Genomic DNA, 116,606 nt, shown 5'->3' on the forward strand with positions numbered 1-116,606 from the left:
GGGAATATCTGATGCTCCAGATCAGGGGTTACAAACTCATTTTCATCGAGGACCACATCAGCCTTATTGTTGCTTTCAAAGGGCTATTTAAAAAAAAAAGTGGTCAGTGCTCTTTAGTGTAGGCATGGGCAAACTGTTTTGCCTCGGGGCCACATTGTGGGCCCAGCCAGGAGGGCCAGACCAGGAAAGAAGGAGGCCAGGCACATGCTGGGTGGGATGAACCTGGGAGGGGGAGAGCCTGGGAGGGGGCAGGACCAGGAAGAGTGGGTCATCCTCAGGTTGTCCTCCTGGCGTAATGATAGCTGCTCACTTCTTCCTTATGCTGGGAGGAAAACAAGACATTCCGCGACTGCCCCGATCTTCCTCCCCAATACTCCTCCCTCGATCTTCAGGCTGTCCTCTAGGCATTATTCCAGAAGGAGGGCAAGACTGGCAATGTCCAAGAGCATTCCGGAGAGCAGGCTCTCAACTGCTGCGTGCCTTCCTCAAGCTGTCCTCCTGGCATAAGGACAGGGCTGCTCACACCATCATTATGCCAGGAGGAGGGTGAGACGTGGTGGCCGAGAGCCCTGCAATGGGCTTTTAGCTGCTGTGTGCCTTCCTTCCCCATCTTTTCTGTATTAGAATGTGGCGGGCCTCAGTGGTCTTACGCCAAGAAGACAAGGAAAATGAGGAGGGCCTGAGGGCCTTAGTTTGCCCATGCCTGCTTTAGCGTTTAACCAATTTGGATCCCCAGAAGTTGTTGCATGACAGCTCCCATCACGTTTGGTTATCTTCCATACGGAATAACGTGAATTATAACCCAACAGCCCTTATGACTCAGGTTGAGGAAAGATTAAAGCAGTGATTCTCAACCTGTGGGTTCCCAGATGATTTAACCTTCAACTCCCAGAAATCCTAACAGCTGGTAAACTGGCTGGGATTTCTGGGGGTTGTAGGCCAAAACATCTGGGGACCCACAGGTTGAAAACCACTGGGTTAAAGGAAATTTTAAAGTCAAATATCATATCCACAAGCCATTTATCTAAATTCCAACCCTACTATCCTGACTGAACAGAACAAATTGCAGCCTTCCAGATATTAACTGCATCACAGCTCCCATCAGCTCTAGTCATGAGATCTAATGATGGGGGAATACAGGGGTTGTAGTCCAGCATCTGGAGGGCCACATTAAATGATATTGTGGGCCAGATTTGGCCCGCAGGTCTTGTGTTTGACACGTGCTCCAGATGTTGCCAAATGAAAGCTGCCATTCTGTCTGAACATTAGCTGTACTAGGTAGAACTCTTGGGGATTAAAAACTAACATAAGGGCTTCATGTCTTTCATCCCTGATGTAGTCATGGGTTAACATCAGAACATTACCTGACCAAGTATCTTTCTCTGTTCAGTATGAGTAAAGACAAAGCCAGTTAAGCATGACAACAGTTTCTCTTGGGTCTGTCCATTAGGGATGCAAGCAAGTTGGAGAACTTATGATTATGAGATATTATATAGCCAATCAGCTTGGCTATATGCTGAGGCCCCTTTCTACATTGCCATATAAAATCCAGATTATGATTTGAACTGGATTGTGGCAGTGTAGACTCATATAATACAGTTCAAAGTAGATAATGTGGATTATTTGCTTTGATAACCTAGATTTTATGGCAATCTAGAAGGGGCCTGGGAATGAACGAATCCATGACATGGGCATGTTCCTATTGTACTAAATAGAAAAAGTTTACTCATCATTAGTGCTTTTTTTTTTTTGACATAGCATTGAAAGAGATTGTCTTGTTGGAGTTTCCTTTGTATGATGCTGAAAATGTTAGTAAGGAGGAGTGCAGACATCACCCCATCCACAATAAGTACTTATGTCCTGTTTGAAAGCTGAGGAAAAGTTCAGAATAGTAATATGGCATGATTTTTCTTAAGGTAAAGAGTAGCACCATCTAGTGGTACATAGCACAAATTACCTTGCTCATCTTGATCCATTGTTTTATCAAAAATGTCATATGGTGTGAGAGTATTCCTTGAATAGGCATTTTCACATATATTTAACTTCACAGAAATGAGATAAATTAGTGTTTACAATAATAAGGTTACAATAATAAGGTTCCCATAGATAGGGCTCTTTTCATGAACTACTAAGGGGAAGAAGTGGGGAAAGGTGCATATGATTTCCCCCACTTCCTCTTGTCCTTCCCAATACTGCCCGTCTCCTTTCCAAATATCACCCTTTCAAAGTAACTTTTTTTTTTTTGCAATGGGAGGATATGTAACAATGCCTCTCTCTGCCCTGCTTCCTACAGTAGGAATTTCAGCTGGAGTTGAATCTTCTCTGAAAGGGAAGGCATATTGGACATGCAACAGTTGGTCATGCAACACTTTAAAACAGAAGTTGTAGTTCTTTTGGCCCCAAGAACCAGCTCTGATATTGGCCCAGAAGTTGTTGCATGCCCATTCACAGATGGTTTGTGGATGGATTTAACCTCATGTCCTAACTTTGCATTGTTGATTACTTCATATGCTGTTTCAGGGTCTCTGGAGGTGGAAATGCTGAAGTTTCTACCACAATCTCATTGCTAAAACAGAAAGGAATACGGCAAAGTTTCAATAAAGTCTTGGGGACTGCACACGAGCAGTCGATTATAGACTCCCATCTTAAAAGCTAACTTTTATTGACTGAAACTTACTGGATTAGTTGCCTTTTGTTTACTGGTGTTTAAAGCAACCCATGTATGGATGACGATGATGATGATCTTTATTTATATCTCACCTTTCTCCCCATGGGGACTCAAGATGGCTAATATCCACACTAGACAAGTTTATGCATAAGGTAAAGTAAAGGTTTCCCCTGACATTAAGCCTAGTCTTGTCTGACTCTGGGGGTTGGTGCTCATCTCCATTTCTAAGCTGAAGAGCTGGCGTTGTCCGTAGACACCTCCAAGGTCATGTGGCCGGCATGACTGCATGGAGCGCTGTTACCTTCCTGCCGAAGCGGTACCTATTGATCTACTCTCATTTGCATGTTTTCGATAGCTGCAGTTAATTCATAAAGTGATCACAGTTTGACTTTGCTGGAAGGGTTTAAGGTCACAGACACCTTAAAACAAATGTCATCATATGTACATGGCAGCAGTGTATAAAGTAGCCTCCAAATCTTAAATGTGAGAAAAATTCTTGATACATTGGTAGGGGATTTCAGAGGCAATTCCCAATCCAAGCACTAGCTAAACATTAATTTCCATATAGTTTTACTGACATGGCTTTATTTTCACCCGCTTCGCTCACTATTTCACATAGATCAGTCCCACATCAGTGTGAAGCGCCCTAGACCTCCCTATCAAAATGTCAAAAAAAATCAGGGTGATTTTCATGTCATTCTTGCCCTAAATTAGCAAGCCTCCCAAAAATGTGAAATTTTGACTTAACTCAGCAGTTGAGCCAACATATAGTATCATCGAATTGGGAGTAACAATGGAATTTAAATTATACTTTTTCCTAGTTCAGTGAATAGTTTTCATCTGATAGAGTACCTAAGATGCCAAAAGAGTAACTCAGACTTTGATCTGCTCACATTTATAGTGATAAATGACCAGGAATGCAGCTGGCACAAATCATCTGTATCAAATTGGCTGAGAATCTGGTCTAAAACAGGTATAATTATACACCTCCAAGATACAATTATGCACCTCCAAGATTAATTAGGGACACCACCTAAAGAAGTTAGGTGTCTTGCTGTATAATGAGGTATATTATATATTTATGGGGAGCGGTAACTTGTATCTTTTAAATGAGTAAGAAGTGTTAGGAATAGGGTTTTTTCCTGATGGACATCTTCTTGCCATATGTCAAAAATCAGAGCATTCTGGTCTCTGATAGAGCGGTTTACTAGCTACACAGTCCATGAATATGAATAGGCTGGCCAAAACAAGCCCAGACAAGCCAATTTTAACAAATAAATTGATTTTTAGGCTGGATTAAGCCTTCCTCTTTTTTGCCTATTGACCTGATGTCTGGCAATAAATTATATCATCCCATATGCTTAGAATTCTTCCTGTATACAATTCAAAAAGCACAGTGCCTTCCTAATTTGCAAACAGCCTATAGCAGGACACATGGAACTGAAATACATTTTGAGAAGGAATTAGGTGTATTATAAAAAGTAGTGGTTGTTGTATACACATGTGCACAAGTATATTAGATAAAGTAAGGTCTTCTGCAAGGAGGAGAGAAGTCCCAGAATGTTAGAGACAATTAGTAAATTGCTGATAATTTGTACTAAAATCTTTGAAAACCAGTTAACAGCACAAAGTGGACTGGAAGTTGGAGAGAGAAAACTCAGGATTATGTCTTTGATTGGATGGTAATGCTGGGTATAGAATAGATAGACTTATGTGGGTAGTTTAAGAATGTAGTTTACACGAGCAGCAGTAACATATAAGGAAACCGTTGTGCTGCAGTAACTATGTCTGGATGGACTAGAACAAGTTGTGTTTGCTCCCCTGAATAAATCTTGACAAGAAAACCTCGGAAACAATTGCCATAAGTCTGAGTCAACAAGAGACCATGGAAAAGTTAGTATAGGTTGAGCATCCCTTATTTGAAATTCTCAAATCTGAAATATTCCAGAATCATCCACTGGGATAATGATAGCTTTGCTTTCTGACTGTTGAATATACACAAATTTGTTTCATGCAGGAAAATGTTTAAAATTTAAAAGTTAAAAAAACTTCTAGGCTATGTATGTAAGGTATATGTCATGTATATGAAACATGTTTGAATTTTGAGTGTAGACTTGGGTCCCATTTCCAACAATATGAATAAGCAAGTGTTTTAAAATTTGAAATAATGAACCTTTCTGGTCCCATGCATTTCGAGTAAGGGATACTCAACCTGTAGTCACAGGTATTTGTTTCCGCCATCCACAGCTTCCGTTTTTTTGGTCACAAGTCACTTATCTTACCTCTTTCACAATAGAGATACTCTTGATCCGTGACATGACAATCAGTCCAGATAAAATACTGGGTAGAACAATTTAAATCAACAGAGCTATAAAGATGCTTTATTTATCGACTTTTAAAAATGGGTAATTTAAAAACATAATATGGATGGGGAAAGCAGCCAGGAATGAGTTGACTGAAGCAAGGATTTAAATTCTTTTCGATTTCGATATGATCATTGAAAATAGAGATATTCCCCATTTGTTTCCATCCCACCCCCCAGCTCCATTTTGGGTGGCATTTGAAAATTTCAGATGTTTCTTTTTTTCTATACTCCACATATTTTTTTAAAATATAAAGTGCGGGCATCCTTTTATTAAATTTGAGTAAACTGTCCAGTGCTGGATTTAAGGGGGCAAGTTGAGTATGGTACGGTTTTAGTTCTCAGAATAAGGGGTCTTTAAATGTTTTTTAAGAATAAATAGAAAAATACCAAAATATACTAAATTCCAAGTGATAGTTTCAAGTTTATCAGCTGGGATTTCTGGGAGTTAAAGACCAAAAACATCTGGGGACCCCAGGTTGAGAACCACTGCTCTAGAGCCAGATGAAAACATGTTTTGGTATATCACTTTTAAGAGTCTCTAAAAAACCATATCACTTGAAATTTAGTATATTTTGGTATTTTTCTATTTATTCTTTAAAAATATTTAAAGACCTCTTATTCTGAGAACTAAAACCGTACCATACTCAACTTGCCCTTAAATCCAGCACTGGATATTTTACTCAAATTTAATAAAACTATGCCCGCACTTTATATTTAAAAAAATATCTGGAGTGTAGAAAAAAAGAAACAGCTGCACTAGAGATACCCCAGGAATAGAAGAACACCTAAAGGCTCCTGTGTACGTGTATGAAGATTTCTCCTTTGGAAATCACATCTGGGGTACACACAAGTTACCATCCTGGACCCTTCTCTTACATATTATTCTGTGGAAACGTATCAAAGAGAAGGAAAATCCAGTTAGAAATTCTGCACCCATGTTAACTCCTGTTGTGGCATCTTTTGTAGGGCTAAAATGAAGGAAAAAATCTTACACCAATTCCTTCTTCCATTTAAATATTTTCTCGGTGGATGATGTAACCAAGTCAAACCATTTAGCTAACTCAGTGGGTTTCCATAGTACTTTAGGATATGATTCAGTGTAGAATCAGTGCTCTAAGTTATTATCCAGTTTGACTTAATGACCACTAACTCTCATATCAAATATTTATTTCCAAATGTACAGCCTGCCTTTTTTTCAAAGAAGGAATTACGGTAAGCAATATGCAGCTGTGCTTTTGTTAGTCAACACTTGAAAATGGGAAAGACTGCTGAATTTGAATTGTGTCCATAACTATAGATCTCTTCCATCCATTACCTGCATTCTTTATTTTCACTCTTGGCATCCTTTCGTTTCATTCCCTGGACCATCATTAGGCTATGACTCTCATTCTCTATCAAGATTCATGCTGGCTGCCAGCATGCTGAGGAAAGGAAGAACATAAATTTAAACCACTAACAAAAAAAAACCCGTGGTACTGGCCACATTCCCCTTATTTGATTGATAGAAGTCATTTAGGTAAAGAAACATATTTCACAACTTCTACCAAAGAGTTTATAGCACCCTTCTGTTACCAGAAGGACAATGCTGATGGACTGTCAGATCTCCTGATAAGGAAAGTCCATCACATATATCTCAGATGTCCCATTTAGGGCGAATTTCAATAGTCCCTTCTGGACACTCTTTCACCAGAGGATTTATCATAACAAATTCTTTCAGCACACTGTGCTCCTGAATTAATTTTATTTCCTATTTAGACCAACAAGTTGTGAGAAAACCTATATTGATAGAGCAATTAATCTCTGAAGCAGTTTAGTTCAGACTTCATTCTTCTGTTAGCCAACTACTCTTCACAGCTATCCAACTACCCACAATCTTTCCTGCAACTACTTTAATAGGAGTATCAACCCATTTCTGCATGTCATGTACAAGCTATTGGGCAGTAGGCTTGGGAAGCACAGACAGGACAACTACATACATGTAACTTCAGAACTGAGTGTGAAACTGCCATTCTGAGTCGTTGTTCAAGAGTGGATTAAGATTCCTTAATCATAATTCATAATTCCTTTTAACTTGCTTCTGAATGACAAAAATCTTGAGATTGGACTGCCAATTACTGAGATTCATTAAAAGCTGGGAGCTTCCATATCAGTGGTGTTTTAAATCTAGAACTGTAAAGGTGCTGTCCCAGGTGCTGAAACCCATATCTGATATAGGCTCAGCACTTGAGAGAGCTCCTCTGTAGTTCAGATTATAACTCGGAATTCACTTGCTACCTGTCCTGTTTTGTCTTTCAAGAGCCTTAAAACACTATGGTAAGTAAATGAAAACTGCTTTACTTCAGCAAACCATAAAGTACAGCACACTCAGTGGAATAATGCAAAAAGAAGCAAGGAAGTCTTAGGGTAAACGTAGTTCTTAGTCTCTGTTAAATTCCCAAATCAAATAGCAGTCTTATTTCAGACAAAGAAACAGCAATAAAACCTTAGGAGCATTTTCCGAGATGCATACTTGAAGCAGGCACAAAGTGAGCGAAGAGTCTGTTTGTTACCAGCAAGAGCTGGCTGCACCTGCTTCTGCTTTATAGCCCTGAGTCCTCTCCCAGCTGTTAGGGCAGTTCCTAATTACTCAGCTGCATTTCTGGCAGCTATTCTAGCTGAATGACGTCTCTGCTCTGTTTCCTTTCGCCCCTCCTGAAATGTGGGTACTTGCAAAATCTCCTCCTCAGATTCCAACTCACCTTCAGATTCATGAACACTTTCCTGCTCCCCTTCCTCTTCTGAAGAAGAGGAATCCCTAACACTACCCAACTGACATAAAAGCTACTAGCAACCATTTGCTAGGGTTCAAAATTTCATCACTCTGCTGGCAGGTGGGGATCTATTCATGTTATAGTGGCTTAGACATTTTGCACTTAACCATCTCAACCTGTTGGAACAAATCCAGCAGTTTTTTATGGCACTGACTTCAGCACAATTTGTGCTGTTCCCGAAGAAAAATATACCTTAATCACTTAAGGTGCAAGCTTTTTTGTATTCGCTCAGAACAATTCTTGACTTCAATGATAATTACTTTCAGCTACATGCATTTAGGATTACAGTCATAGTGTAATCCGTAAAGCAAGTGGAATTGTATGAACACAACCTCACAATCTCATAAGTCTCTTTGGGTCTTGCCAGGGGATCCCAAAAGGTCATAATTTGTAACAAATCCCAAACTCTGAACATTATTATACCCAAATCACACTCAGTTCACCCCCCCCCCCACAAAATATGATCTCTGAAATTCCCCTGAATTAAAAAAAAAGTTTCAGCCATATCCAGTGTTTGGAGATCTAGGATTTACAGGAATAGTTAAGCAATATGACCAGTGGTGTTTCATGCCTTTGGGGCTTCCAAGTAGACAGCTGGGTCACCAGGGACAAAGGCATCAACAGAGGTGGCATCAATGTCATCATACCCTCTCAAATTTCACAGATAAGAACAAGGTTGCATGCATCCAAGCAACATCAAAGTGTTTCCAAGACAATAAAAGTAGTTTAATTAGATGCAGCCTTTTGCTTTTGTCCGAGTCTACTGGAAAGTATAAGACTCTACTGACTTCTCTCCTCTCCACCTTGCTGAATTGAGTTCAAACTTTTCCTGAACTTTCAACTCGGTTTGTAACAACTCAAGTAATCTGAGGACACAGACAAAGGAGCTAAAAAATGAGATGACATTCTTTGGGGCAGTCACTGCCAAATTAGGACAAATGGAAGGTATGCATTTACTATCTAGGAAATGTACTTCCTTGCATATACTTTGTACCACTTTGGGAGGGGAGTTCCCTATCTGCCCAGACAGAAGGATGACTCCTGTGGATGATTCCACCCAGAGAGCCATGTTTGAAAGTCAAAATTAATTTTAATTACAGTTGACTTTAAGTTGAGAAATCAGTTTAAACATTTTGTAATAAAATGAGGCAATCTCATAATTTTCATTATTTTCAGATTAAAACTTCACAGGGATTCTCAGCACTTTTATCTGTATTGACTGTATGTGTTGTAAACATTATGTATTTTCATAAACATTTAATGAGAACTAACTGTGAGAGAGGAAAAACATTTTCTCTTTATATTTTATGTGAAGTAATTCTAATACACCATATGGTAACACAAATGCTTACATAACGTGCTAACTTAATTGGAAAGGATTTAGAAAACAATTTAGAATGCAGGCCAGCTGCCTGATGGAAGGGATTGCAAAACCCAGCAGCTGACACTAACTCTGGCACAAATATAAAAGCTGGTCCTGAGGATGCCTGCCATAGATGTGGGAGAAATGCCAGGAGAGAATGCTTCTGGAACATGGCCATACAGCCCAGAAAACTCACAACAACCCAGTGATTCTGGACATGAAAGCCTTTGACTACACACAGAGCATAGTCTTATCTATACAGGCAGTTCCCAAGTTATGAACAAGATAGGTTCCCTAGTTTTGTTCTTAAGTTGAATTAGTATGTGAATTAGAACAGGTACATTTTAAAAGTGTAAATGTGGCTGCTTTTGGAAACAAGGATTGTTGATAAAGCTTCAGCAGAGACACCTTTTTTCCATGATAACTTTTCCAGTGGTTAATTTCCCTTCCAAGGGGTAGATTTCTTTCACTTCCTGTTGTCTTACCTCTGTTCTTTGTAAGTCAGATGTTTGCAATTTAGAGACTGCAGGTATGGATAATGATATGTCTTCAAGTCACCTGTTTAACCCAGCTAAATACATATTTAGTCAGAAGGGGGCGCTCAATGCTATGCCTATATTGAAATTGCTTTTAAAACCAAGCGTGTTTGTATCATTGTTACAAAGCTATGCTATTCTCAGATAGAGACAATTCCAGTCTCAAGAGACATAATAATAATAATAATAATAATCATCATCATCATCATCATCATCATCATCATCATCATCTTTATTTATATCCCACCACCATCTCCCTGAAGGGACTTGGGGGAAAAAACAGTACAAAAGTATAAAACAAATCACATAAAATTGTAACAACCCCCATCAACACATATAGCATAAATTCAAAATAATACAATTTTAAAACAACAGTAGATAAAACTAACTGCTGTCAATTCACAAAGTGCCAAGTGTCAGCTTCATATGGGCCTATTCAGTCTACTCAAGGTCAAAGGCCTGTCTGAACATAAAGCTCTGCTGAACTTTTTCTAATCTTCTATTTTTTAGGGCTTTAAAAAAACAGCTCACTCCTCGTTTGGGGCAGGGGGCTTCATAAATCAACATGAAGCAGAGTTTAAAAAATAGTTTTGGACTACATTTACCAGAATCCTCCAGCCAGAGTAGCAGGTGTTTTCTCATGTTGGAAACAAAAGAGCTTTGAATCCTTCAAAAACTGCATTTTCAAAGAAGAGAGAGAGAAATCCAGGTTGTACTCTAAACCACTGACCCAGTTCCACGGGCTACAGACTGAACTGTAAATGTAATTTGTGCTTTTTAAGCAGGATAGATATTCTTTAATTACTCAGAATAAAATGTAAAGGTTATAGAATGTTTGCCAAAGTATTAATATTTAGCCTAGGTTTCTAGGATAATTTACACCGCTAGGGGAGTGAAGCAAGGTTGTGCTGCCACTGGTATATCAAACATTTGATCACAGAATTGCACAACATGTAAGCCTTCTTGTGTCAAACCTGAAATTATTGCATTATGCTAATACTACAGTTCTGCTGTTGTCCTTGGTTTGCAGAGGACTCTGATAGCTTTTGTGAAATGCTTGGGCAATACATCAGAATCACAGCCAGTGTATTCACCAAGTCAGTTTGAGCAGGACTGGCACAAATCATTTTAAAACAAACATTTTTGTAAAAAATAGTTTTCTATCAGCTAAGTCTACTGGTGTCCTTTTATTAAATGTAGCATATTAAGTAAATATGAGTAAAAGGTAAAGGTTTCCCCTGACGTTAAATCCAGTCGTGTCCGACTCTGGGGGTTGATGCTCATCTCCATTTCTAAGCCGAAGAGCTGGCGTTGTCCGTAGACACCTCCAAGGTCATGTGGCCGACATGACTGCATGGAGCGCCATTACCTTCCCGCTGGAGCAGTACCTATTGATCTACTCACATTTGCATGTTTTCGAACTGCTAGTTTGGCATAAGCTGGAGCTAACAGTGGGCGCTCACTTCGCTCCCCGGGTTTGAACCTGGGACCTTTCGGTCTGCAAGTTCAGCAGCTCAGCACTTTAACACACTGAGCCACCGGAGGCTCCAGTAAATATGAGAGGTCAGCCTAAATACATGAAATATACCAGGTCCCACCTGGTCTTGGAATTTAAGGGTTAGTCCTGATTAGTACTTGGATAGGAGCCTGCCAACAAATACCAAATGCTGTAGGTTATATTTCAAAGGAGGGGACTGGCAGACACCTGCGTATTCCTTGCTTTAAAAAAAAAAGAAACCTGTGAAATCCATGGAGACATCATAAATTGAAAAGCAACTTTTTTTTTCCATGTCAGGACCAACCGGAGTTGCTTCTGGAATGAGAGAATTGGCCGTCTGCAAGGACGTTGCCCAGGGGACGCCCAGATGTTTTGTTGTTTTACCATCCTTGTAGGAGGCTTCTCTCATGTCCCCGCATGGAGTTGGAGCTGATAGAGGGAGCTCATCCGCACTCTCCCCGGGTGGGATTCGAACCTGGAAGTTTTCAGGTCAGCAACCCAACCCAACCTTCAAGTCACGAGGCAACTTGAAGACACACACATTTTCCAAGTAAGAAACTTCAAGTGATGTTCTATGCATGTCTACTCAGACATAAACCAAGTGTACTTCAGTGGAACTCACTCTCATTATACGAACCACCCTTTTTGAACCACCACAAAGAATAAGATCTTCTGGGGAGGCCGTGCTCTCGGTCCCACCACCATCACAAGCGCATTTGGTGGGGACAAGAGAGAGGGCCTTCTCAGTGATTGCCCCTCGGCTATGGAACTACCTTCCTGGGGAGATTAAATCATCTCCCTCCCTCCTGTCCTTCAGAAAGATGGTAAAGACCTGGCTGTGGGACAAAGCCTTTGGGGCAGTGCAATGGGGCAATAATAGGAAACCTACTCCACTGGAGCCAGCATAGTGCCCTGAGTTAGTTTAAACAGCTGTTTTTGAAGTAGATATAACTGATTTTAATGTTTGTGTATATTTATAATTATTTTATGGTTCGGCATGGAATGCTTGCCGTATATATGTTGTGCTCCGCCCTGAGTCCCCTTCGGGGTAAGGACAGAATATAAATGTTTTAAATAAATAAATAATTATAAATAATTATATATACCATACTGTCTACCAATGACATTGATTTATACTTTCTAGAAAACTCCAGCCAGCATAGTCAGTAGCATGACGATGGGTGGATTCTGGGAGTTTGGGATCAAAATGTAACTTTTAGAACTACTAGAAAATATATTGATTCAAGGTGGGTGTGGATATTTGCCACTCCACCTCAAGAAGCTGAATATAGTAGTAAAAATGTGCATTGGAAATATAATCTAACAATACCTGGAGGGCCAGAACCTGCCCAGAATTAGAGCTCAAGCAGGACAATAAATTAATAAAGCTGGCCAGTATACTGGTAACATTGCTTCAGAACAGTATGCAATTTTAATAAATACTTTCAATGGTGCATGTCTTTGCTGGTATTGTCTATGGCAAGGCCTTTCCATCTTGTGGCAAATCTCCTATCCCAAATTCCGAAATTGTGTTCTTAGTTATGCAGCAAGCAGAACAATGTGTTTACACAGTGGTTCCAACTGTACAAGCTTGTGGATCAAGAGCTTTGCACAACAGTTTATGTTCTGAACTAGGGTCTAACCAAACACAAAATTAGCCACTCTTTGCTCAAGAAAACAGGTTGTAGCTGAAAGGTTTGTCTGCTTGAAACAAGGAACCTATCATTCCGAGTCATTCTGACTGAACATCGTACTGGGGCAGGATCAATCATGCCTCAATTTAAAAATGTCAATGGTTATCATGAGTAGAATAGTATTCTCAACAATAGGAACATATTTTCAGATAGGTAACTTTCATATACACATATTATGTTTTAAATACTTATTCGCTTATTTTTAATGAGGGGCCCCTGGTGGCACAGTGCATTAAAGTGCTGAGTTGCTGAACTTGTGGACCAAAAGGTGCCAGGTTCAAATCCCGGGAGCGGAATGAGCACCCACTGTTAGCCCCAGCTCCTGCCAACCTAGCAGTTCGAAAACATGCAAATGTGAGTAGATCAATAGGTATCTCTCCGGCAGGAAGGTAACGGCGCTCCATGCAGTCATGCCGGCCACATGACCTTGGAGGTGTCTACGGACAATGCCGGCTTTTCGGCTTAGAAATGGAGATGAGCATCAACCCCCAGTCGGTCACGACTGGACTTAACGTCAGGGGAAAACATTTACCTTTACCTTATTTTTAATGAGCTGAACCAGACTTTTCACACATCTGAGATGGTATTACTGAAATTGTCATGTTGATGATGTATCTAACTAAAAGTTTCCACGTGCTCAGTGTTTCATAAGCTTACCTTTTTTAGACCACCACATCTCAAATGTCTATAAGGCATGCTACTTTAGGGAACATTTTGTATTATATTATATTATATTATTATAACTGCCTTTGATAACATAAAGATGTGTCTGTTTAATCCTGAGTTCATTGTAATAATCTTCTCTAACTTTTGTTCTTAGTTGTCTCCTTTGTATTACGTTGTAAGCAGCTTTGAACCCAAGTCCCAAGAAAAAAGGTGGGATAAAAGTGAAATGAAATAATCTGCATTTTAAGTGACTATATTTTCATATTACAGTCTCTATATAGAATATTTGGAGGATATTCAATTGAAAAGTAAATTTAATTTACAACAGCAATAGATTTTCTTGTTAAAAAGAAAAAGGAATATTTTTAAGATAAATATTTCAATTCCTATTACATCATACTTAATTTAAAATGGCTGCCAAAGCATAGCTGGATTGAAATTTGAAAATCACAATCCATTTCAATTTACAGCTGTATGCAGGATTCTAACCATAAGTGATATAAATACCGTCAATATAATTGGTATTTAAATTACATTTCTAAAGATTCCCAAGAGGAGTAGATTTGTGTCTTGCAGTGGAATGAGCATTTAGATCAGCATCATGGTTATTAGTCTAAATTAGAGTAGAGCCACTGAAAAAAGAAAAGTGAATCAACAGGGCCGGGCTGTGGCGCAGCTGGCTAGTAACCAGCTGCAATAAATCACTACTGACCGAGAGGTCATGAGTTCGAAGCCCGGGTCAGGTTAAGCCCCCGACCATTAAATAGCCCGGCTTGCTGTTGACCTATGCAGCTCCGAAAGACAGTTGCATCTGTCAATTAGGGAAATTTAGGTACGCTTTATGCGGGAGGCTAATTTAACTAATTTACAACATCATAAAACTGCCAGCAAAACACGAGGAATGGAATGAGGAAGTACAGCCACTACTGGACAGTGAAGCAACAGCTCCCCCTGTGGCCGGAATTGTGAAGCTGGAAAAAAATGTTAAACGCCTCTGTGTCTGTCTATATATGTTGTTTGTCTGTTGCCATTGAATGTTTGCCGTATATGTGTTCATTGTAATTCGCCCTGAGTCCCCTTCGGGGTGAGAAGGGCGGAATATAAATGCTGTAAATAAATAAATAAATAAATAAACAGATAGATAAACCTCATTAATTTAGGTGTCTAGTCTGGTCAATACTAACAAGACTTAGGCTTTGGTATAATAAAATTATCACAGATCATTCTAATTTTGGGATTTTCTTTCTCCTTTCTATTTATTTCCTTTCCAAATAATTTTGAAATTCATAAATGTTATGTTCTTCTAACCCCCATTTTTAAAATGCACTTGCATTTTTATCAGCCAAGTTTGATACTGGATGGACTCTACAACACTCATACAGAAAAGGCAGAGATACAGTAAATATTTTGAGTTTATTCCAGAATAAGTTCTGTGTGACTAATGGAAGTATTATAAGCAAATGACATCATAGATAAAACATACAGTTGATTAAAACTGGGGAAATAAAAACATGACACCAAGTAACTATGTTCTTGTATTTCCTTCTCTTGCTTCATTAAGAAAGCATAATCAGCAAACAGGCACTGGAAGTTCACATGTTGAATTCTGCAAAGCAGAAGAATCAGAGGAATCCAAGATAAAGGAGAATGGTGATTATGAATTGCACCAAAATACATGGATTACAATTGGAGATGTGTCACTGTGTTTTCCTTAAACATTTATAAAAGTAATGGGAATCAAAGATCTGGATTTCCTTTGTTTCCCAGCAGAACTTAGAAAAAGGACACACAGACATCAACCCAAGAAATAACAGAAATGGAAAGGAAAACATTGTATAAGAAAATTCTATGTGAAGGCAAGGATGGAAAGAATTTGCATAGACACAATCTCTTCCTCCTGGTTATTTATTATCTTGGCAAGAAAAATCCATAAAGAATCCATTAAAAAAGACAAGCATTAAGTACTGAAGAAATGTTGCTTATCTTATACTAATTCATAAACAATGTTTTCATTTTCACAAACAGCTTGATAGGATCACACATATAATTAATGAACATGATAATATAAAAGGAAAAACATATTCTGTTGCGTTTAAAAACGGCTGCATTAAAGGCATCATTAAAAGTGCACTGCTGAAGCAGCTTTGACTTTGAGAAAAAGAGGGGGTATTTCTTTTTTTAAAAAGGTGATTTCAGATACTGTCCTGACGTGAAGGTGGTTAGCGGTGCATACTTGGCTCTCTTTTCCCAAACAGTTATGTCCCAGTACAGCTTCTCTGTAAGATGTTAGTCAGACATATAGAGACGATACATAAGGACGGCAATAATCGCTGCTATTGCAGGAATTACCCAGTTGGTCCATAAACTAGAAGAAATAAAAAAAATTTTTAATACACCTACTTGCTTTGAAATGACAAACTACTGAAAACTAAACTTTTATCATATCTTCATCTGATAAACAGCAGCAGATCACAAACAGGCGTATAACCACACTTCTAGCCAAACACAATGAAACTATCATGCTGAGTAATAAAATAAATCCTTGACATGGTTATTGCAAAATAATAATGAATAAGACACTGAGCCTACAATTCGCATAGAAAAGAAGCATATTTTACTGAGCTGCTTAACTGGTTCGTTTGCTAACAGATAGGAAGCTTTATTTTTTCAGGTAATAGCTATCAGAAAAATGATTGGTCAAATGTCTCATAAGCAAGGCCTAAATGTGTGAAGTCTGAATAACCCACAATTTAACACAAAAGATTCACAAGCACAAGCAAGTTTGCAGTTGCTACCAGTATCATACTCTCAACTTCACTGAAAAAATGCTACTGGATTCTAAGACAAAGTGGTCTTAGCCAGTCTCCCAGATCACATAACCTTTAAAACTGCTCTGGATTATATGCATGAGATCTTTGTGGCCAATGTGCTATATTTTAAAGCATCAATTTATTTATTTGTTTATTATTACAATATTTATATCCCGCCCTTCTCACCAAATAGGGGACTCAGGGCGGCTTACAATAAAACACATATATAAAATTGTACAATACATTTTGAATCAATTAAAAAGTTATTAAATTATATCAGACATTCATAAAAACACTTATAAAATACAGATGGGCATGTTTGAGTCTAAAAGACTGGGTCTGTCAATTGAGTTCCAGCATACATAATAATAATTAGTGCTGTTAATTGTTATTCGAAAACCACTTATACAGCATACATAAACATATATCATAATACCAAACTCCAATATCAATTCTACAGATCAATTCTTTGAAAAGAAAATAAGCACAAGTACTATAGGTGAGTCCAATGAAAGCCATACTGTACCTGGAACTCGATTCCACAGTGGTAATGTAAGTGTCCTGAAAAACAAGGGCCCAAATTAGTGAAATGTTTTAAACTTGCCATAAACCATCTCATGCAATGCTTGACTTGGCATTTTCACCTGCAGTTCCCTGACATTACTTTTGATAACTTGCAGTGTCTCACCTCTCATTCAGTTTAGCTTATCATTAACTATGCAACCCAACAAAAAAAATTGCTTGGTTTTTAGGCCCGTTTGAGGTTATTTGGGGCACTGATTCAGAAAATTAAATTGGATAGACCGTATCAGTTCTAGTTTCTCAGTTATGGTTATCATGGTTTTCTACAGGAAAGTAAATGGCGACTGGTGTATGGCATATGTCCTATACGAGCTGAGAGGAGAAACCCAGTGCCATTTTTAGGAAATAGAAGGCCAAATATACCTAGAAACAGGTCTAACAATTAAGGCACCAAAATGTGTGTTGACCAGTGCTATAAGTACTCTCTTGCTAGTACAGAGGTTAACTTTGTACTGACTGAATACTGCTAAGGGTTTCTTAACAGGAACACTGCATTATTAGTGAAACGTGCAGAAGATTTAGTGGAAAGGAAACTGGCAAGGACAGAAAATCAACCATTCTCCCTGCCAAGTTTAAAGCAAATGAAATCCAGTCACTTCCCAAAATCCTCTCTAGACTCATGCATTTGTTACACCAAACTGTGATTATTAAGAAAAACCTTCGAAGCATTTCCAATTAGAAGACAAACCTGAATGCACTCAATTTACTTGCTAACTAGAATCATCCTGACACTTGGAGTAAGAAGTAAACCCTAGAACAAGAAAGAATCAAATGCTAAATAATGCAGTGATAGCAAAACTAGTACCTGTGGACTATCTCTCTTCAAAATGTAAATGTAAGAATTATTATTAATATTATATCCTGTTTTTCTCTCAAAAGAGACTCAGGCACCTTCTCAATACTAAAACAGAAATGCCATCTTTCATTAAATGTAATTCAGCATTACAAACTAGCTAGGCTTCACTGAACTAATATGGACAGCATGTATGCAACTCCTTTGATGTCTCCCTCTATTGTGATTCTAGCATTTGGCTACTGCTTAGAGAATTGCTCCTCTTGAGTGTCTCTTCTCTACCAACTTCAAGAGAAGACTACATATTTTGTCAACTCAAGGTTTCGGATTTAATTCATGGCATCCCTAATTAAAATGATTTGCAATATTACAGTAGAGTCTCGCTTATCCAACATTTGCTTATCCAACATTCTGGATTATCCAACGCAGTCTGCCTTTTAATAGTCAATGTTTTTGTAGTCAACCTTTTCAATACATTGTGATGTTTTGGTGCTAAATTTGTAAATACAGTAATTGCTACATAACATTGCTGTGCATTGTACTGCCTTTTCTGTCAAATTGTAAAACATGTTTTGGTGCTTAATTTGTAAAATCATAATGTAATTTAATGTTTAATAGGCCTTTTCTTCATTCCTCCTCATTATCCAACATATTCGCTTATCCAACATTCTGCCAGCCCGTTTATGTTGGATAAGTGAGACTCTGTTTGAGGCTTTTGAGGTCTAATGCCAGGCAAAGTAGATACGCTGGACCATAGTGCAACTTACTATAAGATACTATTATACAACTACATGACAGGTATTGTGGTGTGCACATCCCACAGTAAGTAATCTGAATATTACCTTTAAGACAGTGCACAGAATTTTCTAGTGTTTAGTTTAAAATTAACACACAAAGTGAAGAAAGTTTCCAAGGATTACTATTACACATGCAAATCTATAAAGCTTATTAAAGTAAGATGGAGCAATATTTGCACTTTGTTCTTCTACAACCAAACACAAAAGTAATGGTACTCAGATATCAGAACTGATACACTTTAAATTGTTTTTAACCCTTTTTATCTCCTTTCCACAACATCCATTATTTCAAAATGTAGTGATAATCTTTCTAAGTAGGTTCACAACTGCCCTTGGCTTTAGGGAGGATGGTTCTACACTTCACTCCAATACCCTGCTTTAGAAGTGAAAAATTAATTTTTCAGGTGTGAACAACTCGTTTTTTTTATCATGAGAAATAAGAACACTATATAACTTATTAAAGCCTGTCTCTTGTGGATTCTTGCACAATGTTCAAAAAGAATACTGACAGCAACCCTCCCGCCTCCAATATAACAAAGCAACTTCTAAGATTGCTAATCTAGAAACCAGACTAGATTGAAAAGTAATCTGAAGGTTTCCAATTATGCAACTGTTGCAAACACACCAGTTGCAAAATATTTACAACCCAAACTCACAGAAAATCAAGGAGTAGTCAACACTTACACTTCCAAGAGCTTCTAATTAAAGCAGGGAGTGAAAGAGAAAGATTAATCTGAACTATAAATCCAAATCACAGTCTTCTCATCTACCAAATCTGGAGTCCTTATGAAACAGTACGCCTGTAGTAATTTTCTCACTCTCCTTCATTTAATATTCTAGGGTATTTGGACTTTGCTAAACTCTTCCCACATGGTTGCCCTTCTGAAATACATCCCGAGTATGTTTGGATAATACAAGCAAAAAGAGATGTTATTAATTATGGCAAATTGATTTGAGGTTTTGCTTACCGTTGGTTTCTTAATTTTATCCCAATCATCCTAAAAGACACAAAACACAGTGATACATAACATGATGCCGAATGCTTAAAATTACCAATTGCAAAGCCCTGTGCAAATATTAATTACCAAATTTCCTGAACAGAAAAATCCTTATCCTTGATCTTTGCCCATCATCACTCTCTTTCACACAGAAATAAAACTGTCACTAACAGGGAGCCTCACCAAATAAAAGATTCTTGACTGATTTTTGGTACAAACAGCATGATTTATTTGGTTTAATACAGAATCTGTACTTTCTGATTTTATTCTCTCCCCCCCCCACCCCCCACCCCCCAAAAATCAGGCCACTTTTCAAATAGAAAAGAGTAAGAAACACCTGCCTAGGCAGAATGTACTGGCCTTCTGCTAAGTTAGAAATAAAGAATTTTATTGCTAAAGCAGTAAAATAAATGTCTAGTTCTTCCTGAAAAAAAGGACAAAGAAACCCCTCATTTGATCTAGCTTCAACATTTTTGGAAAGTCCCCCCCCCCGCCCCCCCAAACTGAGAGAATATCTATTCAAACACCAAAAGTATTGTATGCAGCTTAAGAACATTTCCATTAATACCAGGGGTTTGTTGAATGGGCACCTTGAGAATGAATAGTAATGCAAGTACCGATAACTGTTTTTGAGGAATCCTAGGACCACATTCATAGTTCAGATACATTTTAAGTAAATTGGACACATTTGCTGTCCTGTCCTTGGAGTACAACACATGATTTATTTATAGAATTATATACTCATTTAGTATACAACAGCTGTCCTCAAAAACCTTTACAAACCTACTCATTTGGTGATTGACTTTATGTTCCACCATTTCCCCAGAACTGGGACTCAAATGTACGTGTAAAGTAAACCAAGACAGAAACACTCGGAGAGAGGAACAGCGCACAAAAAGAAATGTGTTGTCTTCTAAGACAAAATATTTATTTAAAAAATTTGGTATCTGCCCTAATTTCCTGTTCTAATTATTTGCACTGTTATTTTACAGTTCTATTCTCACTGCGGGAATAAACACAACCAATTAAAAAAATTGAAAGCATCACTTTGTTTGAGATAAGCACTAATAAACTTGATGATGAATGGATGATAAGTTTGTAATGTGCCATATAAATAAAACAATAATTGTAGGATTGCTGTCTTAGATTTGTTCATGGAGATATAAAAACTATACAAATTGTGCAGGTAACAGATTAAAATGTTAGGCTTCAAGACAATATGCTCACCGGATGAAGTTCTCCTATAATGAAAGAATCCGACAGCGTTCTGGCATCTGTGGAATGGCCAACATCCTCAAAACTTTCTGTAGCATCTCCTCCTGCTTGTTCTCTTAGTACTTCTTCACCACCTGGGTGCTATAAGAAAACAATACATAAATATAGCAGTCTCTTTCCTTATGTATTTTCTCATTCCTTTAGTTTCCTACATACTGACAAGATCAGTACTCTTAAGAGCCAAAATTCACAAAAGAACAGAATCACAAAAAGGAAACTCGCTGAAGGTCTTTCAACAAATAATTCAGAATAAATATTCTGCAGATTTTAAATCCCTTCTTCTCCATTCAATTCAGATCAAAGCGAACTGGTAGGTTTTAGTACAAGGGAGACTAAATGGAACCCAAGGAAATAACAACGGAGAGCAGTGAAACACACATTTCCAGTGTCATGTTACAGCAGCATGCCAACAGTAAAGAATGCATTAAAGTCTGAGCTGAGAAAGGATATATTCTACTGCAGCCAATCGTGCTGCAGCTATGTGTGCCTCTCTACAACAGGCAAGGTATACAACAGCTGTCCCCAAAATCCTTTACAGAGCTACCATGTTGAAAAAAAGCATCTATCTATAAGCTAGACCACCAAAATTCAAATCATAAGGAAAGTTAAGGCAGGTGAAAGGAAATGTGTGTGTGTGTGGGGGGGGGGGGTGTTAACCCTTGGAGCATTCAGGAAGTTTCTCGTTTCTCCTGTACAAGTAAATATAGTAATAGAAATAATAATATGCCTTTCTCAAGGGAGCTGCCTCCTTTCCCATCTCTCCTAAGTGGAGTATCTCCCCATTTACACCTGTTACCCCACTTCTATTGAATTGTTCTTGTTTTTTGCAATTTAGGAACCTTTAGCTATTTTTTCCATGTTATTTCTGCGCCTGGTACCATCACTTCTGTAAAAAAAATGTCTAGGAATACATCTGCTTCATTAGCTGTGGTATGCCTACAGTAGTAGTAGTAGTAGTAGTAATAATAATAATAATAATAATAATAATAATAATAATAATAATGGGACTCAGGGCGGTTTCAAACAAAAGAAACAAAATGCCAAACATTCAATGCCAAAAACAGACAATGATAAATCAAATCAAAAGAGTGGATAAAACAATCTCAAAATAAATGTATAAAACTAAATAAAAATAATACATAATTGAAGTTAAACATAATATAACCCATCACATACAATTTCCACAGGCTGAAGTAGGTGTCCAATATCTAGGTGAGGAGATATATAAAGGTGTACTAGTCTTCCTCTTCTCCATATGCTAAGGTGCATAAATGAGTTTTTTAAAAGCTTTTTAAAAGAGGAGTGTGGGGGCCATTTTTATTTCCTTAGGGAGGGAGTTCCGGGGGGGGGGGGCACCACAGAGAAGGCCCCCTCTCTCGTCCCTCTCAACCATGCTTGAGACGGGGATGGGACCGAGATCAGGGCCTCCTCCTTCGACCGCAGTGCTCAAGCTGGCTTGTGTATGGAGTTGCAGTTTTTCAAATAGTCTGGGACCGAACCGTTTGTCATGCTTTTCACCGGCATAAAGCTTTCTGCGAATATGCAAATATGCCAACCACTCCAACTGTGAAATTATTCCACCTTCCTATGTTGCAACCACACTGAATGCAAAAAATGGGAAGGGTTAAATACTTAACTATGTTATATGATTTTGTAAATGCCTTTCTGCTTTATATACATAAAAAGTTGATATACTACTGTTATACAAACTTTTTAAAAACTCCTCCTGAATCTTACACAATCCATGCTTGTGTAGAACTTTATCCCTGTTCCAGAGTGCTATCTGCTATCTTGTTTCAGAATAAATACAGCCAACCCTCCAAATTCACTAGTTCTGTGTCAACAGATTCAAGTAACCATGCTTTGGATTTTTTTTTTTAAAAAAAAAAACAGAAAGCAATCCCTTGATTTTCCAGTGTGCTGAGAACTGCGCTGATGCATTGACATAGCCTACTGAAGGCCCACACCATCTCACAGATTCTTAGGCTCCCTCCAGCACTTCTTTGAGTTATTTGCCATTTGCCATTTTATGTAAGGGGCATCCTTTTACTATGCCATAGTATATAACAGAGCATCCAAGGATTTTTGTGTCCACTGGGGATGAGGTCTTGGAGGCAAATATCCAATGGATATGGGATACTGTATCACACAAGACCTCTGCTGTGATTCTGAGATTAAAGAGCTGCCAAACCCCTGTAGCAACTCAGGCCCCTTCCACACAGCTGTATAAAATTCACATTGAACTGAATTATATGATATTGTGGATTATCTGCCTTGATATGCTGGGTTATATAGCTGTGTGGAAGGGCCCTCAGTCTTCAGCACCTCCCAACACAGAGCATGAGTATGGCAATCATCCAAACCATACTTTTAAAAGAAACAAAATATAAACTAGACGTTCTTTAAAAACCCTAAATACGATTGTTTCATTATAGTGAGATTGGTGAACTTTCAATATTTCTTCCATACATAAAGTACTTGGGTTAAAAAAGTACAAGTGCTTATGCACAGTGACTAAGCTAAAATATGGAGAGCAAAGATTACACATGGTCACCAAGCCAAAATAAGGCTAAGAGAGTGCATGTAAAAGAGAGATTATGCAAGACAGAGAGCAAGTACAACCCACAAATCCTGCCCTTGAATCCGTTTTGATAAGTAATCAAGCAAAGAAATGGAGCAAAGGTCATAGGCAGCAACCAATGTCAACTTTGAGATTTGAACTGTCTTTAGTCAAAGGAATCCACAAACAGGTTCAACAGCAAAGTTCTCTTACATAAAACTAGAGGAAGGGATTAATCCAACCATTAAAAACCCATTTGAATTCAAGACAGAAGTGAACAGCTACAGCTTTAAGACATTTCATGCAATTGACTCTTTATGAACACTGTATGAACGTCATATCCCAGAATAAATTAGGAAAGTGTTTTGTATTGTGACAATTTGTTTTGCTCTCATAGATCTCAAAGGGCTATGGAATCATCACCATATTTTGGGCCTTTGTCTGCTATTTAAGATCTAGAAGACGATTTTTACAAACAGGACATGAGGAAATGTCATTTTCTACTCACTTACAATTTCAAATTAAGCCTCTACTGAGCCTAAATTGGCTCAGGGAAATGAAATGCAAAAGCAATAAGGATATACCGGTAATAAATGAAAAAATTATAATCATTGGTAGAAACATAATAAAAGACAGGAAAAGGGGACTGCTTTATTGTTGTTGTTGTTGTTGTTGTTGTTGACCCCTGGTGGGTGGGTAAGGAAGCCTCCAACCCTTGAGGAAATACCCTCCACACTCCTTGGAAGAAATTGGGAACATCCTGTAGCCAGGAAAAAATTAAACCTTTATGTTATCCTGGGTGACATAAAAGCTATCCTGGGGAGGGCACAATTTGCCTACCTGTGACATTCAAAGTAAAAGTATATTTTCTACTGAGAAAAGAAATCCCAAAAAGACAGTCATAATCACATAGGCAAGATTTGTAGACACAATGATGGGAATGAAATGTCATACATGGATTCATACAGATTTAATCATAAAGATTAGAATCTTGTAATTTTCAAAATATTCACCTACATACCAACCCTTAGAATTTAAAACAATCACTAGGTGTACTTAGACAGATAACAGAAATAGGCTTTTTGTGGCAACTAACCAGAACATTAGCTTTCTGCAATTCCTTCCATGAAAGATAATTTCAGAATTTCTACAAACTCATGCAACATTAACTAACATGTTTGGAGTCCCTGTTTCGGGATGATTGCAGGTGAGGCAGGATTATTGTTGGTCAGCATACAACAGTGACCAAACAATGATCCCTGGAGATCGCCAAGTAGTACGGGTGAGTTTACCCTGAATTTAGCTGTTCACTTTATTTTGCACTAGATATCTGCACCACTAGTAATAAGTCCCAGAAAGCAGATGGAGAAACAGCGTCACTGAATTGGAACAAAAAGAACAGATCAACCAAACAACAACAACAACTTATTATTATATCTCGCCTTCATCTCTCCGAAGAGACTTGGGGTAGCTTACATGGGGGCCAAGCCGAATATAAACAAGGTTACAAATAACATAATTAAAAACATATACAGTAGAGCCTCACTTATCCAACATAAACGGGCCGGCAGAACGTTGGATAAGCGAATATGTTCGATAATAAGGAGAGATTAAGGAGAAGCCTATTAAACATCAAATTAGGTTATGATTTTACAAATTAAGCACCAAAACATCATGTTATACAACAAATTTGACAGAAAAAGTCGTTCAATATGCAGTAATGCTACGTAGTAATTACTATATTTACAAATTTAGCACCAAAATATCACGATGTATTGAAAACATTGACTACAAAAATGTGTTGGATAATCCAGAATGTTGGATTAGCGAATGTTGGATAAGTGAGACTCTACTGTAACAGTAAAATATATTAAAACAACAAAACTTATCGGCAGCCAATGGAGCTGCTTCAATACAGGCGTCATCCGCTCCCTGTAACACGCTCCAGTTAAGAACCTGGCTGCTGACCTTAGCACAAGTTGTAGTTTCCGAGCCGTTTTCAAAGGCAGCTCCATGTAGAGTACATTGCAGTAATCCAATCTAGATGTAACCAAAATGTGGACTACTGTGGCCACATCAGGTTTCTCAAGGTATGGTTGCAGTTGGTGCACAAGTTTTAACTGTGCAAGGACCCTCCTGGCCATCACCAATACCTGAGATCAAGCATCACCACTGAGTCCAAGAACAGCCACAAACTGCAGATCTGTGTCCTTAGGGAGAGTGTAACCCGTCAAGCACAGGCTGCCATCCCTGTGGCAAATTACTGCAACTCAAACAACTGCAACCCAAAGCAGAAACAGGAATCTAGCTTCAAGATTGCCACACGAGGCCTGAACAACCTATGGCCCTTCAAGTGTTTTAAACTTCAGCTCCCAGAATTCTTGACCATTAGACAAGCTTCTGGGAGTTAGAGCCCCAAACACCTGGAGGGCCACAGATTGCGTAGGCCTCCCATACACCAATGATTCCAGGTGTGTATGTGTATGTGTGTGTGTGTGCTTTTAAGCAAATCCACAAATAAATGTCATTAAGAAGTTTGAAGTACACACATCACAAGCATAAAAATATACATTGAAAGAAATACATGTTTGCAAAGCCATGCATCATACATGCAAAACAATTTTATTGTATGCCCATGACATCAGAATAATGGTACAAAGGTATAATAAATGCACTGGACTCAACTGACATTGGTAGTCAATAGAATCACTTCTTGGTCATTCTAAGGGTGATGTGATTAATTACCAGCATATGGATCTGCATTAAGATCACCAAATAGTTTTAGTGAAGATACATTTCTGCATAAATTATAGGTGATCCCTGCTTTCTGATGTCCACATTTATTCTTTTGACCATTTGCAATTACAATGGGCCCTTGCTATCCACTTGAGGACTCTCACAAATACCAAACTCAGTGGCTTCTCAAGTCCCATTATATACAATAGTGTAGTAAAGTGGTGCTCCTTATATCAAAATGGCAAACTCAAAGTTTGATTTTTGGATTTTAAAAAAAGTATTTTCAAGCAATGAATGGTGGAATCTATGGGTGTATAATTCGTGGAGACTCAAACTTATACATTTGATGTCTAGCTTGCTTTTTCGATCTATGTCATCATGTTTTCACTACCTTTCACTACCTTTCAAATGCCTTTGCAACACTGCATGGACCTGTTTTTCTGCAGACAACATGCATTTGCAAGCTAATAAAAGACTGGATTTCACATTTTGTCAACGTCCAGTTTTCCATAGTACTCTCACTCCTCAACCTGTCCAATAAATGGGAAGTGCCTGTATTTCATTTAGTTGTTGCATCTGTAATCTGCTTTTAAAACAACTAATCCTAATGGTGATTTGAAGATATCCTTTAAAAAAAGGAAAATCATATTATTGCAAATGGCCTTTTTATACAGGAGGAAGAGTGAGAGCTAATGTGCAAGAACACAACAAATCGAGGTGTACTGAGTGTACATATAAGTTGTGAATACAAGGAGCTACCAAAAACAACCATCTTTAACTTTTCTATAGAGGTGTAGCAGGAATTTTCATTGTTAACTTTTGAACTACAGTCCACAGATCAGAATAGTGGCCTCTAGTAAGTGAGAAATTGCACGTAACCACCTCCTGCTGAATTAAAACTATTGACACATACCATGCATTTACATAGTCACACTTTCCTCCCATCAATATTTCTCATAAAATGCAAAAGGGCACTGCCTCTTTCAGTCCAGGTTTCAAAAGCTAAGCTTTCCTTCTGTATCAAAAGCACTATTATTTTTGCACTGGAATTTAAACATTATCTGGGTTTTTTAAATGCCTTTCTTTCTGTGTAAACATTCCTTTGTTTATCCAGCATACTATAGACTTGCACAGAATGACATCTCATATTGCATCCTAAGACTTGAAATTACATCCTGGACATATACCAAGATTATAAAATAAGTAAACAAGCTTCTAAAAAGACAGATGAAGCGAAACCATACAGGAGTTGCAAAATACAGCAGAGTCTCACTTATCCAACATAAACGGGCCGGCAGAATGTTGGATAAGCGAATATGTTGGATAATAAGGAGAGATTAAGGAGAAGCCTATTAAACATCAAATTAGGTTATGATTTTACAAATTAAGCACCAAAACATTATGCTATACAACAAATTTGACAGAAAAATTAGTTCAATATGCAGTAATGTTATGTAGTAATTACTGTATTTACGAATTTAGCACCAAAATATCATGATATATTGAAAACATTGACTACAAAAATGCGTTGGATAATCCAGAACGTTGGATAAGCGAGTGTTGGATAAGTGAGACTCTACTGTAGGTCTAATCTCCATCTTGTACAGATTATGAGAAAATGCTAAATATGATTTATGAGTTATTCTTCAAAATGTGGGGAACTGATCTCACCTCAGTTCTATATAACTATGTTTCTAACACGCATTTTCAATGTAATGTTAAACCTCATCACAATTTTCAGAACAGAATGTTACCAGTAAACCTACAAACCATCTATTATCCCATGCAAATGAGACATACCATTTTTACATTCCCTTTAAACCAAGATAACATTCACCTGTGATTGACTAAGAAGTACGAAACAAGTAGCTTGAAACTATAATTTTGTAAAAGGTTTCCTGTTATAACCATTTTTTTTTCAGTGAAAAACTTCTCATAAGCTTCTGGAAAATCCCAGGTTTCTTCACAATGTTATTCGAATGTGACAACAGATAAAGACACCAGTGTATAAAACCAATACCATGACAAAATGCTATTTCTCTATTCTGCTTTAAGTATCAATGCAATGCAAAGGTAAGACTCATTCCTTACTACATTACATGCAAAATTATAGACTCATAGATCATAAAGAATCTTCTATAGCAGGGGTTCTCTACAGTAATAGTGAGGGGCTCCATGGCGCCATGCTGCTTCCCACTTTCTCCTTCCTCCTTTTAAGAAATTCAGTGAAATTAAAGTTTTGAGCAGCAGCAGCTGCATCCTGGGGCACAGACCATTTCTCTCCCACCTCCCTCCCTCCCGAGACAATTTTCCTTGCTGACCAGACCCCCCCCCCCTTTCCTTGTTTTCAAAACCATATTTCCCTCCCACCACTCAGAGGGTGCTTTGATTGTATTTTTCTTGCATGGCAGAAGGTGGATGGACTAGATGGTTTTTATTATTATTATTATTTTATTATGACACAGCAAACAAGATAGATATGCTGGATTTCATATCACAAAATCACAAGTCGAACACTTCCCAAGTGTCTAGGACTGTGTGATGTATTTTCGGATGATGCGCGCAGATCCCAGCAGGGTGGCCTTTTGCAGATGGCAGATCGTAATTTTGTCAATGTCTATTGTTTCCAAATGCCGGCTGAGATCTTTTGGCACGGCACCCAATGTGCCCATCACCACCGGGACCACCTGTACTGGTTTCTGCCAGAGTCTTTGAAGTTCAATCTTGAGGTCCTGATAGCGGCTGAGTTTTTCCTGTTGTTTTTCGTCAATGCGACTGTCACCTGGGATGGCTACATCAATGATCCAAACCTTGTTCTTTTCCACACCTGTGATGTCTGTTGTGTTGTGTTCCAGAACTTTGTCAGTCTGGATTTGGAAGTCCCACAGTATCTTTGCGTCCTCATTTTCCAATACTTTTGCAGGTTTGTGATCCCACCAGTTCTTTGCTGCTGGGAGGTGGTACTTGAGGCATAAGTTCCAATAAATCATTTGCGCCACATAGTTGTGCCTCCGTTTGTAGTCTGTCTGTGCAATTTTCTTACAGCAGCTGAGGATATGATCAATGGTTTCGTCAGCTTCCTTGCACAGTCTGCATTTTGGGTCATCAGCTGATTTTTCGATCTTGGCCTTAATTGCATTTGTTCTGATGAATATATTGCACAAGATTTCTCTAACTTAAAATGATACATTTTAATATATTGGGTTTATGGTTCCCGTCCCCTTGATCAGGTCATGTAAGTGTTATTTATTTCTATAATTGTATTTTTAATTTGCTTAATAATGTGTTATTATGTTTGCTATGTAATGTTTGTGTTGTTTTTATGATTGGAAACCACCCTGAGTCCCATCCGGGAGATAGGGTGGTATATAAATAAAGTATTATTATTATTATTATTATTATTATTATTATTATTATTATTATTATTATTATTATTATTATTATGGCTTGCTCCTGGGCTGCAAGGATCAGGCCTTCTGTCTCCTCCTTCAGGGTCCCATTCGTGAGCCATAGCCAGGACTTCTCCTTATCAGCTTTTCCTTCAATTTTGTCAAGGAACTTTCCATGCAATGTTTTGTTGTGCCAGCTGTCAGCTCTAGTTTGTAGTGCAGTTTTCTTATACTGGTTTTCTGTCTGCTGTGCTTTGAGGAGTTTCTGATTTTTGACTTCAATCAAAACAGGTTCTTCACTTTGCTTTACATATTCTGCCAGGGCATGTTCTTCTTCTTTGACTGCTTGTTTTACTTGTAAGAGTCCTCTGCCCCCTGATCTTCTAGGCAGATATAGCCGGTCAACATCACTGCGAGGGTGCAGTGAATGATGAATGGTCATGAGTTTTCTTGTTTTTCTGTACGAATTGTCCAGTCCCGCCTGTGTCCAATTTATAATGCCAGCAGTATATCTTATGACAGGTATGGCCCAGGTGTTTATGGCCTTGATGGTGTTGCCTCCATTGAGCTTGCTTTTGAGAATTTTTCTGACCCGTTGTGTGTATTCTTTGCTGACCACAGTTTTCACATGTTCATGCTTGATGTTGTCCAGCTGTAATATGCCCAGATATTTATAGGCCTCTGGCTGGTAACACTTTATTGTTCGGCCATTAGGCATATTTGTGCCCTCACTTTCAATGATTTTTCCCTTCTTCAATGCCACTGTTGAACATTTGTCCAAACCAAACTCCATGCTGATCTCAGTGCTGAAAACTCGGACAGTGTTAGTCAGGGACTGGATTTCAGTTTGTGTTTTCCCATATAGCTTCAGGTCATCCATGTTCATGAGATGCGAAATTTTGTGAGATTTTTAGATGTTTGATAGCCGATGATGATGATGATGATTATTATTATTATTATTATTATTATTACAAAGACTGGATGGCCATCTGTTGGGAGTGCAGTTCTGCATGGCAGAAAGGGGGTGGACTGGATGACCTTAGGGATCTTACACTGAAATACTGTTAAGTTTATGTTGGTAACAATTGTTCTTCATTTAAAATATTGTTTTGTTCTTTATTTCCTTTTTTTGTCCACTATGTGATTTAGTTCACACACTCTCCATCAATCTGCCACTGGCCCAGCCCATGCCTGTTATATATACAGTAGAGTCTCACTTATCCAACGTTCTGGATTATCCAACACATTTTTGTAGTCAATGTTTTCAATATATCATGATATTTTGGTGCTAAATTCGTAAATACAGTAATTACTACATAGCGTTAATGTGTAATGAACTACTTTTTCTGTCAAATTTGTTGTATAACATGATGTTTTGGTGCTTAATTTGTAAAATCATAACCTATTTTGATGTTTAATAGGCTTTTTCTTAATCTCTCCTTATTATCCAACATATTCACTTATCCAACATTCTGCCAGCCCGTTTATGTTGGATAAGTGAGACCCTACTGTACATTATATTTGATACTAGCTGTGCCCGGCCACGCGTTGCTGTGGCGTTGTCTGGTGGTGTTGGTGAGAAATTGTTGAGGTAGTGGTGGTATTGAATGTCTGTTGTCTTTATGTTTAGTATGCACACTGAAGTGGATTATATGGAAGTGTGGAGAAAATAATCCAGTTCAAAGCAGATAATATAACATTCTAAATGGGTTATATAGATGTGGAAGGGCCTTGAGTCTACACTGTCATATAATCCAGTGCAAATTAGATAATCTGTGGAAGAGGCCTAAGTGAGGCCTAACTGTGCCTGTCCCCTGGGCTGAGTAGGTTGCTAGGAGACCAAGTGGGCGGAGCTTAGCCTTCTAACTGGCAGCAATTGGATAAAAACTATTATTCCTCTCCCTCTAATTAGAACTTTATTTTTCTTTTCTTTTTGTTGTATCAACCTAGAGCCGTGAATGATGGGTTGTGTTGTTAAATTTTGAGGTTGGGGGGCCTGTAGTTTTGTTGTTTTGTTGGTCGCCATGATGCCATCACTCTTTTATATATATATAGATATAAACATTTCTTGGGGCTCTACGATAAACTTTTGCTTCAAAAAGGGCTCCATGGCTGAAAAAGTTTGAGAACCTCTGTTCTATAGAAATCTTGCTCATAAGGGAACTTCGATCTAACTCTACCACCACATATTTCAATTTTACAAAATGCACTTATGTTTGGAATTTGCACAGCAGATAGCGTCCAGTAACATAAAGGTACAGAACGCTACATGTTACAGATTGCCCAGATTAGGTAGATGGCACTGGGTGCTCCCAAAACACGTGGTACACAGATTTTTGGGCTCTCTCTGGGACCACCTCTCTCATTATGAATATAACAGGATATTCAACAGGTGAAGCCTGTTGACAGAACCATCACTGAAGGAGCCAGGGCTTTCTATTATGGTGTCAAAAGAACTCATCTAAATGAAATTAAATCCCATTGCAAAGAATATGAAGGCACATATCTTTAAACTGTCTTTTAAAACTCCTGTTTGCTACAAAGATTTTAATTGTAATCATTGTGATGGTTTTATTGCCTAATTTGCTTTTAATTTTTAACATTCTATTTTAAAATGTATAGGCAGGAAAAAAATGAAAGAAAGTAAATGAAAATTAAAGGAATGAGTAGGGAGAGAAAAAAAATTGAAGCTTATCACTACCAAATCAAAGATAGCCCAAGGTACTTTAAGATAAAGGCCACAAGTATCTTCCTGTTTCATAAGATCAGCTGAGTAAGAACTCTTTTAGAGACCACAAAATTAACAATAATAAATCTATAGATTTCAAGAACTGAATTCTAAGATACGGTACTACAGTTTTGCAGCACAGTAATCCAATCTGGTTTGAAACAAATTACTGTGGTCTCTCAAAGGATAGCAGAGGAGAGAAGGAATATTATCCCTCATCTATCAAGCTATTCACTCATCAGCACCTATTCCTTGTGACCTATAGATGAACATTTAATGAAAGTCGGAGCTAGCCTGGAAACATCTTTATATTGTTCTTGGCACTAACAAAAGGTTGTTTCATTTCACAATTGCTTAGATATGAGTTTGTTGAAACATTGCCCATGTGAGTATGTTGCATTTTAATAACAACAGTTCTTATTTAACAATGCCAACCAATGGGGAAATAACTTAGAAAGAAAAACTTGTTCTTATTTAACCTGCATTTAGAATTCTATGATTGCCAGAGTATTCAATTTTATGAACAGGTGAATCGACACTGAAAATTTTGTGAAGTAAGCACACTGAGTGTCAACCCTGGCATTAGGCAACACAAAGTGGCTATCTGAATCTGTGAGTGACCAGAAGTTGCAAATTTGCTATTTCACACCACAACAGGACCTTGCGATTCCACAACTGCTGTGATTCCACAACTGCTGCTGTTTTGTACGTTCTCTGGAACTGTTACCCCATAGAATTGATGGCTTCTGAGGACCCAAATAACACAAGCAATTCCTCTGGACCATCTGCCAAAATACCGAACCTGAGGGCAAAACATCTGGCTCTATGAAGAACAATATACTCAATCTTTTAGGGGGGGAAATCTGTTTCTAGGGCAAACAATGATGCGCCTACACCTCTTAGAAGAGATAGATTGTGCTGATGTACAGTAGAGTCTCACTTATCCAACATTCGCTTATCCAACGTTCTGGATTATCCAACGCATTTTTGTAGTCAATGTTTTCAATACATCGTGATATTTTGGTGCTAAATTTGTAAATACAGTAATTACTACGTAACATTACTGCATATTGAACTACTTTTTCCGTCAGATTTGTTGTATAAAATGATGTTTTGGTGCTTAATTTGTAAAATCATAACCTAATTTGATGTTTAATAGGCTTCTCCTTAATCTCTCCTTGTTATCCAACGTATTCGCTTATCCAACATTCTGCCGGCCTGTTTATGTTGGATAAGTGAGACTCTACTGTATATGGTGGGACATAGGAACAACATTATACATCTTTCAAATAGTAGAATAGCTTGGATGAGGCCCTAGCATAACCATGACTTAACTACAGAAAACTTCAACATCTAGCGAGAAGAATCAGATATTCCTCCTTAAAAATTAGCATTGCTTCCTCACTTCATAGGAATACATAAACAAAAGAGAGCAATTTCAAGATTATATTTTCATAACAGGGAAACTGCAGTCCCAGCTGCAAATTGTGCATTATGGAAGTTTCATCACAAATGGGAGTGCAACCAGTCAAATGTCACTTTGTGGGTTCCCATGATCAAGCAGGGATTTAAACTCTTATTCAAAGTCATAGTTCAAGACTCATGCCATGACGCCATGCTCACTCAGGAATAGGTTACCATTAGAATGTTAAGCAAAGAGTGAACTATTACCAAAATACTGTCAACTCTCATAATGTATAATACTAGTGGATTACTAGTATGAAATGTCAAAAGCGTTTCAGCAATTGCAGTCTGGAAGTGAAATACTTTGGTGTGGGCAAACAAGTTTGTCTTGTCTAGTCACAGCAGAAGGATGGGTCTTTCCTAGGCCTGCACAACCTGTGGCATTCCAGGTGTTTTGGATTTGGACTCCCAGATTTCCTGACCACTGGACAAGCTGGATACTGGCTAGGGCTTTTGGGAACCCCAAATACTTGGAGGACCCCAGGTTGTAAAAGCCTGGTCTATGCCAATGGCAGAACTATAATGAGGGCATCCATGCTGCATCCATGCAGTTTAAAGTCTACCCAGATTAATTTATTTCCAAGATTAACAATAGAAGTTTTGCAGAAGCACTCATCAACTTAATGCTTCCCCTCCCTAGCACTCGATACACAAATTCTTTGCTTAACATAAAAACATTCTAAAAGAATATAGGAGAAATGACATTACAAGGAGTTTCCTGTTTTAACACCCCAGTTGGTGCAATAAGATCTCATGCTGCCTCAAGGAATCCCCCATCCAATCCAATGAACAAAATACTTAGCTAAAATAGTTAAGCTTGGAGAAAAGTTCCCTATTAACTTAAAGTTTGTTAAATATAAAAATAAGATTTTAAATCAGCTCTGTTTCATCATTACACCACTGACAAAACTTCACCAGGAATACACAAATACAGCACACTGATTTTATTACAATGAAACCATCCAGTATTAATCATCCACCAAAACTGAATTAAAAACTAGTGTCAGGCTGAATAATCTATTCAAAATAAACCTATATTTCACATTATCCCTTGGCTTAACGATAAACTATTCCTGTAAAACTATTACTATGCCACCAGGTGGTCTGAGTGCATGTATGTATGTATGTGCATATCTATCTATTTAATTTTTCTTTCTATGGATACACAGAGTAGCACTGCTCAGATCTACAGATCCCATATCTGTAGCCTTGGGCTAGGGATGGAGCATGAAATCACCATTGCCTTGAAAATCCTGAAGCCCAAGGCTATTGTGTATACATTCACACCACAGCCTAAAGCTTGGGGAGGGGGGCAGAAAGAATAACTACTGCAGGGGTTGTACTGTGTACGTTTGTGGAAAACTTTATGGTAGAGTCATCTTAGGTTCACCATAAGTTGGAATTTTTTTAATTAATAATAACTTTAAGGCACACAAGAAGTTGTATCTTAATAGACTTAACATTTCTATATGCTTAGATATAGGTTTTACATTTTAATTAGCATTTTAAGGTTCTTTGATGCTATCCTTGGTTAGCATTAACTCATTTGGGAACCTACCCAAAGACCTAAGGAACCAGCAATTTAATCACCACCCTTCTCTAACCTGCTACCCTCCAGGTATTATGAATGACAATTACCATTATCTTTGAGCAACAGATAGTTTGTTGAGGATGCAATAAATCAGAGAGGTAATGTTCATCATCATTATAATTATCATTTACTTGTATAGCACTATCACTGCACATGGTATTTCAGAAAAACAATACAATTCCCTGCCCGCTAACTTATAATAATTAATTATTTTCTCACATTGAGAACACTAAATATACTTAGTAAAATGACAATGGTAATCAATCCTTTATCCTTGAACAACTGATAAGGGGATCATGTGGCTTGGGTAGGCAGGGACAGTAATGATCTGATTGCCAAAGGTCTGCTTGCTCTGCAACTAAATTTTGCAATGTTACTCTTCCAGGTCAAACAAGTTCACATTGGTTCATTCTAAGAGTTTCTCTTATGACACACTTGTGCATTAAAATGCTGCTTTTCAAAACATATATATTCGTAACTGAAACCAATGCCCAGTTTTACGAAAAGTCTAACAAGGTACAAGAAACTCACTGCACCAAACCTTTCAATAAAGGAAGCAAAAGTCTGAGAAACAGTACTGTAAAGAAGTTGTCAGGTGGATATTAAGGGAAATTGCTTCTTGATCTCTGAACCAGCACAGTCTCCAATCTCAGGGTGCATCTACATTACAGAATTAATGCACTTTGACACCACTTTATCTGTCATGGATTAAGACTATATAATTGTGGGAGTTGTAGTTTGGCGAGGCACCAGCACTCTTTGGCAGAGAAGGCTTGTGAAACTACAAATCCCATACCCCCATAGCATTGAGCCATAGCAGTTAAAAGTTTTGTCAAATAACATTAATTTGTACCATGGCAAGCAGACTACACAGAGAAGCCACTGAAATCCACAAGCATGTGGACAATTTCAAGAGAAAGGAGGAAACCATGAAAATGAACAAAATCTTGCTACCAGTATTAAAAACCTCTAAAATCAGGACAGTAAATAAAGAGTAACACTCAAAAAACAGGGGAATTCCAGACATGAAACAATCAGGGCCAACTAACACCTCCCAACAAAGGATTCCCCCAGGCAGGAAGCAGCCAGGCTTTGAATCTGCAAGGCCATTAAAGGCTAATCAAGGTGATCAATTGCAACATTTACATCTGCCTCAGACAGACAAGACTTCTTTCTCACAGCCTGGACTTTCCACATAAATCCCACTTTTCCTAATTTCCAACAGACCTCACAACCTCTGAGGATGCCTGCCACAGATGTAGACGAAACGTCAGGAGAAAATGCTTCTGGAACACAGCCATACAGCAACCCAAATTACATTAATTCTGCAGTGCAGGTGCACCTCTAGCCTTTGTGTAATGTGAGGTTAGTTTGTTGAGACTAAAGACCTTACAAAACTACATCTCCCAGGGTTCCATAGCATTGAGCCATGGCAGTTAAAGTAGTCCAGTGTATGGTCAGGTTCAACCCTTTCTTTCTGCACCTTCAGCCAATGCCTTCCCTCCCTTGCCTTATTTCCATATACTCGCCTCCTCCAGAAACTTGGTGAGATCATAGATGCGGTTGTGCAGGATGATCCAGGTGCTCTGGCTGTGGTTGTGCTTCTGGATCTCTTCCAGCGTGTGGTAGCGACCCCGCCACGGCTCCTTCTCGGGCTTGGTCTCGCTCTTGGTCTCCACCATCGCCGCTGCCTTTGCCTTCCACCCGGCTGAGCCTCTCTTCTTACGCACTCTCCCGCTGCAGCTCTAGGCGTAGAACTCTGACCTGGGAGGCCTCGGCGCATGCGCAACGCCAGGGCAGCCCGCCTCTACGCAACGGAAAGGCGGAAACCTTTGAACCTTACTTGCTTCTCATTGGCTGCATGGAACGCTTTCATAACGGATTGGCAGGGCGCCTGTGGGCGGGTCCTTTGTTCCTGCAGAATTCCAAGAAACTCAGGGGTTTGCTTTCCTGGGATGAAATGGGAGGATTGCTGCAGGATTATTTATTTTGTTTATTTATTTACTACATTGGATTACAAATTATACGTACACACAGTAGGTTATATTATTAGCATAGCACAATACAGTAGAGTCTCACTAATCCAAGTCTCACTTATCCAAGCCTCTGGATAATCCAAGCCATTTTTGTAGTCAATGTTTTCAATATATCGTGATATTTTGGTGCTAAATTTGTAAATACAGTAATTACAACATAACATTACTGCGTATTGAACTACTGTTTCTGTCAAATTTGTTGTATAACATGAAGTTTTGGTGCTTAATTTGTAAAATCATAACCTAATTTGATGTTTAATAGACTTTTCCTTAATCCCTCCTTATTATCCAAGATAATCGCTTATCCAAGCTTCTGCCAGCCCGTTTAGATTGGATAAGTGAGACTCTACTGTATTAGCATTATATATTACTATATTGCATTATACCACCATACTGTAATATTTATTTATTTATTTATTTACTACATTTATATGCCGCTCTTCTCACCCCGAAGGGGACTCAGAGCAGCTTACAAATCAAATGTACATACAATATATTATTAGCATAGTACAATATAAGCAATTAAATTACTATATTGTACTATATAATTTTATGGCAATATTATTAGTAATATTACATTTAATATATAATATATAATTAATATTATATTATATTATTAATTAGTATAATATTGTATTACATTATTATAATATTATTATCAATATTATAAGTACATATAATATTATGTATTTAATATGGTGTTAAAGCGCTGATCTGCTGAACTTGCAGACCGAAAGGTCCCAGGTTCAAATCCAGGGAGTGGAGTGAGCGCCCGCTGTTAGCTCCAACTTCTGACAACCTAGCAGTTCGAAAACATGCAAATGTGAGTAGATCAATAAGGTACGGCTCCGGTGGGAAGGTAACAGCTTTCCATGCAGTCATGCTGGCCACATGACCTTGGAGGTGTTTACGGACAACGCCGGCTCTTCGGCTTAGAAATGGAGATGAGCACCAACCCCAGAGTCGGACACGACTGGACTTAACGTCAGGGGAAACCTTTACCTTATTGTATTATTATAAGTTTTATATTGTATTACATTATATTATTATCAATATTATATGTATATACAATATATTATATTATTATATATTATTGTATATTATATTGTATATTATAAGCAGCATACCTCCCACCTGGACATCACAGATAGGAGAAATTGTAAAGGAAACAACTGGTTGAAAGAGACTTCCCCCCGCTGATGAGGCATCAGACAAACCGGAATCCAGGCATGGACTTTTCCAGAAATGCACCTTTTTCTTAATGAGATTGTTCTCCCATTGGATATCCCACAGAATATCGACGTTGTTTTAGGAAATTGAAGTTGTTCATCAGGTGACACAAAAAGTAAAATAGATCTGACTTTATTTCGACTTCAAACTTATTATCTATAATATATATGTATTTTCTTTTGCAGTCTGTTCGGAAGAGGAGCATAATTCTAGACAGCCTTATAGATTGCAGTATCACCTATTAATCAATTGAATAATAATAGGTTGCTGTGAGTTTTCATGGCTGTATGGCCATGTTCAAGAAGCATTATCTCCTGACGTTTCACCCACATCTATGGCAGGCATCCTCAGAGGTTGTGAGGTATATTGGAAACTACACAAGGGGACTTTATATATCTGTGGAAGGCCAAGGTTTGGGAGAAAGAACTCTTATTTGTTTGAGGCAAGTGTGAATGTTGTAATTATCTTGATTAGCATTGAAAAGCCTTGCAGCTTTAAGGCTTGGCTGATTCCTGCCTGGAGGAATCCTTTGTTGGGAGGTGTTAGCTGGCCCTGATTGTGTCATGTCTGGAATTCCCTGGTTTTCAGAGTGTTCTTTATTTACTGTCCTGATTTTAGAGTGGTTTTTTAACACTGCTAGACAGATTTTGTTCATTTTTTATGGTTTCTCTCTTTCTGTTGAAATTGTACACATGCTTTTGGATTTCAGTGGCTTCTCTGTGTAGTCTGACATAGTGGTTGTTAGAGTGTTCCAGCATTTCTGTGTTCTCAAATAAAATGCTGTGTCCAGGTTGGTTCAACAACACGTATACTATAAGTATACTTTCAATAAGTACACTTTCTGTTTTATGGAAAAGGAAATATGAATATTTTAGAGAGATTAAACTTGCTCGCTCGCTTACCAGAAAAATAAGACATCACCTGAAAATAAGACCTAGTGCATTTTTGGGAGCAAAATTTAATATAAGACACTGTCTTATCTTCGGGGAAACATGGTATGTATATGCTCAAATCAGGTATTTCAAAATTCAAGTAAAAATGCTTCAGGTCCCAACCAGTTGGGATAAGGGAAATATCAGTTAAAAAAAAGAAAACCCAATAAAGATATTTACATTTTATTTCTCTGTCTCTAGGGCCTAATTTAGAAGAAATACAACTAAATAGGCATATCTAATTTATGCTTCATAGCAATAATAAATATTTGTCAGTTGAGCAGAAATAAAATTGGATGTGAATCCAATTGATCATTGTAAATTCAGTTTAGTTAATTTTTTCATTAAATTACCAAGTCATTTTTCTGTACTTGCTTATTCTACAGTAAGAATGTTTCCTGGGTATTATTCCCAAGCAAGAGAAAAGATCTCTACTTGATACTGGCGTCATAAATCCATTTATCTGGGAATAAACCTGAATGAACTCTGTCATATTTACTTCTGGAGCTACTTGTATGGTGCCAATTGCAGTGAATGATTAATGTGGTTGAAGGTAAAAGTGGAATTATTGTTTAAAAATTACTGCATAAAATTTATGTGACTAATACTTAACTAGACCTTTGTGCCAATAATCTAAAATAATCTATATTATACAATTAGTGCACAACACATGGAGAAAAGAGCTCATTATTGCATTAACTGGAGAGAAGCATTTTATCCATTTTTAAAAATAACCCGCATTCCTATAATGATGCATGCAAGTATAATGTACATATACAGTGCAAGTCAATTAATCTTAATTATGTACAACTTAGTTTACATTTGAGTTTTCACTTACTCTCTAACAAAAAGCAATAAGGAAGTTAGTTGTACATGCACTAGAATTACCATCAGAGGGTAATGAGAAAACCACACAATTCAAGTGTATACATACTTTTGAGATATTACTTAGAGATAAGTAAAACGGACCTAAGTGCATCCTGTTCCTGAAAGTGGACATAAGTCTGCAGACAATCTTCTATTTCCCCCCATGCTGTCTATCTCTGTCCAACTCTTTCCTTCTGTTTTTACACTGTTTATTCTGCCCTTTCACTGTGAAAGTCCCATAAAGAGCAGGAGAAATAACTAGAACAGCCTGAAAGCATGAACAATAATTTCTTGTGTTCTCTTGTGAAACAACAAAGCAGAAATGCAATCGTGAAGTAGTGCTATAAGGCTTGGCAAGATATTCCCACGACTAATGGCTGCTTGCTCAACTATAATTGGAGGATACAATTGGTCCATACCATATCATCAGACACAGTGAAACAAATTGCTCTTCAGGCTTGATTAATCTTCTTAATCATAAAGATCATAAAGATGGCTTTGGAACGATGATGTGGCTCAGCCTATCTGGAAGCTGAATGGAAATGTCAGGAAGAATTTGCTTCATAAAGAAAAGCCATAGAACTTCACCTGAGCCAATCCAATATTTTGTTGAATTGTTCATTGTTTTGATAGCAGGATGGTATCAAGAAGTTGTTTCTGTTTTTACTCTTTTAATGTTTTGTTGTATATTGCTGTCTAGCTTTTATTCTTGAAAAAGCAAAAACTCTTCAAACATCCTTCTTATGGTAGTTTTAGGGACCACAGAATTGTCTGAACAGTGCCTTATTATGTCAGTCTTTCCATAGATAACATAGGAGTCAGCTTTGGACATTTATTTTCCTTATCTGTTTATTGAGTGGTGAGTAACATTAGGATGTCTACTTTATGATGGCTCCTTCACTGATAGCAGTCACAGAGCAAATGCCCTCGAGGAAGTTTGACCATATAACACTTCAAACACCAGATCTCAAAGAATTTTGGATCATCAGGTGTGATAAAGGACAGTGGTGCAAAGGCTAGATAGGGTCAAATCGTCCAGTTTATCAGCAGCAGCTAATTTACAATGCAACATTTTGGGATTTTTGATGAGAGATCCACTCATCATAATCTTCTGAGGATATTTATATACACAAAGTATATAAGTATGTATCTATTTATACACACATGCAGAGACATAATTGGTCTTTCACATTTACAGAGTTGATTATTTGCAGATTTCATTAAAATGCTCTATAGGAATTTCTAGGTCTTCCATTAAACAGCCTATTAAACATCAAATTAGGTTATGATTTTACAAATTAAGCACCAAAACATCATGTTATACAACAAATTTGACAGAAAAAGTAGTTCAATACTCAGTAATGCTATGTAGTAATTACTGTATTTACGAATTTAGCACCAAAATATCATGATGTATTGAAAAAATTGACTACAAAACTACATTGGATAATCCAGAACGTTGGATAAGTGAGACTCTATATATATAGAGAGAGAGGGAGATGGAGGGAGAGAGAGAGAGAGAGAATTTGTCAAGGCGGAAAAGCTTCCCTCCCCAAGATTCAAAGCTATTAAATATGGCATAATATTACACCATTACATATTTTGTGCTCCTCTGCAGAAGCTCTTAAGGTTTCCTGGGATCAGGTATGATTGGTATGAGAAAGCAGAAAATTTATTATGCAGCCAAGACAAAAAAAAGGAGGACTTGGGGCCCTTCCACACTGCCACTATATCCCAGAATCTGATCCCAGATTATCTGTTTATCCTGGATTATCTGGCAGTGGGGACTCATATATTCCAGTTTGATGCAGATAAGCTGGGATCAGATCCTGGAATAAAGGGCTGTGTGGAAGGGCTCTTTGGGCCTTCCATCCAGCTATATAACCCAGAATATGAAGTCAGAAAATCCCATTGTATCTGCTTTGAAGTGGGTTATCAGAGTCCACACTGCCATATATCCCAGTTCAAAGCAGATATTGTGGGGTTTTCTGCCTTGATATTCTGGGATATAGGACTGTGTGGAAGGGCCCTCAGCTTCGCTTCTTCTCCTCTGTTTCCCTCAGGAGCTGTCTCTTCTCACAGGGTTTTCCAAAAGGCGGGAAAATGAGGGACAAGCAGCCATTCAACATAACACAGGGATAAAGGTTCAAAAGGAATATAGCAGAGGAGTGGGTGAGAATTGAAGAAAGTAATGCTGAAAGCCATTTTCCTTTTAACTCCATTATTGCTGATATCTTTCCTCTCTGCTTGTTCTCATTCTCTCAGTGTCCTGTTAACACTTTCACACAGCACTCTTGGGTTTACTGTTCTGTGAGGTACTTATAGGCCATCCACACTGCAGAATTACAGCCATTTGATAGCGCTGCTATGGCTCCCTTATGTGATTTGTAATTTGTAAAAATTCCTATGAGCCATGGCAGATAATGTTGTGTAAAACTGCACCCGCTCTATAGTGGAGATGAACTGTAGTGTTCAGGCATTTAATTCTATTGCTCAAAACATGTCTAAAGTACTATTTACAATGCCCAATATAATACAGTTTAACTGCATTATATGATTCTTTACTGCCATATAATGCAGTCCAATTCAGTTAAACTGCATTCTATGACAGTGTAGATAGATGTATAAATTCTCCTTCCTGTCTTTCTCTCATTGCTTCTCTTTTGTGAGAAACATTATTCTCTTTAAAGACACAAAAAACCCCTTTTAATCTAAAAAATTTACTTGTGAAGCAATAATACAGGGGTGCGAGAGTGTTCATACTCTGCTAACATGGTATTTTGGCTGGAAAACAGCATATTTTTCGGACTTTTCTTCATACTAGGGAGCTTATTTTACAAATAAAAATAAAGTAAATAAAATATAAGAAGAAATAGTATAAACATCTTCAAAATATAACCTTTATGCTTCAAAATAAAATAAATGTTTATTTAATTTGATTTTTTTTGTTTACTTCTTTCACCAGGTAACTCATAAAACTCCTTTCTTTCCTGTATTATCTTCATCTAGAGATTGCTATTGTTGCTGTGTGAGCAGAGTTAAATTAAGATGGTGTAATCGGCCAGCCAATAATTAACCCAAATCAAAGAAAACATACTGTGCTACCTGTAGAAGTTTCTTTTTAAATTTTATACTTGTCGAAATAAGACCTTAGAATCTCACACTTGGTATGAATCATCCAAAGCTATCTTTTCTACATTTGTATAGTCTGGGTAATTGTTTTCCGAACAATAGAAGTCATACAAGGGCCCCTTCCACACAACTGAATAAAATCCCATATTATCTGCTTTGAAATGGAATATATGGCAGTGTGGATTCAGATAACCCACCTCAAAGCAGATATTGTGGGATTTTCTGCTTTGATATTCTGGGTTGTATGGTTGTGTGGAAGGGCCCAAGCTCTCTCTCCCCTCTCCTAATTTCTGGTAAAACTATTGCAGAATGCAAAGCATTTTACTCAGCCATAATGTAGGGCCACAACTCTGACCCTATAATATAATGTGTGTGCATATACATCTAGCATAAAGCTGAATCTTTTGCATAATATCCAAAGAGCAATCAAATGAAATAGAACCTCTGAATCATCGTAAATAAAACTGGGCTCCTGCTCAAACAGTTCAGAACGAGGTGTACTTTTAATAATACATCTCCTTAAAACAAGAAAAAAGCAAGACAAATAGAATGTCCTAAACCCCCTTTATACTGTCATATAGTCCATATTAACTACTTTGAACTGGATTATATAGCAGTGTAGACTCATGAAATCCAGTTCAAAGCAGATAATTGGATTATCTGATTTGATAATCTGGATTATATGGTAGTGTAGAAAGAGCCCTAATGTAGGTTTTCTTGTTCTGGACATACAACACATACATTTCTTTGATATTTGGCCATTTTAAATAAACATGTTTAAAATGTGCTGTTCATAATTTTACTCTTTCAAATGAATATTATAAAAATGAGAACTGCAAAAAATGTTGTAGTACATATATTCCCACACCTTTAAAATCCTTCATATATTTTATATACATCCTCACCTTCTCATCAGATACTCACCTAGCCTGCTGATGTGATATATTTTAATATGCTTTTAATGTTATTGTGTTTTAATTGGTTTGATTCCTGGCACTTACTATGTTTATTTAGTTTCACCCTCGGTTTTGGTCGTTTATAAGTTATATTGAGTTTATTTTATTTCATGTTTTGCCTTGCTTTGACTGATGTTTACTTGTTATCTGTTTTTGGGCATTGAATGTTTGCTATTTTCGTTATTTTTGCAAACCGCTGAGTCTCTTTGGGAAGAGAGCGTGAGTTATAAATAATTCTTAATTCTCTCACAACCTTGCCTTCACACTTACCTCAAACAGACAAAACTTGCCTCTTTCTCCCACCCTGGGCATTCCACAGATATATAAACCCCACTTGCCTTGTTTCCAACAGACCTCACAACCTCTGAAGATGTCTACCATAGATGTGGGTGAAACGTCAGGATGATAATGTTTCTGGAACATGGCCATACAACCCAGAAAATTCACAGCAACCCAGCAAACAACGTGTTGATTATCACTGAATTTGGAATTTATAGCACTTTATTATTTGAATTTGAATCAACTATATGGAGGCATCCTAGAAGTACTTTTGCTTTTGTGGCTTTTCCCACTTTGCAAAAGGAGTTGCATGGTCTTGTTCAGGTCTTTAGGATAGAAGGGAATTTGAAGAGAACAAAAGGACACCTTCCCCACTGCTACTGCCTGACCCTTGCTGAATTAGAAAATACCCATTTGAACCCAACTACATCATATAGCTCATTATATAGCAGGATCATAGAATCATTGAATTGGTAGATAACACATGAACCATGCAGGCAAGGCACAATCCAAGCACCCTCGACAGATGACCTGGCCATCCATTCTCTGTTTAAAAGCCTCCAAAGAAAGAGCCTCCACCTCATTTCGAGGCAGAGAGTTCCACTGTTGAACACCTCATGATCAGAAGATTCTTCCCAATGTTCCTTTCCTGTAATTCCAACCCACTGCTCCGATTCCTAGTCTCCAGAGAAGCAGATAACAAGCCTTCTCCTTCTTCCTTATGACATCTTTTTGAATATTAAAACATGGCGACCATGTCTCCTCTCGCCGTTGTCTTCTGCAGGCTTTACATAACCAGCTCTTTAAGCTGCTCCTCATAGGGCATGGTCTCCAGACCTTTGATCATTTCAGTCACCTTTCGCTGGATCAGTCTTAGGAGAAAATTGGACCAAGTTTTAACCCCTCCCCCCTCCCGCCGCCAGTTTATAGAGCTCCATGCATAATCAAAGCTTCCATGTCAGTGGTGCAATAAATTTAGAGTACCTATTCAAGCCTATCTCACAATAAGTTCAGGATCTCTAATAGCTAATGTCTGAAGTAAATCGATTCATAATACCACCGACATGTAAGCATCTGTTCACCTTTGCCTCAATTCCAGTCTATCTTTTAGAATATTTAGTCTGTTAGGTACCTGAATGGTAACTTCCCTACATCTATCTAGTTCCTGTTCGTTTGATTTTTCATTTTCTGACACCTCAACATTTTATATATTTGAAACCTTTGTAGATAGCTAACTCACAAAGTATTTTATATTCAATGTTAATTTAAAGATATCTATGTCTGCCTACCTAGAGAGTTCCTCGCTTGCTGTCGCAATTTTTGCAAGGCTCTTTTTCCATCCAAACTATCACCTGAATTCACTACTACAGAAAATGGTTAGAAGGAACATAGATATTTCTGATATGCATTTGTCTTATACCTCTATATCTTTGCTAATCACTTTCCTCCTTTTATACCAGGTTGCTCTGTTACACTTAATAAAATAACATGGGTGATGCCAGGTGCCAATCCCTGTTTTTCATCAGTTTACCTGAGCTACAAAACCTCTGTGCTGTAAAAGTTACAGTGAGTTCTCAACTGGATGCAACTGGGGTTAGAGCATCACAAAGGAAGTTGTGCAGGTAATGAGAATAAGCTTATTATATTTTTGCCATTAAGCCACCCCCAATTTAGACCTTAGAAGATCCTTTTTTAAAGAAAAAAATATTTGGCAGCAAAATTTTATATTAAAGGCTGCTTGCTGTAGTTAGATCACATACTTCAAAATAATCAGCACTGGTTAGGATTTATTCTGCACTGGTGGTGCTTGCTGAGCCCCAGAACTAACTGGTCCTATTCTGAAGACTTTTAAACATGTGTCATGATTGTTAGGGAGTTGTTATAGCTCAATTTCTAAAACCTGTTGCTCCCAATACAAAGCCTTTGAGAGTGCTAATAATAACTCACATTTCAACAAGAGTTATTATAGGTTCGATTCAAGACATTTGTCACTGCCTGCCTTAGAAATCCAATTAATAGTGAATGGGCCTGATTAAATTGTAGCATCCTAAATTTTAAAACTTACTGTCTTTTTCAACATTGCAAAATATTTATACCACAATAACACAAACACGGTAAGCATCAGTTCAAATGGATGTTTTCAAAGAGTCAACTTTGTCGAAAACTTGTAAACTATCCTGAAAAAATTTAAAGTGAAGGCAAAAACTTTAACTACATTATTTATTAATGTTTTGGCTTTCTGGTGGAATCTTTGCATTAGCTATCAGATTCAATTCAAATAACTAATTGAAACAGAAAAAAAGTTGCATCTTGCTTCTAAATGTTTTTCCTATTGTGTTTGGGACAGTAGAATTTGAATACAGAATAAGGTATTATTATTTATGAATAAAAATAACTGATGCTGGATTTGTGTGTGTGTGTGTGTTGGCTGATTGACTGTTTTTCACTTCTGGGATGCAATAAAACACATGGGATTAAAATTCAGTGTTCTGGCCTGCTAAGAACCAGCTACACTTTTATATTTTAAATATTTTTCTTACTGTGTATTTGATGTTTTGATTAACATGTCCACCTTGAATTATTTAATGACAATTAATGTATAAATCTTATAAATAAATATTGCTGTGGGAAGTTTGTGATTCATTAAATCTAATAAAAATATTCACCTATATAGCAAGATGTCAGTTCATTGAGACTTACTCTTGAGAAAGTATATTTAGGATGGTAGTCTTAGAATGAAATCACAAAGATCAATGACAAGGTTTTAATGTTTTTTGTAGGCAACTTGTATTGCTGCATCAAGAAGTCATTGTTTCACCTATTCTTGGAACACTGAATGAAATTTCAGTCATTATGCCGGTCAGTATGGCAGTGGAAAAATATTAGTCTCCGTTTAATATGTGGCCTCACTGAATATCTTGGCTCAATTTTTTTCCAATAAACGAAAGTTAAGTACAGATTGGTTATGTATTCACATTTTGTTACAAATTTTTAGTCCCAGACAGAAAGGGAGGTCAACATCACTCACGATGGGGAGAGAGCCCCGAAAGTCAAAATTGTCTTTATTGACATGGACAGGAGAGCAATTTCAACTTACTATTATTATGGGACAACATAGTGCAGGAAGCCCCCAAGTTACGAACAAGATTGGTTCTGTAGATTTGTTCTTAAGTTGGAATGTGTATGTAAGTCAGAAGAGGTACATTTTTAAGTGTAACACTCTCTCTCACTCTCTCTCTCTTTCTCTCTTTCTGCTTTGATTAGTATAGGGAAGGATTAACAGCCCCATGGTGTTTATTTTACTGTCTGTGTCCCTGTTCAGAAGATTTTAACTCACTTTCTGTCTCTGTGATCATTAGGTTTTGACAAATATGGCTTATGAAAACAATGATTGGTGATAAAGCTTCAGTGGAGACACTTTTCCCCAATGATAACTCTTTCAGGGGTAGATTTCTCTCACTTCCTGTTGTCTCACCTCTGTTCTTAACTGTGAGTCTCCTTGCTTCCAGAAGATCTGAATGAGAGAAACCAAGTAGCACAGTGCTGGTGAGGCATTTAAAGAGGGAGAGCATGATAACTTGGTAGTCTGATGATGTGGATGACATCTATCCTTCGCTGTGAAAGAAGAAAAATCTGTTCCTCATGATTACTTTCAGGGTCTGTGTGAATGGTGATGAGGGAGACAAAATCTCAGAATTGGTTAAGCTATAGTTCAAGGAAGAGGAGAAGAACATATTTGAATGCCTTTGACTCCCTTTTCTTCATATCTGACGCTTTGTGGAGAGCAGCTTGGCAATTTGGCAAAATTATGTTAGAAGAATTTGTGTAATGGTACCTTTATCCTACTTACTTGCTATTTGTTGGTATTAGCATACTTCTGGGTCAATATCCACGGTTCTGTTATTTGTCATTCCAATAGTCTGGTTTGTTCCCTTCTATTTCTCTATGTCCTGAAGCAATACAGTTTAGAACTGGCTTTCTGTAGTCCATTGAGAACCTTGAAGTAATGCCATGTAATGAAGAAGAGTGCCATTCCTTTTGTAGTGTAATTATTGGAGTGTGACTTTATTAAATTGTGGAAGATGTATATCATATAGTTCAAGTGTTGACTTGTACTATGCCATGTGCTATTGCATTTAGATCTTTTCAAAGCCAAGTAAAAATGTCAATTTCAGTTACTCTTCAAAAATAGAGCAATAATGCTTGATCTTAAACATAATTATAAATACAATTACCTTGAATTATAATGGTAATCTAATCCTTAATCCATGCATCCAGTAAGGAATTTTGTTTTATCCAGTAGTATACTGGCTCTGGCTTTTATCAGCACGAAATGTATCAGCTGCCTACGGGGAAGGTCCCAAACTCACAAGGGACTTCACTACTATGCTGTAATAAACATAGTGTCTCCCATCTTTTCATGTGTTTTGGAGCACTGTGAAGACAAGACAGTTTGTTCCATTTCCAGGAATAGATATTGGTCATGAAACAAAACAAACAATGGATCCATTCCAGAGAGATAGTATATCCACTCTTGACCCCTCTTGCATCAACTCTGAGTTGAATGTTGAAGTGACAGAGATTCATTACCGTCAGTACTTGTTGTGACTGCGCCTTCGGGGATTATGGTTGATGGTGATGGAATTCGAAGAGGAAGAAAAAACCCTCGTGATGAGGGTTCACTGGAGGAGTTGCGCAGGAAGCGACTTAGAGAGCTATATGGGGGATCTTCTGAGGAAGATTCAGATGGGGAGATGGATGCTGAGGAACAGGTGGTGGCTGGGGAAGCGGGCACTGAATGGGCACAGCCACCGGAGATGTCTGGGGATTTGGGGTCTATGGATACTTCTGAACCTGGGGTTTCTGCAGGAGCTGATCCCAATTGGGATGCTTGGAGAAGGGAGGATGGTTCTTTAAGTGTTCATGGGGCTAAGTGTGGGCAGGATGATTGGGACTCCGACGAATTGCTAGGTACTCCAGATCCACGAGCTCTAGCTGTGTGGAGTTCAGACTCTGAGTAGATTTGGGACACCTGGTGTTTGGGTGTGAGTGTTTGGTCACCCAGGAGGAAGGGGAATAAAATGGGAATGTTTGGCCACTGCACTTTGCATGTGGCAAGGTGTTGATGAGGCGCCATTGGGATCTCTGCGCTTTCGTGAAGACTGGACTTGGACTGTGATTCGGATCTGCTGATACCATCTTTGTGCCTTTTCGTGGACCTGGTTTGGATAACTGCACCCTCTTCGGACTCTGGATTGGTATTTGACCTGGCTTCTGTCTTCGCCCTCTGACTGACTACTTCTCCCGGTTTCTGACTACTGGTTTGTCTTTTGGAATTTCTGCTGCCTCCTGACCTGACCTTGGATTCTTCTGACGACGGCTATTCATCATCCCTTTGAGGCTCTCGGCTTAATTGCACCGTGGAAGCAGTTTTACTGCTTTTCTAGTTTGTTTATTTTCCAGCAATTAACTCTATTTGTTTTCCAAAGCTGAATTGAAGCATTATTTAGTTTTTTATTGAATGCCAGCATGGGAAATTAGCGTGGCTCGTTTTTGAGTTACTATTGTCCAATCTACTCTCGAAACACTGATAAGTGAAGTGTTTCAAGGATATTTCCTGTGTTTATGTTATTTTTTGGCTTATCTTCGGAATAAACTCTGTTTTGTAACTGGCGTCTGACTCTTGACAGTACTCCCATGCAAATAATGGCCCTTCTACAGTGCCAGAAATCTTGGGAGGAACTGAGTTATTTTAACCCAGTTTTGAGATTTTGCCCCCAAACTCCAGGCTTTTTCTTGGGGGGTGGCTACATGCCATCCCAGGCCATCCAAAAGTTGACCCAGGAGGGCATCCAGCCACCCCAAGCCTCTCATTTCCCCTCCTCCACTCTACCTCCTGATGCATCATATTGGGGGTCTGTGGGGAGGGAGTTTGCACCATCCCACTCCTTTGGGCTCCAGGAGCCTGAAGAACCAGGATGGCTGTGGGGACTGACCAACTGGGACTGCAGAAACAGTCCCAGGAGTCATTCCCCACAGACCTGGTACCTGCAAAGGTCCAGACTTTAGCTTAAGGTCTGGATCTTTGCAGGTGTCCAATTAATCCAGAGAAAACTGGATCATTCCAGTTTTCTTCAGATCAATCTGGATTTACCTGAGGCGTCGTTAGAGTAACTATTTAAGAATGGATAGTAAAATCAGACTGGACTTATCTCCTCTGTAGCAATGGATCTTCTAGCTGGCCCCAATCAAATAGCAGCAGATTAGCCGAACAGATGCTGTTACAATTTAGTCTCCGTAAAACATAACATTATTTTCATTTGAATGTATGTTATTGGAAGATTCCATGTCATTTTTTTTTTTGCTTTGCTTGTTTTAGATATCCTTTTACAAGTCAGGAAAATGTCAAGCTTACATAGAGAAACATGGAGCTACAGTAAGTGAGTGAAAACTATTGTTTATTTATACCAAATACGCCATTATCAACGTAGTGACTGTTTTTGATCGCCATTCCAGTCTGGTAGGTTTGTGAGGTTGCATGACTTTCCTAACCAAGTTGGCAGAGTGCATTCTTACGGTGTATCCTCAGTGTAAACTATAGCCTCGTCTACACAAATGTACTGTTAAAAGATGGTCAAATCTGTTGAATCTGGTTTCTTCATACAGCAGCAATGTTCTGTATATTTTCCCCCTTTTTGAAGTCTTGTATATGATGGAGGACATTCAGGACTCATGTTTTGAGTCATGGAATCATTTTCTTGATATAGACTTGCTTATGTAGGTGAAGAATCTTAGGGCCATTCCAGGTAGGCCCTATATCCCAGGATCCAATCCCAGGTTTTCTTCTTTAAACTGGATTATATGAATCCGCACTGCCAGATAATCTGGGATAAACAGAAAACCTGGGATCAGATATATCTGTCTGAAAGGGCCCTCTGAGCGTTTCTACAGAGACCTGCAAAGCAGACTCAATCTGGCATCCTTGATGTGGGATCAAGCCCACACTCCATAAACCACTTCAGAGGCAGCAGGGAGTTCCCCACTACCCAGCTGTTTCATGTAGATCAGAAGTGTCAGACTTGTAGCCTTCCAGATGTTTGGGCCTTCCATTCCCAGAAGTCCTAGCCAGCTTGTCCAATGATTAGGAATTTTGGGAGTTGAAGTCCAAAACACTTGGAGGCCCACAAGTTTGGCACCACTGATGCAGATGCTAAATAGCATAGGAAACAAGACTGAACCAGAGAGACTCCGTAAACCAATGGCCAAGGAGCTGAGCGGAAACCTGTCAGCGCCTGTCTCTGAGAACACCTCTCCAGAAAAGATTGGAGCCACTTTAAAATGATGAACAAATTTTTCACAACAGGACATTGAGTGGTTTACATTCTCCTTCGAGCCAAATTGTAACAGATCTCTGACCCTTCGAAACAGCTATGCAGATCAGTTCTGTGCAGATGCAGTAGTGTTAGCCTGTTCTCTGTCATGACCTTTTCATTGCTGCCATCTTCTTGGAAAATCAGCGAGCTTATTTAGCTCCATTCCATGAGAAGGAATGCTTAAGCACAATTGTCTCCATCACCTTGGTCATTTCCCAGTTTCAGAGATCAACCAGAACTTTGACACGGTCGCTTTACCAAGATAGCAGAAAACTCTGCAAGAACAGTCAGGACTCCATCTGGATCCATAGGTCTGCTGGGGTGGGCCATCTTCACAGATCCTGCATCCTTCCTGGGGCAAGTCTAAACCTGAACAAGTAATCTGTCGATAATGGAACAAAAGAAAGCTCCTCTATTCCCAGTTTACTATCACTCCCTCCACCCCCGCATAGAAAACATTTCTGTAAAGCCTGCAAAGGACAAAGGCAATGGCAAAAACAGTTATGTAACTCCTTGTCATGCATCTTGCTAAAAAGAATTTATAACTGATTCCTGTTTTAACATGAACTATTGTATGGTGTTGGCTTTCTGCCTGCAAAAAGATAGTGATGATGCTTCTGAACTAACTATGGGACCATAGGCATACTTTTAACGTAGATTACAATATACTTTTCTATTTCTTACTGCCAATCCATTGCAATGGTATCCTCCAATACATTTTCTCTGCTGCTTTGTTGAAATTCTTACTGCCAGGCAAAATAAATACTGTAGGTGTGGTTGAACAAACAAGTTCTATCAAACAGTATATAAAATGAAAATGTTGACTGAAACACATTAACCCAGATATTCAAGTTATCTCTTTATTCTACTCTCCCCTTCCCACAAGAAGTACTTTCAGATTCTAATTGCCATTCAGCAATAATCTCCCTTTTTAATCATCACATTCTCTCTAGCCAATTTAATGTGCTCCAGGGTTTTGTTGTTGTTGTTATTATTTTTGCCTTACTCACTCTCTCATTGACTCACCCCTTCCTCCTCCCACCTTTTACCTTATTTACTCTAAAATACCAACTTGTAACATAGCTCACTATGAGTTTACTATAATAAATTTGTGTGAACATATAAAATATTCCAGCATCATATGGGTAAACTTGGCAAAGCTGGATTATCTCTTCAGATATGAAACGTTTGGTTATGAACAATAAATTCTACAACTGTGGCATTTATAATTGTGGTGCTATTTCTATTATTTTATTTTAATTTTCTTAGTAATGGTGTCTAAAATCAATTCTTGTCTTTTATAAAATGTATACACATTTACAAACAAATGTTAAATAATGCAAGGTGGACTGTCAAACGTTACACTGTGAAGCTTTCTTGTTGATTTTCTGGTTTTACTTGTCTTCTTGATGTAAGTGGCTGGACTGGTTTAGGTGCATTTAGTGAATAACCTTCAACTTAGTTATCATAAAAGGCAGAATAACTTTCAGTTGCTTAATGATTAGATGATATCTTTTTATCTTTTCAATGAGAGTATTACTGTTCTACAGTGTTGCCTAATAAAATCCAGTCAGTGATTCATATATGCAGTAATACTCTAGTAATATATAACTTTTAAAATCAAAAATTGGATAGTATTGATTGTTGTGAATGGGTGCATTACTACATCTGTTGATCAGAATTAGTTAGGAGGAAGTACCTTAATATTCTTTGATGGATGTAGTCTTCAAGTATGGCTTGTGCCAGATCTAGCTGGAGACAGGAGAAAAACAATTGGATTGGAATTAGTTTGCTGTTTGGAGTTCAGCAGAAAAAGTGGAACCTACTGTACAATAAAATGTTGCACTATGAACTGCTGCTCTTAAGATTCTGGAAAAGGAGACATTTGGCATCCTCAAAGATATACCATTACATTCCCTTTTCACTGTTTTTCTGGTTCATTTCTTCTGGTGTGCAGTGGTTGTGGAGGATGCTCAATTCTTACTGGGTAGTTTTGGATTCTACTCCATTTTTCTGTTTGTTTGTTGTTTTAAAATTTTGCTACTTTAGTAAAATTTGGATCATTCTTTATCTGCTGGTATTTGACTCTGTCACGGAAAGGAGTTTATTACACAAAGCAGGCAAATTTACAGCAGAACAATGTCTTTGCCTTGTATCACATGACATCACTACTTTCCTACCACTCTCCTAGTGGGAGACAGTTTGAAAGCATTTGTTTTGCAAAAGGTCATTGAAAGATTATTTGTTTTTATAAAAGAAAGACTTTCTAGGTTGTTATCCCTGGAAGAGTAGTGGGAAAGGAGCAGCACGATCTGATGCTGTTGTCCTGCTGTAGTTACAATTTTCCAGCTTGTGTGATAAACTCCTTTCTTTAATTTCCATGATATTCCCTAGAGTTAAATACCAGTAAGCATAGGAGGATCCAAACTTGGCCAAAGTACAAAATAAAATATTTTGCATGGTTTTCAAAAATACCCAGTGAAGCTCAACCATCCAACATGGCCATAGAACCCTGGATGACCTTTGCAATAAATGCAGTTGCAATTTGTGTGCTTCATACAATAAACTCCAAAACATGAAGTGAATTGCATCTTTGGAATTTAGTTCATATTTTCATTTTCTTTCATAACTAGAAATCTCATTTTAATTGTATTAGTATGGAATTTTTATGACATTCTTGCTCACTATGAGCACTAATCTTTATCTTATAACTGTAACCCAAAAATGTGACATTTCCAGCATGGATACACTGATATGGAGTTCAGTTTATTGCCATCATTTAGCACTGCCACTAAACAATAGTATTGGCCACCAAATTTACTAGATCATGCTGGGTACTGCAAGATATTTATTCCATTTTTTATTCCAAATAGGAAGCTATGTGTATGGATTTTCATTTGACAAACCATATGTCTTCACATGAATTGAGTCTCTTGCAGAACTAGCAGTGATGAAAGGATCAAAATCAGGTTTAAGGATAGAATATTGTAAGAGAGAATTTAACCCTTTGCTCCCACATGGTCCCAGTTCAGATTGTAGCTGATATTTGATCTGGAAAGAAAGCTTCCATTGTTTTTAATAGTTCCATTAGCCTCCTTCTTAATTTTTAAAGCCCTAGCTATTCTAGACTCTTGCAGATTAAAAAAAAGGACAGGGGAGAAATGTAAGTTACGGCCAAGGATCAGTACACTTGGTTAACTCCCTTCTCTCCCTTTCTGTTCCCCATGCTAGGGTCACAGTCCATGTCACTATGGTTGGTATTTCCCAAATGACAACTTGTCAGGCAATTGCCTGTTTTATTACTCCTGCTCCATATTTTTTGCACCTAGATCACGTAAGTTAGAGTAGGCTAGAGGTACTAGTGTTCTTATACAGTGTAATACAATTTCATATAGTGTTGTTCACTTATTGCATTAAATAAATAAAAGTGAATAAAAAATTGTTTTCTCTCTCTTGTTAGATGGCAGTGCCAGAGAGAGTTATCCCAGCTATCTTTCAGACCTGTCTTTCTTATACACTTATAGCCAAACTTGCTCCTAAATGGAACCAAGCTGGTCATCTCTTGATACAAGGTATTTTCTGGAATTGTAGACAGTTGCAGTCATTTATAGTGATTTTCATATATCTACACCTATAGTGTAAAATATTTGCTATAGATTCCATACATTTTCCTGCTATCGTTTTTTGTTCTGTCATTCTGAAGGTGTTCAAAATGTACATTAATTTTTGAGAAATGTCTAGAATCTTTGTATATTTGTGCATTCTTCCTAATCTTGGTTTGCCATCAAACTGTCTCTATAGTTATAAGTAGTTTGAAAAAGAACAGTGAAAAGGAATCTGTGTGCTGACATTTAACTGGACATGATTAAGCTAGGCTATGCAGCTACATTTCTTCTTTCTCCATGAAGAACAATTCAGCATTGTTTAGAACAGTAACCGTTTTCTACAGTTCATCAGTCTCACCAACCTCCCATTTAATTCTCGCCACTGAGTATTGTAATCTCTGTTACATGGTGTTGGTTATCAGGATAGCACATTTATAAGTAATAAAAACCAGACATATGGGACAATAAGGATAAATTGATATAAAAATAATAAATGTTCATTCCATTCTATTTATTTTAAGAAATGTACATATTCATAGCCATACCTTATAAACAGTAGGTGGAATGTATAAAATTAGTCTGGGCTGTAGCAATCGAGGTTGTAGAAAGAGCTCATATCACTGTAAAGCATTTACATTAACATTTCCTGCACTGGAAAAATGAGCATGTTAGGTAGAAATAATAACAATAACAATAATAATAATAATAATATAATAATAATAAAAACTTTATTTATATACCGCCCTATCTCCCCTAGGGGACTCAGGGCGGTTTCCAATCAAAGGTCTTATGTCCAAATTCCTCTCTGATATATTCATTTTGAGTGCACTGTATACATTGTAGGGACTTGAGCATTACAGAAGGTAGGTTTTGCCATTAATGCAATAAGATTCCACGTGCAGTGTTTTGCTTTTCATCGTTAGAATCTATAGCCATTTTTAATTAGGAAAAAGACCAACTTCTAAATCAGAGATCACTCTTTCTATACTCATATGGAAGCAGTTCCAAATTCTGAGACATTCAGAAAAACAAATTTGGTTAGATTATATTTTGTGCTTTTATTGAATTTTTATGTACATAATGCTTGCTGAGAGATCTTTATAAAATTATGAAAACAATAGCATTTTGTTTGCATACATGTTAAGTTTAGTGGACTTCTAACTGCCACATCTTTCCTTTCCCCTGTGCTGCACAAGAAATATTTTGGTGCACATCTTGCACAAGATCATCCTTTCCAAAATACTGTTTTGTAAAGGCTTTGCAAAGGTCACAGTAAAAGGGAATTTTGTAATATGTACCAATTTCATTTTTTAAGGGAAAGATTTTCTATCACAACACGGAAAGCAAAATGCAATTGGTGAGTACAATATTAAGGAAAATATATATGGTTCTTTTCAATCTCATATTATCTTGTTGATGTGTAAGCATACATCAGTGGCTGAACATAGAGCAGATGTCATAACGTTACCTTGTTTTATATTATGTGCCATTTAACTACATTCATGGAACATGGAACCATTTGTGTTACTGTTCATAAAATACTAGCAAATTCAGTAGATGTGCCAATGTCATTTCCATACTACCTGTATGTGGTGACTTTTCTGTGTGTCTGAAGTAAACAAACAATTTGCAAACCCCCCGGTGGCGCAATGGGTTAAACCCTTGTGCCGGCAGGACTGCTCACCTGAAGGTTGGGTTGCTAACCTAAAGTTGTTTCTGACATGATTAATAGTAAAATTATGTAGGCATCAGATATATCACAGAAATTATCATAAGATGAACCTCTAGAAGTTTTTCCATACTAATATCTGGTGAAGAACACTGTATTTTTGGAACCCTGACTCCTCAGCCATGATGGAAGCAGATAATACAAGCACTTACACCGCTGCCAATTTGAAAGATCCTTACCCCCAGGCTTGCAATCTTTAGACACAAAAGGAAAAGGGGGTGGCGGTTGTGAAAGGGGTTACGTTCAGCAGATACTGACTGTTCTGTCCCCCAGAGGCCACAGTAATGGCATTTGGGATGGAGGAAGATACTTTGTCCTATGCTTTCCAAGCAGCATCAAAAACATACAATTTTGTATGCATAAAGGGCCTCATAAACGTGTAGTGTTGTTAAAAGCACAAGTTTAATATAACAACAATAATCATTATTACCCACCTCTCCCTGTGGCTTGAGATATGATACAGCATTATTAAAATAAAAGATAAAACACTATTAAAAGACATACAACAAGAGACACCGATTTAAAATACAAGTTAAAATCTACAGATTAAAAATCACGACCTAAAATTGACTGGGTAGGCCTGCTGGAAAAGATGAGCCTTCAGTTGTGTCTTAAATTCCAACAGCTGATTTAGCTGTCAAATCTCTTCAGGCACGTCATTCCACAGGCTTGGGGCAGCTGATGAAAAGGTCCTCTGGGTGATGGTTGCCAGTCAGTTTCTGGCAGGCTGGTGTAGGAACTAAGTGTTTCTGGCATATTGTACAGGAGAATGCGCTCCTGTAGGTAACCTGGACCCAAAACAAGTAGTCAATTTTTTGGGTAGTCAATGTTTTTGTAGTCAATGCTTTCAATATTTGATGCTTTTCCTTAATCCTTCTGTCCTGTTTTGTCTTTCAAGAACAGCCTTAAAACAATATTAAATTATATTATATTAGGAATATGTAGTCAATTTTTGAGTAGTCAAAGTTTTTGTAGTCAATGCTTTCAATATTTGACATTCAATAGGCTTTTTCTTAATCCTTCTGTCCTGTTTTGTCTTTCAAGAACAGCCTTAAAACAATATTATATATTAGGTTGGGTAAAATGGCCAAGATATAAGGATGTGTTGATTGATAAAGAGAAACAGCAAATATGAGCTTAAAACACAGGAAGGAATAAGATTAAATTTTAATATGATTTCTTAATTTCAGTATGCGCAAATAAAAGAACAATTTGCCAAGGATAAGTTAATCAGATTTAGTGAACCAGATAATATATGGGACAAAATAATTGCGACAAATAAGAAGATAATATCCAAGATATATAACAAACTATTAGATTGGTCAATGGAAACCGAAGAAATTAAGAACTGTATGGTAAATTGGGCGAGGAATATTGGTCGTCCGATTAAATTAATGGAATGGGAATTAATTTGGAATAAAAAAACTTAAAAATTCTTACTCTTCAGATTTAAAAGAAAATTGGCTTAAGATTTTCCACCGTTGGTATATGACCCCTAAAAAATTAGGCATGATGTATAAAAACTATGACAACAAATGTTGAAAATGTAAGGTCCAAGAAGGTTCTTTCTTTCATATTTGGTGGACCTGTGAGAAATCAAAAAAATATTGGAAAATAATCCATGAAGAAACTCAAACTATGCTAAACAAGAAATTCCCACTAAAACCAGAATATTACCTATTAGGAATTATGAACACGGATACGAAATTTGACACAAACAACAATATTTTATTTACATATAGTACCACAGCCGCAAGGTTGACATTTGCTAAACAATGGAAATTAGAGAAAATTCCGACGAAAGAACTCTAGTTGTATAAATTAAAAGAAATTCAGGATATGGATAGACTTACCTTCCTCCCAGGGCCGGTCCAACGTGGAGGCCGTTGAAGCGGCCGCTTGGGGCGCACGTCAAGGGGGGCGCTGTCGAGGCCTTGACATCGCCCCCGTGTGAATTTACTAAAGAGGGAGGCGGCGGCGGGGAATCATCACCTCCCTCCTCAGTGAAGAGCTAGGCCTCAGATGAGGCCTTTGCTGAGGAGGGAGGCGATGGTCCCCGCTGCTGCTGCCTCCTCCCTCCTCGGTGAACGCGGAAGGCCTATCTGGGGCCTAGCTATTCTCGCGAGGTCTCGCGAGACTTTGTGAGAAAAGCCAGGCCGCAGTAGGCCTTCCACGTTCGCCAAGGAGGGGCGCGGCGGTGGGGACCATTGCCTCCCTCCTTGGCAAAGGCGGAGGACTCGCGAGACTTCGCGAGAATAGCTAGGCCGCAGTAGGCCTTCCGCGTTCGCCAAGGAGAGAGGCGGCGGCGGGGACCATTGCCTCCCTCCTTGGCAAAGGCCTTCCGCCACTAGGTTCGCTTACAAAGCGAAATTACCTAGGGCCGGCCCTGCTTCCTCCTAAAAGAGACTAGAGGAAAAAGTATCAGAGAAACAAACTGGGAAAAAATAGAAGAATACTTTTAGAGAATGGAGACTTAAGAAATGTATCCAAGTGAAATGATAATTTTATGTAAAATGGTATACCGTAAAGGAAAAGAATGAAAGATTACTTCCCCTTTTGTATGTTTCCCCTAAACCTCATCCCTATTATTGTTAACCTTTCTTTTCCAGCCCCCCTTTTTTCCTGTCCCCCCTTTCCTACCACCTCCACTCACCCCCCTTTCCCACCTCCCCTCCTCTCCCGAATTTACCCATTATTCCTCACACTCCTTACCTACCATGTTTCCCCCGGTTTTAAATACTTGCACTGTATCAATAAATTACTTAATAATTAAAAAAACAATGTGGTAAGTAAATGAAAACTGCTCTACTTCAGCAAAACATAAAGAACAGCACACTCAGTGATATAATGCAAAAGAAAGCAAGGAAGACTTAGGGCAAACACAGTTCTTAAGTCTCTGATAAATTCCCAAATCAAGTAGCAGCCTTACTTCAGACAAAGAAACAGCAATAAATCCTTAGGAGTAGTTTCCTAGATGCAGACTCGAAGCAGCCACAAGGGGAGCGAAGGCTTAGGCATTAGAGTCAGTTTGTTACCATCAAAAGCTTGACTGCACCTGCTTCTGATTTATAGCCCTGAATTTCCCCACAGCTGCTAGGGCGGTTCCCAATTACTCAGCTGCATTTCTGGCAGCTATTCTAGCTGAACCACGTCTGCTCTGTTTCCTTTCGCCTTTCCTGAAATATGGGTACTTGCAAAATCTCCTCCTCAGATTCCAACCGCCCCTCTGATTCATGAACACTTTCCTGCACCCTAACCCTAACCCTCCTTCCCTTCCTCTTCTGAAGAAGAGGAATCCCTAACACCCTCCTTATTATCCAACATTTTCGCTTATCCAACATTCTGCCAGCCTGTCTATGTTGGATAAGCGAGACTCTACTGTATATGAGTAATATGCTCACTCCTGGATGTTCCTGTGACCAATTTGGCTGCTGTGTTTTGAACTACTTGCAGTTTCCGAAATTGGTACAGAGGTAGCACAAGGTAAAGCACATTGCAGAAGTTTAACCCTAACTGCACACTGACCCTGTCTCATTTGAAAGGCACAGGAAGGTTAAGAAAGTTATATTGTATCACCTGTGCTGTAATGATTAGGAGTTCAGCAACTAAGGCTGCAGCGACAAGTAATGGGGATTTCCTCAAGCATATCATGAGTTTACACATAATAAACAATGTGTCTTTACTTGGTCCTTGTCCCATTGGAAAACATAATGTTCCTCTTCTTCTGTTTGAGAGCTTTAAGGAGAATCTTTTTTTAAAAGTACCAGTTTACACTACTGTTTTGGATAAGAACCAGTTGAGTGGGGAAGGTTGGGGCCAGTTTTCTGAGTCACCTAGGTCCCCTGATAGTTCTCACAACAGAAGGAGTAACTCCCTTGTTTGTTTTGGCACCTGTAAAAGGCAGTATTTTTTGCATTTAGAATTCGTATGCACATATTTGTAGGTTAGCTTTTCACACACACCCTTCTCTACTAGCTTCATTTTATAGACGCACAGGTGTCAATCAGAGCAAAGGGAAAACAAAGGCTATTTGATTAATCAAATGTGTGCATGTTTTGCAGGATTTTTTTCTGAAAAAATCCTACAGCCATTGTGGCCATGTGATCAGACACAAACCGATACACCGATCGTGTGCACACAGTGGAATCTTCTCCTTGTGCCAGTGTGACTATGAAATGGTCATATTCATTTTGGTTTGGATTAAAACATTATTTGGCAGTAAAGGGGTGAAACCTGGCCAGGGATACTACTCAGTGGAGCTGAAATATAGTCCTTGTTTAAATTCATCCATGGTTTCAATTTTCCTAACAGCTTCAGGAGCAATAACTTCAAGCCACCTTTTAGTTATTGAAAATCCTAGAGTTACATAGAGAAAGGATTATTACTTGGCAAAGAGATTATTTAAAACTCTTGGATTTTTCATATTGCCATAGTAAATATTGTTTGCTTCTGTATATTTGTGGTGAAAAGAGACAGACATATTGGACATTATGGATTTTATTTCAGTTATGGACATCAATGTATTAGAAACTCAGCTCTGCATTAGTGTGGAAGTTTCTACAATCCGGCTACCTCCAGCTAAGGTACAGAGCAATTCAATGTTTCCTGATAAGCTTTGTTGTTACTAAGAGATGGTTCACACAGCTGGTTGTGACTGATTCAAGAAGTATGCTTTTCTCCCACCCCCAATAAACCAAGCTTATGATTCTTTCCACAGAATGAAGGAGATCAATGGCTATCAGAAAACCAGACATTATATTTTTTTCCAAAGAAAATACATATTTGTTCTATACAATTATGTGCTTCTAAATTTTGTTTGTGCAATCTAAACCTAGTAGGCAGAATATTTCCAAGAAAATTTATCTTTTTTTCTTTTCTCAATACTAAAGAGTTTAGATACACATTCTGAGCTAATACAAGGTTGCATGACATGACTGAAGTTTTTGAACAGTGGTCATGACTCATAGCTAAAAATTACAACAGTATGACCAATATGTTCTTTGTTTATATTTTTAATGGAGAAGCAAAAGTGAACGAGAACACTTTAGGTTTAGTTTTACAGTATATGTTTAAAATGCGTCTTTTATTGCAGTAAGACATTGGTTTCTTATATTTCAAGTTGGGATAAGGATAACCTTCAAATCTCAAAAGCTTGAGTCCTTTTTAGAATTAATAAATTGTCTTAAATGTTAAAATGATACGCTCATATGATGAAATTTTTTGAAATCATCATGTGAATGCTGTAGCATGCTTTTGTAAAACTTTATGGAGATTCTCTTACTTGCAGAGAAAGGGTAAGGGACTTAAATAATCCATAATTTATCTGAATGTTTTTCTTTAAAAACCATCTCATGGGAATAAAATTGTTAAATCAGCTCTGAGGGTGGACTAAAAGTTTCCCTCTGTTAGGAGCATGTAGAGGCTGGCACACAGTCACTCCCTCTCTTCCCACACTATGTTCCTGATCCTTTTCTCTCTCTCCAAAACCAGATTTACAGCATGGTAGAGGTGAGCAGTGCAGATCTTTATGTGGAGACAGAGGCCCCATCTTCTACGGACCATTTTGATTGGTGTGAGGTTTGATCAGCCTGCGGGTGTCCATGAGACGCATGCAGGCTGATCTGATGTAACCCAGGGAAAGTTGCTTGATGTGGCTGTACCCCAGGTTTAAAAAACACAGTTGAAAACATGAATCCTGCACTAGGATTTGGTCTTTCCCCTGGATTTATTATTATTATTATTATTATTATCATCATCATCATCATCATCATCATCATCATCATCATCATCATCATCTTCTTATATTTATTTATACCCTGCTTTATCTCTCCCAAAGGAGACTCAAAGTGGCTTAACATGAAAGCATCAACATACAATTTAAAATATACAAATATGAAAACATTAAAACAGGATTAAATATAAACATTTTAAAAGTCCCATTAAAAACCAATTAAAACATATTCAAAGTTAAAAACCACAACACCCCCGATATGATCTTAAAAACCTTCTTCTTTAAAAGCCTGTCTGAATAAAAAGGGTTTAGCCTGCCACCAGAAGGACAGCAAGGAGGGACTCATTCTGACATCCCTGGGCAGGGAGTTCCAGAGTTGAGGGGCAGCCACCGAGAACGCTCACTCTCTCGTTCTCACCAACCGAGCTTGAGATGGAGGTGGGACTGAGAGAAAAATCTCTCCTGAAGATTTCAGGGCCTGGGCAGATTTGTACAAGGGGATGCGGTCAGACAAATAGCCTGGACCCAAACTGTCTAGGGCTTTAAACGTCATAACCAGCACTTTGAATTGCGCCCAGAAACCGACTGGCAGCCAGTGGTGCTGCTGTAACAGGGGGGTTGGATCCCTATTCCATAGTCTGCCTTCTGACTGACCAGGAGTACCTCTGTCTTGTCTGGATTAAGTTTCAATTTGTTTGCCCTCATTCAGCCCATTACTGATGACAAGCACTGGTTTAGGGCCAGGACAGCTTCCTTGGCATTAGGTGGAAAGAAGTAGTAGAGTTGGGTGTCATCTGCATAATAGGTGGCACCATACTTCAAAACTCTGGATGACCCCTCCCCGCGGTTTCATGTATATGTTAAACAGCATGGGGAACAAAATGGAACCCTGAGGAACCCCACAAGTAAATCGCCAGGGATTCGAACAGGAGTCCACCAGAGTTTGGGAAGTGCAGACACCCTTCCAGTTCCTGTGTAGAATTGGCCATGGGTGTCTCAACAGCCATCCCACACTCCCTGGGCTCAGGCTCGCTCCTCTTAGGCTTCTTTGCCAGTCACAAGGCATGGAACCACGAAGAGAAGCTGCAGATCACACAGTAGGTGTGTTTCCCCCCCTTTTACCTTGCAACAATGGGGTAGGATAGAGACTGGTTTTGGCATAGCTTGACAGTGCAAACACCTTTCCACAGCCAAGGTGGCTTAAGTGCGTTTTGCCAGGGCACAATGTGGTGTGGAACTCGCATTTTGCATGCCAGTTCTGCCCTGAATTTTGTGGCTGTGTAGACCCAGCCGACCAAGGGCAAGATGGATGGACGGTATCCTTGAAGTGACTGGGTTGACCTTGAAGTAACTGGGGGCAGTGAAGGCCGACAGGGAGCTCTGGCGTGGACTGGTCCATGAGGTCACGAAGAGTCGGAGACGACTAAACGACTGAGCAGCAGCAGCAGAACCGGCCAATAAGGAGAAGAGAGTTGATCCAAGACTGGGTCTTCATCTCCATGGTTGAAACTCTGTCCTGCATTCTAGTGGTAATTCCAACAGTAGAAAAGCTTATTGATCTAATTGATCTCTTCTAGTTGGATCTACCAAAAGGATTCAGGCCTCTGTCTTTAGCCTTTGTAATGGAGGAGAGGAGGAATATGATATCTTCAATATCTCCTAGGATTCTGTCACATGGATGATTGTTCCCTAAAACACGTTGTGAATGTCAAAATTATTAATTTTCATTAAATATAGTAAATTCTGCATAAATCTGAAGGATCTTATGTTGACTGAATACTTCCCTGTTTTGAGTTTTTTATACATTTGAAATATTACTACATTGATTTTTTTTCTTTTTCTAGCTAGAAGATTTTGATATTTCAACAAACATCATAAAGAAATTTGACAGTGATGGTAGTGCAGTCATTCAAAGCTGTTCTATTTTAAGTAACTGGTGTTATGTATTGCCAAGGTATTCCTTTAATGTTTTGACAAGAAATATTCCTGATATAACTTTATTATTTTTACATTCTTCATGACCAAAGCAAAATCAATGCTTACTACTTTTATCTTTGCTAATACAATTTAAAAAAACAGAGAATTTTCAATAGCCATGTGTTAATGCAAGTCACATTCAATTTTAATTTTGAAAACCTGTCTTTCAAGGCTTCCCCTCACTTATTATTTTAATCTTTGCACCTTTCTAGAAGAAAATCTTCCTGTAACTTACTTAAAGCTCTATCAAACTAAATATGGTTTTTGTATATATAATTTATCAGATGTTTCTTTTTCTATATGGGAATCTGAATAAAATATTTTAAGATGTTGTAAGATAACCTTCCAGTATGAAGATATAAATATTGCAGTAGTTCCGTTTCTTTCCAAAATAACTCAGTTGTTTCAAACTAAGTGATGTTATAGTGGTACAACTAGCTCACTAGCATGGTACCATCTATCTCAAAAATCTTTACTAGAGGATTATACTTTTTAACCAAATTATCTCTTTCTTACCTGTATACAGTATGAAAATGGGTCAGATCATAAACATCAGTCATTTTATTCCATCTGATTCTCCTTTTCAATCATACAATGAGTTGCAGTTGCATTGGAAAAATCTGGTACGACAATGTAGTTGCCCTTTGTTTCCATTATCCATTACATTCTATAAAAGGAATTATTTACTTGTATAATTTTATATATATATCTGTATATTGTCTTTAGTACGGCTATAGCCTACCAAAGGATTCCCAGAAGTATTGCAACATTTACTTCAAATTCATAGGAGAGCAACTCTTCACGTATCTTTTGTATGTTTTAAATTCATATACCAAACTATCATTTGTGGTCCCTACCTAAGACCTTGTATCAAGCCATTTGCACCCTGGCTCACTTTCAACACAGGTCTTCAGAGATGCAGAAATGGCCTCAAATGTAAGTTGCCAATGTGAGAAAATAGTGATTGCTTTATGGCAGCCCCATAATGTCATTTCTTACCATTCTTGTTAAATGAGATCCCTCAATTCAGAATGTTGTGGATCAAATATACCGTTGCCTTTCACATTTGCAGTTTCTACTTTCACGGTTTGATTATTCATAGATGTGATTAAAATGTTACATCTAGGAATCTCTGTATCCAGTATGACTATAATCAACTTCCTTCATGCTGGAGAACCTAGAGATTCCTAGAGAGAACACCTCTGTAGACATTTGCAGGTCCTCCTGTGCGATTCTATGAGCAGCTTCCAGAAGAGGTTGTAGAGTAATGCTGGAGGACCCGGAGACAACTAGAGCAGTTTTATTTTCATGTTTATTAACAGGTTTGTTCATTGTAGTTTTGTATCACTAACTGAAGTAACTGTGGAAGGTTGACTAGTTTGTTCAAATTAGTTTGGAAATTCCTTATGTACATTCTCTAGTGGTTCCCCTACAAATGGAAGCTAGAGAAGAGCATAATTTTGTCACTCCCATCAATTTCATTGGGTCTAGTATGGAAGTGACCCTTGATAGCTTGTTTCCCCTCTCCTTCACTTTTACGTTACTCAAGAAAGTATTACTTCGTCATAGATATTTCTCAAAGAATTATTTCAGTACTTAACAGTAATCCAGATATCCTATGAGTTGCATCCGAAGTCAACCAGTCCAGTACTTTCCCAGAATAAATTTGGATGGTGTTTTAGATGCTTTTATTACTGATGTGAAGACTATTATTCATACATGTGGGTTTCCCCTTAAGATGACAAATAAAGCACTATATGCCACAAAAGAACTTACACAAGCATCTGCTCAGGTAAAAAAAAAGCTCGGACCTTTCTTTTTTATGAACATATAATTGATAGAACTATGAAAAGAGATAATTGCTTTGATTCTTACTATCTTAGAAAGGGAAAGCCCTCTTTACTACTTTTATGGGATTGAGGTAGTATATGACATATCAGAAATGTAATAATGAGTATAATTATTGCCTTAATGTAGAAATGAACACATCAGGTACAGTCTGGATAATTTTTTCTATACGTTGTTTTTGTATTTTACTGACACTCTGATATCTGCAAATGTTTACCAAAAACGATTCCAAATCATCTAACTACTTAGGATGTGTAATCATAATGACCAGTTTGCTACTTATTTGACTTTGGTAAAAAAAAATGTAATATAGCAAGGCATCATAATCAACTTCTTTGACTGAAGGGTCAAAACTTCTCATTGTTCTGTACATGTGGGTTTGAATCAATAATGTCAATTGGTACTGAGAATGTTCTTGCAAAAATGAGATCAAGTTTGATCTAAGTAAATTTTCACTGCTAGTGACCAATGAGCAAAATCCTGCACTGCTTTAGTGCATTTGCAGTACAGTCTGTTGGAGTGCAGGATGCTCAGTAGCTTTAAATTTAATGTAGCAGATCTGTCCCAGAGGTTGACTTTAATGCTTGTTCCTGGCATGACCCTATTGATTCCCAACAACTGTATGGTAAAACCTGTGCATCCTTCTGTTGGGAAAGACCCTTGCATAAGCAAATTTAATAACACTGGGACAATATGTTTATTTATAAATCAATCCTTAAGAAGATAGAGATTAGTATAAACATGCTTGTGTCCAGCATGGGTATAAGATTATTACAACTACCGGTAGTAATTTGACTATGGAGATTTTTAAGAGAGCTTGTATATAAGTGAATTTGGAGATAGTAAGTACAGATTCTGTACCTATAAGGAATGGTGATAATCTACTCTTGGCTGGATCTTCACTGTCACACAGTACTGCTCAATGCAGTTAAACTGAATTATTGTGATGTCTCATGGGCCTTGTAGTCCCGTTCCTAGTACTATTGTGGCAGACGAAGAGGAAAACATGGGATTTCCACCGGTTCAGCCAGAATCGGAGCCCCTGCACCTGGAGGATGTTTGCCCTCAAGAAGTCAGCCAAACAAGCCTTGGGCAGAATTCTCCCCCGTTTTCCCGGAAAGACAATTATAATAGAGATAGAGGAGCTAGGGAGGCTAATCGCCGGAGTCTCAGAATCGCAGCCAAACAATTAGCTGATTAAGTCTGCTTCCCTTGGGAAATTCTAAGGAGTCATGCATCTGGACACAGCTTGGGTTTCACTTCTTGTTCTCCAGGGAAAGTGTTCTATTGGCGGGAAAACAAGATCCTATATAGGGGTTTTGCCGCAAGGGGAACCTTGCGGAGTCAATTTGTCAGCTCGAGGAGTGTGTTCGTGTGTGGACTCCAGTTCCTTGTTTCCCGGATCAAGTTCAAGCCTGCCTTGTTTCGCGTTTGCCACGGACCTTGTTCTTGCTTCTTGTTTTGCCTCGTATCAAGTCTTGTTTTGCCAAGAATCTAGTTTGTTCTCTAGCCTTGTTGTCAAGCTTCAATGGACTAAAAGACCTTGTCATCTCCCCACACTATTGCTTGGCAAAGTGTGTGTTTCGGTTAATGGATTATAACTTTGGACTCTAATATCACATATTGGACATCATTTTCCTGGACTATATTTGACCTTTCCTGAAAGGTCTACTTCTGAACTATATTCTTCACTTGTTTTTATTGACTTTATATATTTCTTTAATAAAGATATTAGATAGATTCTGGTCTCTGCGCATGGTTATTGGTGCTCTGCAGCCTGGGTCCTGACAATTATATGGATCTACACTGACTATATAATACAGATTCAAACTATATTAAGATCTGCTGGCGAGGCCCTTCTCTTGCTCCCACCACCATCCCAAGCGAGGCTGATGGGGACGAGGGAGCGTGCCTTCCTGATGGTGGCCCCCCGGCTCTGGAATGCCCTCCCCAAAGAGATCATGCAAGCCCCTAAATTGCCCTCTTTCTGCAAGGAACTGAAAACCTGGTGGTTCCGGGAGGTCTTTGAGCAAGATTAGTCAGCTGTTCAACATGTTGACCTTGCTCTACACACTATCTACCCCCGGGTCCTATGATACACTGAAATACAAGTCTTTGCCTATCTTTTAATTGATTATGTCTACCTCACAGCCCTGATTACTGTACTGGACTCTTTCATGTTGATTGGTACTGTAACTGTGTTCATTTTAGATTGAACTGTTTTTTACTGCTGTTTTATGATATTATTTTTATTATGTTTGTTTGTTCATGCTGTTGTATGTTGTTTTGACAACTGACTGTTTTGTACATGCTGGAAACCACTCTGAATCCTCTCGAGGAGATGGAGTGGTTTATAAATAAAGGATGATGATGATGATGATGATTATTATTATTATTATTATTATTATTTTATATGGCAGCGTAGATCCAGCCACTGCTGCAGTTCAGGCTTCCATTGTCTGTTAGGGACAGTATGCTTTCTTGGTTTATCTTTGCATCTACATCATTATGCCATAGTTTTGACTAACTTTCTTAATAAGGTTAAAACATTTTTGGAACAATGGGACCTGGCAAATATCATATAATGCTTATACTTGCTGCTGCTGCTCAGTCGTTTAGTCGTCTCCGACTCTTCGTGACCTCATGGACCAGTCCACGCCAGAGCTCTCTGTCGGCCGTCACCGCCACCAGTTCCTTCAAGGTCAAGCCAATCACTTCAAGGATATTGTCCATCCATCTTGCCCTTGGTCGACCTCTCTTCCCTTTTCCTTCCATTTTCCCCAGCATTGTGATCTTTTCCAAGCTTTCCTGTCTCCTCATGATGTGGCCAAAAGACTTCAGCTTTGCCTCTAATATCCTTCCCTCCAATGAGCAGCCGGGCATTATTTCCTGGAGGATGGACTGGTTGGATCTTCTTGCAGTTCAAGGCACTCTCAGGATTTTCCTCCAGCACCAGAGTTCAAAAGCGTCTGTCTTCTTTCGCTCAGCCTTCCTTATGGTCCAGCTCTTGCATCCACAGGTTACTATGGGGAATACCATTGCTTTGACTATGCTTATACTTAGGGATCATATTTTAAAATAATTATGAAAATGTACCCTGTGCCCTATCAATTAATGCTATATAATGCAACTTAATTGATGTTATATAATGTAACTCAAATTGTTGTTTTGTTTATTGTATTTTAGGAAATAAACTCTAAACCAGCTAATCTTACTGAAAAAAGAAACTGCAAGTTAACTCTGACCCAAGGAATTTCCCCAAAATGTATGTTCAGCCCTTTAACCTGTACTATAGAAAACAGCCACAAGATGGAGCTTGAAGCCAAGCTGCCAAATACAGGTATCTTTTCTAATCTCAATTTGCTGAGAAAAGATGCGAATCCTGGGGGAGTGGAGAGGAAAGTCTTTAGCAAGGAAGAGTGGAAAACTTCCAAAGAATCTGCATCCATGCTGAACTCAGAAGATTCTTTTAGAATCTCAAATCGTTTTACAAGTGAAAATACCACTAAAATCATACCAATTTTCAAAGGAAAACTGTTGCAGATGGATAGGCAAACCGCAAACGCCATCAATGGAAAGAAAAAGCAGAACATTTCACAATATTCAGCAAAAGTAATGAAAGTTAGCACAGCTGCTAAATCAGCTGTATTCAAGTCAAGTCAAGTCCAACTTGACAAATTATTACAAGACACTTCATTAAGTAATATTGCACACAGAAGTGTTGTTCAGATACAGAATGGAAAAAACAATGTAAAGTCTGCTAAACCGAACTTAATAGAAAAAAATGAGAATGGTGTACTTCTATCAAATGGTGCTTCAACTAACAGAATCATTGGGGGTAATAATTCAAGTACAATCAAACCCAAAAGATTAAATCCATCTTTGACATCTACTAGCTATCAATCAGCACATCCCGCACCGGCTGTCCAACAACATTTGAATAAACCTGCAGATCTCAGCATAGGAAATAATGCCCTGACCAATTGTTCACAAAAAACCCATCTCTATGTAGCTCGCTCAAATGTGGATGAAACAAAATCCACCATAACTTGGAGTCAAACACAAAGTTCAGCTGAAGAAGCAAAACTGAATGTGTGCAGATCAAACAGTTCAGTGCACAAGAGGGCAAAGAAAAGTGGAGAAAAAAAAGAAATGGTAAGATCACAAAAGGCTTTGACTTTATTGTTAATATTTTTAATATTTAATTCTATTTTAAAGCTTGTATATTTCTAGATTTTTAATTGTATTGGATTGGATTCACTGTAAGCTGCTTTCAGTCTCTTTTTAGACAGAAAAAGTGAGGTATAAAAAATAATAATAAAATCATCAAAATTTAAATCAAAGTACTACAAAGGCACCCAGTCATCATCTACAGGTAATAAACACTAGCGCTATTTGGGACATATCATTACAAGAGATTATCATGCTAATTCAAAGAAAAATGCAGAAATCAGATGTTCCAAGCCTACTTCTTAAGTTTCTAAGTTACTTACCTATTGATGATTAGCTTAGACTGTGAGTGCCCTGACCAATTGTGCCGCTAAGCCACTTCCCAGAGAATGGTCTGAATGTACATGTTGGTATTTGTTATGACCCAATGAATAAGAGACTTCCAAACAATGCTATCATCAACAGCTCTACTCAGGTCAGGTCAGAATCAAGGCTGTGACTTCCTTGGTTAGTTTATCTGGCTATAATGCAATCTTCCTCTTCTACAATCCTCTCCATTATCAATAATTAGTGTCTTTTCTAGTGAGTCATGTTTTCTCATGATATTTCCAAATTCTCAGTTTAGTCATCTTGGTTTCTAGGGAGAGTTGAGGCTTGATTTGCTTTAGGATCCACTGATTTATCTTTTTAGCCTTCTATACAACTCTTCCCTGGCACCACATTGCAAATGAGTTGATTTTCTTCTTAGCAACTTTTCTCACTATCCAGGTTTCACAGCCATACATGGAAAGGAGAAATATTGCATGGTCAGTTTTAACTTCTGGCTCCCTGTTAATGCAAATCTTTTTTTTTTTACATTATTTAAAGATTCTGTGGGAATATTCTTCAATTATTGGTTTAGTGATATTCTTTAGCTTTACTCTATATTAGCAGTTCGTGTTCTGTCCCACAATCTGTTTCTGGGCTTGTTTTGCAGAGTGAAGGGCACTTCATCTCCTGCGTCTAATTTTGTAGTCTATTTGATTTCTATATTGGCCATCCAGTGACATCCCTGTATACAGTCACCCATTCAATTGCTTGAAGAATATGTTTGCAGTGAACAGAATGTTCATCTCACAGAATTCAGTCACTTCCCTTTTTCTGGTACTCCTTCATTTCCTGCAATCCTAATCCCTATTCAGGCCCCATCACCCAAGCCACCATTTTCTGCAACTGAAAATAATATTCAGATCACTTTTAAAATCTCCTTTTTTTTGTACTGTTGAAAGATTGGTATGGCAAGAAACCAGCATATAAGAAAAAACCATATCTCAGAGGCATTTCTCTTCAGCCAAAAAAATTGTATGGGGGTGGGATCGGCAGATTGGCAGATCCTAGCAATCTCAAAGGCTATCCAGGGTCTGCTGTCGGCTGCAGCATTTCTACCTCCAAACTAAGAGTTATACCATTGAACCCCATTTTTAAATTATCCTCTAGCTATCTCTGGGGCCAAGTGAAGGTGAAGTTGGAATGTCTTCTGACTGTAGACAAATGAAAATGCATTATTATACCCAGCTGCTGCCGGTTTAGAAATATAATTGATCTAGGAAACTGGATGCTTTGGGAAGTTGAAGGATGGTATCTGAAATAGTTCCCAGGTGTTTTTTTGTTTTTTGTTTTTTGCTGTTTGCCCTTAGCAACTGAGTAATCAGTTATATCAGAAGACCAAGCCGAGAGAAACTCTTGATAAACTAGATCAATAAAGTATATCATTTAAAGCACTTGGGATTTAATCTACTCTGTTCTGTATCCATCCAAATGCTTTACTGAGATGTAGTTGTTTATTATTTGTGGATAGACTATTGGAGATAGTGGATAGACTTATAATGTAGATAACCAACTTATAGGGGCAGGTATAATGTGCTTTCCTCTTAGTATAATGGAATTGGAAATATGTATTTCAGTTTTTATTTATATTAAATGAATTGTAAAATAAGATCAATTTTTTACTTTATTTTAAGATGCTAAAATCAAATGAGTATTGTGAAAACTGGAATCCATGCCCAATTTACTCAAAGTCCGAAAAGTGTTTGACGTCTGTGCCAAATAAAAGCAACAGAAGACACCAGGTAAAAGTTGTATAGGTGACATTTTTGATGAGTAAGTGAAGGGGATGGTTTAAATATTGGCTCTTACAAAGCGGAAAATGAAAAAAAAAAACCTACAGAGAACATGATTTAATCTAGAAATGGATTGTAAGAGGTTTTACAGTGACTTAGTTGCTAAATATCATACCCCCATTCTCTTTCCCATATTCTTCTCCCTTTGAAATTGCAATTATGATTAAAATATTTGCTTGGTCCTTCAGGTCTGGTGTCTAAAACATGCGGCTGTCTTTATTATTATTATTATCACAATTGCTGTTGCCATCATCATATATAGAAGCACAACTCAAAACATTTAGATGATACATTTTAATATATTTATTTAACATATTCATATTGCCTTAACATTGTAATGTAAAATGTGTAATAGATTAGAATAAGTTGTTAGCATAGCTGTTGGCTCAGTGCTACACAGTTCAGAGTGGTTTGATTTTCTTAAATGTAAATGTAATTTGCTTTAATGCTTCAACATGTTGGCAGGAAGATGGTGTAAGTTATTCAAAGTCCAAGAAACCAAGAATCAATAAACCACCAAACTCAAAAAAGGTATGTCAATATTAGAAGGCATTTTCCCTCTAGTTATACTAAAAAAGAAATAAAAATTAAGTTAGTGTTTGTCAATTGTGTTCCATTTTTGAAAGACAAGAATTCTATTTCTTTGTTATCAAGGTACAAATTAACTTAACTTGTGGGGCACTGCAGCAGGTTTGTCCAGGTATGACTGGCTACCTTCAGAGTTAATCCAGAACATAAATGCTCCAAACTGGCCCCAGCTTTACCAGCCAGTATAGTCTCATCCTCAGGGAATAATGAGTTTAAGAGGAAGGCTTCTCACAGAGATCTCAGAGTTGAGATAGGCTTTAATAAGAAAATATGGACCAACGTTATCTTATCAATACTTTGATCCAAGCTCAAAAAAGACAGGTAGCTAGTTAAATCATTGTGACATTCTTCCTGTAATTGGTCCTAATTAGCAGTCTGGCTTCAACATTCAGGACCAGCTGAAATATCCCAAACATTTTCAAAGGCAGCTCATTATAGTAATCAAAATATGAATAAATAAGGCATGCATCACTGTAGTCAGATCAGAAATATATAAGAATTGTAGTTGCCACATTGCTGCAAATATGATGTGCAGAGGCATTCCTAGCCACCACCAAAACCCAGGCATCCAGGTTCAGGACTCAACCCAGAAGTTCATGCAAACTGAGTTTTCAAGAAGAGGGTAGGCTTTTATGGCATAGCTTGAGTTCCTACTTTGTGATCTACTTTAGACTCTCCAGGTCCACCTGTCTCTAGTCTGAATGTCCAGTGTGTTCTCTCTCATCTAGTTCAATATTGACACAAGAACAGCTTCTTTGAATTGAGAGAGAGAGAGAGAATTATGGTTGTCATCACCTAACTTATTTAATAGTGAGATCACAGTGTTTGCTGTACTGCACTTTCTTTTCTAGTATGTATGTTTTGCAGGTTTGTGTAGTTTTCATAAAGCAGTAAATCCTGTTTGACATAAGGTAACAATAGGAGAAATGAAGCATTTCTACACTTATAAGAAACAAAGTTTCGCTCAAGTATATTTCAGTCCTTTAAAAATTGTCTGTCTCAAACAAGATATATATGAATAGGACGGGTCTACCTTTCTCTGTGACTCACAACTTTCAATCTAATGAGTCTTGCTAGTAGCGTGTCACTTTTCCATGCCCAAACATATCTCCCTTTTTGTTTGTAAGCTGCACTTTATGTATTTATATTATTTTTTGCATATGTAAGAATTGGTTTTGAGTTATTTTTATTTATTTATTTTGTTATTATAGGAGCTGCTCAGAACACAGAAGATCTTTTGGGCCTCTGTCCCAGAACAGTAGTAGTTATTTTGGTTGTTTTAATCAGCTTTTAAATATATGTTTGTCTATAAATGATAAACATTGCTAGTGTACCTTTATGACAGTGTGAAATTGCAAAAGAATAAGACAATACATATATTGGACTTATTTTCTGTTGTTGAAAGCATGTACAAACTTCTGGGATGTAACCCAAAATTTTATTTTACTTAGAAAATGTTGAATATGTTATCTAGTTGATTTGACCTGTTTGTTTAATAAAGTTTGTTTCTGCTTAAAAATTCTCTTCCTTTTGCATGTGACTGATTTTTATCAATGCACGAAGTGATAAATGCGAACGTTGGACATAATTACTGATTTATTCATAGAACAGAAGTCAAGAACAAGGCAGCACTATGTTTTGTGTATAGCGTGACCATTCTTTTGTTTTCTGTGACACTGGACAACAAATTACTTTCAGTGCAGACCTAGACTGAGATATGCCAAACGCTCTGTGAAATATTACTCTTACTAACATAAAATCTAGTTTATGTTAATGGGTTCAACAAGCATCTAATTGGCAATTGCCCTGTGAAAATGGGCATCAGGATTCTGATCTCCACCAGGCAATAGAGTCACACACTCTCAGCTTTAGCCTATTAGTTTTCGGAGCAGACCAGGAGGTTTTCAGAGACTTGCATAGAGGTTGTAATCATTGACAATAAGGACACATTTTATTCTTGGAACATTTAAGAATGCTCTTTTTCTCATTTTAAATGTGCTTGTCCCCTTTTGGAAATCCCCTCCCTCAAAGGACTAGACAGTCCATAATACATTTAATTCATTCATTAATTGACTCACTAAAGTATGAGATTGACTTGGTGTTAATCAGGAAACCTAGTGAGTTGGCCACACTGCAATAAAGAAATCCAGCAAGTCAATAACTGCATGTTAATTAACCAGTTATTTCCAAGCTCTGGGAGGTGTATGCTGATACACATACACAAAATCTACAAATCCGCCATGTGCATGTCAATTACAAATACTGTTCTTCCTGGGATTGTCAGGTTTCTTTTTATTTCTTCCTCCCTGCACTATTATTTAAAAGTAAATTATACACTGTGCATAGAGGTTTCTACAGAACAATTGTACAAACGTCAAAATAGTTCTAATGCAGTTTCTATCTATGATGCTTTTTTTACATAATCACATTAGGGTTTTAGAAAATGCTTAGTCTGAGCCAATTCTCAAAGCCAATACACTCAAAGACAGCCCATTTGATAATGTCGGTCTCTTGTCATAACACAAAATCTTGCAGCACTTTAATATTGCGGACCAAAGTCAACTTCATCAGATGTAATGTGTTGTATTTTCTTGCAGTAGGAATTAGAAATGTCATGATAATAAAATATTGTGGACCGAAGTCCACTTCATCAGATGTAATTCATTGTATTTACTTGCAGAGGGAATTACAAATGCCATGGTAACCCTCCCTTTAAAATAAAATAGAAAATCTGTTTTAAAAAAACAACTGAAGTGTAATGATGATTTGGCAGCAATACAGCAAATGTACATAGTACTGATGTGGGAAAATGGAGAGATTAGCAGAATGCAAAGTTGGTTCCTGGGATCCCCATTTCTTTATCATGCAAAACTCTTGACAAGTGTTTCTAAGCAGTGCCTTTAGCTCCTGGCTCAATGCCAGCAGGCCTATCTCTGCTTACAAATAAACCATTGTCTGAAAGGATTTGATTTATTTGTAGCAAGACAACAAATTATTTTCAATAGATTATAGAGATGTGTTTATATCTCAGTGTCTACTGTAACACAATGAAAGGTTATGTGTTATTAAGATAAAACTATATTACTTTGGAACAAGTGCTCTATAGGATTTGTTTATTTACTCAGTAAGATTTCTTATTCTAGTTTGAATATTAACCTTGAACAGTTTAATTTTTATTCCAGCCACATTGCAGTCACAAGGTACACACACATATGGGCATATTCTCAATTTTTAAAGTTAAGGATAATTTCAGAAATGTGCAGAATATGTTAAAAGGGTGAAACAGTGAAACAGGTTCATAATGATTAGCAAATTTTGGGTCACTCTTTGTTGCCAAATTGCAACCTGCTGATGTATGGAGTCTAATTTCCATTTTGTATCTTTGGTTCTCATGTCATAATATATCACACACAAAAATCCATTTACAGTCATAAGAAGACACTGCCAAAGTCTAATTGTCTTTAATTGTGCTGCTGCAATTAAGCATGGAATATTCTACTAATTAAACAATTGCCTTCTGTTGTAAAAGGATTGCAACCTTTTCTTGCAAGTTTTCATTGCAGTTAGTATTGTGTCCAAAGGTGAAAGCAAATTAACAGTTTTAATGAAATCTCATATCCTACTTTAAAACATTTGTGTTAGTAACCTCACTGAATTAGCTGACAATATTAATGTAAGGAAAGATATGAATAGCTCTAACCCTTTCAGACAGCCAACTCGAGTAAATTATGAGAGGACAGCACCCAACTCATGTCTGCCTCAGCAGACTGATAAAAATCATGTATTAGCTATCAACCTCTGTATTTTCCATATGTTGCTAGTTTTAAACATTTCATTTCCCAGTCCTTTAAGGTTGTAATGTTTAAGAACGATGTTTGTGATACTGGAATATTGATACATAATGGGTTTAGATCACAAGTTTGGATCAAATATATGGATTTCTTTACAATATCAAATGCTTGACTTTTGAGGTATTTGCAGAATTCGGTGATAACCTTCCTTTTCAAGCCGGTCTCATATTATGGTAATGTTTCTACCTATATTGGAATAAATATGGATAGTTGGTTGGCTTCTGCAGTTGTTGCTGGTCACATCTCAAAATCTCCCCTTCATCAGATCAGTAATGAGATACCCAGTTCTTAGAACCAAGTAATATGGTTGGACACTTGAATTTTAAATTTCCTTTGCATATGGAGTGAATTAATTTCTCATGGTTAACAAATGCTAAACTCCAAATTGCATCAAGATGAAATTAGATTAGATCTCCAGTTATTTTTGTTTTTCATTTAATGGGGAGAAGATTTTTATATATCAAATGACACATATTGAATGTGTTTAAAGGCCTAAACATTGGTTCCTAAAGCTGTGGCTTTCTTTTCCTAATTACATAGGCTCTGAAAACTAGAATATTAGAAATCTTTCTTTTTAAAATAACTTTAGGATGCAATATTCAGCTAGAACCCCAAAGTCATTCTGAAGTCAGTGAAATACCCTTAGTGACCATGACTAGGATTGTGCTATTTGTAGTCATAGAGAAAATACAACCTATAAACCATTTATAGGTGAAGCAAGTGTTGCAATGTGTTAAGATTCTAGATCACCTGCCAGTTCTGACATCCAGGACAGCAGATGCCTTGTATAAAGATCTCTCTATTGATTCGATGCAGCATACTGAAGTTTCTACCCTCCTCCCATCAGCAATCTCTGCTGCAACAATCAGAAGCAGGATTTCTATTTCATTTCCTCCTTGAACCAGGGATCACTGACAGGAGGTGGGTGAAAATGTCAGTTTCCTTATCCTGATCAACAGCTGAACAGACCTTCACCATTTGTAGAGATTACTGTTTGGTAAATCGGGATTGTGGGGCTTTTACGCGACATACATTTTTCACACTATTTAATATAGAAGTGTCACAAAATCAAATCAGTTATCAAAGTACAACATTAACCCCATGTCTAAACAGACCAAATAAAACATATCTCAATTCTCCTGCAAGCAGTTCATATGATGTACAGCTACAGCAGAAATGCTGCTTCCAACAAAAAAAATCATAAGTGACTCAAGATTCCAGGAAACACCAAAGTGACCTTGGTGTTTTTGCCAGGTGGACAGTTGGATTGGGCTGAATCGGGTAGCCCAGTGTCCACGTGTCAAAAAGACTTGCAGGTGTCAAGAAGAAGCAACTCAGAGCAGCTCCCTATCAAAGTCTTCCTGACAATGTTGCTTTCTAGTTCTCACATAGCTGGATGTCCTTTTAAGACTTCACTGGAAGCAACGTTACCAATAAGGCTTTGATGGGGAGATGCTTGGAGCTACTTCTGGCTAGTTAAACAGTGGTGGTGGCAGTCCTCAGGAGAGTAAGACACTGTTGGGCCAGCCAGTTGTCTGGAATTCAAAAAGGCTTTGAGATGCTTCCATGCCAGCAGGTGTCGACTCCTTGTGCTGTACCTGGGGAAGCTCTGGAGCAGGCTACTCTAGTGTATTTAGCCTAGTATAGAGGCAGTTGCACATTTGTAACTGCAATCATGAATTCTAGCCGGATAGAACTCATGAATGCCAATTTGTGTAATGCAACAATTGCATAAGATCTATTCTCGCGTTCTCTGATTGTTTCAAGTCTGTAATGGAAATAAAAGGGGTTAAATCCAACTTTCCAGTGATGGAAACTTCCAAGTTTTTCTTATCTTCCCCATTCTGGCAACTCTTTGCACTGAAAAAATATAGATGTGTCAGATCCCAGTCTATCCTCTCTACTGAAATCAGAGAAAGTTTCTTTGAACTGAGAGCAGAACTATGCATTTTGAAGTATCATATGTTGCAATTATTTCTGACTGGTAACACTAAAAATTTAAGCTGGGAGGGAAGGACAATTTTACATTCTCCAGATGATAAAATAGTTTTGTATTCATACTATATTTTATAATAAGTACAACAGTTCCCATCACCTGCAGTCCTAATTGGCAGGGTTATATATATATCTTCTATATATATAAAAGAGTGATGGCATCACGGCAGCGGACAAAACAACAAAAGTAAACACCCTACAACCTTGAAAATTGACAGCACAACCTCTCATCCATGCCTCTAGGTTGATACAACAAAAAGAAAAGAAAAATAAAGTCCTAATTAGAGGGAGAGGAATAATTGTTTTTATCCAATTGCTGCCAGTTAGAAGGCTAAGCTCTGTTCACTTGGTCCCCTAGCAACCCACTCAGCCCAGGGGACCCTTTACCTTTAACTACCACCAATTCCTCAATACTTTATTTCCCATACCACCAGACTTCGCCACAGCAACGCATGGCCGGGCACAGCTAGTGTGTGTGTGTGTGTGTGTGTGTGTGTGTGTGTGTGTGTGTGTGTATATATATATATATATATATATATATATAGCATATATTATAATTTTAAATATATGAGTGACTCCATGTAAGACTGCTTTAAAAAAGCATGTTTTGTACATGCATAGACTTACTTCATATGCCATTGGACATGCATTCAAAATCAAGTATTTTCAAGCAAAGAAATTAGCCAACCTCCACAATCTTTATGACCCCAAAGAGCCAATGTGTAGTTTCAATGATCCCATCCATGCACATCAATGCCATATTGAATTGAAAAGATTCATACCATGGCTATTTCACTACTGTAGATCCTATCTGCATACACTTGTTTCTGTGTATCAGGATCCTGAAGTCCAATTCAAGATGTTCAAAGTGGAATATCATGTCATACAATTGGTCCTTTAATCAAATGTTCCTTTTCTTCAGACTGGCTGTACATCATCAGAGATTGTGCGACTAAATGACTGATATATTATACAACCTACTTGACCTACATATGAAAACACGCTTATCTAAGGAAATTGGAGCAAATTTTTATAACTCTAATGCAGTTGTAGGCTCATCTGTATCAGTATTGATTTAAAGTCATACCATTTGCCTAATGCCTGGCCATTTTTCAGCTATTAATTCTTCACTGGTCTTTGTAAAAATACATTTAAGATAGCTGCATTCATAACATAAATATATAGTTTAATTGGGAGGGGAAATCTATCTGACATTATTGATAAACTTTGATTATTTTGTATTCGGTCTCAGCATTGCTTGTGGATATGTGTTGTCTTTACTGGCAGATACACACTTTACTTTGCCCTATTGATTAAACGTCAACTGATTGAATTTTGGCTTTACAAGGCCAATGAGATAGTCTGCCGCTAAGGCTCTTTAGAATAAGAAAGAGGAGCAATAATTTTCAGAGTCAACGTGATCTTTAAAAAAAATGAATGCACTACAGTAATGGAAAATATGTGGCTGACAATATGACCTCCTCTCCAACATATTTCAAATGGACTTGTTTGAAACTTAAGTTAGAAATACGACAACATTGCATCAAACAAAAATTAAATACAAAAAATAACATTGATACTGGTTACTTACTTATTAAATATAGGAATTAAATACAAAAGAATGTTAAAGAAAGCAGAATTACACTACTTTTCCTCTTAGACATCATGTAACATTGTACTTTTTCCACATCTTGTCTTGACAAGGCAGTGTTTGTGTACATTAATCCACAACTTCTCTGTGAAGAAGGGCAAAAGTAGCTATCAAACATCTGCCACAGAATTGCAGTTGACAATGATGCCATCAGTCTAGGTGGCTGTGAGCCTGTAGAAATCCCGGAGCCTTCAATCCATGAAATATTGGAAGGATGTCACCCCACAGTGTATATCAAAAGCATGAAACAGATGAGACCAAAAGGAGTGAGAAAGGTGGTTTTCTGCCTTTAGCTTGAATATCAAGCTAATTGGCCTATATATCTTGGTTGACGTTTCAAGGGTCATGAAGATTTATTTTCCCACATCTTATATTTCACAAGGTATCATATCCTCTTTAAAACTGTTGTTGAAAGCACCTGATTTCAATCTTCCATCTCGCAATGAAATTTCACAGTAGACAGTGAAACCCTAGTCAAAATATTATCTAGCAAGTAACTAGAGTAAAGTAATCCTAATGGAATGCAAAAAGATTGACTCTTTGAAGTGACTGTGATCTTTCCTTCCTGCTGAATCATTATATTCTACAATATGGTTCCCCTCTTCTGCTAGGTTCACTTACTATTCATTTTAATCATTCTGCTAGAAATAAACTGGCATTAGATACAGCTACTCTTATTTTTCAGATCAGCCATGCCAGGGGAAAATAGCTGATCCTTCGATACTACCAAATAGAGCTTTCAGAATAAGAAAACATTAAGAACATTAAATTTGTACACTGAAGTCACTGGAAAGTTAGTCTCCTTCAAAGACGCAGGAGTGTTCACTTATTATGCTGTTCAAATAATTTCCATGCGGAAGGTTTTAAAAAAGCTTATCTCATCAATAATTGTTGCACTTGCTTAATACTGCGTATTAGAGAAGGGAAGTCTCCGTGCAACAGCACAGCTTCCCTTTTAATAAAGTGCGTAGGTCTTTTCCACCCAGTGCCACACTGTGATTGCTGGATCCGGGAATTCACAAATCATTATTTCTTATTGCATGGAGGATAAAAATAAAATATTTATGTAATAACCATTTAAATTATTAATGTTGTTTATTTTCTTAATTAAAAAGGTTTCACAAGCTTGGCAGCTCAGTGGAAACAGGAAAGTAAGGTGTAGTGTTATTGGACAAAATTTGGTGGATGGAAACTTGCAGTTGGTTTTGGAAAAGCTTATACTATACTATTTTCCAGATTCTTGGTAAAGTATATGACTGTACTTCTCTGCACAATCATATTCCCATTATAATAATGGTCATGAATAAAGGCCACTAAAGCCCTACAAACATTTTGCATAGGAACATTAATTCTCTGAAATCCATTTGCCTTTTTCTTTTAGGGGGTATTTGCTGAGCCTGTGAAGATGTTCTTCCAGAAAGATGTTAGCTTAAATTGCTTTTATTTTTGAAATTATTACAAAATAATTTTCTCTCTCTTTGAGATCCTTTAGTATTTCATTTATGGGAGCTTCAGTCCTAAAATTGCTTACTTTAGAGCAGTGGTTCCCAACCTGTGGTCCATGGACCACCAGTGGTCCCCAAGAACTAAATATGGTCCACGGCCTCACTGTTACTACTCCATTGCAACAAGAGCAACTGTTCTCGCAAAACCCTCTTACGGTGCTGCGGCAACAGGGTTATTGGGAGTGGAAAGGCTGACTACCCAGGAAAGGCGTGACAACAAACCTCCTGACTGCTGCTGCTTCTCCTCCTCCCTCCCCGAGTGAAGACTTTCCATGTGGCATTTGGAAATGTGGGCACCTTGATGTTTTCTTTTTTAGGTCTGTTCCTGGGGTTATTTGGGGTGCTGATTCAGAAAATTGCATTGGATAGACCACATCAGCTCTAGATTATTAAATATGGTTTTCTGTCAGCGAGCAGACGGCGACTACTGGATGGCATATATTCTGTATCAGAAACTAGAGTTGATGTGGTCTAGCCAATGCAGTTTTCTGAATCAGCACCCCAAATAACCAAATTGAATCTAAAGTTGATCAAAAACGGATTCGTAACCCTTTTGGTACTAATGTTGAAGAGTGGTCCCTGTCAAAGTAGTCCCTAGTCAAAAAAGGTTTGAGAACCACTGCTTTACTGGGTTAAAGCTCAGTACTTCCCCTTTCCCATATAACTGGTTTGTGAACTGTATTACGGAATGGTCAGGCTCTTTATTCAAATTGTTTGGTCATTTCCACATAGGAGACTTCACAAGGGCAAATCTGACCAGTGGTTCTCACTTTTGTTTCTCAAACCACCATCTGTTTTACCTCCCTCTCTGAATCTTCCATGCATCATGTACACAGGAGAAATCTGCTGTCAGAAGTAATTAATGGAGCCTGCTTTCTGTGAAAAGAAGTGAAAGTAGGGTCAGCATGTATTTGCATAAGTTCTAAAGGGCTAATTTTATTATCCAAGATAATCATGCCAATGAGCAAGTGGAGTCTCAAAAAAAATACAGTTCCTTAGCATACAAATGACTTTCCTCCCTTTGAGTCTTTAAAATATGGGTGGGCTTTACCCCTTAATATTCATTAAGAATTATCAGGTCTTGATCTAGAAATTGTGCCTTCTCTTTCTAACTCTTATGAAGGAAAGAGAGGAGATGCAGCTATGGAAGCTTCTGTTTCACTTCTTGTCTAAACCTTCATCTCTTATTCCCAACTGTTGCAGCTGTATTGTGTGCATGTGTGTGTGCCTTCCAATTGCAATCTCGCAAATTTCATAGGGATTTTTTGTTGGCAAGGGATATGCAGAGGTGATTTCTGCAGTATCTTTCTCTGAAATATAACCTAGAGCACCTGGCATCCATTGGCTGTCTCTCATCCAAGTATTAACTAGGACTGACCCTTTGAGCTGCCAAGATTATTTTTTGTGTCAGGAGCAACTTGAGTCGCTTCTGGAGTGAGAGAATTGGCCATCTGCAAGGACATTGCCCCGGGGACGCCCGGATGTTTTGATGTTTTTACCATCCTTGTGGGAGGCTTCTCTCATGTCCCCGCATGGAGCTGGAGCTGATAGAGGGAGCTCATCCGCACTCTCTCCGGGTGGGATTCGAACCTGGCAGCTTTCAGGTCAACAACCCAACCTTCAAGTCACTTGGTCCACTACGCCATCTGGGGGCTCCAGCTGCTAAGATCAGATAGAACCTTGTGTCTTTAGGGTATTTAGGCTGTATTACCATGTACTAATGTGGAGGAAGTAGACAACAATTGGTTAGCAGGAGATTCTGAATCCTTGCTCTAACACAGTGATTTTCAACCTGTGGGCTCCCAGATGTTTTGGTCTTCAACTCCCAGAAATCCTAACAGCTAGTAAACAGGCTGGGATTTCTGGGAGTTGTAGGCCAAAACACTTGGGGACCCATAGGTTGAGAACCACTGCTCTAGCAGCTTATCCACCACCTGGTATGACCTACTGTAGGTGTAAATACCCCCAAAAGTACCAGCTCTCACATGATATTGGAATCTAAACAGCTTGGTAAGTACTTAGATGGAAAACCACCAATGAGTACCAAGTGATATAAGCTATATTTCGGAGGAAAGAACTGCAAAATCACCTCTGTATATTCCTGCCTTTAAAAACACTATGAAATTTATGGGAATGCCATAAGTCAACAGTGACTTGGAGGCACATACACACAAAGGTTCACAACTCAGATTCTTCTGCACCAGGATAAAAATCTTGGGAGAGCTGAAAATGAAGGAGGCTCTTTACTTGGACAAGAAGCAGGCACTCTGGCAACCTCTCTTACAGGGTTTCCAGAAAGGAGAAGGAAGAGGAACATCAAGAAATAATACATCTGCTGATAAAAACCATGTTTATACCCAGAACCATTCTAAATCAACACACCTATAGGGGATGTTTCAGCTCTGGAAGTAGTAGATCTGAGTCCCTTCGGGTGAGAAGGGCGGCATATAAATGATGGAAATAAATAAATAAATAAATAAATAAATAGATCTTAAAACTGATTGTATTCAGTAGCCAAAATCCATGTACATAGATATATGTCTAAAAGAAATCTATTGAACATGCAGAAATCAAAACATACATGCTAATTACATTGGGGATTAGTACTACAATAAAGCTTCAAACAATTACCATATTAGATAATTAAGCAAGGTTCTTTCAGAAAGGGGAAATAGTAACGTAAGCAAATTCACAAGGTGCCAACGGTTTTCCAGATTCAGAATATTATCGCATTGTCTCAACATGCAAGAAGAGGCAGGATTTCGATGTAAGCAATCTGAGGATCAAGAATTGCTACCAGAAGAAAGGAGAAAGGGAGGTTCAAAAGTGAAAGCAACAAGAATCTTTTTCTAAGGACCCTTCTACATTGCTATAACCCAGTTCAAGGCAGCTAATCTGGATTTTATACAGCTGTGTAGAAGGGGCCTTAAACACATACACATACACACACATAAAAGAGGGAATAGGTGGAGGAAATTCTGAAAGTTTTTCTTGAAAAGAGCTTGCCAGGATCTTTATAGAAGAGGAGCTAGTTTGTATTGGACTTCTAGCTTAAGTAATAAGAAGAAGGTGAGGTTTTGACAGGAAAAGAACAGTCTCAACTAATTCAATTTTACATTCCTATATACCTGGGATCACGTAAAAATTTCTGGGTGCAAAGGAGTTATAAGTGAAAAAAGTTTAAGAAACCATGATATATAGTACCATCCTAGCCACACTAAGGCCCCTTCTACACTGTCATATAAAATTGATATTATCTGCTTTGACCTGGAATCTGGATTATATGGCAATGTAGAATCATATAATCCAGTTCAAAGGCGATAATGTAGATTATATGATAATCTGGATTAGATTGCAGTGTAGAAGGGACCTTAAGGCAAACTCAGTACAGATAAGGGTGATGAATGGTAAGTATGCCTTTTTATTCTTTGTGGAAGATGTAAAGGATAGCCTGATTATGTCTCCATTAATATTCATACATTCCTACCAGAATATTTTAAATAGCCGCCCCACTTACATTTTTGTACATATTATTATCACAGAGGTTCTGCTTTACAAATGAATTTCTATATCAAATACAATAGTTAGATGGTGCAATAAATTCATTTTAAATTATATTTGGAGGAAGGGGAGGGATGAAAAGATGATAGTTGCTTTGAGGTATAATTATTTCTGAAGAGTAAGTATGTCAGCTTTCCTGCACTGCTCGAAATGTCTGCATGCCAGAGAAGCCAGATCTTGAGATGAAAAATGATTTGGAGATAGTAATTGGTTTATGCAGTTAGTAGGGGCTGTATTCTAATAGTCAGAAGCAATACAAATGTTAGGGGGAAAGCAATTGGCCAAGGGGAAGAAAGGGACCGAGACACCAAATTATGGCATAAAGTTCAGATGATAATGGGCACTACTATATTAGCAAGCATTAACATTTCTCAATGGGACAGTCCATTTGTGTGGACTGATAAATCTTCTTAAATCAAGGCACGTTTGTTTTAATGTCTTAGAATTCAGTCCCAAAAGCTAAAAAAATTCTTATAAGGCTTGCTGAATTTGGCTGACTTTATTACTGAAATAATGCTGACATTATTACTCATGATAAAGTTAAAAGGAAAGTATGGGAGGAGGAGTTCACAAGCACTTGATACTGTAAAAAACAAAACACGTAGCATTGCTTCTCTGTTAGGATTACCAGTATTCTCGAAAAATCGACCTCTCTCCGAAAAGATAGACTAAACATGGATTCCAAAATTGTATATTATTAATTTTATTATATTTTTCACACTTTGTTTTGCAATATCAAAACAATAGCATTCCCCCTGCTTTATTTCCAGTAATTCGACCAAGAAACTAATCCCAGACAAAAAGCTCTGTGCTTCAGAACTATATATCTGTTTTCTTAAAAATCATCTGTAACATTTACATGGTTATAACCCTTTGGGAACCTCCACATATATGTTATATACCGGTATTAAAAATAACTAAGATCCAGTGGACCGGGGATCATATCTGCGCTTATGCAGTCCAGTGTTGGCTTTTTGGGAAGACCTAAATAATATATCATTTGGGGGGATGTCCTTGCGGGGCTTTTCCAGCTGCCCACCTACTGTGAGGTGGGTCCACCAGGAGGAGAAAATGCCAGCCAGAAAAGTTAATTTTATCAACTGAAGTTTTCAGTCTCCCAAAGGAATCCAAAAATGAGCTGCCGCCAGACATCAGCAGCATATAGATTAAACCTGCATGCTTTACATTGAACTGTAAATTGATGTGTATGTTTATATTGTAAGCCGCCCTGAGTTCCCTGATGGGTGAGAAGAGCGGGGTAGAAGTGATGTAATAAATAATAAAATAAATAAATAAACTGTTCATATCTACACAACAACCATTGCGTTCTACGAGGCTCACCTTTTCTGCAAACCAGACTTGATCAATAATGTCATTATGGACTGTTTTACATATTGCCTCAACACATTTTCCCTATCCACCCCCTATTTCAGAGCAGACCTTCCAAATAGCTCTGGTTTCAAATTACAGCTGTTTGTTTTCCCCGCTATGTAGGAGACTCCATCCACCTTTGATGTCATGAAGATTCCCCAACAAACAAGAGCCCGGATTGAAACCAGGCCAGCTTCTCACCAATCAGGGGAGGGTGCGGTGTTTTGCATGGCTGTCAAAGAGAATAAAATGTCTTTTCCTGTTGCCTTCAAACCTGGTTTTTATGTTGACCTGATCTTCAAGGAAGTGGGGCTCATTGGCACCAGATTCTCAGCCTGCTTCTTCAGCGGATAGTTTTAGTTGTCAATGCAAGATATCCCTTGTGCTTTTCATATGTCCATTGCATTAAGAGATTAAGCAGTTGTGACCTCTCCTATTCAGAACCTGCTCCTGGTACTTACTTACTTAGGTGATCCCGCGTAGTTCGAGGATGATGGTCTTTCAGTTGTGGGGTCTTGAGGGTGGGTTGTTCCATGTTCCAAAATTCATTTCTCTTTTTTGGCCACAGAGGGGTGACCCCTCTGGACACGGCAGTCCAGTCAGGGATAAGAGAGGCAGTCAATGTTTAGGGCACCTTTTCTAGCCCCTTCCCCGTGTGGGGTGAGCAGAGCGGATTCTAAAAAGGGCTGCTCAGTCATGGATACAGCTGCCGGACTACTCAACTGCCTCGGACCTTGAGTTAGAACGACTGAGTCCATATCCGCCGCCCATGTGCCAGTCTGTGACTAGGGGCTTCCAGATTTCACAGTCCTGCCCCCGTCGCCACTCGCTGTTCGCCATGGGACTTTTGTTGGTTTGTTTTTATTTTTCTTGGAAGACGCCTGTGCGTGATTTTTTTAATGTGTGGAGGTCAGTGCACGGCCGGTCAACACACAGTCTTCACAGATTGAAGTCCCAGCAGTGGTGTGATTAACACACCGGTGGCTTCTCAGTCTGTTGCAGCCTTCTTCCGCCTTCACAGTCGTTGTAACATGTACCATGTTATTCTCCACCTGCTCCGCTGTTGAGATCTTAGGGTCTTCGGATTGTGTTTGGTCTGGATTCTCCCCTGTGGCCCCTCCTAGGAGTGCATGACTCCAGTGGTTGTGCCCGCAGGTTCATTGGAACGCGCAAGCCCCCTCACCACGACAAGGTGACAATCTATCAAGGGGAGTGCTCCTGGTGACACCTTTGCCAATAGTGCCTTTCATTGGCCCTTTATTGCACCAAACCTTCCCTTCAGAGCTGGTGCCTTTTTGGTCTGTGCTGGAAAAGCACCATTTTATGCTTCCATCCTGCTCTGAGGACATCTGGTGGGCTGCTGTTTAAATTTTCACAATATCCAGAGCTAGTCTATATTATCGTGGGAGCTCCAGAGCACTGTGCAGAATTACCTCCTATTTCCCAATCCTGAAGCAAGAAGGGGGATCGGGATTACAAATCAAGATTGAAGAAGATGATGATATTTGTTACAACACAATTAAAACAGACAGATGAAGTACAATGCTGTTAAAATATCAAATTCATCTGAGGTTGGATCTAAACTGCCATAGAATCCATTTTCTGAATACAGATTAATTGCATTGGACTGGATTCTAATCCAGTTCAATGTGCATAATATGCATTCTAAAACTGGATTATATGGTAGTGTAGATCCAACCTGAGACATATCTTCCCCCGGAACACTTTTGATATCAATATTAGCTTTTTCATTCCATAAATGACACATTGAAAAGCATGATACAGCAAAAAAAAAAACCAAAAACAAATAATGAACCTGATTTACTCCTAGTATATTTCCTTCCAATCCTATATTCTGGGAAGCCAGAAAGCAAACTAGATGATAAATTTATTACTTAAAAGAAGCTGAAGTAAGTATAAGCATGGGCCAAATATATCATTTCTGAGTATACTTCATATAGTTATTAGGATTGTCAGCAAATTAAAAATATAGGAATGGATCACAATTTAATCAGAAAAGACCAATTGAAATTAGTGAAACTTTCCATTCGTTATTACTAACCTGAGGTCTATTTGTTCTCTAAGTGTCATTAAAGGCAGGTCCAACTCACTCTGACTTTCAGTCTGTATATGCAGATATTTATGTTACTGGAAGATATTGTTTTGGTAGTGTGCTTTTCTGTTCAAGATTCCAGAGTTTAAGGCTCATGGAAACAGTGGTGTAGAAATGCAAACAAGCAGGAGTTTAAGGTATGCAATGAGTTTCATTATGCATGAAAACACTCTTTTCTTTAGTGAGAAAACATCCTCAGTTGAGCAGGTAACACATACAAGCTTTTGCTTGCAAAGAAATGATGGCGACACCTAATTCATCAACACATCAACATAGCTTTATTAACATATCAACATCAAATAGATCAATAATCTATTTTGTCATTGGTCAGTGGGTTCACTTTATAGATGTAAACTGTGTGCTAAGCATTTTTTCTTTTCACCTGCAAAGTAGTGAGAGTTGGGGGGGGGGGGTTGTCTGTATTGATCAGAGTCGTCACATTTGTGAGAACAATTCTTATGTCATAGCCCTTTCTTTGTTAATAGGCTTTTTACAAGTTAGATAGGTTGTTGCCTTATTTTCATCAATCACATAATTCTGTGCTTTTTGCTTCACAAAACAGAAAGATAGTAGTAAATTATGTGAATTCTGGCTGGAAAAGACCAATGTTCTGTCTTTTGAATTTCAATCTCACACTCAAGGATAGTTACAGAGACTTTTTTCAAAAGTTGTAGCCTCAAATGTCCCCAAGATGTAACAGCTCAGTCCCAAGCTGATCATTATAAGCAAAAGTTCAAAGTCTGAAGTAAGCTGCATCCACCCAGGTCTTGGCACTTATTAAGGTTGTGCATTTTTTGTTAGTCCTTGTAATTCAGATCAAATTTGTTAAGTTCATACTTACAGGTGATATCCGATACACGGGAGTGGCCCGTGTCAAAAATTTAAGAATCAAAACTTACCCCATACTTCTTTGTTTTAGTTTTATAAATCTCTGAAGGCTCCCAAAGTCAGTTTCATATTCAGTGCAAGGAAGGAAAACTGAAAAAAGCAAAGCAAAAAGGCTGCCTTAGTGACTGCCTTGCCTTTCCATTGTAAATTAATAGCCTCTCACCATTAGGAACAGGGAAAAGAGGAAAAGAGGGAACAGTGTTTTCTGGGAACAGCACAGAACTCTGGGAAATGTAGTTTGGGAAGAGACGAGTCCTATGCCATAGACTTCAAAGGCCCTGCCCTAAACTACATTTCCCAGAATGTAGTGCACTGCTCAGCATCAGAGAGATTTGCCCTTCCGTAGCCAGCCAGCGTTCCAATAAATTATGATTTTTGTTCCTGGATTATAAATGTCATTTCCTAATTGGTTCAATCATAAGAACATGGTGAAAGTTTATTAAGGTGCAAAAACTTTGTCTTTGTGTGAGAGTCATCGTGTTATAGTACATTTTGCTATAGTCTCCAGTCCACCAATTTAACATTGTCATCCACCCATTTAACAAAGTTATTGGCGCAAAAACAAAGTTCCTGGAGTAGAACTGCTTCTTTCAAAGTAAGGACTACATAACTAAACAGGAAATAACACTTTCAAACTAGGAACATGTTTACTTTATTATTATTTGTTACACAACAAGATGACTACACAGCAAACAAGATCACTATGCTCACTTTTGTATTGCATCACACATCAGACACTTCCCAAGTGTCCTTTAGTGTTGTTGTTGTTGTTGTTGTTGTTGTTTTGTTGTTATTATTATAATATTTCAGAGGCTGGATGGCCATCTTTCAGGGGCGCTTTGATGGTTTTTGTAGTATGGGTTTTTTTCTGGGTTATAAATGTCATTTCCCAATTGGTTCTATCATAAAAACATGGCAAAAGTATATTAAATTGCAAATACATTGTTTTTGCAAGAGGGATATTGTGTTATAGCTCATTTTGCTATCCAGTCCACCAATTTAACATCATCATCCACCCATTTAACAAAGTTTTTAGAACAAAAACAAAGTTCCCGGTTTAGAACAACTACTTTCAAAGTAAGGGCTACACATTTAAACAGGAAATAATACTGTCAAACCAGGAACATATTTTCTTTGTTATTAAAAAGATGTTGTTTATAAACACTTTGAAAATCGCCAAAAAATCTGTGGATAAGTGAAACATTCTGAAATGTGGTGGGCTAAGTGGAAAATGTGGAAAATGTGTTCTACCATTGTAGCAAGTTTCACCTAAATAGCTGTAAAAATGACGTTTCTCCAATTATAGTAATTATGAGCAATTACTATTACAAAATAGCAACAAAATTTTGCTATTCTCGTTATAGTAATGAATTTTTCATTAACTATACTTTAAAACCACTTTAGTATCGCTCAGTTTTATAATGACTTTTGAGTCATTTTTAAATGGATCGCACATCCATAGTACTTATGTATCATCCTGCCCAGGCTAGGTGGTAGAACTCATAAACCTTCTTGCTTGATACCTACCCTATCTTACTGAATTCAGATTTACTCCTTCAAATTTTGTACTGGAATATGTTGAACTTCTCCTGTGCCACTGGTCCATCTATGGAAAAAATCGCTCAAGTAAACAACAGTCAAAATAAAATGCTGTATAAGATAAAAAACACACACACACAAATAATGCCAAGTCAGTGGACATGAAAAAAAATTCTACTCTAATCTCCCCAAAGAGCAATCAGCTTACTCACCCTTGGAATATTATACTCTACAACCCCCATATCCTTAGCAGGATACATTCTAGAACGTTGTGTGCATATGAAAGACAAGGGGTTATAGTGAACTCTACTGAACTGCAGAAGCATACCATGGAGTTGTGCTGGAGGACTTAGGAAATGCCTAGAAGACACATCTCTAGGCATTTCTAGGTCTTCTGGCATGACTCTAAGTTCAACGTCTTGCAGGGGCACACCACATAATTGAGTGGAGATCCTAAAAAATGTTTAGAGAGGGCATATTTTGTCCATAAAAGAAATTGGAGGTTTCAGTCCTGTGGATACAGGGTCAGAATATATATACATTAGAGTCCAACACTCCGTATTATCTGATGCCCCTCCCTGCGGGCACCTGGCGTTTGGAGAAGCCTGCTGTGTGTTGCTGAGAAACAGCTGTTTTTCTAGGCGGCAATGTGCAGCAGACCTCTCCAAGCACTGGGTGCTTGCCAGGTGGGAAAAGTCTACTCCGGCTGTGTCTCATCCCTCCTGCAAGCACCCGGCTTGGAGAGGCCCACTGCACATTGCTACCTAGAAAAATCGCTGTTTCTCAGCAACTCACAGCAGGCCTCTCCAAGGGCCGGGTGCCCACCAGGAAGGACATCAGAAAATATGGAGTGTTGGATAAGTGGCAGTCAGATAACCGAGACTCTACTGTATATATGTGTATGTGCGCAGGTTTATGTCACTTTTGATATTATGTCACTTTTGATATTCCTTAGATAGACAAGACTTTCACTTCCTGGAAGTCCATTGGCCATAACAGCTTTTAAAACTGTACATTAACGATACTCAATCCTGTTCTCTCCAGCAGCTCTCCAGGTTTTTAAGGAGGAGTCTTTCCTAGCTTTATCCAGAGATGATCTAGGACTTTCTCTTTTGAAACTTGGATTTTAACTACTGAACGATAATCTTTCCCCTCCAGGTTGAGATGCATACCAGATGCTGCTATGCTCTGAAACATAATTGAGTATAAAAATACGTGAGAAAAAACAGAGACCACTTTGTACAATATGAATAACTACTTCTTATGTCAATATCCTTGAATTGGTCCCATGTTAAATCTAAACTTTTCACCCTAATAGCACCAATGTTTGCCTGCTGCTAAATATCAGAAACATCTCTGTCTCAAGTAGAGCTCAGAAGAGATATTCCATTGCTTTGCTGATGCAGATTTTAGGGACATGAGTCCTATTGCACTTCACTGGTGAACTTATCTTTTATTGAACAAAAACTGAAGAACAAGATTAGTGAAAATTCTACTTTTTTCTTTTTCAAACCATGTTGTAATTCTCTTCTTTCTTTCCACATTTGCATCAAGGAACCCCATATTGATTCTATTAAGAGGTACCAGATACGATACCTGAGTAGCACAAAGTGGGAGATTTGAAACTTAATAGAGGAAAACTTTAAAAGGAAGCTAGCGTGGGAGTTGTCAAAGTATATTAGTCAAAGACATGGAAAGGAGCCAAAGAAAACAATGAAAAGAAACCAGAGCAGGTTTCTTGAGATTTATGGCTTCAAAAAAGTTCAGCACTTCTTTCATATTGGTGTTTAATGTTGTCGTTGTGCTTTATTGCATAGTAATCACATTGCAGCGAAGACCACTGATATCACAATGAATAACAACCTTAGCAACAGTATTTTATAGTAGAATCGGGATTTCTATTTATTTTTTCTTAATAAACTGTAAGGCCCTTCAGCAAGTATTTTATAGCGAGAGACACCATGGTAAAATCAATACCTGTTTTATATTACATTTTGCAAACCAATACAAGCAAACTTTACTATGAAGGTTTTGTGAAATTTTACCTCCTGGAGTGAAAAGGTAACCAACGTACACCAATCTCTGAAGCAAGGCAATTTATTAAAGCATTCATGCCATGTAGAATCTTATCCATTATAGAACTGATTGGCTTTAAAATGCAACATAGGCAGAGAGTGAAGCAGATGCCTCACTATTCCATCCATTACCTGATAGGTCAGATCAGTCTGTAAACTACTTATCAATGTTCACAGTAAGCGCATTCCAAGGAAAACAAGCTTGACTAGTTTTTGGTCTCAGAGGGGCTACTACCATATTTACTCAAGTCTAATGCCCCATTGAATCTAATACGCACCTCAAATTTCAAAACCCTGAAACTCAAAAAGCTATTTATCATATTATGCGAATCTAATATACACCCTAATTTTGGGAAGGTAATTTAGTCAAAAAACGTGAGCATTGGAATCAAGTAAATGCAGCCTATGTTCCTAGCTGCTTCCACATTGTTGAGATGCCACTATTCTACTTGGCAAACTTCATTTGTTGTAGTTTGTGGAAATTGTCATTACAACTTGACAAATCACCCATACCATAATGTTTCAAATTTCTATGTAAGGATGTGAAAGTCAGACTGTACAGAAACAAAATGAACTCATTTGAAATTTGGTGGCCAGTTTGACTGTGGACTACTAAAATGATATACGCTTGGGTTCTCAAATGAATCATGCTTGAAGTCTTCCTAGAATACAAAACATAATGTGATTCATTGAAAAAGACAATAATGCTTGGTAAAGTAGAATGACATCGTGGAAAGAGAACACTGCACTTGCACAATTCAGTCATTGAATTGGTAGCTTTGTATGTACTTTCAAGACCTGAGCAGGGAAACTGATGACCGAGGTTCTTAGAAATCTCTTATTCATTGGATCACCAGATGTTGAAGTCAACCTGATGGAAAAATCAAGTAAACAATGAAATAAATAAATAAATAACACAACTCTAATAAGAGGCCCCAGCAAAATGTTCATTTCAGGAACCTGCTCACTAGTCACATGGAACTTGAGTTGGTACGATCCCAAAAGAAACAAGTTGGTGCCAATGCAGCAGTGCCCCTTCATGTATGACTAAGTCCCCCTATTTTTGAGTCTCAGGATAATTTTCCTCTATGGTCCTTGCTCCCTTAAATAGATCAAACCTCATCAGAAAGGGATAAAATGGGCAGCATGCTTCAGTTTAGTGCAGGTCACCCACAGAGCCCGCCGGGTCCCATCAAACGATGCCAGCAGGACTCCGTGGGTGAGGGTGAAGGCGTGTGTGCTGCCGCCACCATGGCTTCCTGTGTTGCCGTTAGAATCAATGGGAGGAAGCCACACGCTCCATGCTTCCCCCCAAGGTATCTCAATGGGCAGGAATCTGTTGGTGACATACACTGCATAACACACAATTAAACTGGAATATGTTATTTCCAGGACATCTCCAGTACATCCAGATGAAATTTCATTACCCTAGCTGCACAAGTACATTGAGAGGCTGCCAGACATGTCTCCATTCTCCCAGTGCATTTCAGCTGCCCTTCAATGTACAGCAAAGAAAAAGCAGTGTTACGCTGAGAATGGAGACCATTCCTTCCCTGGCTGAAGGGCAGGTAGAACATGCCTGAATGTAGACCCATACTTATTCAGTGGATGAGAGAATGCAGGCAGACCTAGAGAATCCTTGCTGTTTTTAATGATTACAGAGAAGGGAATTGATAAACCCCACAATCAACAGTGAGTATACAGTAGACCTCGCTATCCACCAGGGTTTGCTTCCAGGACCCCCGTGAATATCAAAATCTGTGAAATGGCATCCCTTATATAAAATAGCAAAATCATGTTTTGGTTTTTGATTTTTTTAAAAAAAAATATTCAATGGACTGTTGAATTCCCCTATGGATTCAGAATTTTTGGATATGGAGCTCTGACTGTACTGTGCTTGTAGAGTCTAGGCCTGTGTCTTGTTCTCATGCTGTAGTTGAGAAATGTCATAGAGTTTCACTAAATCATGGCAAGTTGTATCAGCTTAGTGAGTCTTACTGAGAACAAGTCATTTAGCTTTATGATGTCATATCTCTAGGACAGGGCAAGGGTAAAATAATGTTTTGTGCTGTGTTTCAAATCAAGATGACACCTTCAAAATATCTCTTTAATTATGATGTGTTAGAAAAAGCAACCACAAGACCTTCCACCTCTTCACATGGGACATTTTTGCCCCATTTTGCCACTATGATTCGCAGCAAGGACGGAGCCTGTCATACACCTTCACACAATGCAGGAGATACCCCACCCACATTCCTCCCAAAGTGGGGTGGAAGCACCAAAAGGTTCTTCCTCCATCACTGTGGGGAGGAAAGTGTAGTTTGGATAGCTCCGATGGAGTTACCTGCACTTTCCTCCCCTTTTCCCCATATGATGAGGGAATCGGTAGAAGGGCAACATGCATTGCCATGCGTTACTGCCCTTTTCCCCATCTGATAAGGACAGGATGCCAATGGACCTTATCCCGTCCCCACCATGTGATGAGGGAAGGAGGAAGGGTACGTGGTGTGACACAAGCTGCCTCACATGCTTTTCCTTTCACTGGCAATTGCCTGCACATAGGCACGGCCCAAAAGTGCCAGGTGAAGATGTCCTTTATCTCTTCAGTCTTTTATCTCTTCAGTGTAAAGAGGTCCATAGTTTTAACAGGAATTTAAACTTGAATTTATCTGGAACTAACCACTGAAGTATGAAAAGTAGAAGTGATTGTTTGCAAAAGATAAAGTATATGCATATATAGATAGCTGTTCCCTAATTAGGACAAATTCCAAATGAGGATTGAAAGATCTGTATGATAAAAGTAGTTTAGAAATGAAACCAATTACCTAGAGAGGTTGTGGGCTCTTCCATACAAGAGCTTTTCCAATACAGACTGGGCCAATCTGTTACTGATGCTCTTAACTCCAGATTGTCTGCAGCTGGTAGGTTGTTGGACTTCGTTCATGGCAATAGAAAAATAATTTGTTGGATTTGCATTTCAGAATACAAATCCTCATTTCTCACCAATACGACTGCCAATAAAGTGCAACACATCTTGCCTTGGAGATCTGTATATTTGCAAGGTTTGCAACGCTGTTTGGAAAAATCAATTCTGTACAAAGATATATGCATATTTCCAAAATGTGCCTAATTAAAATGCTTGTGCTTGAAAAATCAATGCAAAAAACTGGGGCATACAAAAATACATACAAAACAAAATGGTACATGAAAACCTGCACACATTTCAGGGCAGAAAAATAAAACAGTTTCACAAAACAAGCACAGCATACCCTCCAGCATGTTGTCAAACAACAGTAGAATGTGATCAAGATTGCAAAAATTATTACTGATGAAGGGCAAAATGCTATCCACCCGCTCCTCTCCACTGAGGCTGTATAATTTATTTATTTATTTACCGCATTTATATTCCGCCCTTCTCACCCTGAAGGGGACTCAGGGCGGATCACATTACACATATAGGCAAACATTCAATGCCTTTTAACATAGAACAAAGACAAGACAAACATAGGCTCTGAGTGGGCCTCGAACTCATGACCTCCTGGTCAGAGTGATTCATTGCAGCTGGTTGCAGCTGGCTTGCTCTCCCGCCTGCGCCACAACCCGGGCTGCCACTGCCACTGCCAAATAATGGAATTTGAACTGGTTTGCCCATGCCTGGTCTACACTGACCATACAATGCAAACTGTATTATTTGGCAGTGTAGATACACTTTCACTTAACTAAATGCATCTGTTTGGAGCAATTGAATTAAGCCAGACTGAAGTGGGAATCCCAATGAGAACCGATTTTCCTACTAGAAGGCTCCCTTCAACACTATGACTGTATGGGTCCAGCTCAGCAAATAACAGGGTCAAAACACAGTTGAGAAGGGGACCATTTTGACTGAAATGTTCAGGATCCGGCAGAATAACTTAAAAAAATTTTTTTGCCTCATTTCATTCAAAAGGTTCATAAATGTGGTTGAGAGATATAAGCCTCCACAAATATGCTGCCGTTTATAGAAGGAAATGAGTTAGCTGGGTATGTGTATGTACCTTAATAGATGCAATGCCTTAAGAACCACTCATTGGCAGATCTGCGCTTTCACATAAGGAAAGAGGAATTAATGTGTCCAATGTGCTCTTGCCTTGAGGTACGTTTCAAGCCTGTGATTAACAACACCAATTCGACCTTGTAACTCTGACATCCACACCCACACAGAAGCAGAGGCTGTTGAAATTCTTGTGGTTTCCCACAAAAAAAAAATTCCATTACATCCAAATCCCAGCTTAGCTGTAAAGCTTGCTTGGGTGGCCTTGAACTCTGTCTCCCCCTCGCTTCCTTCCTCTTTTTCTCTTTCTGAGTTTAACCCAACTCACACATTTGCCATGAGGATAAATGCTTGTCCTACACAGTTGTTTCTATGTGACCAAATACTATTTTTTAAAAGATTCAAACCATTTTTTTAACAACATCAATACGTTTCTCATTTAGAAGGGGAGCAGCGGCTCTTTTTTCATTTTAACATTGTTATTACCTGCCCATCTTTCTGACAGAGGGAGAACTTCTTTAATGATGTTATTGAAGAAAAGGTTTTTAAAGCTACTGATGTTCCTATCATCGTCATCAACGTCAACAACACTTGCTAAAGGTATAACCCAAATCCTGCTGAATGGAACAAAATCATTTAAATTGGATTTAATAATTCTTAGGCCTCTTCTATGATACCATATAAAATCCAGATTATTTGCTTTGAACTTGATTATATGGCAGTGTAGAAGGAACCTTACAATGTTATCACACCAGGGCTTTAAAGTAAACAGCCCTGCAGTTCTTCTTCTTGCAGAATTCTGGGAAATGTAGTTCAGAAGGCCTTTAGAATTCTCAGCTCCAAGGGTCTCACCTTTCCAAACTATATTTCCAAGAATTCTGCAGGTGACAGAAATGTGGAGCTGCCTGCTTTAAAGCCCTGGTATGATAACGCATTCAGTTGCACTTTATTTTATTTTATTTTATTTTATTTCACACATTTATATCCCGTCCTTCGCACCACCCGGTGGGAGAGGACTCAGGATGGCCTCACAACCGGCATCCATTAGATGCCAACACATATAATTAAAAACAACAATTACAGATAAAACAGATAGTTTAAAATATCCGGGATAAAACATCCATTTAAAATTGCACAAGTTCAAAGTCATAATCCAGGCCTGTCCATTATCAGTCTTATAAATAATTATCATTATTATTGCTGCGTCAACTGTTCAAATGCTTGGTCCCACAACCATGTTTTGAGTTTTTTCCTAAAGGACAGGAGGAAGGGGCCAACCTAATTTCATTAGGGAGGGAGTTCCACAGTTGAGGGGCCACCACTGAGAAGACCCTGTCCCTCTTCTCCACCAAGGTGGATCATAGAGAGAGATACATTCAGACAAGTAAGCTGGGCCGGAACCATTTAGGGCTTTATAGGTTAAAGCCAGCACCTAGAATTGTGCTTGGTAGCAGACTGGCAGCGAGTGGAGCTGATGTAACAGAGGGGTAGTATGCTCTCTGTACACCGCTCTGGTGAGCAATCTGGCTGCCGCCCGTTGGACTAATTGAAGTTTTTGAACAGTCTTCAAAGGCAACTCCACTTAGAGCATGTTGTTGTAATCTATTCAGTAGATATGTCCAAAAATTGTTTTGAATCTTATATCGGATTGATATCGGATTGTTCTCACTTTTTGAGACGCATTCCGATACGTTGTCTCACGGCACAACCGGCAATGTATTTTAAACCATCGTTGGCCCATTCTCTAATTGTCTCGTAATGTTTCGTTAATTTTTCCTCCCAAATTTTTTTTAGAAATATATTTTTAAAAATATTTTTAAAAATATTTTTGTTTCTGCAACCTACCTTGAATGGGAGCTTAGCGCAGCCTAACATGGCTGCCGCTCCCTGGCCAATCAGAAGCTTCCACGATGAACGCAAAGGTGGGGGCTAGGGTCCTCTGCGTCCACGTGGAAGATTGCCATAAAAGCCCGTTGTGTAGCCCGGGTGAGCCATTCTGGGCTGGGCTTTGCGCGGAGAGGGTGGTGGTCTGCAAACGGAGAGCAAGCAAGCCTCTTGAGGGAGAGAGAGGGTGAAGGGGCCCAGTCTGGCTGTTCCCACAGAGGGGTTTGGAGAAAGGGTTAGGGTTTTGTTGCTGGTTCTTTCTCTTAGCAAGGGAATTTCTAGTTTTCAAAGTATCTTTGCACAACTTGCAAAGGCATTGCAAATTTGATGAGGATAGCTCAAGTAATGAGGGCGGGAGATCCCTGTAAAAGTCCCCCCCCCCCCCGGGTTCCTTTTTTTTTTTTTTTTTGGCGATTGCGCATGTGTGACCACCATTTTAGAAACATTTAGAATCATTACGAATTTTTGGAAATATCCGAAATTTTGGGGTGAAAAAATCAGAAATACTTTCTATATCGAAGTGCCAGCGCCCCCTACTTTAGAAACGAGAATTGAAACATTTATTTCATCGATCAGACATGCCTACTATTCAGGATGTAACAAGAGCATGGACCACCGTGGCCAAGTCAGACTTCCCAAGGTACGGGCGCAATTGGTGCACAAGTTTTAATTGTGAGAAAGCTCCCCTAGCCACCGCCAAGACCTTTCAATTCCAACTCATCAGTCTGAAGCATATGTTTATGCAAAAACATCTGATTGATTTTATTGGAATCACGGGGGCCTTCAGTATGCACTGTGTTTGGTTCAAGGACCTCACCATCTTTTTTCCCTGCCCTCGCCAGGTACACCAAAAACTCAAATCCAATTATAATAAGCATAATAACATAGTGCCCCTTATATTAAATGGTGAATGACTGGTGGTGGAGGGTTTTTTAAATAATATTTTTGAGTTAAGTTTGGTTGAAACCTTTGATGCAGAACCAATAATTACGGAGATCCAACTGTAACATATTTAGACCAAGAAAATGTATCAGTCCTCCACTGTTGTGGAAGTTAACATTGAGTCCTTCCATACAATACTGTTTTAATTGATATAGCTGCATCCTGTGAAATCCTGAATTTGTAGTTTGCTTAGACAGCAGAGCTCTCTGGCAGATAATTCTAAATATTCTTTCTTAAGCTGCAAATCCCAGGATTGTATAGGATGGAACAATGGCAATTAAAATGGATTTACAACACTCTAAGTGTGTCATATAAAAAGATTCATTACACTTGGATGTGCAGCTAAGCAAACATATCTGCAAGTCCAGAGGCACTCCAAGTGGGCAGCTTCTTGTCAAAGGAAATCTAGTATAATGCAAAAAATTTAACTTTGTTTGTGTTTTAAATACATTATAACTGTATCCTCAATTTGTTTCTAATGCAATAAATAAATATAGGCACTTATCTGGGAATAAGCCTTGCTGAACTCAGTGACACTTCCTTTTGTGTAAACACTAGAATGAGCTGCAATAATATTATATTGACAACTAGCTAATAAATGTGAAATTCTTTATGCATAAAATATTTGGAAACATGGTAACCATGTTAATCATTGCTATCATATTTATCTATAGTCGGCCTTCCATATTTGTGGATTTGACTTTTGCAGATTTGATTATTCACAGATCTAATTAAAACGTTATCTCTAGGAATCTCTAGGTTCTCCGAGTCATCCTAGAGGATTTAGAGATTTCTAGAGAAATGTTCTCTCTGGTAAAATAAATAGATTTTTATTTGTGCATTTTCATGGGGGTCCTGTGCCCCTAACCCCAGCAAATGTAGAAGGCTGACTGTATAGTTTTCAAAGAAGTAGCCAAGATTGTTTCTTGCAGTATAAAATGGAGGAAGAAAAGGGAAATGGAGCAATAATAGGAAGATGGAAGTAGCTATAAGACTAATCTTTATTTTTGCAAGAGGTTTCATAGGACCCTTCCAGACAGGTCTGTAACCCACAACCTATCACAGAGGAATATCCCAGTTCCTTCCAGGATTTAGTCTTGTCTGGAAGATCCCATAAATGTAAACCTGCTTCTTGAGTTGTAGTACAGAGAAGGATTAAGGCTTCAGATATAAATATGCTTTATATCTGTGAATGACAGGCAACCACTTCTCAATTAACAGGGGAACATATCCCTGTCAATCCCTATGGCTGCTTATTGTTCTGTAGGGTTTTGGAAGATTTGGTCAGAATTTACTATGTAGCATTGCAGTTAGGGTGCTACACAGTGTGTAATGGCCACACAAGTCTCAAATCTTTGAACATCTCCTTAAAATTAAATCACATTCTTCTAGATTTAGATCTTCTAACAGAAGCATTTTGAAACAACTTGAGCAAGATAAATAATAATACAGATGAGGCCATTTTATAAGTTCCTGGTCAGCATTGCAGTCACTTGACATCAACACATAAAGCTGTCTCCTACTAAGCCAGTTCTATTATAAAATTTACCACTCTGTTTCCTTCTCTACAACTATGCATTTGTACTGTGCAGGAATTCAGTCTAGAAGCTGGCAACAGGGGTAAGAGGGAATGAAATGTTCAAGATAAAAAAGCCACTCCTGCAACTGAAGCTGGTGCTATATTTAGAGTGTGTCTCTTGAACAACTTAGTATGATGCGATCTATTCATCATGTGTAGGGTCTCTTTAGAGCAAAAGCTATAAGGTACCAGGACCAACAAAGGTAATCTTGCCAACTTTAGTTTAAGACTTTTGTAAAAGCTAAGCTAAGTAGCATTAAATATATCTTTGCAATTCACATGGATTGGGGGGGGGGGGGGGAAGCAAATGCCAAACTCAAGTGGGGCAGTAGTGGTTAGGGGAATGTTAGTTATTGTTAGGACCATGGTAGACAGAAAGATAGATTTTGACACTTTTCCTGTTGGTGTCCCAAGGCTTTTATTTTCAAAGAAATAAATTCCCCACTCCCTGGTTGGTGCTCCCGGAGTGCTATTTCTGAAATTCCATGGATTTTAAGAAACAACATGACAGTGTTGTGCAGTGGTTTGAGTGTTGCTCTAGAACAGTGGTGTCGCCCTCTAGGTTTTTGGACTTCAGCTCCCAGAATTCCTGGCCATTGGGCAAACTGGGTAGAGATTTCGAGAGTTGGAGTCTGAAACATCTGGAGGGCCACAAGTTTGACACCTTTGTTCTAGAACATTCGGAGACCAGGGTTTGAATGTTTGTTCAGTAACACAAATGCACTGTGTGATCTTGGGCAAATCACATGCACTTAGGACCTCATCCCATTGGGCTCCAGTTCCATCCTAGAATGCTGCCAGAATGGAGCCAGGAAGGAGCCTGCCACAGCCCATCACATAATTTAGGGCTACTGCTGAGAAATGCGTACACTTTGTCCTTTTGCCCTGAAACACTTTATAACTACATTATTGCACTTTAGTCTTAATGCCCCCTCTATGCTATCCCCCTCCTTCAACCTGGTGGTCCATTTTATTTTATTTTTATTTTACTCATTTTATGCTCTAAATGAGTTTTCATGGTTTATGTATTGCTCTTGTACAATGCCGACTTTACTGTGTTTTTACTTATTGTAATATATTTTTATCTGCTGTATATTGTTTATTGCTTCCGGGCCTTTGCCCCATGTTAGCCGCACCAAGTCCCTGCGGGGAGATGGTGGAGGGATAGAAAAATAAAGTTACTTACTTACTTACTACTTCTGACGGGGCTCAATTCTGACTCCATCTTGAAAGCATCTTAGGACAGAGCCCTGAGAACATGGGATGCTTCCCGTGTTCTCATTGTATAGAATTGGGACAATGTGGGGGGAAGCCGGGTAGAAATGCTTTCCCCTGTGGAATGGGCAAGGGGGCAATACGGGGTGCAGGATGACAGTTTCCCCCCACTGCTTGCCAGATCTTTCCCGCTGCCTCATGGAAGCTTCCACTGTCTCCTGGCTTTAGGACCTCAATGTGATGAGGTCCTTAGTCTTACTACCTCATCAGATGGGGTTTTTTTCCTTGCCCTAGCATGCTGCCAGCATGCTGCCGGAACTGAGTCTGACAGAGCCCATCATATGATGCAGGACTATTTCTGTCAGGCTCCATCCTGACAGTGTGCCAGCAGCACCCTAAGACTACCCATATCCCAATTAAAGAAGCTGGGAACAGTACAGGAGGAAGCCGGAGACAGCTTGGAAATACCATGGGATGGCAGTCCATGGCCAACCATGGTAAGAGTACGAAGCTGGACACTGCCTCACAGTTTCCCCAGCTGTTCCCCGCTGTCCCCCGGCTTCTAGAACTTCATTTGATGAGGTCCTTTGAGTAAGGCAAAGATTGGGTTGCCATACATTGGAGCTGATTTGAAGGCACACAATACCAACAAATAACTCCTTACTATGGCCTTAAATCTTGACATGCTTTGATTGACAAAATGTGGGCTTATGATTCTAGCATCATAGAATCATAGAATCGTAGAGTTGGAAGAGACCTCACGGGCCATCCAGTCCAACCCCCTGCAAGAAGCAGGAAAATCTCATTCAAAGCACCCCCGACAGATTGCCATCCAGCCTCTGCTTAAAAGCCTCCAAAGAAGGAGCCTCCCCCACAGTCCGGGGCAGAGAGTTCCACTGCCGAACAGCTCTCACAGTGAGGAAGTTCTTCCTGATGTTCAGGTGGAATCTCCTTTCCTGTAGTTTGAAGCCATTGTTCCATGTCCTAGTCTGCAGGGCAGCAGAAAACAAGCTTGCTCCCTCCTCCCTATGACTTCCCCTCACATATTTGTATATGGCTATCATGTCTCCTCTCAGCCTTCTCTTCTACAGGCTAAGCATACCCAGCTCTTTAAGCCGCTCCTCAGAGGGTTTGTTCTCCAGACCCTTGATCATTTTAGATGCCCTCCTCTGGATGCTTTCCAGCTTGTCAACATCTCCCATCAATTGCAGTGCCCAGAATTGGACACAGTATTCCGGGTGTGGTCTGACCAAGGCAGAATAGAGGGGTAGCATGACTTCCCTGGATCTAGATGCTATACCCCATTTATGCAGGCCAGAATCCCGCATCACATTGTAGGCTCATGTTTAACTTGTTGTCCACAAGGACTCCAAGATCTTTTTCACATGTACTGCTGTTGAGCCAGGTGTCCCCCATTCTGTATCTTTGCATTTCATTTTTTCTGCCGAAATGAACTATCTTGCATTTGTCCCTGTTGAACTTCATTTTGTTGGTTTCGGCTCATCTCTCTAATCTGTTAAGATCGTTTTGAATTCTGCTCCTGTCTTCTGGAGTGTTAGCTATCCCTCCCAGTTTGGTGTCATCTGCAAACTTGATGACACCATTTCATTTTTTCTTTGTCTCCCATATGATTTTTAAAAGTGCTGAATGACATATTTTGTATGTTTTGAGTTGGCCCAGCAAACATATTGTGGATTTTGGTTATGGTTATTTTTTGCTACATGACCAACATGGTTATCCCTTGTCAGCAGTAACAAAGTAGTTCATCTCAAACTCTGTAATGCATCTATGTAATGATATAATCTGGTTATTATCTGGCAATTAGTACAATTAATCAATCAGTGAGACAAAACCATGTACAGCAGTAGGGTTGAAAACATTCTTAATTATTCCTTCATGGTTAAACTTCCAAAGGTAGCCCACCCCAACATGACTCAGTGAAATAATGGATTCAAATAGAATAAGGAGGGAAAACATACTAGCACCCGTGGGACATAAAATATTTGATTCAAAACTCTCAAATCAGTATACAAGACAATGTAACCCAGGGTATAATAGGGAAGGAGGCAAAATGAAAGCATTTCTCCTCAATAAGAAAATTGCTCCCTCATGAAATGTTCCTTCTGACTCCAAATTTCTAGTATTACAGTAAATTAAAACACTTAATGAGCATTTTGAAATACTGTTTAGGTACCAATAGAAAGGGGACCAGCAAAGGGACCAATGGAATGGGAATACTGCAAACTGTGTGAAAAATATTCTGTGACCGTGACAGAGAATATTGGATTTTTCTGTAGTGCTAGAAATTTGGGGGCTGGAGGAGAAGAATTATTATTTGGGGGAAATGCCCTCATCTTGCTAAGTAGCTACTCCCTGCCTCCCCAATTGTAACCAAACAATATTCAAACAAGCCTATGGCAAAGAGATAAATGTTTGAGTTTTTTTCACTTTATTTATCGTCTGGCACAAGATGAGGAATATTACAATGAAAATACCATATAGACAAAACTGAATTTCCTCCCTTTAAAGTCTGCAATCACCTCCTTTGTCATTCACCACCATCCATGCTTCTTTTTCTGTCCACAGTAATCCTGAGTTCTTGTGTTCAGTTTTTTCTGCCTTTCAGAACTTCTCAACTCCATAGAATTTGCCAGCTTTCTGTATCTAAGATACAGCCTGTTCTAAAACTTCTTTTCATTCCAGCACCAGATTGGGAGGGGGATGGAGGAGTCCTGAAGTACAGCCCGTTTTTCGCTGCTTCAACATCTTTATTGCCCAATCACGATTTTATTACATACCACTGCACTGATTGAATGCTGGTTCATTTCAAACATCCCATGCATACATTTTTGCTATGAATCTGCATTAACCACTAATCTATATCTTTTTGGTTTTGTTTCCATCATAGTAATAATGCTTACGGTACATTAATTTGGAGATATTTTTGTACATCCACATCCTTGCTATATGAGAATTCAGGCAGTTCCTTTATTTGCAGACTTTACTTTCAAGGGAGAGATCAGGTCTCACATCTGTCTGTGAAAGACTTCCTAGTTCAGAAACCATCTCAGAAATTGTTGCACAGAAGTTTCCCAACTTGGCTGCCTTTTAAATCTTTGAAATAGGACATGCTGAAAGCTTCTGCATGCAAAACATGAACTCTACTCACTGAGCTATAGTCCGTCTGAGACCCAGTTAAGCCAGCTCTTTTCTTTTTCACCATCCTTTAGCTTACACTGGCACATCATGTAACTCTTGATGAAAAACTGGGAAAATTTCCACTTTTAACAACTCCCAGAATCTCATGGTAATATTAACTGGGGAATTGTGAAGTCCAAAAAGTTAATGTCTGGAACCCTATATTAACTTCTAAGTAACAAATTATAAATATTCTTAACCTTTTCCAATCTCTACAACCCTGATGAAAACATTATTCTGGAGTCACTGACAGAATGGATATCTGTTCTGTATTCAAGACTGCTACTTGTGATACTATTGCCAAGATCACAACTCTACCCCTGCCCCTACCAAGTCTACTTTACTGGGTGTCAGCTGCATGGAAAGAAGATCCATTCTTCCAGTGACTGGAGTATAGTTGAATGGGGTTTCCATCCAGTTTGGGAAGGCTACTTCATTAAGTATACAGTCAGTCTTCTGAATCCATGGATTCTGCATCCATGGATTCCACCATCCACAGTTTAAAAACATTTAACAAAATCCAAAAAGTCAACCTTGATTTGCCATTGTGTATAAGAGACACTAAAGGAGCCCTGGTGGCAAAGTGTGTTAAAGCACTGAAGCTGCTGAACTTGCAGACCGAAAGGTCCCAGGTTCAAATCCCGGGAGCGGAGTGAACGGCTGCTGTTAGCTCCAGCTTCTGACAACCTAGCAGTTCAAAAACATGCCAATGTGAGTAAATCAATAGGTACCGCTCCGGCAGGAAGGTAATGGCACTCCATGCAGTCATGCTGGCCTTGGAGGTGTCTACGGACAATGCCGGCTCTTCAGCTTAGAAATGGAGATGAGCACCAACCCCCAGAGTCAGACGTGACTGGACTTAACATCAGGGGAAAACCTTTCCCTTTCCCTATAAGAGACACTATTTTGCTACACCACTGCATATAATGGACTTGAGTGTTCATGGATTTGTGTATCCACAAAGATCCTGGAACCAAACTCAAGTAGATGTGAGCTACCCACTCTTCTTTACTGATACAGGATTTCCAAGTTCTGCTCTTCATGTAAACTGTCAATTCCTGCTCCAAATATTTTGGGAATGATCAACACAGCGTTTCTTCTGAGCACATGCCTTTAAAATTATTTCTAATGACACTTTTCCACATGATGCGTTCATTCTTTTTCTGCCACCATAACACTAGGAAATTTTTACTTTTAACTGAGAATCTGCTCTCATCTGTCATTAAAATATGCAAGGGTCTTCTTTAGACATTGATTTTTCATCCTGGGTTTTCTGGATTGACCCTCTTTCCCTTTAATCTCTAATTCATCTTTGCCTTTGATCAAACTGTCAGCCTTTGGGCATTGCCTGTTAGCACTTTATTTATTTTTAACAGCACCTGGTGGCTCTAGGTGTTTTTTCTATCTGACTGATTGTTGGTTTTCATGCACAAAATTGAAATACGTTTTATGCTTTTATTGGAATAGCAATTTTAAAGAACGAATTTTAAACAACATTATTTTGTAGCTCTGAATAAGCTGCACTCTTCATTTGTGCCATATTTGTTTTTATGCAAGTTCATTGGATAAACCAGACTATGGAAAAGTTATTTTGTTTTGGAGTATTAAATCTAGAATTACCCTGATCAATGTGACCAGGATTTCTCAGCACTATAATCCATTTTTTCCACTGAGCTTTGCAAATAATCAGATATGTCAGTAATAACTATTATACTTCTGCTCAGTGGCTGAGCTTTAATTATTGATAGTGAAATGCCAGGTTTCATTGCAGAGTTGGTTGGAATTCTTGATATGGATTAATTATCCTACCTCAAAAGAACTCAGGGTGTTGTAAAAGTAAAAAATGCAATAGATCAAAATAATAACAGAAATGTAATAAACTAAAAAACATGCTAAGCAAATCAACAAGTCATAACAGGATTAAAAGATGGTGGCAGATGACCCTTTCCTTAAAAAAAAAAAGCACTATGAAACATCTAATGAACTCAATATGAAGGACAGACTAAGGTGCAGCTACACTGTAGAATTAATGCAGTTCAGCACTACTTTAACTGCCTTGGCTCCATGATATGGGATCATAGGAGCTGTGGTTTTATAAGGTCTTTAGCCTTCTTTGCCAAACAGTGCTGGAACCCCGCCAAACCCTCATGATTCCATAGTATTGAGTCATGGCAGTTAAAAGTGGTGTCAAACAGCATTAATTCTACAGTGTAGTCCCAGGATGTCTTTGCGTTGTGTGATGGTGCACAACAGGCCACAAAACAAAGAAGCAAAATGTGTACTAAAATGCCCCGTGTGAAGAGGTCCACAGAAATATGAGCACATTCAAAGGACCTCGTCACATTGATTGATTTGTCAGCCCTTGTGGTGAATCAGCGGGGCAGCAGGGCAATCCCGGAGCCCTGTGCCCCACCTCACCGGCAGCGACATGTCCCCATCACACATGAGTAAGCGTTGCTGCACAGCTCTTCCCAGTGCTGGCCACATGATTCCTTATGGAACACTGGAGGCTTCTCCAGTTCACAGACAGAGCCCCACCACAAGTCAGTCTGCGTTGTGTGATGGATAACATGGGACTCCATGGATCAGCTGTCCTAGGACGCTTGCAGCCCATTGTGTGATAAGGTTGCATGTGTGCATAATTACACATAAAATACAAACATTAAGAAATGACATTGCAATGAATGAGAGACCCAAAAGTCTCCCCATTCAGGTCTTGCAGACTCAGAGTCATGGCCTACTTGATTGGGTCTTTCCGTTTGTAATTGGGTCTTCTTCTTTTCTTACTTCCTTCTACCTTATCAAGCATTATTGTCTTTTCTATTGGCTCATGACTTATCATAATATGGTTGAAGTTTGTAAGCCTCAGTTTAGTCCCTTAGCTCCCAGAAGGAATTCAGACAGCAGTCCATGCTATCTGTAGAATTCTCCTCCAATCCCATATTCTATATGAGTTAATTTTCTTCCTATCTTCTCTTCTTCACTGTCTAGTTCTCACAACTATACATAGAGATTAAAAATACATGGCGTCGACAATCCTAACTTTAGTATTCAGTTATATGTGCTTACACTTGAGGATCTTGTCTTGTATCTTCATATTGAACCATGCATATAAAATTACACTCTCCATAAACTTACAGAGCTCTTCAGTCATGCAGTACTGATAATTATTAATGCACATGTATTGCCTCCACTCTTGTCTTTTAACAGCCTTTGAAGGTCACACAAATATTCCACTGCTAAAATTTATTGCACTGATAGGTGGAACAGCATACATAAATACATGCTATACATTTTTATCCAGTCCCTTTTTCACATCAGATCCTTCCTCATGAACATGGATATTTTCTGTTCATACAGAAGAAAGAATGAAGAACAATTTTGAAAATTAACTATTTTTTGTCTTTAAACATTATGGTGTGTGTGTTGGGGAGAGAGGGGTCTTTGATGATTCATTGCATTGCTCATTACTTTCTGTTCTCTCTCTCTTACTGGAGCAAGCAGGACTGTGGTTTTGATAAGAAAATGGCAGAAGCTTTGAAAAAATAATCTACAATTTTCATCCAAGATATCTTTCAGGTCTAAGGATGCCTGAACAAGGAAACTTCTAACATCATAACATATCAGAAGCTTAGTGATCACAGGAGGAAGTGGTAGATCTGTAGTTACACTGCAAGCTGCCCATCATCTGGAATTCTTCCATTTTTGACCCTTGTAGGAATGGTAAAGTCACAGGCAACTTCTCAAACTCAAATCTGACCTTAAGACAAGTCCATGGCCAAGAGGAATGGATTGCTCCCAGTCAACTGGTGGAAACTGACCTCAGCATTGGGTGGCCCCAATGGGGGTATTTATATCTCAGAAACTAGTCAATTTTACCAGGTACTTATACTTACTTTGTCTTCTACCCTAGATCTTTTTTTTAGCATGTATGGGAAAGATAAATATAGGAATGTCTTGTCACCATGACTTACTTGGTCCTCCACAAGTACAACTTTCCAGTTGGCTTCTGATCCTTCACCATAATGCCTTCAACTCTACTAAGTTTCACTCCCAGCTTTTTTGATCAATGGGCAATGCAGGAACTACAATAGCACTGTACCAACATGTCTACCTTGTGTGCCAGGATATTTTTGGTCTTCACCTGGCTGGTTACTATGGAAGTAATCCTACCGGTAACAACCACCCACCCCAGCCAACCAGCATATATTTACCTATTGGATCACATTGAGAGTCTCCCAACAAAAGAACCTGTGAATTTACCATATATAGCTCCCCTTTCAAAGACAAATGAAAATCTACTTGAGAGGATACTAAATTTAGGATGAATGCATGCTGTATTTTATACAGCTGTCTGAAAAAGAAGCAACATAGGTGATGATTAATCCTATGTGTGAGTAAGCAAGAGTCTTCCAACCATCCTTTGGACAGGTTTCATATTTGACCTCAGCAACTGTTCAAAAATATCTTTCTAGGAAGCTTGCTCTACAGGGCACACATTTTATATATAAACATTGTGAATTTTTAATGGTTCTCTCCTTTATCTGTGGCAATGATCACTGGTTGCTCAGTTGACTTTACTGCCGATCACTAAGAACCAGAAACACAAGGGATTTTGTCTCTCCGTGTGCGTTTATTTGAGAGAAAGAAAAAGACAGAGTTGTGTTTCTCTGTAACTATCAAAGTAATGCTGATGGTATTTTGTAACAAGACCAGTTGAGTAAGCTAAATGAATTTAACCAATTCAAGGTGTGCTGAGGTTAAAGGAAAGAATTGCTAAGTCAGGAAATTCTATCTGAAGTCTTGTATCAGCTACAAACTAATTGAGTGGCCTCAGACAAGCTCCTTTAATTGTTGTATGGCTACTGCTTCTTTAAGGATAGTTCCAATTTGACATTTAACACCCACATTAACCTCTGAATGTATACAAGTGAGAAACTCCTAAGGAATAAAAGTGTCTAGTCTACAGATTCTCCTCCCCATGGGACCCAATGTGGATTTTTCTATCATATCACCGCTATGCATGCAGGCTGAATTATTCTCTATAATGTAATAGATGTATTCTGCTGACAGCGGAAAAAAGTGGAGTTTCACATACAATTATGTTGTGCACTCTGTAGTTTTATATTATGCAATGGTTTCCAGTGAAACGTGTGTGGTGCAAGGTTGCTATTCTGTATAGCAGTGGTTCCCAACCTTTTTTTGACCAGAGATCACTTGATCAGGGACCACTTTGACCAGGGACTATTCTCCAACATTAGTACCAAAAGGATTACAAATCAGTTTTTGGTCAACTTTTGATTCAGTTTGGTTATTTGGGGTGCTGATTAAGAAAATTACATTGGATAGACCACGTCAGCTCTAGTTTCTAATACAGAACATATGCCATCCAGTAGTCGCCATCTGCTAGCCCACAGAAAACCATATTTAATAATCTAGAGCTGATGTGGTCTATCCAATGCAATTTTCTGATTCAGCACCCCAAATAACCCCCCAGGAACAAGCCTAAAAACGAAAACACCAAGGCAACCCCACTTCCAGGCATCCTCCTCCCCCTCCCCTCCTCCCTCCCCTTGCTCAGGGGAAGGGAGGAGGAGGAGAAGCAGAAGTCAGGAGGCTTGTTGTTGCTCCTTTCGTGGGTAGTCAGACCCATTGCCTCAGCACTGTTTGCCAGAACAGTCGCTCTCATTGCAACAGTGTAGTAACTGTGAGGCCAAGGACCATATTTTAGATTTTGGGGACCATTGGTGGTCCATGGACCACAGGTTGTGAACCATTGCTGTATAAGGATTGTGTAAAGCTGGTGTAGCACATCTTCATATGTATTTATTTATATTGTGTTGCAGGAATGTTGGATCACAGTCACTAGTTGAGATCCTGCATTATACTTGCATACTGTAAATCTACACTCACATAGTAACACATTGGTTATACTACACCACTCCTCCTCTGAACACCAAGACCATGCAACCCACTGTATATACTGTGGCCTGCTTCTGGCCCCATTGTGCAATTGGGACTGAATAGAGGTACACTGAAGACATTGATTAGAAATAGCAACACAGCTTCTAAAACGCATAGCCACACAGATGGAATCTTATTGGTTAGCCCCAACTAGAGAAGACTCATTGAATCAACTGCTGGATGCTAAGTCAACACACAGGTAAATCCAAAGGATTCAATGGCTCTACTTCTAGTAGGGGCTACAGGGAAATTAAGGTCATATGAAATGGTTACAATTTTGGAACTCAATTTATGCAACCATGAACTGAATGAATAAATTGCACAGTTTCCAGAAAAAGTGTACCATGTGGAAAAGGCAATTCACAAATGTGTTTGACACTCGAGATTTTGCCCAGTTTCTCTTTTCACCTGAATATTGTTTCTGTCTGGATAGCTGTGATGGCAGGCCCAAGTAAAAAAGGAAAACTATAGTGTCTGGCTTTCTCGGGGGCTGTCTGAATACCCTCTGGTGAAATCAGGTCCTTAACATAAAGGCACTTTAGACAGGATTAAAGTTAACCAAAACAAGTTTACTGGAAAACAAAGGAGCATAGGGTTAATTCCACCCAGGACAATTAAAAGGGTCACATTACAAAGGAAGAATTTGTTGAATGCAGACATCTTTCTGGGAGTTTGGAGATTCCTGATGCAAAAGGACTTGGTTTCCTCTTTATGAAACTTGGGCTGGCTCCAAGTTTCTGGGGTCGCTGGGACTGTTGGGTACTGTACAGAAATGAGTAGAACAGGCTTGTACTGCTGTGTTATACTGTTGTACTTAACTTGCTGTACAGGTTGTATGTGCTGAGAATGCCTGTTTGAATTGCTGGGGCCAAAGATTTCCAGACAAAATCCGGGCCTCCTCCTCTGTGGCTCTAAAAGGCAAGACTGGGAAGGCTTTGCAAAAAGGACTCTGCGAGGCAAATGGACTGAACCAACTGAGACTGGCCTCTAGGGGGGTTTCAAAGCTCAACCCCAAAACTAATACAATGGAGGAATCTACACTATAGGGAAAGCCTAAACAGGAAACTAAAGCAAAGGAGAGGAAAGGAAGAGTCAAGATTTCACAATAGTTATCTTAATATTTTTCTTTCATATCTCTTATCTATCATCCACCTATATTTGAGATCAAAGATTGTCCAAGGGATTGTGTTGGCTTATAGAGCTGGAGAGTCAGCCTTGTAAGCAATTAGGCACTATGTAAGTATATAACAGTTATATGGGTTACCTTTACTTTTGTTAATACTGCTGGTAAAATACTTGTTACTCTATGTTTTGTTTTAGATATAAGTTCATTGTTGCTAAGTATACCAACTCCTGAAGAAGGGGATTTTCTCCCCGAAATAGGGTACAAAAATACCCGGGAACCCCTGTAGACTTGGGACTTTATTCAAACTTTATTTGCGAAGACTTTCTTGAGAGCGGTGCTCCATCATTGTTTTCTTCATTCCAGTATACAGCAACATGACCAACCGTCTGTTTACTTTGTTTGGAAGATATTTTCATTGATTATGTATCCCTGAAGCCTATATACATTGGAACCAATATCAGACTTGGATAACTTTTGTGTTAGAGCTGTTGCTTCTTTTCATTTTGTCTGGTACTACCAAACTGAGCTTTGTACGGGGAACTTTAATAATACTACATGCTATTTGGACATATTTTCTTTGTACATAGACCATCTTGTGTTTGTGTAGATTATCGAGCTGGAGAGTCAGCATCCACTGAGCTTGGGCAGATCAAACCCCTCCCCGGAAGGATCAGATAGCATGGCTATTTCTCTGGTTCAGCAATAACTATAGAAACACATGTGGTGTTGATTACCAAAGGAACTTTTATTTTCTTTGGTCAATTTGCTATCTGGAGAGAACAAACCTTGCCATAGTGATTCATGACCTATAAACGACTATAGTGCATATATGATGTAATGTGCCTTACATGGGGAGCCTGTAAACACAATCTGGAAACTTTAGCTGGTGCAGAATGCTGTCGCATGGTTGCTTGCAGAGACTAGGCGATCCATGCATAAGTAAAGGTAAAGGTAAAGGTTTCCCCTGACGTTAAGTCCAGTCATGTCTGACTCTGGGGGTTGGTGCTCATCTCCATTTCTAAGACGAAGAGCCGGCGTTGTCTGTAGACGTCTCCAAGGTCATGTGGCTGGCATGACTGCATGGAGTGCTGTTACCTTTCTGCCGGAGCGGTACCTATTGATCTACTCACATAGGCATGTTTTCGAACTTCTAGGTTGGCAGGAGCTGGAGCTAACAGCGGCCGCTCCCGCCGCTCCCAGGGTTTGAACCTGGGACCTTTCGGTCTGCAAGTTCAGCAGCTTAGTGCTTTAACACACTTCGCCACATATAGCACTGATTTTCTGTTTATTGTTACTGTGTTCCTTTGCTCAGCTTAAAGTTATGATAGCCTTCAGTCTGGTGAGTAAGATTGTATGCACCTTTTCCATGGGGTCCCCACCCTTATACAGTACAGAATATGAGAATGCTTCCTTCACATGAGAGCTAACATACCAGTCTTGTTTTAAGGTAAAAGGGTTTTCCCCTGACGTTAAGTCCAGTCGTGACCGACTCTTTCGGTGTGCAAGTTCAGCAGCTCAGCGCTTTAACACACTGCGCCACCACCAGGGCCCCCTAAATTTAAATTGTTTTAAATGAATGTATTCCAGCCTTTATTTAATGCATTAGGGTCCTGTTTTTCCTCTTGCATTTGATTGTGCACCTTTCAATCATTTCCAGCTCATAAGGACCCAAAGATTACAAGGTTTTCTTGGCAAGATTTGTTCAAAGGAGATTTGCCTTTGCCTTCCCCAGGGTTGGAGAGAGTATGACTTGCGCAAGGTCACTCAATAGGTGCTTCCAGAAGGGCCCAAAATGTGAGCCTTTTCAGACTTTTACTGGAAGCGTCTAAATGACGCCTCAGGTAAAAGAGAATTAATTAGGAACAAAGCAGGTAAAGCCTGCTTTGTCCTGAATTAATTTGATACCCCATTGGATCCAGACCTTCCTGAAAGGCCCAGGTCTAAAGGACTATGGGGCTTGTGGGCTACTTCCGCAGTCCCAGAGGTCAGTCCAAACAACCCAACTTGGTTCTTTGGACTTCTAAAAGCCCAGAGAACCAAGAAGGGCACCTACCCGCTCCTCAACCCCCAAGCCCTTAAAATAAAAGAAAACTTACCAGGCTGCCATGCCACTTCTCTGGCAGGCCTCCTGGCACGTAGAAACGACACACCAGGAGGTGTGTGTGTGTGTGTGTGGGGGGGGGG

General features: G+C 38.6%; 2 protein-coding genes, 1 long non-coding RNA gene and 1 other non-coding gene across 10 annotated transcripts; 1 reads left to right on the forward strand and 3 right to left on the reverse strand.

Moving 5' to 3' along the window:
• Positions 1 to 14,994: 14,994 nt before the first annotated feature.
• LOC100553373 (cytochrome b5) lies at positions 14,995 to 37,111 on the reverse strand. Its single transcript, XM_003219705.4, has 5 exons — positions 36,853 to 37,111; positions 20,808 to 20,936; positions 19,551 to 19,580; positions 16,937 to 16,971; positions 14,995 to 15,965 (listed from the first exon to the last, which is right to left on the reverse strand). The coding sequence occupies exons 1-5, from the start codon at positions 37,003 to 37,005 to the stop codon at positions 15,887 to 15,889; spliced, it is 426 nt and encodes a 141-aa protein (XP_003219753.1). The 5' UTR covers positions 37,006 to 37,111; the 3' UTR covers positions 14,995 to 15,886.
• A 3,536-nt stretch (positions 37,112 to 40,647) lies between these two features.
• c4h18orf63 (chromosome 4 C18orf63 homolog) lies at positions 40,648 to 75,457 on the forward strand. 7 transcript variants are annotated; one of them, XM_062980589.1, is made up of 16 exons: positions 40,839 to 42,032; positions 42,452 to 42,576; positions 46,216 to 46,377; positions 47,536 to 47,614; positions 51,135 to 51,191; positions 55,589 to 55,700; positions 57,049 to 57,090; positions 61,969 to 62,045; positions 65,038 to 65,147; positions 65,697 to 65,793; positions 65,897 to 65,973; positions 66,782 to 66,962; positions 70,205 to 71,173; positions 73,189 to 73,296; positions 73,813 to 73,878; positions 75,147 to 75,457. In XM_062980589.1, the coding sequence occupies exons 3-16, from the start codon at positions 46,244 to 46,246 to the stop codon at positions 75,195 to 75,197; spliced, it is 2,160 nt and encodes a 719-aa protein (XP_062836659.1). In that variant the 5' UTR covers positions 40,839 to 42,032; positions 42,452 to 42,576; positions 46,216 to 46,243; the 3' UTR covers positions 75,198 to 75,457. The 7 variants fall into 7 exon arrangements, 6 of the variants coding, with proteins under 6 accessions (XP_062836664.1, XP_062836659.1, XP_062836658.1 ...); XM_062980588.1 differs by having other exon boundaries at positions 40,840 to 42,032; positions 42,452 to 42,560; XR_010006067.1 differs by lacking the exon at positions 75,147 to 75,457 and having other exon boundaries at positions 40,649 to 42,032; positions 42,452 to 42,560; positions 70,205 to 70,358.
• On the reverse strand, positions 56,772 to 91,150 carry LOC134298940 (uncharacterized). The gene is made up of 4 exons (XR_010006068.1): positions 90,882 to 91,150; positions 83,738 to 83,813; positions 58,903 to 59,048; positions 56,772 to 58,366 (listed from the first exon to the last, which is right to left on the reverse strand). It is a non-coding gene; the product is annotated as an uncharacterized LOC134298940 (long non-coding RNA).
• mir5431 (microRNA mir-5431) lies at positions 64,711 to 64,792 on the reverse strand. Its single transcript, NR_130031.1, has one exon. It is a non-coding gene; the product is annotated as a microRNA mir-5431 (primary transcript).
• Positions 91,151 to 116,606: the final 25,456 nt, after the last annotated feature.

The sequence above is a fragment of the Anolis carolinensis genome, chromosome 4 (assembly GCF_035594765.1).
Source record: "Anolis carolinensis isolate JA03-04 chromosome 4, rAnoCar3.1.pri, whole genome shotgun sequence".
NCBI classification, from domain to species: domain Eukaryota; kingdom Metazoa; phylum Chordata; class Lepidosauria; order Squamata; family Dactyloidae; genus Anolis; species Anolis carolinensis.

Bases quoted from the DNA above. Each gene is read 5' to 3' on its own strand.
- LOC100553373 (XM_003219705.4), bottom strand. From the start codon at position 37,005: ATGGTGGAGACCAAGAGCGAGACCAAGCCCGAGAAGGAGCCGTGGCGG. The intron at 20,937-36,852 runs GCGAGTATATGG...GTTTTCTTATAG, and splicing joins TCACCAAGTTTCTGGAGGAG to CACCCAGGTGGTGAAGAAGT. The intron at 19,581-20,807 runs GTGAGCATATTG...TGTGTCTTTTAG, and splicing joins TTATAGGAGAACTTCATCCG to GATGATTGGGATAAAATTAA.
- c4h18orf63 (XM_062980589.1), top strand. From the start codon at position 46,244: ATGGGTGATGCCAGGTGCCAATCCCTGTTTTTCATCAGTTTACCTGAG. The intron at 65,794-65,896 runs GTACGACAATGT...TATTGTCTTTAG, and splicing joins AGTTGCATTGGAAAAATCTG to TACGGCTATAGCCTACCAAA. The intron at 73,297-73,812 runs GTAAAAGTTGTA...ACATGTTGGCAG, and splicing joins AAAGCAACAGAAGACACCAG to GAAGATGGTGTAAGTTATTC.